General features: G+C 40.3%; 5 protein-coding genes across 9 annotated transcripts in view; 1 reads left to right on the top strand and 4 right to left on the bottom strand.

Annotated features, from left to right (window-relative positions):
- Positions 1–9528, bottom strand: part of nt5c1aa (5'-nucleotidase, cytosolic IAa) — a 24490-nt gene extending 14962 nt beyond the window's left edge. Inside the window, exons 1-4 of one of the 2 annotated variants that reach the window (XM_079368700.1) lie at positions 8912–9528; positions 6377–6421; positions 3520–3687; positions 3263–3392 (exon numbers count right to left, since the gene is read on the bottom strand). In XM_079368700.1, the coding sequence (XP_079224826.1) occupies positions 3263–3392; positions 3520–3687; positions 6377–6421; positions 8912–9067 (499 nt within the window). In that variant the 5' untranslated portion in view covers positions 9068–9528. The remainder of the gene's footprint in view (positions 1–3262; positions 3393–3519; positions 3688–6376; positions 6422–8911) is intronic. The other variant, XM_079368701.1, reaches the window with a different exon arrangement.
- Positions 9529–19994: 10466 nt separating this feature from the next.
- Positions 19995–41171, bottom strand: LOC306839809 (visinin-like protein 1). Of its 2 annotated transcripts, none has more exons than XM_079368713.1 (4): positions 41084–41171; positions 22467–22640; positions 20300–20515; positions 19995–20200 (listed from the first exon to the last, which is right to left on the bottom strand). In XM_079368713.1, exons 2-4 carry the CDS (start codon positions 22626–22628, stop codon positions 20003–20005), a joined length of 576 nt encoding a protein of 191 aa, XP_079224839.1. In that variant the 5' UTR covers positions 22629–22640; positions 41084–41171; the 3' UTR covers positions 19995–20002. The 2 variants fall into 2 exon arrangements, with proteins under 2 accessions (XP_079224839.1, XP_079224838.1); XM_079368712.1 differs by having other exon boundaries at positions 40935–41100.
- Positions 41172–55972: 14801 nt separating this feature from the next.
- On the bottom strand, positions 55973–58607 carry hsbp1l1 (heat shock factor binding protein 1 like 1). The gene is made up of 3 exons (XM_079368463.1): positions 58397–58607; positions 58267–58331; positions 55973–56975 (listed from the first exon to the last, which is right to left on the bottom strand). Exons 1-3 carry the CDS (start codon positions 58439–58441, stop codon positions 56879–56881), a joined length of 207 nt encoding a protein of 68 aa, XP_079224589.1. The 5' UTR covers positions 58442–58607; the 3' UTR covers positions 55973–56878.
- A 1507-nt stretch (positions 58608–60114) lies between these two features.
- Positions 60115–96519, top strand: slc66a2 (solute carrier family 66 member 2). Of its 3 annotated transcripts, none has more exons than XM_079368709.1 (6): positions 60115–60441; positions 60571–60874; positions 61428–61561; positions 64898–64948; positions 78930–79146; positions 92827–96519. In XM_079368709.1, exons 2-6 carry the CDS (start codon positions 60672–60674, stop codon positions 93035–93037), a joined length of 816 nt encoding a protein of 271 aa, XP_079224835.1. In that variant the 5' UTR covers positions 60115–60441; positions 60571–60671; the 3' UTR covers positions 93038–96519. The 3 variants fall into 3 exon arrangements, with proteins under 3 accessions (XP_079224835.1, XP_079224834.1, XP_079224836.1); XM_079368708.1 differs by having other exon boundaries at positions 60390–60446; XM_079368710.1 differs by lacking the exon at positions 64898–64948 and having other exon boundaries at positions 60390–60446.
- A 3663-nt stretch (positions 96520–100182) lies between these two features.
- kcng2 (potassium voltage-gated channel, subfamily G, member 2) lies at positions 100183–131171 on the bottom strand. Its single transcript, XM_079368698.1, has 3 exons — positions 130889–131171; positions 120787–121686; positions 100183–103431 (listed from the first exon to the last, which is right to left on the bottom strand). The coding sequence occupies exons 2-3, from the start codon at positions 121573–121575 to the stop codon at positions 102604–102606; spliced, it is 1617 nt and encodes a 538-aa protein (XP_079224824.1). The 5' UTR covers positions 121576–121686; positions 130889–131171; the 3' UTR covers positions 100183–102603.
- Positions 131172–144179: the final 13008 nt, after the last annotated feature.

Raw genomic sequence — 144179 nt, 5'->3', positions numbered from 1 at the left:
GTACCTGTGCAAACTGGCACATCGGTTGTGGCTTTGGGCTTACCCCAGGGTACGATCCCTGAGGGCAGTTCATGTGCCAGGGGTGACCAATCTGGCAGCAGACCGGCTGTCCAGAGGGGGTCTGGACCCCGGAGGTTGGAGGCTACACCATCAGGTGGTTGCAGAGATCTGGCGCCACTCCAGACGAGCGGCAGTCGATCTGTTTGCATCACGGGAATCCACCCACTGTCCCCTGTTCTTTTCGCTGGGGAAAGACAGCCCTCCCCTGGGAGTGGACGCCCTGGTTCATCCATGGCCGAAGGTCCTGCTATATGCTTTCCCCCCTTTCATGCTCCTTCCACCTCTCCTGCAGAGAGTGCGAATGGAGGAGATGAGGCTGGTCCTAGTGGCCCCCTATTGGGCTCACATGACTTGGTTTGCGGACATCCCTCCACTGCTGGATGGGATGCCGTGGGAACTTCCAGTGCGACAGGATTTACTGTCGCAGGAAAAAGGGACTCTGCTTCATCCTTTTCCCCAGGGACTGAGGCTCTGGGCATGGCCCCTGAAAGGACCGAGCTGTTAGCCTTGGGGCTGTCACAGTCGGTTGTCCAGACTCTGCAGGGTGCTCGTGCACCGTCCACAAGGGCACTCTATGCCCACAGATGGAGGGTCTTTATGGCATGGTGCAAGGAACAGCAGGTGGATACTCTGACATGCTCGGCACCAGAGATTCTGCAGTTTTTGCAAGAGCCCCGTAGGTTGGAGTCCCCCTCCAACCTACGGGGTATGGTGGCGGCTATCAAGGCAGCCCGGGTAGGCCGGTACCAGTTTTCAGAAGAAGTGGGCAACCTTGTGTCCCAATTTCTGAAGGGGGCCAGACGACGTATAGGTCGCCATGGTAGACCTGCTCTCCCACCTTGGGATTTGGAGCTGGTTCTCAAGGCTCTGGAACGGACTCCGTTCGAGCCCCTGGATGCGGTAGACTTGAAGTGGCTATCCCTTAAGACGGCCCTATTGATGGCGCTGGCCACCGCCAGGCGGATTGGAGAGCTTCAGGCTCTTTCCGTTCATGCGGACCTCTGCAGGTTCCTACCAGAGGGTGCGGGGGTGGTCCTGCAACCGAACCCGGTATTTCTCCCCAAGGTCCTTTCGGAATCGAGGACGAGGCAGAGTGTTGAACTCCGGTCTCTCTACTCCATGCAAGGAGAAAACGAGGAGCGAAGACACTCACTGGTATGTCCAGTAAGGGCACTTCAGACATATGTGTTCAGGACTCGGACAAACCGGATGACAGACCAGTTATTTGTCTGTTTTAAACTGGAGCTTCGCGGTAAACCTTTGTCGAAAGCCCGTCTCTCCCACTGGATTGTAGAGGCTATTCAGCAGGCATATGTGGGCATAGGGGTCCCTTGTCCCTCGGGGGTGCGGGCGCACTCTACCAGGGGCATGGCAGCTTCCTGGGCATTGTGGCGGGGTGCATCTCTGAGTGAGATCTGCACGGCCGCTACTTGGTCTGGCCCATCTACATTTGCTCGGTTCTACCAAATTAATGTAGCTGCAAGCATGTCATTCGGTGAACGGGTGCTTGGGGTAGGCCAGCAATAGCATAAAGTTTTATTTTTCCATAGTCCGTCAGCCTGGCGTGGCTGTTCGGAGTGGCAACTGCACCTCTCTAGTCAAGCCTTAGTGCCTTGCAGGGCAGGCTGGCCTTGGTAGCGTCTGGCGCCTTGGCAACAGGCAGTCAGCTGTCAGCTGCTGACCTGGAGGTGACCTGGAGCACTGGTAGCGGCGACGTCTCATTCGAAGGACACAGTTCCTGTTCTGGGCGGGTGCTGCTCTATCCCTTTGTGGTGTGTCTTACAGAGCCCCATACATATGAAATATGTAGTGGAGAGATAGTCTCGATACGATAGAGAACGTAGGTTACAGAGTGTAACCATGGTTCTCTGAGTTCTGTCTTTCAATGTCAAGGTCAAGTGTACTCATCAATACATCCTGCATAGTTCCATCTCCACCATCAGTGCCTCCTGCTCCAGGCCTCACTACCCCTCCGAAAGAACATGACGATATCATGCTGGAGGCTTGTCGCCAAACATGTAGCACATTTTCTACCATTTTCAATGATTGTTCACTCATAATCAAGTCTCTCAAGATTGAAAAACAAACCCCACACTTTGAGACTTACAAAAGTTGAACACTGACACACTCTCACATCTTAATTCATTGTCATAGACTATAAGATCTAAAAGACTGGGTAGGGTCTTCAAAAGAGCTACTGTATTTTTATGTTGTATTTATTTTACATTCTTTGTAGTGTATCATAAATCGAGACTAGAGCAGTGTGTCGAGTCTGTTGAGCCTAAAGCCAGAGTTTTTAATGTCTCTGGCAATATAGAGTCACTGATGAGGTAAATGTGTATGGAAATATTTGAAACCTGAGCGTTACAGTTATAAAGACAGAAGGACGCCATGCAGTTACAGGAGCAAATGCTGTGAGCAAACCTATGGCTTCAGTTAGTAATGAATATAATCTTTCCCATGCAAGCCCGTTTGCGTCAGAAGTTACTGAGTTTACATTTCAAACAGCAGTGAAAGAATAATGAAGTCATCATAGCACCAACGCACTGTGGACTTTTTTAGTCTTAACCCTCTTTCCCTGCCTAGTCCATTTTTTCTCTGCTAGTTTTCAAGCTAAAACAGCAAATATATATTATTATGTCTAAAGATATTAATCGCAGATTTTATCTAAACACTGAATTTAAATGAACATGGTTTGACAATGTTAGTGACTTTCACATATTCTTAATTACATGGACGTTTTGCTAGGTTTCCTGTATGCATTGAAATTTTCTCTTGAAAACATTTATGGTGATTGTTTAATACATGACACAAGTGCACCGAGAGTGTGTTGGGAGGGGCGCAGATTAGCTTGCAGTAAGGACACGTCCTATGTATGAAGGTAGAACTTCCTGTAGGTGGGCGGCCTTTCACCTGTTGCATTTCCTCTACTGTATGACATTCCCTACTCTCTCCCTCTGATTTCCTTCTCCATCACTGTCCTATCGAATAAAAGCAAAAAGCCCAAATATATGTATTAGGAGATATAATATAATTATTAACTTTCGATCAAACACAATGGTTTAAAGCAGTTATTTGCAATAGTAGTGTTGATTTATTTTCAATATCCTAAAAATAATTCTGTTAATTATGGTCATTATTGGACCCTCTGATTTTAGATATACTTTGTTTTTTCCAGAATATAGTCTCTGTAAGAACTTACTGTGATGGTTGATGGTGTTGATGAGCCGGATTCCAACGTGTGCATGATTGTATGTCACCAAAACGATGTCAAACAGCTCTTCACTTTGTGGGTACAGCTCCCGCAGTCGAGCGTTCACTGTTTCAAGAGCCTATAAGGAAAAAGCAGCAGTCAGCTAAAAAGCTCACATGGGCACAAAAGTCATAATTTCAGCTTTACAAATCAAAATGGATACTGCATTTATATAATGTTTGAGTTCAAAGCTGTGTGACTTTAACCTTGACAAGGGGGAACGCAGGCCCTGGGGCGAAGGGTTCGTTCTCATGCTCGATCTGATATCTCAGATACTCCTCGACTCCTTTCTGCTCAAACACCTTCTGCTCCAGATCGGTCCGAAACAAGACCCGAGTAGAAACAGCGATGGTAACTGCATTCTCTGGTTTTGGCTGCAGACAAGAAAGGGAAATTATTGAAAGCAGATAAAAAAAATGAAACGAGGACAATGAGAAACGATAAAGGTTGGAGAACACAGGAGGAAAAGAGATGAGAGGCGTCACAGGAATAGTCCTGTTTTATTTCTGTTGCATGTTGAGACTGAAGCTAACCCCTGTTAATAATACAGTTTCCTTTGTACAAGTGCATGCCATTGTGGGGTCTGCTGTTACTTTTTTACAAGTGACCCTTAATGCAACATCATAAAAGTTTATGAAGACATCCACGTCACAGCACACGCTGAGTTACATGCCACACACACTGAAACATTTCACATGTTGTCAAGACTGTCAGGATGACACAATGTAGTGGTCATCGTATGATAGATTAAATTCGTAAGACCATGTGGTCACTAGTTCACTCAGAAACATCAAGAGCACAGCAGGACACCGCTAATTTCTGCTTCAAAAAATAATAATACTTTTTGAGTACCAAAAAACAACCCTTTTCAACCTTCCTCAAAGCTGATAAAAAAAGTGTGGCAGGTGACATTTCTCATTCTTAATGTCGTCTGTAAATATTGACAGAGTGGACAGAATGAGCTCAGACAGCTTATACTGTATTAGAAGAACTCGATGGCTCACTGGCCTCATGTTGCGCATGACGTGGATTTGCGCACACAGTGCTCATGTTTGAAGGGGGAGGGAGAAATTCCTGTGGTGGCAGCCAGCTTTGGTGACCACATGCAGGCAGCCGAATTCAGGTGATACCTTGATGGTGGGAGAAGAGGTTAGAGGGGCAGGGGGCTGTGTTTAAGGGTTGTACTGGGTTACAAGACCTGGCCTAAAAGTTAGGCTGCACAGTGAATCACAGGATTGAAGCTACATTTTGTTTTTAATAATCAACAGGTCTGAAATATGAATGTTGTCTTTGTTTGTATTTAATTTTTAATGATACAATTAATTTAACAAAGCAAACACATACATTGCTTATCATTGCATGCTTGTTAATGTATTCATGTCTTCATCCATTGTGTGTATTTACAGTGTGAGAAATTATCTGCATGCCAGGGTGTTTACATGCACTAATTTCAATGCACTGATAAAAAGGCCACAAGTGATAGGGCTAGAGAGCAATTGTCCCTCTGTTTAGCCTTATTCCATTACACACAACGACACTGCCTGCTGACATATCATCTACTTACCTACTCGGACACATGTACAAACTCACAACCATATGTCCAAAAAACCCTGTAACATGTCAGAGAAGACTATTCCAAAGTTGCAAAAATGGGCAAAATCTGGGCTTTTGCATTCTTTTTATTTTTTAAATATTCACAGGAATCAAACTGCAGAACATTAGACGAATTGCTTTATTTTTAGATCTTAGTTCACAAAACATAATTGTCTACTCTATTGTCTACTACTGATTTTTATAACAAATATATGTGTGTGTGTGTGTGTGTGTGTGTGTGTGTGTGTGTGTGTGTTTGTGTGCTTTGCAACAATTTATTTACTTAATGCTGGTTTCAAGTACTGTAAAGATGCAAATAAGAACATTGGCATGAAACCAGGTGCCTAGAAATCAGTTGATTGTTGATGCTCAATCCCAGGATCGCCTTTAAGATTTTAGAATACTGTATGTTACTCTAAGCAGACGTATACTTCAATTCTCCACATTTACCATGGACAGGCTACCGTAGTCCACTTAAATGATCTGTTAGCTAGAAAAGGCTAGGCTCCTCAGGATTTCTTAGATATATGGCGTTTACTTTGGATCAACTGCCCATCTGCATTGAGGTAGTCACATTAAGTCACGTTGAAAGGATACAAAAATATTTTTTAAGTGACCACAGTTAGACTCGATTAGCTACAAGCAAACTTAAGTCTAGCATACTAACATTAGCCTGCTAACAAAACAATGAAGGCCACAGGCAAATGTGCCAACACAAATGGAGGCTTCACGTCATCAAATAGCAGTTTGTTTTGGTTTCATGCTGGTGCTCAAGGGTGACATCTACTGGATCAAAATATTGCACATTCTCCCTCTAAGGAATTTAGCTCAAACAATCCTGATGCAGCAGGATGTCAGAAGTAGTTCAAAGCTGAACTTGCGTCTCTGGCCTTGATTTGGACTTTTGCGATAAAGTATCTTTCAATATGAAAATGATTGGCTGGCTAAATAAACAACACTGTGTTTGCACTGAAAATCTTTTTTTTTGTCCTATTTAGACAAAAATATTTTCAAACATTACTCACAAAACATTGATCTGAACAGTTTATTAAGAAGGACTCCACTTTTTAAGTTGGACCATTATGTACCACTCGTTAAATTTAAAGTTTACTTTTATTTCAACAACAGCAGGGCATATTATCTGTCATCTTAGATTACACATTCAAAAACCTACAGACGCATGAGTTCACAAATCAAAGAGCTGTAGCTGTCTTTAACATTGTAGTGATTGAACCACAGCATGTCGGTTCATTAGTTCGACTATCCAGTGCAATAGGAATCAACATGACAGCACACGTGATGAAACATCAGGCCAGGTTGCTGGTTAGTGGAGTGGCAGTGTGTGATCATGCACGCACAATGGAAGCTGCACAGTGGAGGTTCAAAGAAGGTGAAAGGGCAGTGATGATGGTCATTCAGGAGCAAGTGGCACGACCTTTACCCTGATGTTTTTGTGAGACATATACTTACGAAGAAAACACCTCCTTCCACCTTCCGGGTTCGTCTCCCTGTCACCTTAGCACAATGACAGTTTGTTTTCATTTATAGGGTTATCAGAAATCATCAATTCACAAGTGAAATGAAACACCTCCAATCCAAAAATGCAACCCTTGTACTGTGAAAAATATTCTTCATGTAAAGACTTTAGTTTTTGATAAAGACTTCAGATCTGAGGCCTACATTGTACCGACAGATATGAATATGGTGGCACAGCAAACAATAATAAAGTGTGTTGCAGAGAACACCGGTCACTTTCCAAATCCTGATCACAGCCTTGTATATAGAAGACCTTTAGTGAAGCCAATCCGTTAGAGTCAGTTTACTCTATGAATAACATGTCACACTGTCTGAGAATGATCCCAGAGCAGGAGTCCGGTTCTGTCCTGTGATACGATACTGTTAAGTGTTTACAGCATGCCCTCTTAAAGGGAATGCATCGATCATAAGGCGCCTCTGCACAGGAACTCACATTTAGCAAAATCACCTCCTACCTATTGATTTGGCATCAATATAGTTAAACATGCTGGGAATGTGGTGCTAAATAAACGTGTGTTACTTAAATGTTGCGCTTTAAATCAACGGCATCATTTTTGTCCTTTTCAGGAGAATCCAGACTTATGGGTGAACCTCCTCTCTTCATCACCCTATACATTAATCCAGTCAGAGCTCTGCCAACTCAGCAGGACTGGTGCTTGGGCATAACCCAGATTTGTGACTCATCTGTTATTTACATCTCTGAGACTGTGAGAAATCCCTTCCATCCATCCGAGATTAATAATAAGACGATGGAAGGGGTTTCCAGACAACAGAGTGAAAGCAAGAGCAGAGGAGGGAGCAGTATGAAAAATAAAAGGGTGCGAATGAGAGGAGATAGTGACAGGGATAGAAGCAGCTGATATTTATAGATAAGGAAAAGGCCAGTGATGTGGTCTGTTCAGACCTTGGCACATATTGTGACACAGGAGCATGACTGAGCAATGTATAATTTATGTTTGGCTTAAACCAGGTCAATAATGTCCTTTTGTTTCTAACAGGAGGATTAACAGATGCTGATGGGATGTTGTGTGCCTTTATAATCTACTATATCCCGAATGAGCCATGTCTGAACTGCTATTTAATCACTGAAACATATAATTCAAGACATCATGACATCATTTAAAGAAAATAAAAACAACAGTTTAACCGATCCATGAAATGACACAAGTTGGTTATATTTTTTTTATAAAGTAATATTTATGTTTCTACTATCAGTCTACAAGAAGTACATGTTTGGGAAGGTAAGGATTTGGTCTCAAATACCACAGAAAAACAACAACAGAGGATATGAAAAATATATATAGATGGCATGCAGCAAGAGATAAGGGGACAACAAACAGACATTGCATTCAAGTATTAAAGCTTTGGAAGTGCAGTTTACGTTTCAGTAACTTCTTAAAAAACAACATTATGAATCATGCTGAAAAGGTTCATTTAAATGATGTTTTAATACTGTAAGATCATGTCAATATCGGGCTCAGTATTGACAACGATATGACCATCAATTTAATTGATTTAAAGGTCAATAATCTGTGTGCTTGATTACCTTTAGTGAATAATCACATGCACTATACACTAATGCTGTAATGTGTCCTAACACTCTTCATATTGTATTTGTACATGTCAGCAGAGTTAAATCCCTTAGTGAAGGCAGGGATGGATCTGCACTGCACATTTGACTCTTATTACAATCACTTTAAGCATCATTATTGGGATTGGTACAGTAGTTTACAGGATGGATGTTTACAGTCTAAAAATACAGCACAGTGACCGCACTAATCCTCCAACACTAAGCAAAGGCACTCAGCTTTTAGCTACTTTTAGACCTAGTGCATTTCCTTCACTCAAAATGACCCAGTTCTTGTGAAAATTTAAATTAAATACAGTATTTTATCTTGTAATGTGTACAACTAATTTGGTTTATCTTTGTGCCAACATTTTTGAAGTTAAAGTCTGTCAGGGTTGTGAAGAGTTTAAATACTGGAATAAATTGGAAAAATCTGATTGAATTGACCAAATCTTCAATGAGATGTAAATTAATCATTCAGAAAGTCACTATTATATCTTGACATATTTAGTTTAGTTTGCCTTTGCCGCCTAGCCATGGCTGCTTGTAGGGTTTGTCAGAGAAAGGATTCAGGAGTTTAGTCTTTAAACTTTGCTTCCTCAAAACTAAGAAAAACTCTTCCTATTGTGCCCCCATTTATACCCCATGCTTCAGGCTGTGGAGTATAAATGGGGGCACTCAGCAGAGGAGAGAGTAGCAACAGGGCTCAAGAGAGGAGAGAAGGTCAGAGTGTTTTTGGAAAGTAATTTGGAAAGTAATTTGTGGTGCAGTTAATATTAAAAAGAGACCTGTTCACAATTTTGATCTGAAAATGTGAGTATTTAAAAAAAATGGTTTCGCTAACGGTCACAGATACAGTAGATACAGGTTTCATAACATTATGAATAGTCAGTTAGACTTACTGGTATTGGCTTGGTAGTTAGGCCCAAGTTTTCTTGATCAAACTCCTCTTTTTCTTTCCATGATCCTTTGCTGTCCCCATTGGATGAGGGGACAACTTTGAGTTCCTTGGCATGCCCACTCATCACCTGTACAGGGTCAAGACTCATCTTCAGCATAGAGAGTCCACCTTCTCTGTGCTTCCAAGAGTGGCCTCAAACTGTCCCTTACTTCTCTACCTTTGATAAAGACACAGTTCTCTTCCTCATCCAAAAGAAAGCAACAACATGTCCTGTTACAGCCCGTAGCATTTATCAGGATACTCCTGGCAAGTGCATTGATAACAGTACTACAGTAGATTGCAGAGCACCTGCCTGTGAAAGCAGGCCAAGTGTGGAGAGCAAAAGTGCTCCCTCTTCCGTCCCCTTGTTCACTTGTCTGTATCCGTTTTATCTCAAGAGGATTATTGCTCACTGCATCCAATTCCAGAGAACATGGGCCGCCTACAAACTCACAACCATTCTCCTACACACAGCGTCTGTTGTGCATGCTTACACACACACTGTTATAGAGTCTGTCCTGTGCAAGTGTGTTGCAGGCTGTACAGCAGTCCATCTGCTGCAGTCCCTTTGCCTCTCTCTTTTCCACCCACCCACCCCCCCCCCCCCCCCCCCCCCCCCATCTCCCCCTGTCTCTTTCAATCACTCTCTGCTGCCTGCATTCATTTGTTCCCCTCTGTCCTTCCATTGGCCAATCACAGACCTGCTTCCTTATTCAGCATGGCTCCGCCCCCCTGCTTTTCCTTGTTGACAGTGCAGTCAGTATGCCCAAGAGGCTCATGGGAAATTCAGGCACAAACTACAGTACAGAGCAAAAATTGACTAACATGAGCCATTTAATGAAGATTACAAATCATTTGGTAATCAGTAACAAACATTTTATAACGTGAAAATGTGTGCAAAAATAAACTATAAACATAAATTATAGCAAACAATATCATTGCATTGTTTGTTTACAGTAAAGTAACTATTCACTAAACTTTAACCACCAATTCAGCCTTCATGATGGTTATTATAAAAGGTTACCAATGATTAATCCCCAGTCCAAATATGAAAAGAACCAGAACAGTTTGATTAACCAGGACGTTAACACGTTTAATTCTGCTATAGAAGTGGGTCTTAGTGGTTGTCAATTGTGTTTAAATGTGTTTTTACTTTTAAGACATAGATGGATTAAAAATAAACATAACAAACAGAAATGTTGTCTGGTCCCTACTTAAAAACAACAAAATATTACACTAACTCTTCCCTCTAGTCAGCAGTAGCTCAGTCTGTAGGGACTGATCTGTTTGGAACCAGAAGGTCGCCGGTTCAATTCCTGGCATGGATCAAGACTGGAAATTGGTTTGGTAGCTGAAGAGGACCCAGTCCACTTCCTGAGCACTGCTGAGGTGCCCTTGAGCAAGGCACTGAACCCCAAAACTGCCCTGTTTGTGCATGAGTGTGTATCTCAGACTGTGTTTGTTTATTTGTTTATTTAAAAGGATCCCCATTAGCTGACGCCAAGACGACAGCTAGTCTTCCTGGGGTCCAGCCTTGACATACAAAAAACATCAACAACAACAACACTTAGGCTATTAAAAATAAAGATAAAAACAATGAGATATAGAAAAGCAACATACATTTTCCTTGTGACATAACACAACCTTTCTCAATCAATAATCAAGATGGTATTATGGCTTTAAGAACAAATGCAATCTTAGTCTCTTTTTAAAACCAGTTTTTCCCTTGATATTACGAATCTCAACTGGAAGATTGTTCCAAAGCCCAGTTGACCTGTAGGATACAGTCCTCTTCATAGCATTAGACTTAGGTAGAGGTAAAGTGATCTGTCGACTATTTGCCCCTCTTGTGTAATGTGAATGTGTATCTGAGCAGTAAAATATATTATCATAAAGAAATGTAGGAGTTTGAGTATTGATAATTCTGTGAAGGTATATTAATAAATTAGCAGATAGTCTATGCTTGACCATCAGCCAAGCAAGACGTTCATGCATTTCTACAGTATTAGTTCTTGCAGAACAACCAAGAACCAGTCTTGCAGCCTTGTTTTGAGCAACTTGCAATTTATATAGAAGAGAGTTCGATGCAGCTGCCCATACAACTGAACAGTAATCTAAATGACATAAAACCAAAGTACGAACAACACGACTAAGCAACTGTGAGTTGAGAAACGGTGCACATTTACGTGTTACAGCAACAGCTCTACCCATTTTGTCAACAACTTTGTTGATGTGATCAGACCACGACAATGTGCATGTGTGTGTGTGTTCATGTCCATTAAAAAGAGTGTAAACCGAATTTCCCCTTGTGGGATTAATAAATTATTATTATTTAGTCCATTTAAAATGTGTGCAATCATGGAAGATAATATTGTTGAAGTGTTTTTTGGGGGGGGATTTAAAAGAGAATCTTGTTATGAACTGAACATAAATGGTGCTTATGGTCTTTACAATACAGAGTTTGTAAAAGTAACAACAAATGTGAGTGACTGTTTACCTGTGTGTAAAATAGATTATAACTGGATTTGGACTGAATTGGATTTGTATTTTATTTATTTCTTTGGAAGTAGTGCATGAATGTTGAATTTTCTTTCATTTCATAATAATATACAATCTATATGGTATATGTTACTGTTTTACTATCTTGACCTGACCACCTGACTACCTGACCAAAAACATCTAAAGAAAAGCACTCTTTTGTAATACCATCAATTGATTGGACTGTGAAACTTATGACTGACTAAGTGTCTCACATTTAGGAAACATGCTTGTGTTGTGAAGGATCATTAAATATTAAGTCAGGTTTATCTTATTTCGACTATGTGTATATCTAGAGACAGGTTCTGCTTGCAGTGTGAAAAAAATCTAAAAGGTAGATTTAAAGAAACTATTCATGTTGATGAGTCATTAAATACTTGGGATGTAACAAAAGGAAAATTTGTACCTACAGAGGATAAGAACATCTCTGTCTGCTGAGATAGTCAGTTGAAAGAAAGAGAGCGAGAGAGAGAGTGTGGACCAGGTAAATGTTGATCAGGAAATGGACTCCGATAATGGATGTAACCTTCATTTAAACCCAAGGTTGTACACCCAGTCAAACTCGGGGCCATTAGTGTCTTCACTCAGGCATGTTAAGCACAGCACAGAGGCAGACACCTCGCGACAGAAAAATGCCTCCGCTATAAAAGTCATGTTTCAATTATGGCTTTGCAAAATAAATATTTTAATTATAAAAATCGCCCCCCCCCCCATCTTAAAAAAAACACTCTTGTAAGGCACTCACAGTTTGAGTTAGATTTAGCAACCCCTTTAGTGACATTATTTATCAGATTGCTGGATTTTCTGATGAAAAATCTTCCTGCTTTCTTTGAATAGTCAAATATATCCTTTGTAAAGAATCATTGCCATTGGATGTGAAAAAAAAGCTCTCTGTACCACACTGTTAATCTAATACACTGTATTATTTTCATTTTGTTTTTACAATCAGCTAAAGACTCAACTGGAGCTTGAACAAGGTGTCTTCAGAATGAAAAACGCAATGCAGCTGTGTGTGCAGCTAAATGGTGCACAGTCTACTTTTCTCATTGACAGTTTATTTGTTGGATTGTTAGCACAAGCCCCAATAAAGCTTTTAAATTTGACAAATACTCAAGGGGTTGGATGCAGTTAAAAAACACAGAGCCCAGGTTACTTTGCACTGTACACACTAATGCATGTGGATACTAAAAGTACATTATGAGCCATACGACACTACTTACTTCAGGTCATGTCTCTTTTAATGGTCTATAAGGCTATTGCTTTGCCAATTCATAGAAGCTGATGCCAGGATGAGTAACCACAAAATGTTTTCTGTTCCACTCATGATATTGGAACATTTTCATCCATGAAGTTATTAAGAATTTTTACCCTTCTGCCTTAGTCTTGTTGGATTTTTGTAGCTACTTTACCTTTATGTTCTGTCCTCACTGCTTTTGTACTGATTTAGGTACACATTCCCAGCAGGAAGATAGGCTGCTTAGCAGTCTCTCTGTCCGCCCTTTAATGGGTCACAGCTCGGTCAGTGTGGCTAAATGTAATGATTAGTTGAATCCTATTTTCTGTCTCTTTCCTTTCACCAAACCAAGAAAATATAAATGTATTGAGCTTTCTCTCCTTCTCTTGTGTTCCGTTTGCTTCTAACATGTACACAAATACGTCAGAATGACACTAAATGACAGAGGTTGAAGGATATTTAGTCAGGCGTGTGTGAGGCAACAGCCCCATCCTGTGGTCACACTGCAAACTGCAACTGTCAAGCATGACCTCTATTGCTGCAGTGTGATTCACTGTTTCTCTGTATGCTCATTTGTGATTTGTGGTTCTCTGCCGAGCTGAAGGCTGATGCTGTGAAGCTCAGAATAGTTTTTTATCGATCCTTGATGGGTGGCTGGGGTCGGGGCAATGGAAACAATGACTTAGCCCACATCCTTTGAACTGAGAAATGAATAGAAACAACAAAACAACGAGGTGGAATCGGAAATTATACACATTAGTACTTTTATTTTAGACTGATATTTGGCTTATTAGAAAACACAACCTACACAAGGCCAACAATAAAACTGTACCATCCTTTAAAAAAACATTTGAAAAAATGGAAATCTAAATTATTTACTCTCCGTTAAAATGACTCTGTGTTTCCAGCTCTCATGGTATAACCATAATTATATGAAAGCTTTATCTACATGAGTCATGTTTTTCAAGGCATGTTTTCTCCATCACTGTGGGGTTGAGTAAATAGTAAAGACTGCAGATACCGGAAGCTAAATTAATTTCTGCAATTATTACACTTCACAGTGAGCTGTGACTCTGTGTGTGTGTGTGTGTGTGTGTTAGTCTGAATATGGTTAGCTGCATATTTTTTTTGTGTGTATGTTTACGCACTCATCTCCTTGCCTGGTGGCCTCAGTGTGGTAACCATGAGAACAGCATGAATGGTGACCTCATTGCAGCAATGTGACATCATAGACGGTGACTCATATTCTTGACTCACCGTTTTGTGTGTGAATACATTTCAATGTGTCAAGATGGCCAAGGCAAGAAGACAACAAAACAACAGGCACTGTTCAACATCAATTAATTTTATTCTATGTAACAAAAATAATTACATTGTCTTTGTTCTATGATCCTAATATTGAAATCAAAAACAAAAAAAGCAAAATGATCAACTGGGACAGTAGACATTTACATGAACATCACAGAGAAAATGTTGAAGAATAGAATTATATTGCACCACTGAGCACAAATGATCCCCCTCAAAAAATGCAAGAACATCTGTGTTGATATTCACGTAACGAAGCTCAATGCATCTGTCTCAAGTTCTCTGAAGACCGACAGCTGATGAACTGCATTACATGACATCAATATAGTATCTCTTTATTTTGAACTTCAACTGATTCCACCTTAGCATTTCTCACTCACTCCTCTCTGATGACATCATTCCATCTTTGGCACAGAAATTATACAAAGGAAATTATTTATTTTGCCAATTTATTTTTGTAATTTAAAACTGCATGAGGGAAAACATTCAGTGAGGAAGCAGTTAAATAAATCATTAAAATGTGAAAACCAAAGCATCCCCCTCACTCTGAACCTTTGCTAATTAGGACGGACAAAATCAAATAAGCAGAGGAGTGTGAAGACCAACACACTAAGAAGCCACTTTGTGAGCCAATCTTTTGTCATTAAAAGGTTGTATTTTTTATGTATTTTTTATTATTTTTAACTGCACACTGCTTTACATCAAGTAGGATGATTAAGCCTGTTACAAAACATACATTGAGTCCTAACATGAGGCAACAAAATACTTTGAGGGGTGATTAAGTGCACACTCAACAGAATTTACAAGACATTTGTTCTCGTTTAACAAATTTAATCTCATATTTCTGTTTTCCCTTCAATGGGAGCAAAAAAATCAGAAAGTGGAGAAAATCAATCACATAAATATATTTTATGCTCACTGACAAACCCCCCCCAAAAAAGTCGTCCCAAGTAAGTTGTTTTCTAAGTAAGTAAGTATTGATGCATGTTTGCTTGGGGCTTTTGTAGTTTTTCATACTTCAACAAGGAAATGACAAATTGTTTTAAAGCTGATAAGCTCCTAGGCAAAAGCCAAAATACATTTTGCTTTTGTTGCTTTTAAAGACATATTTTACTCTTTAGCTGTTAAATTCTCCACTGTGTTGGAAGTGGGCAAGTGGGTTTGCTTTTGGAGGCTAAGTCACGACTCACTGCTGATATCATCTAATTTTTACAAATTGTTACCTCACAGTAGAAGAAACATGGGGATTTAAAAGTGTTAAAATAATCTAATCATTTGCTATAGAACAAAAAACATACAAACAATGAGTTCTGTTCTCAGCATAATTTTTGTTGTTGTTTTTTTTTTTTTTAAATCCAGTCTAAACAATCTTTCTCCACTTTCAGATTTCAGGTCTCATTTTTCAGGGACAGAATGCTCTCGATTTCTTTACATCAGAAAACATTTCCAGTTTTGATCTTGAGGCACAATTATCATACAATAAGCAAAGGAGAGCTGTACAGTAGAGTGACTTCCTACCTCCATCCACTGGGTGACACTGTGACACAGGACAGTTAAATTATTATGTTTATCACTGATACTCCTCTCCTCAGACCTCGGGCTTCTCCTGCCCATAACTTCTCAGCAACCACAGACTGAGGCTGCCTGAACTAATCACTATGTGTGAGTATTATTTGTAGAACTGCAACAAGAGGCTACAGCAAACAAAACAGCACATCCCATATTGGAGACAGTACATAGGCTACTGTACGCCAGCGGACCACGAAAGCAAGTGTAGGTGTGGGTGATAATACTCAGTGCTTCATTTTTACAAACTTAAACTACTATGAGGCATCTCTTGATACACAAAATGATACAAATACAAAACACAAAAACACAAACACGTACAAAACACTTGCAAAAGTGTCCGGATATACACCACACACTGAGCTTTTTCACAAGCACTCACAGTTTCTACTATGGCTCACTCTGTCATTCTCGCGCCCAGAACACACACATACATCCTCTCTCAAACACACGCACACACACACACACACACACACACACACACACACACACAGTAGCTGAGTTATCTTATGAAAGTGTCTCTAAGCTAGTGGTACATTTACATAGTATATTTGTTTATATTCATAAATACGATTACATTCGTATCATAATATACATGTCGTTTTATCATTACATTATCAAACAGGAGAGGCTCGTTCTTTTGCTTTAGGGAGGGAGCATTTTCACTGGTGTGGCGAGAAGTAGCAAAATGACGTGCAGTGAAAACTGTTTGTTTCAGTCTGCAATGAAGAGATGTCAGAATGTGTCATTAAAAATGTCCTATTAAAAATGTCTTGTCTACTCCAATGACACGGAATCATTTGTGTTGAACTTGTGGAATAGAATAAAAGCTCTTTGAGACTTAAGAGATACTTAGTCAGATTTATGACCTGGATGCTGACAACAGGTGCTAAATACTCAGACAAAAAAACTGCTTCTTTATATCCTAATACACAACCTTTACTCTAAGAGACAGACCTCTTACAGAGGTCTATGACTAACAGTGGTCATGAAAAAAACCCCATAAATTGTCTTTCCTACTGAGACTCACTATTTGATTGATTCTATTTTCATGCTAAATATGAAGCTACAGCCAGGTGATTGCTTGCAAAGATTGCTTAACACAAACAATGACAGCAGGGAGATCCAACATTAGCTCGCCCCCTTCCAAAGATTGGAAAATCTCTCCTTCAGCACCTCCAATTCCCTCATTAAACACTTTCAGGATTTTCTGGCTGTACTACGCAGCTTTTGACCTGCTGTCAAGCTAACAGCCTCCTTGCTGCAACTTTACATTTAACATGCAAGTGCAACAGCTGTATCAGCTCTCTTTAAAAAAACAAAAAAAACAAACAACACACGTCCATCCAGGGACAGCGGGTATGAATGGACTAGCAGGGCTAAGTCCTCCCTCTCTTGGACAATAAAGCTGAGATAACTAATCTACAAGTAGCATACAAAAGATCGGTTTCAATGCTGGTGAGACCTATAGAAACTGAACCTTATAGTAAGAATGTCACGCAATATCTCTTTGTGGGTTTGAAATTCTCGTTTGATCCACTTCTGTAGTGTAAATGAGTGACGGGTGTCATGGCATGACGACACCTTTAACTCCCAGATCATCAACTTTATCCAATGACACAACTCTAGCATTTTACCGTAGATATGCTAACTTTTGAATCTATTAATGTAAAGATTGACTTAGTAGCTTTTTCCTTAAAAAAATAATTTTAATATAAATGATACACCAAGCTAATGTACTTAGATGTAGATCTATTTGTAAAAATTACCCCCCGAACAGAGGAGCGAGAGTTAGCCTTCTTTAGGGGGGGCATTCCAAACTCACTGACACTAAAAATGGTGTAGGGTGTGGCACCAGTTAACTTGCTCCATATTTTTCCCCTATACAAATGAATTAAATTTAAAAAAAAAAAAACCTGGAGAATAATGCACCAGCCACCACTGCATCCATCAGAGGAAGAATTTTTGGATATTGCTTGGCTGATCCTATGGAATGCATGGACTTGAGGAGCGAGAGCAGGAAAGGACTGACTAGCATTGCATGATTTATATTCACGAGCAGGCGAGCACACCACACAGGTTTCCTCGTCAACCTTTTGCTCTTTATAAAATTGATTTTAGATCTGAACTGTGTTCAGCAAAGATCCTGTCCCTCCACCTATTATCAAAGCACTTCCTTTCTGACATTTAGGATGGAAGAGGGGAAAAAAGGGCCAAGAGCAGGACAGTGGGAGAGGAAGAGAAGACAGCATTTCGGACTCTAATGTGAAACAACAATGAATCATGGAGGTAAGGTTGGCCTTTCTGAGAAATACCTTTTCTGTTATGTGGCCTGTAATTACAGTCCTGATTATTCCCACTCCACACTGGTCAAGTGGCTCCCTCCACTTCTCAAGTGAAAGATTTGGTATGTCCTGATTTCTAATTGTGCATTGCTCACAAATATGTCAGACTTTCAACTTGGTTTCCAGAGTTATTTCAGATTTACTTTCTAACTGACAGGGCTTTTTTATTATGTCTGTAATACTGTTGAAAGGGATTATCAGATGTGTAGTTTCTCATTCTGTCTGGTAAAAAAACGTATACAATAGAAATGTACTTATCATAACATGTTATCTATCAGGCTTTTAAGAGCTTAGTGTTTTAAAGTATCAGTATAGAGGATTTAAATGTGATACTTGCATATCAACGTATATTATGCTTCTTTCTAAAATGTTTATTCAACAAATAATTGAAATTTCAATGATATATATGGATGACATGTCTTTTTTTATTTTAAAATAAGACGAAGTGGTGATTTTCTGTGGTTTTTATGTTAAAGGATCAAACTGAGTTAAATGTGAAGAATCAGTTTTCGAGCCTGAATCTCTAGCTGCCTGGCATTCCTAAAAAGAATAGATAATTTGAAAGACAGCCCTGTGGACATGTTCATCAGCTAAACAGAGGTAGTGGACAGAGATTTATTCTGATTTATTTGAATTACACCTTATTCAAAAAAATAAATAAAAATCTTTGGATAAAATATTGATTAATGTGGGGAAAAGCTTCTGGTGCAGCCAGATGTCACAGCAGCTCATCAGTATTCTTCACCATGCCGCTGGAGGCAGCCGTCTGAGACGTTCATCACCTGTCTGCCTCACATTTGGAGCATGGACACAAGGTGTTGTAATGTATCCGAAATGCTCTGAGTGCCCTCAAACTTCTTGTGGAATAGATGGTTGAGAAAGTAAAAATGTAACTGCACACTTCCAAACACGCAGTTACATCTAGTTTTTGGCCTGGTTTAGTCAAAGGTACTTTTCCTGGAAAATGTCTACTCATTAATTTCCCAATCATACTCATCAATAATCAACCACACAAGTTTATGGATTTGTTCATTTACATAATAATCTCTTTCAGCATTTGCTACTCTCTTGGAGCTCTCGATGGACCACATAGAAAACACAACGGGCCCTTTGTTTGGTTTAATGCCATTCCTTTCTTCAACCTATGATGCACAGAATTGACTACTTAATGTTTCAAAGTTTACATTTAGGGTGCCAGAAATTCCAGTACAGCAAGAAATTAAGGTTTACTAACAAGGAGGAACTGCTGGTCTAGCTCTGTCCAAAGGACATCTCAAGTGTTGAAATAATAAGTTGCACATATAAAAGGGCTTATTGACTAGACTACTTCTAATCCGTAGTGGTAAATCAAGCCTTACTGTTTCTGATTGTTGGCCAGGTTACTACTGGACATTGATCCAAATCTGCAACCTGTTGGTTTTTGGATTTTTCCCATTAAACAGATTGAACTAAAAACGTGCAACATCTTAAATGGTGAGTTTGGGTGAAAGTATATTTCTTTACCTGTGACTAATGTGAGCTTTCGCTTCATCTCTAGTTTTTATGCTATGATTTAGACACCATTCACTGTTTACAAATGAGATCCTATGCTCTTAACAGTATCTGCATCTTAATGAAAGTGAATCTAGACACACAGTTTAACCCCTGAGATGGGACTGACAAATCCATATTTCTTTCAGCTGTATATCCCTATGATGTCTGTTTGGCCTTTGCCAAAATCACTGGCAAAATTTCCACTATTTATTGATAGTCTCTGATTGGATTTGTAAAAAAACTCAGCTGTAAGTGAAGCAGAAGAGCTACAGGTATGTCATCGAGGGAGGGCATGGAGCAAAGAAATGGCATCAACCACAGGATCCACTGTGTTCCCATCATGCCTCATCCCATTTTACTGTCTCAAATAAAGGAAATAAACCTTCCCTACTTCCTCCTCTTCCCCCAAACGGCATCCCTCCCGTTCATCACCAGCCCTTCTATTCGCTCATCCTCCGTCCTTCTCTTATTCAAGTTCAACTCTTCCTCCCCTCCCTCTCTACCCTAATAGTTTCTCCACCCATCCCCTTTTCTACTTCTGCATGTCACACTGCAGCAGTAGGACGATGGAGGGGTCAGACTTGGCGGCCTCTTTAAACTCTTCCAGGGAGATCTCATCATTGTGGTCCTTGTCCATCTTTGAGAAGATCTTGTCCACACGCTGCTGCGGAGTCAACCCATCCTCATTCATCCGCATCATGATCACAGTTCCCACCATCTTATAGATGGCCTAAAGAGAGGAAATGATATTGCCAATGAATGATTTTTTTTCATGAACTGTTTGGATGGATTTCTTTTGACTTAGCTCCAACTCTAATGAAACACGTACCTCTATGATCTCCAGCATCTCCATGCGTGTGATCTTTCCATCTCCATCCAGATCATACATGTTGAAGGCCCAGTTGAGTTTCTGCTCAAAGCTGCCCCTGGAGGTAATGGACAGGGCACAGATAAACTCTCTGAAGTCGATGGTCCCGTCACCATTCTTGTCAAATGTCCGAAACGCATGTTGGGCGAATTTGGAAGCATCACCATATGGGAAAAACTGAAAGTGAAAAATGAGAAACAAGGTCATATAAATGATTCCCGTATCGCATTGGGTGCACACATTGTACTGACTAACTTCAGGGCTGCAATGCACATTGTAGTAAAGTGTTTTGGAGTAACAATAATAATAATTATGACCTGTCAATGAATAGTTACTAAATAAAACGCATGGTTATCTGTTTGCAACTTCCAATTTCCTGTGTATATGAGGGTTTGGATACAATTAATGCAGTTAGCTAATTAGCATTCCAGCAGGAGAGTGAAAAGACAACACTGTGTTTGGAATGTGTTCGATTTTCTTTGGTTTAAATGGACTTGTATCAGGGTGGGGCTGTTGAAGAAGTCAAGGTAAAGCAGTACTATACTTGTGACACATTCAACAGTGCCAGCCATAACATTATGACCACCCGCCTTGTGTTTTTATTAAGTGCCTCTCTCTCAGGTCAGGGCTGTTATGAGACATGGACTCTACACGATCAAGGTGTGCTGTTGTAACTGGCCCCAAGACATTAGAAGCATATCCTGTTAGTCCTCTAAGCTGCAATGTGGCGCCTCAATGGATCAGACTTTGTTATCCACCACATTCTACAGATGCTCAATTGAATTGAGATCTGGGGAATTAGGAGGCCAAGTACACACCTTAAACTCCTTGGTGCATTCCTCCAGGCATTTGAACTGCACAGGCATTTGAAACACACATGACCCTGTGGCTGATTCACCAGTTTTTCAGTCCTCGGACCATTTTAGAGACGTCTGCAGAGCAGGAACACTACACAACAGCTGCAGAGTTCAGAGAATTCACTAACCCAGCCGTCAAGCCATCATAACCTGTCTCTAATCACACGCTTACATCCTTGCCAATTTTTCCGTGCTTCCTACACAACTTGCTTTTAGGTCTGGAATGATCACTTATATCTGCTGGCTCGTCTGCTTCCATCGCCGCAACACCTGCTTCTTATTTGTGACAACTGGTCTCATATCTGTCCAAACGTCCAAAACAGTGTGGGGTTGCCTAAAACTGCTTACCGACCTTCTCTGGTCAAAACATAGAAGGACATTCAGGCTGCTTTATTTTGGTCAGTATTTCAGCATAGCATGTTTCCTTAATGTTTCCTTTATTTTATGATTTAATTCAGAAGATTTCTTACATATTGCTTCTTTAACCCTTTTCAGGGTGCTCATTGAAACACTTTGAAATTAAAAAAATCATACTGTTATTCAGGGACATAACAGAACTTTATTTCTGTTATAACATTTTTCATAAATTGTAAGTGTAATAAACATTGACAAAGTTATCATATTTGGTTCAAATGTCACGGTAGCAGGATCAGTGACGTAGGTTGATCTCTTCTGATTGGCTGAAGATCACATGCTTCTTGACCTTACTGAGGTGCAGAAGGCTGGCCATATGTAATGTTTGTGAAAATTACCAAAAATAGTCACTTGCCCTATAAAGGGTTAAGAGTGAAAATAAAATAAGGAATAGGAGTGGGCTATAAGAGGTTGGTTAAAAGACACATTTAGAAATGAGCTGGAGCAATTAATTTCTTCTTTTTTTTTTCATAATATGAAACTTTTGTCTCAATGGATCATGAACTTTCATCAACCAAATTCCTTCCTGCTGCTTATCTTGAAGTTTACTATCTAATAATAAATCTATAGGTTATTCACTATGTCAGAGTCATTTCTTAGGCGCAGGGCATAGCGTGTCTCTTTTACAATTCTATAGAGAAGAGAATACAGTTTTCAACCCAAGTGGACTCCATCATTCTGTCTCACAGTGTAACATTTAATATTCTATAATGTTCTATAAACTAATCACTGACATTATAAGAGGCTAATTCAAAAAGATCGGTTCCCAATTTGTAAAAGCACTGTCCCTCATATAACTCTTATCAACTGCTTTAGTTTCATTTCCCCCTGCCTCCACCTGCTCTGCTCTCACTCACCTTAACATAGAGCTGCTGAAACTCCTCCAGGTTGAGGATGCCAGAGGGACAGTCTTTGAGGAAGCCTTTGTACCACTGCTTCAGCTCTGCCTCGTTGAATTCTGTACTCTTGGTCAGGTCATCCAGGACCTCTGGAGCCAGCTTGCTGTTGTGTTTCCCCATGATGCTACACCTCTTTTGAGGGGGGGGGGGGGGGGGGGGGTGTAAAGAGAGAGAGAAAAGGTTAACACAATTGGAGGAGCTGCTAGACAAACAACAGCAACAATTCCCCTGTGTTGTTGAAACAGCTCAGGCCTCTGGGAATGGATGCTAACATGGAACAACCGGCAGGGAGAAACACATCGGAGAGCTGCACCGTCTTTACCTGGCTTCTTATCTCTAATCTGCACTATGAAACAGTCACACACATTTATACTGTCGCAATAATTCAACAGGAGGTTAGCCTTTTTTCTGCAGTGTTACGAACAATACATTTTAGCTATACCCAAGACACTTTCTCTTAACCCTTTACAGGGCACTCATTGAAATTCAAAAATTCAACCTCATAGTGTTATTCAGGGACATGACAGAGCTTTATTTCTGTTATAACATTTTTCAGAAATTTTAAGTGTAAAAAACATTGACAAAGTTACCAGATTTGGTTCAAATGTCACAATAGCAGGATCATTGACGTAGGGTTGTCTCCTCTGATTGGCTGAGTGAGGATCACATGCTTCTCGACCTTAATGAGGTGCAGAAGGCTGGCCATATGTAATGTTTGTGGAAATTACCAAAAATAGTCACTTGCCCTATCAAGACTCTAAACAAAGGCAAACACCTACATCACTATTTTCCTTTCTAGTTATTTTCAATAATCAAATGTTCATTTATTACCAATTTGACACAAATGCTAGAAGATTCAACATACACTAACCTTATCATAACAAGTTAAATTTGATTCAATTACAGACTATATTGACAAAGCATGGAGCATGTTGTCCATTCAGAGGGAACTTATGTGAAATGATACCACAACACATGTTATAGTATGTTCAATGTGAGGCATTATAAAGCATGCTTACTTGGTAAATGGTATCTAATAATGTAATAAACTAACATAACCTAAGCTAAAGACAGAAAAGAAGAAACCACCCACTCCTACTCTGATCCACAGTTGTTCTATCCATCTTACTTCCTTGGCACTTCCAGACTGCCAGTTCGAGGCAGGATATTTATGTCCCTGTTACACCTTGTCTGCAATAGGTAATGCACATAGGCGCTGAGGCAAAGGCGTTCCGCCCATGATCCGCCATTACAGGAAGTAATAGAGACGGAATGGGAGTGGGGCAAACAGTGGCAATGTGTAACGCTGGAGTGCAGCAGTGCGGAGCAGAACCGTGTGTGTGCGTGACCCAGTCTTTGAAAACGTTCAGACTTAACTGGAAGACGTGTCCTCAAATTGTCTCCATGACGATGTTCAGATGAAACAGCTCCTAGCATATTATCAAAAGAACAATTCTACCTTTCAGTGAGAAAATGTTAAGTTGTTGCTGCTTCCTGTTTAAATGTGAAGCCAGCGCGATGCTATGCCAGGTTTACTACAGCTTTGTATAGCATTACCACCACCAACAAAAACAACAACAATAACACTTCTTGTTTTGATAATAAAAATGTCACAATCAGTATTTGTATCGGTACGTGTGTATCGGATCAGAACAGAAAAAAAGTGGACCGGTGCATCTCTACCAATTTTATGCCCTTTCTGATGCAACCATCGTCGTGAAGCTGTTCTCTAATCTCAGCCTATAAGCAGCTTCTGTTTCACTATTTGAATACTGTAGGACTCTTAAAAAAAATTACAACCTCATCCGTTTATCCACCAGGGGATGATATAAAAGTTTGACCTGCCGTAAAAAGTATCAGGAAATATCATAAAAATAATGTATATTGATAGTTAACGGAGATAAAACATCGAGCAAGACAGAGGCAGAATCATAAAAACTGAAAGCAAAAGCTTGATGACATCCAATGTGGGATGGATGATGGTGATGGATTGAAAAATCTTTTTTTGTCCCTGAGGGGGAGAGGTCCAAACAGGCAATACATGCATATAAAACATAACTTACCACCTTTGATCTCATCATGATGATGAGAGACAGAAGTGAGATAAGGGACACGACGACCAACAGTCCATTTAAGAGTACAGGCAACAATGCCTCCAGCTAATTTAAAAACCCAACTGTTGATGGGACAAACAGACTCAGATATCTGTTTGATCTGGCCCACGTAACATCTGCAAGGATGGCCTTTGCCTTCTGAGTGGCTCTTTTTTCATGAAATATGGCTGAGATGGGTAATTCATAATTCCTTCAGGAGTCTGAGAGAATGCCACTGCAGAGAGTGAAGAAGATTTTACTCAACATGAGAATGAGGTCTTGTGACCCGGTGCAATTTTGAAGATTCTCAATTTGGAATTGGCCAAAGAAATGGCAATCTGTGCAGCTCTAATATCTATAAGATCGCAAATGCAATCTCAAATATATCAGTGTGCAACAGGTCTTTCCAATTCGACAACGACTTGAGTCATTGCTCCTCCACTGGAACTTTGTGTAAGTATGAAAGTACAACGGCTGATGATATCATCACTTCTGCACGGACAGTAAAATGGCCCATTAACCCGGCTCCGCACCACACCTCACATGTCTGAGGACCACTGCGCAGCCTTAATGACGCCAACCCTGAGTCATAGTCCTGTCTGACCTCTTTCACGCCGTGTCACCGAGACACAGCCGACACAGCTGTGTCAAGCGGACACAAATCCTCTTCATAATTGCAAAGGGAGTGTGGGGGCAGTTTAAAGGCTGAAATATCATCCTGCCTCGCTTTATGGGCGAGTGAGTCATCGAGAAAGATGCGACAAAACCCTAAGTCACTGCAAAGTGCAAAAACATTTTGGACTTTGTATTCCCCTGACAACTGGGGCGCACTGAAGGAAAGCCAAGAGCTTAGAGGAAGAGGAACGAGTGGAGACAGGCCATTCCAGTATTAACGTGTTGTGAAAAGGTCACCTGTGATCTTATCAAGCCAAGACACTAAAATGAATGTTCTCAGAGAGCCACCCTGCAGTTGCTCAAGACAAACAAAAGAGTGCTGTTAAAAAAGAATAGAACGGGAAAAAAAGTGCTCTTCACCTGGATGACTAATAAGTGCATTCAAATAGTCATACACTTCTATTTACTTGTCATCTTCAACTTTTTCAATTACCTCCGGAGAATTGCTACCAATGTCACTTGTTAATAACAGTGCCCAGCGTGAGTCAACCATAAAAAGGAAAGTCTAAGTGTTCCATTTCTGGAAAATGCTGTGTTGAAATTGCGCAGTCACAGAAATGGATCCCATCAGATGGGAAACAGATGATTTTGGATTCACAGGGAGAAGTATCAGAGTAGAAGGACAGCTAGAATGCCAATGAAAGCTCAGACTGAGCAATGACCTATAAACCTCTTGACTGAGGACAGAGCTTCCACTGACTCATTCTTATAAAGGAAGAGTTTGGATACTCTGCAGCAGGTCACTGCCATGACATTCATGCATCTTCATTTTACGAAGAAGATACATAATAAATATAAACTAAACATTTTAGAGAAGAGAGTAGTGCCTTTCCATCTTTAATGGGCGTCACACATCTAACATGCAGACAAAGTATCATACGGTTAACGGCAGCAGGGTGGATGCAGACAGATGTTTAGGGAGCAGTGTGGAGAAGAATCACATCAGGGGTTGTGACGTGGATTCATTTGGAAGGGACCATCATTCGTAGAGTTCAGGGGTCTCCAACAGGTCCAGTATAGCTCATGGCCGAGCTCATTTAGCTTGTCAAGGGGTTTACAGACTGTACAGGAAATCTGATGACAATAAACACACCTTGGAAGTCTCTTATCACTTCATTTCAATAAAAAAAATAGATGTCGCACCCCTCCAATGCAAAGTAATAGAACAGGCATATCAGCTGTCAATAAAAAGCTAAGTAGGTAAGTAAGGTGATGCTCACGTCATGTTTGACAAGGCCTGAATCGAGCCAATCATAGCAATGCAGCAACAACCTCCATGTATGTAAGTTTGGTGCTATTAGCTAGCCTCTTTAGCCAGATGTAATAAAGGATAACAAAGGTGACCATTCCAAGAAAAAGCAGAAACGTTTCTTTTGGGAGTGGGAGAGCGAGCTTTTTTAAATTATAAGCCTCACAGAGCGCTACCACATTTAAGCCCAAGGTAACTTTGTTACTGCAATTTCTATTCACACAACTTATAAAACCTACAGTATGTAAAATCCGCCGCTAGGGGGGGCACTTAACCAAAACAAGAACAAAAGATGAAGCCAAGGCTTGCGGTGTGTCATGGGAGTAAAAACGAACTAACTTCGTGTTGAATCAATACGGACGGGCGAAACCGACCTGAGAAAGACAATATGTGTGCTGACGATGTGAGTATAATTTACATGATGTTTTTATCACAGCAGCACATACAGCGACAGAACGGCAGCTAACGCTAGCTAATGCAGCGGTCTTTGAAGTAACATCCGGTGTTTCCTTGACAACGATCAACATTTCATGCCTTTCATGGCGGCCGCCGACACGTAATGTTACAACTATAAAATAATGAATTTCTCTGGCTTTGATAACTTTTAGAAATATTTGAGGTGATGTAAGTATTCAACTAAAAAATATACATAACATGGGTTTAGTCCATTTTTAATTTAAGTTTGATATTTTAATGTAAACATTAACTTAACTACATACTGGACCTTTAAGGAGGACAACTAAGCATTCCTAACAAAGTGCCAAACGCGGAGGAGAGAACAGCCACAGTGAGACGTTATTTAGGGAGCATTAAAGTAAATAAAAAAATAATGATTGTTATTGCTGATGCTCACACCATGTCTGTGCTTTGTAAGATTTGGGTGTGATATCTGACACAGGGATGTAAGAACAAGCTCTTGGCCACTTTTTTTTGTCATCTCTTGGATATACACATTTTTGGAGACCACTGACTTAAAAGTGTATAGTTACTAAATCTTTCTTGAATGTGCAATTAATTGTAAGACTTAAGCAGCAAACACTAAAAGTTGAACTTTCTCTAAATCATTGAGAGTTTGCACTCAGGTACTTCTGTAAATCACTGACTGTATTTGCAAACCACAAGCATGCAAACATGGCCTACAAGCAGCGAGTGTGTTTGTGCCCATACTCTCTTGGACATGTATAGACACTGTAACACACACTGTAACACGCACACACGATTTTATACCTGTGACTGAAGAGGATGGGATTCATCTCTTTGTTAGAAAAGCAAATGTAGCGGATAATAGAGTTTTCTACGGAGGACAGGGAGAGGCGTGTCAGGCCAGGCGTGCAAACACTTTAAACTTTACCCACGATCTGGAAGAATCACTATAAACACGTCTTATTGCAACAAAAATTGGCACATTTTGGGTTCTAGACAAGGGCTGGGTTTCAGCTATACTCGCTCTGTAGCCTTTGCGGGCTCATCTGACTGAGAAGAAATGTATGGTGTAATAATATTGAATGGAAGATTTCTGGGGATAACCCCCACTGATTCAATTTCTTTGGTATTTTGTCCTTCAGAGCAAGAAATCGCTATGTGCATACAGATGTGTTTTTACAACCAAAACAAGAAAATCCATGCATGTTAATGCGTTAAATATGGACACTGAGTCAGAATGAGAATCTAACCCAGGCGGTTTGCTTCGAGGACTAAAGCCTCTGTATGTGGAGCACAAACTAACAGCAGACTTTTTTTTTTTTTTTGCAGAGCTTCACATTCACAATTTTGAAATGGGTGGAAAGATTTTTGTTTGTAATAATAGCTGCTAAAAAAAACCATCCAATTAGAGCACTAAAGATTTAGAATCAGGACATCAATGTTTAGTGCTCTGAAAGAAGGAACTACCAAATACAGTATGATTTAAAAACTGCCCTGTATACGATCAGCACAGCAGATTCGAAGAATCAATGGAGTCAAACTACATTGGTAACAGGATCTACCTACAGTATAGGGAATCCTCACCCAGTCCACAAGCACACGCTATAAGCTTCAAAAGCCAACCTAAACCCCTTTCTTATACATTTCAGTAACAAGACTATCAGATCTTGTTCTATTTTTACACATTTTAACTCATGACTATCGTCCCGTAGTCACACAAGTGTCCTATCTCAGAGCCCATAAACAGAGAGACTACAGCAGAAGTAAACTCACTAACTCTCCCCGTCTCCTTCACTCTTATCCCCTTCTCAGAGCGGAAGCAGACAGCGCACAGAGTTGAACAGAATTTAGAGATTTTTGGAAAGTTTTTTTAATTTAGAAAAAAAAAAAATCAAATCTGGTAACATGGGCCAACATTGAGATTCTTTCGTCATTTCAGCAATAAAGTGCAGAATTAGACAAACAGGCAGATTCCCAAGAACAAACCACCTGTTGCCAAAAAGGACCAGCCACTATTGGCTAGTTAAAATGGATGAACGTTACAGAGGGATTGATACCTTATAAGCTTTTGTGAGATGACTGAAAGGCTGGATTTTATGACAGTGGCATCAATAATCATCAATATGCCAAACCCTGTGCCCAAGGAATGTTGAATGCTCTTTCTGAATTTTCCACAGAAAACAAGATGAAATTAAGAAAGAAAAAAAAAATCTCTTTTGTAATCAGCTGCTCCAGTACAAAATCACCACTCAGTGTTTTGGCTTTGATTAAGCTTCAACAGCTTGACAACGGGGTCAAAATCTAGATAAAATCTATTTGGAACTCTTGATTACAAAGTGAGATGAATGTCCCTACCTCTAGTGCTAATAGGAATAGTTTTATTTTTTCCGAAAGCTTTCATTTCAGCCCTGCTAACCAAATGGGATCAATTAGCCCGCCAACGAGCTGTTGCTGCGGATAGAGACGTCTTTGACAGTCTGTTCACGTCCTCGAGCAGGAAAGGCTCAAACACATTCATATAAAAACACACACAAACACGCCGGCTTCGACCTGCGTGCAGGGACAACCAGGACAAAAGCAGGCACCAAAAACTCGGGAAAATTCACAGGTTGACACTAATACACTGAGGCGGGGAAATATACGACAAAGGAGGAGAAGGGCAAGAGAAGAGATAACTGGGTGTTGTGACTCAATCTAGATTCACACCTTTTAAGGACTAGACAAAATAGATGAGCAGGGAAAGAGACAAGGAGTGAAAGGGTGATGGGGAAGTACTGAGAAGGATGGGAGGCTGCATAAGAGAAGCGGAAAATAAAAGCTGGAGGGAAATGGTACCAACAGGCGTTTAAAAGAGAAGACATGCAGCTCGTTGAGAAGGGGCTGTAACGCGTCTTCATCCCAGCTGTCGGCTTGATAGTAAACACAACATCTAAACTGGGTGGTAATTGCATGAGACGCTGTGAGTGCGTGTCGGCCTAACTTGACAGTAATCTAGCTGATTGGATAAACTATTCAAACATGTATGCACGGAAGAGTCGGCGCTAATAAAGCTTGCACTTTGATGACAGTTTTCTCACAATCGAGGCGCTTTAATCTGGACAGTTGTTTAGCATCTGAGGACCAATCAGGAGGATTAGATCTTAAGGGTTCAAGGAGGTAGCGGGATAGTTTTACTTTGCTCTTTTTTTTCTCCTTTGCAAGATGACCTTGCAGTTTATCACATGTAGCATGTTACATTCACTTTGTTGCCATCCTGCTCTCACCACCTAAATGTCCGGACTGAGTCCATATCCATGCAGCAGTGTAGCTGAGATTGAGCGAAGGTGATTGTGTTAAACCAATATGATTTCAGAAATAACCAAAATGACCATATTAGTGCAGTTCTGAAGGGCAATGGACAGTTATTCTTGATCACTTGGCAACCACTCATGGACTACCTCCCCGCAGAGTCAAGATCTAAAATATGGTCATTAAAACCAGTGAAACATTGAATTCAATCGTTACACTTTCGGTTACAACTGGCTGTGGACTACAGCTGGAAATTAGCAGCAAAGGCTAAAGCTGCTCCTTTTAATGTAAAAGGGTCCAAGAAATAACAAACTACAGGTTAGAAATAACTGTTTCTCTGCGTTCGGTTTGTCGTTTAAGAAAAAACTGTCAATATAAGACTTTATTTTTTTCCATTGTCGTCAGCATTGTTTGGATTTTCTGCATTCATTCCAACAGTCTCTAAATGTACAATGGGAAGTAGAGCCTTTAGTTAGGCAGACACACTCTGTACTTTAAAGAACAGACTTCAAACTGTCCTTTTTGATGAAGCTTATAGTGAGGGCTGGTGAAAGTATGAACCAGCTCCTTTATGCCACTCAAGTTCCTTGAGTGTGTGCTTCAGGCTTGATCCAAAAGACCTGGAAGTCCTGTACACGCCAGATTTTATAACATCCATTTTGAGAGCAGAAATAAACATGTTCAGGTATAAAAAACGACTATGGTCTGATTGGTCACTGTTAATGATTGTTAATGATGTTTTTTTCCATAACTCACCTCACGTTATGATTTTTATAAGGATACAAGTTATGCATGGCCAATCTGACCCAGAGGCCGTATTGTAAATGTTCATCAGTATAGGCTTAAGACCGGCCACACTTTCAGCTCTTGTCAGTTGTTAGGTTGGCCAAAAGTTGGATCGAATCACCTTTCCAATATGGCAAAGTGCCATATGTACGCCTCCAAAACAGCTCTTAAGAAATAATGAGTGACTTCACTGAGACTTTGTCCATCTATAGAGTAAAACGTCTGTGACATAAACTTATTCATTTGTTGTCATGGAGACAATTTTTGGACACTTCTTACAGTTCAGTCTGAATGTCTTCGGAGTGAGACTGTGCGAGCTGAGAATGTTTAAAGTGCCTAACCATATTCCTTCACCAGTGATGCAGATCAGCGCGAATATCGGACCCGATGCCGATGTCAGATCGGATCGGTTCCGTCTCATATAAAGTGGACTTGACCGATGTCAACGTAAAATACTTCAAACAGTCCAGTTGAGTCAAAGAGCTATTATTAATAGGACAGCTAGTATCACACCATATCCTTTTTCTTTCTGGACTCAGACAGCAGACACACTCAGTCTTGGTTGAATTGGTTGTAAAGCCATTATCATGACCCGACTTTGACTCTGGCATTGGCTGATGTGTTAGTAACATATCCCTTCATGTGTTAGTGTGTACGAGGATGTGTGTGTCTGTAATGACAATAACCTTTGTGAGAGTGGAAAAAGTACAATGGACTTCTACAGTAAAAGGGGCAGAAATCAATAGGATACCATTCAAACTCCAGGCCATGTGTGTGTGTGTGTGTGTGTGTGTGTGTGTGGGTGTGTGTGTATTAGAGAGACAGAGAGAGAGAGAGACAGACAGAAAGAGACAGAGAGAGAGAGACAGAGAGAGAGAGAGAGAGAAGTAATGAAGTTTAGAAATCTTAAGCAGTGACCAGTATTAATATGTAAGGTCGCGACAACAAGGCATTAAAATTGATTTTTAAAAGTATAGGCAACACATTTCATTTATTGATTCATTGTTTTGGTCAATTATTGCGTCAGTGACCGTGGCATGGCGTGGAGTTTTTTTCATGTCACACACAGACTGTTAAGCGTAGTGATGTGCAGATGGATGGATGGATAGATAGAACCGTCATATATCTCACACTGATTTTGCGAGCTCCTGATAGCCAGGATAAATCTGTAGCCCTTCTGTGCTGCTGTATGTAAGTAAGTAAGTAATGTTTATTTATAGAGCACCTTTCACAGATAAAAGATCACAAAGTGCTTTACAACAATAAAAGGCATGCTAGTAGTCAAATGTTTGTGAAGGCGTTTTCACACATATGCAGTCTGGATATTATCGAGTTAATAACGGAAGGACTGCTTTGAAGATTCTCCTGACATAGCCGTTCACACACGCACCTCACAGCTGGAGAATATCCCTGTCAGACGGGGATTTCCTGAGAATAAGAAGGCAGAAGTAGCGGACGAAGCAGTATGTGCTGCTGGCGTTCTTTTCACATCAGCCCCTCTGGACTTTCTGCAGAAAAAAATCCTGGGGGTCTGGCAGGAGAAACTCCGAGTAAAATCGTCGTGTTTACAAAACAAGTACATCCTGTCTTAAACTGCCCCTAACTGGTTACTCACCATCTTCTTGTGACTCACATCCCTACACTGTATTCATGCAGGTACAGCCCAAAAAAATATAACACATCAATTTTAATTAAAAAATCTGCAGAGATTTTTGTGAGATTCTTAAACTGCATCCCAAATGGCAGATTGAAACATTTTCTTTGCCATTTCTTTTACAAATCTGTTCTTGCACAATTAAAACTGCAGCACGTGCAGAGGGACAAGCCCGGTGCAGAGGAGACAGGGAGGAGGTATAGTTGGTTTCTATCCAAGAAATCCTTGTGCTGAGTTTGGCTGAGCTGGACAAAGCAAACAGCACATCAAACGGAGTACTGGTCAGCAGTAAAGCAGATGAACAGCCCCTGATGAGGCTGTGTGATGTCATCAAGCAGCATCAGGGGCCATGTTGGTCCGGCACAAATGTTAAAGCGGTCAAATCGGGCAAGCCACATGAATGCAAAAATATCTTCATTTAAACATGTTCCACCTGGTGAGAAAGAGGCTTCGCCACAGAAACACAGCTCACCTCTGTGCAGTTCAATTCTAATTTAAGCCATGCAGCACAATGAGCCTGGGGAGAAACACAGGGAACAAACCCACTGTGTGCATGTCCCCTTATGAGTCAGACTCAAAGCTAACCTCTATCTCCCACATCTCCAAAACGTCATTAATGCACCCCAGTATTTATCGCGACTATTAATACACACTAACTGAAGTCTGGCTGACTCATGTCTGAGTGCTCTGATTGACACCTTTTGTTTCTGTCTGTCCTGAATCCAACTCCACATTGCCGCGCAAAACGTGGCTAATAATATTCCTGCGACACCTTTATACTCAGTCAGATGTGATTAGGTGCCAGCACCCGAATAACAAACACAGGATCAGATGCACGAAAAGACACTTGTGTAAAGAGAGCTGCTCTTGTTGTGAGGCTCAGGTGTGTCCTGAGAAAAACAAATACATGCCCTAAAGGCCCACACACATGCAAACCTGTACAGTTTTCTGTTTATTTTTTGGCGTATTTCATTCTCCAACTTTAAGAGTCCTGACCCTGAAAGATGGAAATCTTGGATATGTCTTGTGGTTAAACTTGACAAACACGGAGGAAAGCAGGCAGGAAGAAATAGCAATAGTTTTTGTTCAAACTCAAAATTCAAAATGAAACGACTATAGCTAAAGAGGTGGAGACATGTGTACACATACAGGTGAGTAAAAATGGATTTACTGTTGATCCTTTGTCAGTCAGCTTGGCAGGCATCATGTGTACTTACGCTTTAGACGACGAGAAAAATTCTATCAAACTTTTATCGAAGATTTTAATTAGCGCTAATTAGCGTTTTATCACTCAGGCCTTTTTTTCAGGGCAGAGTCATGTAAGATAAGATAAGATAATCCTTTATTCATCTCGCGAGCGGAGAAATTTACAATGTGACGTTCAATCGGCAACATGGAAGCAATGTCTGTCGTTTGGACACGTTGTGTCATGTAACAAAATGAAGTTGAATGTGAACACTGTGGAAAAAAACTGTCTGGAAGAAACAAGTTATTTATTTTCTGCTGTTTCAGAGAAGTTCATTTCTACTTTCAAACTAAAATGAGTCCTTTTCATTTCAAGCGAGGCTTTGATTTCATTATGAAATATTCAATAAATAACTATAAAAATTGTTCATCAGATTAATGAACAATTTCATTAATTAGAAAAAATATCCCTGCTTTATCAGTTGAGTATATTTACAGTAAAGAGCATGTCAGGGAACTGTAGGAGCAAAGAACAATTAATCGTAATCGTTGATTTGAGGACAGTCCTATCACATACCTGAAATATTTGTAAATGTCCTGAAAATATACCATAATAGTAGGAAAATACAATTATATCGTAAATGAGCATTTTTCAGTCGGCTTCTCTACGTCTCAAATAATCACCTTTTTTGAAGATAAATGGACTTGATCTTGTAAAGTGCTTTTTTAGTCTTCCAACTGACGCCCTTTTTTCTTGGCAAGTTCCCTCTACCCATTCGCACACTGATGGCAGAGCCTGCTACGTGTTAGTGTTAATTAATCCATGTGTACACATTCACGTGCCGCTGAAGAAGCACCGAGAACTTGGAGCAAAGTGTCTGGAGATCCAGCCCAGCGGCTCTCCCATCGAACCACAGCTGGGAACACCTCCTCAAATTAAGCTTAAAGACAGAAAAGGCTGAATGCAAGCAAAACCTCGAACATCACACGGCACATTTTAAAGCACAATACCCCCCCTTAGATACCCTTGTGTCTCCTAAACACTGTACATATAATATTCTAGAAAATTCAACCAAAAAATCTCTTCTCTTTCAAAGCGACGACTCTGCTGTTCTCCGAAACAGCATACAGTTCTCTAAAGCTTCTCTAAAGGACATATGTGAACATGAGCAGTCTTTGTTACTGTACAGAACCATGGGCCCAGTTTATTCTCTGTCCTCCTCTATAAATATGATGAGAAAAAACTGGATTAAAGGCATTGCTAAAAATGCCTTGGCTAATGGCTAATGGTAAAAAAAAAGGTGAAATGTTTGATGCCATCAGGTCGATTATCACTTTTGACTCGTCGACTGAGCTGTTTAGGAGTTTTTTTTGTTTGTTTGTTTTTTTTAGAAAAATGAGCCATTCAAAGCCAGGTGCAGCAGTGCTGTTCTGTTCTATCACTATGACTACAGGGAGACACAAAACGTGAGGCTTATCCACAGTGTGCCTGAAGGGACAAAATGTCACGTTTATTAATTGCGATTAAAAAGATGAATGCATTAATTTCATACCTTAATTAGTTGTGAATAAGTCATTAATGCTGAAAGAACAAAGTCTGCAGTTGTGACATTCAAAAAAAAACAACCCAAAAAACCACGACGACAGGCAGCTTGTCAGAGAACGCTCCGGTTTAGAGTTGCTTTGTACTGTCGCAATGCAAGTATGACATTTCCTTCTCCTTCATAACCTTCTGACTTCTGTGCATGTGGAATAGATTAAAGCCACAATACCATTCAGTCAAACCCATTCTGATTAACCACTTTTAAGTGGTACTCAGTGGAGACAGGAGCATAGCCTATCATGCACTGAGCGAGGGAGAACCCTGACAGGTTGGCAGTCTGACACATGCAGAATATAGTCCAACGCTTTCACACTCACATTCGCACATGTGGAAAAATTCACAGGAAGAAAGAGCACTCAGAGGAAACCCACTCAGAATTGAGTCATGACATGCTAGCTGTGCGACACCAGTGCTAACAACTCAAATGCTGTGGTATTTCCTGTTGTCACACTTCAACAAAAAATGTAGCAAGTAATTTAGCATCATCTGTTTTTCCTCCTAATCTCTCTGTGTCATATCTCTACAACTATAACAACGATTCCATTCAGTTACTAGAAAGCCTCGGGTGTAAACTTCCTTCTGGTCGTTCTATGTGTCTCCCAGTATGTGACGACAACCTCTCAATGGCGTTCACTGATAAGTGTAGGTGTTCATTAGTGATCCACTAGCGAGGCCAAACTCCATCACTCAACATTCCTTTGTTCTGGTTCAACCACCGCACAACCGTCTTTCTTTTCCAACATCTGTTTCCCTGGGTAATATTGCATATGACAGGTATGGATGAATCAATCAGTCAAGAAACACACGCACAAAGAGCCAGTGATGCATGAGACAGTACACCTGGCCACAGGCTTTCCATGAAGTGATAGTGATGCTCGAGCAGGGAAGTACAGAAATCAAAAGGTGGGGGTCTTTGGTGTTTTTTTTTTTGTTTTTGTTTTTTTTTTGGAGGGGGGGGGGTTGTCAAAGCGTCATCGAATAAAGGAAAAACAAGAGGCTGGAAAAAAAAAAACTTTCACACACTCAGGCAGGAAATTGTTGTGTCACATGTTGCTCTAAGCTAATATTATTGTACTCTACAGAATATGGATCAATAGGTCTTTCCAGAGTACAGGAAGTCGCTATAATAATGTGTTTTCCCATCCAGTGATCTGACAAACAGTTGTTACGAACTTCTTTCCACCTGCTTCTAAAAAACATAGGGAGGTACAACAATGTCTGAGATCAATGCAAAGGCCAAGCTACTGACTTAGTTCACCTTTATGGGGCAGCTGTGACCCAGTGGGAGAACTGGTAGTCTTTCAACTAGAAGATTTTGGATTAGATTCTGCAAGTCTTTCAGACCACACATCAAAGTGTCCTTGGGCAAGAAACTGAACCTCAAATCAGCAGTTGGGGAACCTTTCAGAACAGCCTCTGCCATCAATGTGTGAATGTGATGTAGAGTAGTGTGGCGTTAGCCTAGCACTGGGAGTATGAATCCAACCTCAGTTCTCTTGCTGCACATCATCCACTACAATCTCCTCTCGATATTTCCTGTCTCTCTTCAACTGTCCGATCCAAGAGAGGAAAAAAAGGCCCGAACAACAACTTTTAAAAAATTGACATGTAATGATGCAGTTTGAATGGGTAAATGTGACAGGTGGTGTAAAAGCATGTTTGAGTTGTTAGCAGCCTAAAAAAGTGCTATACAAGTCAATCTACCATTTAAAGGAGACATGTTGTGAAAAATCTGATTTATTATGTTTTTTTGAACATATATTTGGGTAACCTGAGTGTCTACCGACCCACACAATGTGAACTAAATCCATCCAGTCCTTTGTTTGTAGTCTGCATAAGTCTTTCAACACAGAGAAAAGTGCTCTGTTTCCAATATGCTCTCTTTGTGATGTCACAGTGGGATACCCTCCCCTCCCCTGTTTTACTCCACCCCCAGCCTATACAGCAAAATGTTTGCTCACGTCAGGCATTTTTTTATTCTCGCTGAAGGAGTGATGTCTACCAGAGAAACTCATTTCAAGTAGGGGTTCGTTGCATTTAAAGAGACACACACTTTAAAATGGAGCATTCTGAGAGAGCTGGTTTATACAGGGTCACAAACCTCCTCTGGTGATTCATTCATTTTAAATTTTGACTAAAGCACATTACAGATATTTCAGTTAAACCAAAGGTGACTGTTACATGTTAAAATAAATGGACTTGAGCTTGTATAGCGGTTCTTCTGACAACTGTAAACCACATCTCACACCTATCCATTCACACACTGATGGCAGTACTATGCAGTGTGACCAATCAACAAGTCCTCCAACCTATACGACCGTAGAGGTCGTCTGTCACGTAATACAACCCATAGGAGTGTTTCCTAAATTAGCACCCTATACCGGCGAACGGAGAAATGCCAGTAAATTGTCACCCTGCACCGTCACACTGCTTGATGCGCTTACCAAGGTAAGTGGTAATTAGCTATTCTTTTGGGGAAAAAGTTAGCTAGCTAGGACTTGGGTTAGGGTTCGAGTTGGGGTTAGGGGTCAAACGTCATTCAATGACGAATACACATTTACCGGATCGAGGTTATTTATATGTTCACTAGAGGTCGCTTGACTCTAAAACGTAAATATGGGTCATAATTTGACGCTTGCACAAACAACCAGTGGAGTCGTATAGGTTGGAGGACAGGCTCCAAATGGGACATGCTGGAGCAGGGGATCGAACCCTTGACCTTTTGGGAGACGCTAACTCTACCAACTAAGCAACAACCACCACATGTGACATCCTGTGTTTGATATTCTAAAAGGAATGACAGACTTTGTATTTAAAGGTACTGAAAAATATAGAGAGCAAAACTGTCTAGAATTATTTTGTAAGAATATTTTGAAGAAGAAGAGGAGGGTACTTTCCTTCAAGTTTGGTCATTTCATATTTCTACTCAAATTGAATCACTGAATCAAGTGACTTCTTGTAGCTCGATGTCATTACCCAAAGCTTACAAAGTACAGACACTCTCTAGGCGGTTGTGGACCAGTTGGTGGAGTAGTCGTCTCTCAACCGGACGGTTGGGGGTTCGATCCCCAGATGCTGCAGTAACATGTCTGATATGTCGTTGGGGAAGACACTTAACCCTAAGTTGCTCCTGCTGCTTCGTCAGCGGAAGATGAATGGGCTTAGTGTACATTTGATGGCTTTGAGTAGTCAGAAGACTAGAATAGCACTATAAGCTCATGTCCATTTGCCATTTACTCTGTGCCTGTGTAATAGCATGCATTATTCAAGTCTTTCTTCTATGTCCTTTAATAAGGTCCGCTGTCATTCTTCTTCGACCATCCTCCCGCTGGTGGACGGCTTCCTTGAGCTGTAGGACGCGTCTCTATTCGGCTGAAGCTTCTGTGAAACATGTGCCTTCTTTGTGGGTTGGGTAAATAGAGATTACTATTTTGAACTGTTGCTGTCAAATTGTTCACCATTTTAGGTCATAACATGCTGCCTGCAGGAAAGTCCACCACACTGTTACAATGAACCTTATTGTGATGGTACAATAAAGGTAAATGGACTTGGACTAGTACAATTCTTTTACCAGTCTTCTGATCGTCACTGAGAGTATATGTGCTGGGGATTGAACCCATAACCTACCGCTTGACGTACTGAACTATTCGAAAAGCCCAACTCTTGCCAAGAACACCAACAATCCCTGTGAGCCCCGGCCGAGGAGGGCGGGGGAAGACAGTTCTCTCCAATGGTTTAAATTTGGACTGCAGTACTGATTATAAATGCTAAGTGTCAGAGTTACATATTGCTCCGTTAATTATTCAAAATAAAGCAATTTCAAAAAATCTGAGGACACTAGCTTGGCTGACGCAGGCTTCAGATCAGCTTGTTTCTTAGGTGCTCAGCTTTTTTGATGTTACAACACAGTTTACAATGACATAAGTCATCCGACAACCATGAAGGCTTACTGTACTAAAACACAGCTGTCAGAAAACAATGAAGATGCCTACATTTTTGAACACACTGGTTTAGGAGGGGAAACTGTTATCAGCCAATAATCTATAAGAAAAGGTAACAGGAACAAAATAAATGGACCCTAATAACAAATCTATAATGACATACAACCTCACTGCCATGTTTCATATGTATTGATAGACTAAAACTTTTTTTAGTTGAAGAGTCACTAACAAAAACTCAAATTGCAAAATGCACATTTGTTCCTGTTTGGTGAAAGGATTGAATCCGTAAGACTGCAGACTCGTGAATGAGCTGTGACTGCATGGATGTGCCCATTCAACTGTGTGTGCACATGTTTGTGTCTTTCCATCACATGCTACATTGCTCTGCTGCTTTGTATTGTACACAAACAACAATCAATAAAGAACTACATTAAATATAGACAAGCAGGGCACGCAAACATGCAGACACACATGGTCAGCAACTATGACGCAACAGCTCATCTGATATGACCCTTTATGGCAGAGTGCCATGAAGGCCAGCAGTAATGGGAACGAGTCCATACACAGCAGCACACATTGGAAACTGGTCATATTGATTGTACAGGACCTGGTGGCACTCACACAGGACTGGATTATGCAGATGGATCTAAACTTGTTCAGCCCACTGCATTTCCCCGGCTCTTGACTCACACAGGTAATCTGTACATAACTTTATAGGCCAACAGTAAGGTTTAAATGCAAACATTTATTTGAAGTTCTGACACATAACACACCATTCAACTATCAGCCAATCAGAAATCATTGATTGCCTACAACTGCATTCTTCAAGAACAGATTGGTGCAGCGCACAGTCACACACCTTAGTTTAATACGTTCATATGGCGCATAATGCCCAATTAATAGGCCAACATTTGCAGAACAGAGAGACAGAGTGCATTTCCAGAGGTGCAACACAAGTAGTCTTATTCTGTTCATCCATTGATTGCTCCCAACGCATGAAGGACATTCTAGGACTGACTTCTCTGCATTATGAAATCAATGCTGAACACTGCACTTAATCACCCTCAGATGTAGGCTACATTTTGTTTTTAGATTCACACGAACAAGAGCAAGAAAAACGTTTCCTGCCACCACAACAGAGTGATCTCTTTTAAATTTAAAATTTGATCATGCATTCATTGACTCTACAGCCCAAATTGTCCTTGAACAAGACACACACACACACACACACACACACACACCCCTAAAAGATCAATTAAGCAGTTCAGAACAATTGAACCATTGACTTATTTATAGTAAAGATGTAATGCACCAAAACTACAAGAACCCCTTATGGGTTCAGTTCATCCTCCTGGTAATACAACTTTACTAGTAAAATAATGTCAGTGAATGCCATTCTCTTCACTTATTGCTGAGTCCTAGTTAGGAATTACGAATAAGCATGTGAGACACATGCTTAAACATTAACATGATGATACAAAAAGACAATGTAGCCCACATTATAAATAAAGAAAACGTCCTCTACTTACCCTGTAATGTTTGGGAGATGAATAAACCTAGCTCCTTACAGCTATTAAACAAAACAAAGCCTTGTCTTTGTTTTTCAGTTATTCTCACAGCAGAGGGTTGGTCCAAAACAGTTCCTCCCTCATGTAAAATAACCTTCGTGTTAACTCACCTCTCTGACTGGAAGAAGATGAATGAACCGCTGCGTCTCCCTTGCCAACACATTTGCATCAAGGCCGCCTCCCTCGCGCGACTATTAGCTAGGACGCTGTTCAAAGGTGGATCCTCGTCATCTGATTCGACGGGAGCGCATGTCAATAATGAGCTGTGACCGCGCTCTTGTGCCCTCGCGTCCTCACTGTGGAGCAGCCGTCCGCGCGTGCACACAGAAGGAGGGTGGCAGTGCTGTGAGACGCTATAAATGATAACCTGATAGGAAAATGCTCATGATGATTGCTCAATAACAGTGATAGGCCTATATCTTGTCGCCATTTATCTTCTCTTCACCTGTTCAGTTTTTTAGGATGGTAGTTTTTATGGAAATGCTAGCTTAGCAATGGCAGCAGGATAATTGTCATCATTAACAGACAAGACATCAGGCTAACCAAAGCAAGGGACCTCATCTCAGTCTTCAGGGAGAGTTTGCCCACAGCATGCATAAAGTAGCCTCATTTTAAAACTAGATTTCATAAACAGGACCCGAACCCCCCCCCCCCCCCCCTTTTTTTTTTTTTTTTTTTTTTTAGAAAAGTCATCATTGGTTAATGTGTTTCGCTTACTGTTGATAGCAAAATGAATCAATTTGTAGGACAAGTAATTTGCAGAGACTTGTAAGTAAAAGTATGAGAGGTCAACTGGCAATCCAACCTTGACTGTAGCAGAGGTTATTGCCTAAAGTTTTTCCTATTAAAATGAACTCATTAGGTGTTCTGTTCTCTTAACACACAGAGTTTGGTCTAAATATGCACATACATATTAAAGCTGAATGAGATGAATTTGGTTGTGATTTACAAAAAAACAAACAAAAAACACATTTGATCTATAATCCAACATAAACAACAACATTTACGTCTCAGGTTTTTAATTTATGTGTAAAATGGATAGGCCATCATTTTGGGAACTTTTAGTTCAAGGGCATACTTTTCTTTTTCGAGCACGGTCTGGAGAGGTTTGGACGAGGGACTCCTGAAACTCTGTAACATCTGCTGACCCCATCACCAACCAGTCAATTAAGAATGGATGACTCTGCAACCTGACATCCCAGACATGTTTTGAAATTATGTTTTCCTTTTTACAACACATAAAAAGTATCTGTTAAAAATACAATAGCCTATTATGAACGAATGTAGGTAAACTATCACAGACTTTCTGCTGTCTTGTAATGAATATAAACAAATCCAACATATCTATTGCAGCTTTTAATATTACCTTTTTTAACAGAGAAAAAAGCTATGTTGTGGTGGACTATACTTTTACTTCTTTTTTTCAATATGTTTCTTATTGGCACAAATGTCAGTTTAGGGGAGAGGTTGTCGCTGGAAATTTCTCCCTCTGTGTATGTATTGGATTTACAGTATGTTGTACCTTTTGACTTTTTAAAATGAGAGCAGAGCCTTAAATCATGTTCCCCAGGGTTATACAATGATTTCTATTGTAGTGCATTATGGATTTCTTTTGTGCTGACATGGTTTTACACTCTATCACTGTTATTTGGAAAAACTATTGACCATAATTTGTTTAAGAGTTAATGTAAGATACCCGCTTTAAAAGGGAAAACAATTTATACAGTTATAGCATTAATCTAAACTAAAGAATAACACGAAAGAGAAGACATTCTTGATTATGAAAGTGATTTGCGCAGCAGAGTCGATACATATGTGAATATGTGTGATGGTATTCAACAGCCATAAGTAGCTGTTATAGCAATTTGGAGGAAAATGTTTTTTCAGTCTGACAAGGTCGGCTGGGGCCTCTTGGATGAAGCAGCATAATCTGTAGCACAAGGTAAACGTCAATCACTGCAGACCCTGCAACTCCCACTCATGTTTCTAAGATGCAAGTGTGTGTGTGTCTGTGTGCGCGCGTGTGTTGGTGTGTGTGTGCGCACGCGTGTCTGTGTGTCCTTCAAACCAAGGTAAGCATCACTCACTCGGAAAGAGTCTCAGATTAAAACATAAAAGAACCAGTTTCAGCCTGAATTAAAAGGTACGGCAGTATACATTGATAAAGGAAGAATGAGCAGGAACTCTATTCAAAGTTATAATGAATTTCAAACCCCCACCAAACCATAAGGTCATTGTGTTAGCGTAGGATTAAAGCTTCCTGCAGTTCAAAAGTGTAAAAAAAATAACAGTACGTCTGTTTGTGTTTATTTTAGTGGCAATAGGAAGTTTCTGCTGCTGTGAAAAATGATGAGACACCACTGTGATGTCTGTGGAATAAATACAAAGCTATACTGTTGCTGGCATGAGCAGAGCAGCTCAAAGACTGGAAACAAAGGGAGAATCAACGTATTAATGTACACATGTACACAATGTGCACATATGAGGAGTGCATATAAATAAAACAATGTCTTATTGTGTTTTCACAATCGGTTAGCCTATAGATCCTGGGTCACATTTGGACACTGCGGTTTCCCTGTTTACTGTCTTTGTTAAGCTAAGCTAAGTGACTGGTGGCTGGGACTTTGTGTTTACAGGACTGACTTACGAATAGAACGTACCTTTTCATTTAGCTCTTTCTGTAAAAGTAAACGTGTTTTTCTAAACTTTAAACTATTCCTTTAAGTATTATGGCAAAATGTATCTTTCTCCCCTTGCTTCCTCTCCCCCTCGTGGCTTAATTCAAATATGTATTATTGAAACCTCAGTAACTGATATGAAATAAATCTCTGGCTCTCTAATTGAAATATGCTTTATTGAGAATAGCATGAATATAGGATGAAGCTTTGCTCTTTTTTCTTATATGAATATTCATTGGTATGTGTGTGTGTGTGTGTGTGTGTGTGTGTGTGTGTGTGTGTGTGTGTGTGTGTGTGTGTGTGTGTGTGTGTGTGTCCATCAGCAACAGAGCGTTGCCAAGGGAGACAACCTGTCGAGCACGCCCTCACCGTCCCTCTATTCTCTCTTTCATCTCTCTCCCTGTCCTTGGTCACCATTAATCTCTACACTCTGTGTTGTACTTTCATTGACTCCTCTTTTAAATACTTTGCATTCTGATAAGTGTGTCTTTGTTCTTTTATATTCAGGCACCAAATTCAAAGTGCTTATATGTTTTTTTTATTGATCACGAGTTAGAGAAAACATTTTCCTTGCCTAGAAATGTTTTTTCTTTCAGTGCGCTGTTATCAAAATAAGGCCTAACCTGAGAGCGACAGTATGTGTGTATGTGGATCACTGTGTGAAGCTGTGATTTCAGGTCTTTTCCCACAGCAATAAAGATGCAATATTATTCATGCTAATTGATGGGCAACTTGGCAGCCTGCTAATGATATTCAAACCTCCATTCATGCCTTGGTGTGCGTGTGAGGTTGTGTATATGTGGTGTGTAATTCTCTGTGATAGCGGCCTGTAAACTGTCTAATTGACCTTTCCACAGCCCACAAAGGACGGCTCCTCCACCCGCATGCCTCCTTCCAGCTGCATTTCCCTCCCTTCTCCTCTTTCTCTCATCTTCATTTTCCATTCTACCTTGACACATGCGCTTCTCCTGTTTTCACTCTCAGCTTTTTTACCCATGATTCATTCTGTTGTTGATACAGACAATATAACAGCGCTGATTGTCTCTAAGGTTTACACATTTCGTTGTATATATTGCATGGAAAAGTATTTTTAGAGCACTAGTTCACAGATCAGATATTTATAAAATAGTTTAAATCTTATTTGTCTTATTTTTGATCTACTGTCTTATCAATACCCGGGCTTGTTGGCTTATGTGTTGCAAGAAAATTAAAGCCAACTCAAGCGGCGCCGCTCTCGTACATTGTTTATGTCTTCGTTCTCTTTCTTGTAAAAAATGGTAAATAAACATGAGCTTCCGAAGCTCTTCTTTTAGTTTCCGACTACTCAAAGCGTTTTTACTCAACAGGTCAACCCTTACCATTCACACACTGATGGCAGAGGTTGCTATGTAAAGTGTCCATCAGTATTAACAAATCAATTCAGATACATGCCGCCGACGAAGCAGCGGGAGCAACTTGGGGTTAAGTGATTAGTCCAGAGATTGTTTCCTTCACCTTCCAGATGAGAGACCACCGACTCTACCAACTGAGCCGCAGCCTTTAAAGCTCATGTGAGGAGTTTTGACAAGTTATGAAATGAACTGAAATCTTTACTGATTCCTCTACATGACCTTAAAATAAAAAAATATGACCATCAGGAACAAGATTGATTATTTGTATCTTGGGATTTTGAATGTCTCTTACCGCTGACATGGGCTAGATATTGGGCAACGTGATTAACATGCTGAAGACATAGCCTCAGTCTTAAGCAAAACTTCTCAGTGAGTAAAATATTTTTCGATCAGCAGGAGGTACGATTCATCACTTCAACAGAAAGTTTGCTACAGTTGCTTTAAAGATCCCGGTGAGCATGCAAGTAAATCAATCAATCAATAGCCTAAATAAAAGTGAATATTTCTCTGAAATAATCAGAGACTTTTTTTTCCAGAACAGTCATACAACAACTAATGTTATTATTTCCATACAAAGAGCTTCTACTAGAATGGCATCAGTCTTGCCACACTTTTTATTTCCTAGTAGCCCTGTGTCTGCTCTCCGAATTAAAATCTATCTCTCTGTTCATCCCTGACGGTTCAATCACTTCCATTATTCTCACTGGCTATTAATGGTGAGAAAGAATGGAAATGTATGTTCTAGTAGCTAATTATGAGCACTGATGATTTAACATGCTGCATTAATCAGGACTGCTGTTTCTGCTTTGTTGATGAATGTATTTTAATTTTTTTTTAGGTTTTACACGGCTGTGTCTGCACCACTGTGACCAGAGTCCAGTGACCTTTCAGCGAACACCAATGAGATTCCTCTCATCTTTTTTTCCCTCCTCTCCCCTGTCTAGAGTAATGCATGGAGATTAAGACTTAAAAAACTATCTCAGGTCACAATCTGCTTCTTTGTTTGACTGACTATAGTTGAAAGCGTTCCGGTTTATGTATAAGTGGTGGACTATGTATACTATGTATATTTGTCTGTCTTCTAATGTTTCTTTTTCCACGTTTTTACCTGAGTTTTTTTTTTATTCAGTCAATATTTCAAATGAACATTAGAATCTGTTTTTAGATTACTGCACTACTGCACTACAGCCTTTAAGATGGTTTGTTGCTCATGTGGCAACAGGTTTTCTCTGGGGAATGCTGAATAAAGCGACACAATGTGATGTTTGTTGTGCGAATAGCAATGCCACTCCAGTTTGACAACTCTACATTATAGAAACGTATTTCTATTTTGTGTCTTTTAACACCACGTGTGTGTGTGTGTGTGTGTGTGTGTGTGTTTTTCTATGTCTTTTTTGCTGAGCTGTGTGCTCACTGAAGTATGTTTTTACGTAACTGAAGTTCCAAACGGATAAAGAACGTTATTTGAAATTGAAGTTAGTCGCTCACTGGTTGCAGGATATTGTAGCGATCGTAGGGCCAATCGTGGGGACTGGATGCTGCAAAGCATTATGGGTGTTCGGGACTTTGGTGTGAACCATGAGTGTTTGGGGTATTGATGTTAATTACGTCCTGCTGTTGGCAATGTAGTGTGTTGTTGTTGATATTCATGTTCTGTCTAAATCAAAGCTCCTGCTTGGGGCATTATGCGTTGACCGAGACTTAAGCTCGTCTTTGAGTCATACTTCCACACAGCGCGCCACGTTGGTGTCAGAAGTGGGAAAGCGACGTCGAGAAGAAACGAGACAGAAACCCCGGAGATCGAGGAAGCGATGAAGCAGAGAGCGACTACCCTCCAAGAATTGGCGCGCCTGAAGAGAGAGCTTGCCGGAGAGGGAGTCATGCTGCCGGCAGATGATCCTCCAGATGGCTCCAGCGTGCCGCAGCCTCCTCGCCCCCTGGAGGCCGGGAGGGTGACGACAGCTGATGCCGTGATGGCTCCTGGTTACAACTTGCCGGAGATCAACGCCCATCGTCACCCTCCCCCATCATCGATCACAGGAGGTCCAACACAACCCGTGGTGGCGCCGAAGTCCCCAGTCAAGCTGCCATGATATAACGGGACAACACCATTGGCGCCATACCTCTCTCAAGTCCAACTAGCAGCATTGCATAGTGGCTGGAACAACAAGGAAGCTGCCACCCACCTGGCTCTGGCGCTGGAAGGGAAGGCAGTTCAAGTGCTCATTGACCTCACTCTAGCACAACAGCGAGACCTCAGCAACCTGACCACAGCTCTGCAGAGGTGGTTTGGACAGCAGCGCTCCACACAGCAGAGACCAGCTGGCCAGTCGTCACCGATGGGGAGGAGAAAGCCTGGGCAACTTCGCCGCAGACGTGAAGCTGTATGCCCAACAAGGTTACCCCCACTTCGATAGAGCTGCCCAGGAGGAGCTGGCCCTGCACGCCTTCCTACGGGGGCTCACGCCTGAGAGACTGCGCCAGCATGTTCACCTGGCTATGCCCCGGTCCCTCACCGAGGCGCTGCATGAAGCTGAACGAGCTGAGAGGGTGCTCTCCACACAGCTTACGCGACCTGCTCCACGACCACTTGTCAACACGACTGACTATTATGAGGGGGAGGAGGAGGAAGAAGTCCACCGAGTCATGCGGCTCCAGAGAAGGTCCCCACGCTTTCGGCAGCCGTCGCGCTCCGTGAACCGCTGCTACCGATGCGACGAGCCTGGTCACATCGCACGCAACTGCCCGGCTCCTGCCCCGAAAACCAGCTCGGGGGGGAAGCTACCGCGGAGTGGCCCAGTGAGGGGACCGCCACTCCAGCATCCAATTCCCCTCCAAGGCAGATGTACGCTGGTAGGCCGTTGTGGCCACATGAAAGGACTGTACCTGAACTGCCAACTTGATGGTCAAACCTGCTCCGCCCTGATAGACACGGGGTCAACCATTTCCTTGGTGAGACCAGGCGTCCTCCCTGACACCACAGGTCCACCTTGGACCCCCACCAGCACCCAGCTGATGACGGTGACCGGAGAAAAGGCTAGCATGGAGGGGAAGAGGCTGTTGACGGTCCGGGCTGGAGACCAGGAGGTGGTGCAAGAGTTCTGGCTTGCCAATATCCGGGACCCATGTATCATCGGCCCGAACCTGCTGAGCCGCTGGGGAGCCCAAGTCGACGTGGGCAAAGAGACTGTGGAGTTCAAATCTGGGCGGAAGAGGAAGCGCCAGCCAGGGGGACACCGTCGGTCAGCTGCGACCCAGCGGAGCCAGGCAGTCCAGAGGGCGGCGGCTGCCTGCCCTATCAGCGATGGAGAGGGCTGGCTCATGCTGACCGCTGAGCAGTTGAGGGAACAGCAGGAGAATGATGCCTGCACCGCCCAGAAGGGACCAACCCAGCGCTCTCACCCCGCTGGAACCTGAGATCGCCAGCGGAAAAGAAATGGACTACTTCGGCAGACGGAGGGAGCGTCTGCATGTGGGGCATGACTACACCCGCCAGGCCCAGGCAAACTCCAGTGTCCGGCGGAAGAGGGCCTATGACACCCGCTGCAAAGGACGGGCCTTTGCACCAGGGGACAAGGTGTGGGTCTACTGCCCTGTCTGCAAGAAGAGACTCTCCCCATATCACCCTCTCCACCTGCTGCTAATGAGGGAGGTGATGACAGCATTCCACGCCCTGACCCTCCACCTGGACCGGCTCCTGATGGTCCGCGCGCCGCCGGAGGCGGCCTGGACGCTTGAGGGACTTTGTTTTGGGTGATGGGGTCGCCGGGGACGACTGACCCCTCAGGTGGGGGCTATGTAGCGATCGTAGAGCCAATCGCGGGGACTGGATGCTGCAAAGCATTTGGGTGTTCGGGACTTTGGTGTAAACCATGAGTGTTTGGGGTACTGATGTTAATGACCTCCTGCTGTTGGCAATGTAGTGTGTTGTTGTTATTCATGTTCTGTCTAAATAAAAGCACCTACTTGGGGCAGTGTGCGTTGATTGAGACTAAATCTCGTCTTTGAGTCATTCTTCCACGCAGCGCGCCACAATATAAACATCATTAACACAACATGCTTGCTTGCTGTGAATTTTGGACTGCTAACACTTACTCACCAAGACTTCACAGGGCTCAACGTCTAGTGTTGCTTGTCTCTCAGTTCCCCTGACAGTCTAAGCCTATAACAGCATAACTAGCCGTACAGTAGGAGCTGGTCCATAGCTGCACCTGCCCAAAAAAGGAACGTTTTAAGCCTCTTAAATACGTGTCTGTTTCGACGCCAGTACAGGAATAATGTGGTCACTTTTCCTTGATCTAGTCAGAATAGGAGCTGCAGCATTTTGGATTAGTTGAACCAGATACTAGTACTAGTGGACTAGTTGAACTAGTGACCGCAGGCCATGCTGTCCAGTGGATGGCGCAGGGTGCGCGCGCGCGGGGGTCGGTGCTTATGTACAACACTGTACGGGTAGCTAGTGTCACCGCGCCCTTACAGTAATCCAATGTCAAGGTAACAAATGCGTTCAGTTTTTCTGCATTGTTTTATGGACAGGATATGCCTGATCTTAGATATACAGTATTACGAAGGTGTTAAGTTGCCCTTGAAATGGGTCTTGTGCAAAAGTTAAAGAATATATCTTGATCAAATAGAACTCCTGAGCATTTCTTTAGTTTTTCATCATCAATTTTAATGCACTCAGCAGCAATGTTTGGTGTTTTTCTACATGTCCTGTATCTTTTTATTCCCCTGCCCGAGTTTTTGGGTCGCTTGTCAGATACAGAGTAATCAGCTAACCACATTAGCTGATTTTGCCTTCAGTTTTCATTCCCTCTTTATACATCTTCTTGCCATGTGTTTTCCCAAATATGTGCATCAAATTTAAATACTGTAGATTAAGACTATCAATTTGCAGTTTTACACAAAAAAATCTAACAGCAGCACCAGTTTTAAAATTAAAATATTACCACAGGCTTCATTAATCATTATCATACAATAAGAACTTTTTTCCTTGCCATTTTTCCAGACGACTAATGACTCTTGAGTCTCTGATGGAGGTCTCTAGTGTTAATGACCCTGTCTCTTAGTAGACCAATGGATGTACCACCCTGGGCACTGAACCGCTTAATCACAGGGAGACAGAAAAGAGTGCAGGTGGGAGAGATAGATTGTGGAAAAAGTAGGGGGCCTGGCAACCATGACGATCACCTCAAATCAGACAATGATTCCACTCCAGTGACTTCAAAAGGAAAGAAAAGATTAGGATGCGTGTGTGTGGTGGTGATGGTGTTGTGTGTGTGTGTGGGGGGGGGGGGGGGGGAGATGTGGTCTGACAAATCCTTTATTAGCTGTGGTAATGAGTAAGGCAACAGAGAGAGGGAGGGAGAAATGAGGAGCTGTGAAAAAACTGGTTTGTCATTCACAATTCAAGCAGACAGTGATTCCCCTTTTGCTGCCGTTGTCCCACATTTGATGCATGTCCAGCTTGAGGTAAGCTGACCACGCCACCTTGACATCAACTCCTAATTAGACTACTCCTCTCGCATTTTGAGCAGCAACCATATTGTTGGAGCTGAGAAAGATCACGGAAGAGAGAACATTTCCTTAAATTACCTGTGCTAATGCTATTGCTAGCGTGATCAACAGGGTACATCCATACATTATCAGATAGCCTTGATAAAACCTGTGAATCTCAGGACACAGGAAGAACAACAGGATGAATAGTAGTATTTATCATTTACGACACAGAGTAAGAAATAATATTGATATTTATCTTGTTTATTTAAGTGTGTGTGCTGCTAATATTGAACTGTAAAATATTTAAGTATGTAAACAAAAGAAACAATACCCATACACCTGTTGACACACTGGATTATCTCCAGAATGCCACAAACCTGCACACACGTCACTGGCTAACACCAGCACTGACAGATTCGCACTCACCTGTCACGGGAAGAGCACACACACGCACAAGTCTGCTATGGCTACCATGAAGCTGACCCAGTTTCCATAGTGACAGGGACAGGGTTGGCTGCTGGCTGATGAGCTTCAGGACACACCCTTTTTTTGTTTTGTTTTTTTATGAATCTAAGGAGAGATGAAGTGAGACAGAAAGATGCAGACAGAGGGATGAAATGATCTTTCAAAGAGAGGAAATTGGAAAAGGTCAAGGGATAAGACAGATGAAAAGAGAGGGAGTATGAGATGAGAGGAAACGAGAAATTACATCAAATCAAACACAAGAAATTTAAGAAGAAAAGGGAAACACACGTTTGGTTCTCTTTTTTGTGTGTGTAACAAATCAAATAGTATGTTCACCCAGTCTGTTGCTTGAATAAAAAAAAGATGAAATTATTTCTAGATGACAATCCAAAGTCATTTTTGTTTTCATAGGCAAAATTGTGATGCAGTGGTTTGCACTGTGCCTCCCTAGAAGCAAGACACTGTTCCTGATTGGATTGTTTCCAGCCAATAGGGGCCTCTCTGACGTCTCTTGGATGTTCTCCTTGTCTGTGTAGGTTTTCTCCAGGATCTAGCTGCGGCTAACACTCTAAAGACTTGCCCATAGAGTGATGGGTGACTCTAACCCTTACTCACTAAACTGCCTATATGTGATTGTGTTGGTGAGTGTTTTCTCCATGTCAGCCTGTCCATGGTTTCCCTGCCTCTTGCTCAATGACAGCTAAGATCGACCCAACCCCCTGTTGCTTTAACAAGTTGAGGGGTATAGATAATGGAAGGATACATTTCGTCTTCCTCCCCTTCAGCCCTTTGCTGAACTCTTAACTGAAAAATTCTTTCTGCCCCCAACCCTCATAAAAAAAACACTTCTGTCAGAACCAAGATAGAAATCTATTCCCGTCGGTATAAATATATTACAGTAGACAGACATTGATGTATGTTTCAAGGCCCCAAAATAACAGCTGGGTTAAATTTAGAGCCAGCTCACCTCCGGCCCAGTAGAATGAAATAGAATAGAATATATGAATGAGCACCAGGCTACTGGATGAGCTATGACAAAGATAGCAGGTGGTGGTCATTTGTGGTTTGTTTGTGTGTGAGGAGAGATAGTGAATGAGGAAGAGGGAGAGGCGAAGGTGGTGGGGATTTTCACTTCAAAGGCAGGCACAGCACAGATTAAAGCACACCAGGAATCAAAGAGGCCTCAGGTGGTAGGGAGCACACAGGTGTCCCCTGTGTGTGTGTGTGTGTGTGTGTGTGTGTGTGTGTGTGTGTGTGTGTGTGTGTGTGTGTGTGTGTTTGTTTTGTGTACTTGTGTGTGTTTTTTGTCAAAGAGAGAACCCATCTATTTTTTTCTGTTATCACAGCGCCTTTCTTGGTTTCTTGCTCTCAGTGGTTTATTTGTGCCATTCACAACTTTCAACATTGCAGTAGCATATTGTCAGTGATCTGCCTTTTTCTGGGTTGAACTAAAGTCAGTTTTAGATAGCACTTCCATAATGGCCACTGTTATCATCAGGCTCCACTCCAGAAACCAATTGGTGATATCAATAAGACTTCATCCATGTTACAGTCTATGTTCTGTTTTCTTTCAGATCCCTACCCCTCATTCCTATAAAACAAAGCTGTAAAAAAATCTACAGCCAGAAGGTACATTAGTATTATCATATTAAGACGTGGTATTATCATATTAAGGAGTAAAAGAAACTGGCAGATTGCTAGTCTTCTCCATCATGACCTTTTGTTTTAAAGAGAAGACCCTCCGGTTCTGTGTGGAGAATGTGAGCTCAGCCCTGCAGTACCCCATCAATCAGGAACAGCAATACCCAGCAGATGTATCATTTATGGGAAAAATGTGTTTAAAATGAGTGTGAATGCAGGGCAGAAATAGCTAGTGGAGGAGAACATGTGATGGAATGTGTGCTGAGAGAAGGATAATACTCCCAACACTCAAGGAATATTTGTGAAGATATAAATAGGAAATGAGTTTTCTTTGCAAAATGACTGGTTAATATTCCTGAGGGATGATATAGGAGGGATTAACCTATCACGCAATCGGTCCCCTTTTACCTGCTGAAATTTGTTTTCAACTTGAAAAATGGATTAAACTCAGTCCCAGATTTTTTTTTTTTTATCAGATCTTCACATTCTGATAAAATCTGATCAAACAGATAGATAGATCCCAACCAACCACAACAACCACTAACAACCACTTTAGACTATTGACATTTATTTTGTGTTTCTACTCTAGTGAAGAGAGCTAAAGTGGCATTAGTTATATGGAGAAATAGGCATGATAAGTGTATACACACACACACACACACACACACAGAGTCCCTGAAGTGCGTCTCCCCAATCCAGTGCAGGGTGCTTGCATGCAGGCAGGCATTAGAGCCCATATCTCCCAGTGGAGGGCACCGGGCGTGGGTCACGGGGTTGAACCTCTCAGCCTCTCCTTCTCTTCAGGCTCCTACTCTCCACACACCCACTCAGCACTCCACTTCAGGGAAAAGAGTGTGTGAACTCCATTTATCGGCCCTAATGTTGAAGTGGTATTGTGTAATGCTAACAGTGTCTCCAACGCTCTGACTATGAAAAGAGCAGAATATATCAGTGTAACACACACACACACACACACTCTCTCTCACACACACACACACACACACACACACACACACACACACACACACACACACAGACACACACACACACACACACACACACACACACACACACACACACACACACACACACACACACACTTCATTTGAAATTCTCCTCTCTCCCCTGTCTTGGCTACCTTCCAAGTACACACTGTCAAACAAAAACACAAATATGCACACTAACAAGCAAATACACTTACACAAGCTGACATGTCTGCTCCGGCACATGTTGCCATAGCAACATGGTCAGCAGCGTTCTTACTCTTCGCCTTTGCTGAGCATGACAGTGAAGCAAGTCGGTATTTGAAGTGCAATCACACATTTAATGACCTCTTTGCACACTCATGCACACGTGTCACCTTCACACAGCTGGTAGGTCACACCATCTCAGTGCTAGACAATAAAAGGTTTTCTCTTTCAGACAAGTTTTGAAGTGACAACTGGTTGTATTTCTATACAGAAATATCGTTGAATACAGTCTCTAAAGGGACTTAGAAGCTGTCTTTGTACATGAACATACTGCAGCGCCAACATTGATAAATGCTCACTTCAATAATGCAGACCTAGTAGAAGCATTCATAACAACAACCACTTCCTGAGGCGGACAATTTATAACCTCTGAAATGAGATTGCTGAGCATTTAATTTCTAAAACATTTCAGTACTTCTTCTAGCTTCAGAATTTTGGCACATAACAGAAATTGGCTCAGCATTAATAAGATCAAACGTTGATCACGGGCGATAACACCTCAACCACAAGGGGTCAAACACAAGACATCAGCTAAAATTAATTCATAAATCTGCTACAGGAGTGCTGACACAGACCAAAAGAGGGCACATGTTAAAAGCCCTCACTGTGGATGTTATAGTTCTTTTGGTACTTGTACAATGTAACTTGGCATTATATAACATTGTAAAGACCCATTAGAAATGTTTCTGCTTGAACCAGAGAGGTCATTTACATCTTCTTTTTCTTTTCTTTTAGACGTTCAGCAGAAATGATGTCAAATGATATGCTGCTTTCAGCCATTAATCAACATTTTGTTTAACGTGTCATTATTCTCACATGTGTTAGCTTAGAGACAATCAGGACCATGGTCAGCGACACACAGACTCATTGTAATGACTGAATGTAATCACTAGAGGGGGACACAGTGTCATGTAAGCAGCGCTGTGTGCTCTCTGAGCATTTATTCCATCAGTCTCCAGGGGAACTGATCGAGACCTCAGACCTATGTAATTTAAAGAGAAAATCATTTTTGAGCTTTATAGTTCTGTTTATACTATTCTTGGCTGTATATTCTATCTTTTTTCATCCCCCTGAAAGTAGGAGTATACAGTTCACTTCAGCTTTCTTTTCTCTACTTCATTGCTTTGAGATGATTTCATGTTTACAGATTTCTTCAGTTCTTTTCACATCATGTGCTGTAGACAAAAAACATTATTCTTAAACTGTTTGCAAGCGCAGTCTTTCACCCCTCCTCATCTGTATTCTGTCTGGGATGCTCTTTCAAAACTGAATCATCTCTCTTACCTGTTTTAGAGTTAACCTAGTTATTCGTGAACCGTTAGGACTTTCACATTTTCTGTTTCTTAATGTCACTGTCCTGACTTTTTTGTTGTTGTCTACATCAAATTCAATTGGTCAGGACATTCTCCAGAAACAATAGTTCTCAAACGTAACATGATATGTTGTCTGTGTGTTAATATCAGTTATATAAGGGATTAAAATGTTTCGCAAGTCATTAAATTCTGTTTGAAATTACATTTAACACAATGTCTTCTACACTAAAATAGGGTTGTTAAATCCCAAGGATTTTGAAGACGTTTGAATGCATTGTCATAACTAACACGAGCTGTTTATAATGAGGAGATCTGACAGGTTGCTCCATGGTGTTAAGTAATGTCTAAAGGCGAATGTCATGTTGAGTTTGAGGTTTCTTTTATGAACAAATTCAACAAGAAAAAAATACAGTCTGTTTTCTGGTAGGGAAATCCTGAACACTGACTTTGTGGTCAACATGCTTAAGTACGAAAAAGTTTGGTTCAGAAATAGAAAAAGGTCACTCAGGAACATTGTAAAAAAAATCTTTATTGCATGTTAACTTTGGTGCACAGTGAAATCAGTCACAGGTTAGCGTCACGCCGTGATGTTGGACTGCCAATCAGAGTGCAGCAAGCTGTGACCATAATATAAATATTATTCTAGAAATTGCATACTTGCAACTGTTGCAATGAACTGTATGTTCCCAGTATGACACCCCCATACACATTCCTCCTGAGAGCATATTGTTTTTGTAAGCAGTATCAATAATATAAATGTACTGGGTGGCACAATTTATTCCGATTTTCTCAACTGTTTCATGGGACACAATACAGAGGAAACAGCTTTTTAATTTCCTGGGACAAAAGAAACATTACATACAGTGTAGATTGCATTCAAAGGGCTTTGGTGATTTTTGTAAAATAACAAAAAAATGTCATCCCCATTTGAAGTTGAAATAAAGTGCCTCTAAGGACACAGACGACATGCACTGATTTGTGACACTCAATGTGTTGATCTCATGAAATGTTCATCATCTGTGTAAACAAGAAATATCAATTCATGATATACGTAATCTTGTGGATAGAAATACTCTTGGCGTGGTGACTCAGCAAAGTTTATGTATTTTAACTTCACAGTGCAGATACATTTAACAACATGGCAGCTACATCAGATATTAGGCCTAACTTTTTCTTTAATTATAAATATTATCATCTCCTTCCTCCAAATGTTAGCGTAGCCGAGTCAGCGTTTCACCACTAGAGGCGCTGCTATTCCCTCCAGCAGGTCTCTCTCCGTTTCTTTTTACTAGCATGTAAAAAAGAGGACACATAAAAAAACACAAGGCAGTTAACAAAGATTAAGATCTGTACACAACACAGGTGTCCCATTTGCTTTTGAGGATGCTGTATGAGGTAGGAAATGAAATGTGTTCAACCTTGAGGTGATAGAAGACCTTAAGTTGGAAAGAGTGTTTCTTAGCATGTTTAGATATCAAGAAGTTTAGCTAAATGTTAACTGACTTTAGAGGTAAACTTAAGGCAACAAAGTCCAATGTCAAGGTTCTCGATGTATGTGTGGAGATTTTCAGTCCCCACTTAAGTGTTACATCATTGTTGGCACAACAGGAAAAATTAAGATTTGTGCCATGGCAAGAGCACGTCCGACAGACCACAGAGGACCTGCTGTTATTTTAAATTGGCCTGCTCCTCCATGCCAGCCTGTGTCATGAGCTCAGCTACATTCTTCTCAAGGTCATCGATGCGGTTCCCCATCTCATCTAGTGTGAAAGTAAAGGAACATTCTATCAGGTTCTGTACATGTCCTCAAGCAAGAAGCAGATAGGAACAACAAAATCCACTGTTATCTAAAGGCTGGTTCACACGGCAGGATAACTACGCCAATTTTGGCCCTGATTCCCCTGATAATCTTAAAGACGCCCCTATCATCACAAAATAATCTTATAAAATAATCCTGTCGTATGTGGTGTGTTCAGACTGCTCTCGTCTGATCGGAAAGGTGTCGGGTGTCATCGTGTGTGGTTTCCCCTGAGGGGAAAACGAGAATGAGCCTGTTGACTGTGATGCTTAGCCAATCAGAAAGCGAGGTGACTTAGTGGCGAGGAAACACCGGGAGCAAAACAACTCACCTCCATATCATCATGTAGCAAGTACAGTTAATGCTCACGTATTCTCCACTCCTTTGACTGACGCCTCTTTTTAAAACGTGTTTTTTCAGATAAAAACACATCACAAACGATCCCTATTGCATCCTCTTCATCCATTTGCTGACTCTGGAATCACGTTTGATCTCGAGAGGTTTTGGAGGGAGCGAAATTCAGTACTTGAATTTCAGTACTTGAATTTCCCTCGGGATCAATCAATCAATCAATCTATCTATCTAGCAAGATTTCCTGTCTGATCGGGGATGTTCGCGAGTGAAATCAGTTCGTGTGGCCACACACCACACACTGTATGACCAAAACTGTAAAACCTGTATTTATTGCCATGTGTTTGGTCTCTTAAAGGTTTCGGAAATCATCCGACAATTCCAAAATCCTGCAGTGAACTAGCCTTAAGCTGCATTTTAATGAATTGCATTGAACATTAATTCAGTAAACTCTGAAACTCTTGTGTGAATTGGACTGGGCTATATGTTTTTGTTGAGCAACCCAGTCTTTAAACAAAAAACTATATATATATATATACATATATATATATATATATATATATAATATCTATATATGTATATCTTTTGTTTTGAAACACAGATATATTGTCTCTAATGTAAAGAGCATTTAGCAACATGATATTCAAGATAAACATTTCTCCTGATCAAACCAACCTTGAGCGACACCCAGTGTACACACTTGGTACTACATGCACATATTTGACATGAAAAAATGACTTTGATTCGGAAGGTCCGTTTAACTTGGTTCACTTTACTTCATATACTACATTAATTCTGCCTGAAGCTGAGTCATTTCTAAATTAAACTTAAGAAAGGTGGAGTAGAACGCCGTAGGTTTATGTTTCATTACAGTTACAGTCTGGATCAGTATTAAAAAAGGATATGTTTGCTCTCCAGTTGTTCAGAGACTGTCTGGAATCGTCCTTGGAGTCGCTGCATCGTTTTCTCCATCTTAAAGGGAAAACATAAGTCAGCGCACGTTTTACAAAAAACACATGAGTTTATGTGAAACTCACCGCCTCTGTCATTTCTTGAGCTGCTTTGTTGTCTGTGTGTGACATCGTTTCTTCAGCAGCAACAACAAATAACCCCACACACTTTGACTTAATCCCAGCCGAACAATCAAACTATGTTTTTTGATTTGATAAAACAGTGCTGTTGTGGCATTGACAATGTGCCAATGTTAGCAGTGACTCCTATAACTTTGAGTCATAAGCATGAAAACAACATGACTTCCGCTTGTTGCTGTGCATCCTTTCAAAATAAAGTCACTTGATCAAAACGTTATTTTTTTTTCTCCTTCAGCGAAGTTTAGAAGATAGAAAAGAGAAACAAATTTGTCTGAAAACACGTGTACTCTGTCCAAAAAAAAAAAAAAAACACGTTCGTGTGACACTTTTATGTAGAATGTAATATATTACATTTAAGGGGTGTGTTTCGTTTAGATCTGTCCATCGAAGACAGATCAAATCTTATGATCTAAAAACATACAATTTGTGACAAATGACAGTAGGTGTCAGAGACTAAAGACATGAATGTACACATAGCACTTAATCTTAATTATTAGCTGTCATGAACGCAACATACGCACCCGGGACCGAGACCTGCGTTCATGCTCTTATTATGACGGTACATTTAACATCTTTTCCGGTTTCGTGGTGACTAACTTTGAATACCTTGACTTTGACATCCGCAGTGGTATGTATGCAGGACTGCGTACGGGCAGAGCATTTTTCTTAACTCTTTGTAGACTGGTTTCTCCTGTCAGGCGGGTCACCGTGTATTTTCGTTGATGTGAAATTGTGAGCTCAAATCCCTCTCCCCAACCTGAAACTTTTTATATAACAGATTATCCTGGATCACAGTGACAGATGACAGATGAGAGCCCCGTCTGCCCCGAAGGTTATATAATTTGTATTAAGCCCAAATAAATCTTCATAATCTGGCTTTAGTGTCAGCATAGTGTCTCCATTCAGTATGAATAGGTTGAAGAAAAAAGGAAGGGGTTTGGAGCAACTAAAATAAACCAGACAAAATATTAAAGGTGCAGCTGGGCAAGAACAAGCAGAAAGAAGTGTTTTTTCACTTCATGCATGGCCATTTCTGTGACCTGAATATCATGGGTTCATATTTTTATAATTTGATCTATGCATGTTGTTTTGTGTCTTTAAGCGCACCGTGTGTCTCCCTGTATTCTCCAGCTGCATCTTTGAATGTCTCATTTCTCTTAAACAAAACCAGCTCAGATGAGGAGTCAAAAGCAAGATCCACCTTATGACATCAAATATTTCACTTTTTATAGGCTAATGTTTATTTTAGCGGTTTTCATTTTGTTTTTGAGCCGTAACAAATAAATCCCTATATTATCCCCCAATTTAGTTTAAAAATAAAACAGTAGTAGTAGTAATAACATGGAATAGTTGAGAAATTGTTTTTTCATTAGGTTCCATATATTTGGATTGACCTAGCATTTATATTAGGATAGGTACAGCCTATGTGCCCTGAAAATTAAGCAGCTAAATTTAACTTATTACAGTATATTCTCGCTTATTATCGACTTTTTTGGTTCATTAACGATCCTGATTTTTACACACATTCAACGTTGCTTATTGTCTGTTATATAATTATTTATGAAATACAAAGTTAAAAAAACAAAACTTTTTTTAATGAATGTTCTTCACAAACTGCAGACACGGCCTGGCGCGTGAATCCTCTTGATCGAGTTGATCATCTTCTTGTCGTAACTCGTGACGTGTGACGTAACAGGAAGTGTCCGCAGACACCGAAAAAGAGAGCTCGTTAATGTTGAACAGGTCCACAGTGATATAAGGAACCATGAACAAAGCATAATACCCTCTTTTATTTCACGGACTTTCAAGGTTTTTTAAAAAAAAAAATATATATATATATTATTCAACGTAAGGAACTCTGAGAATCTCTTCAACAGCTCGAGCTCGTGTCAGCTGAAGTGTTGAACCGGAGAAGTAAGACGCCTTGAGTCCTCTGCTCAAACATTAACACTCCTCTTTGACACTGCAGCTGCTGTTATCATGCTGCTACAGTAAGGTTTGCGACTGTTCTTTTTTTTTTTAACTTTTACTGTTACGTTAGTTCATCGTCCTTTCTGATGCTCACTTTACTGTGATGGCGTGTCATCCTCTGCTTTTCTTTGTCTGTGTGATCTGTGCAGGATTTAATGCTACGATCCGGATGTAGCAGAGTCGTAGAGGGGAGCAGAGCAGGATACAGTATCTAGTCGGTGACAGGAATTGGACCTGAGAGCTGCTGAAGATGGAAGATGAGCTGTTGGATCAGATCGTGTTCGTGTTTAATAAAGTGGTGACGTGGGTCGCTGCTGGTGCCATGGTGTTTGGGGGGGTTGTCCCCTACATCCCTCAGTACAGAGACATCCGAAGGACCCAGAATGCAGAGGGCTTCTCCACCTACGTGTGCCTGGTACTTCTCGTGGCCAACATCCTACGGATACTCTTCAGGTGACATATTATTCCTCGTTTGTTTTCTCACATCACCTTGAATTTAGGATGTTTCCAGAATCAATGACATGTTTTTTTACATTGAGCTTCTCTTGAATTGTGACTCACCAACTGTATATTTGTTGCTTTGTCTGTTGAAGTGATGGATAACTAACAAGTGTGACAATGAGCATGTTGACATTGTAAAACACATTTTCAGTGGAACAACAGGCGGTTGTCAAGTTAAATGGAAGTGCTAAGTAAATATTTTCTGACATCAAACTCGCTCTGCTGGATTCAGTACACAGCACTGAGAATGTTCCACTGGCTGTTATTTGCATACTATGTTTGCCTGTACTAAGTGAGTATTTCAGTCAGAGAACAAGCACCACTTGAATCCTTTTTGCAGAAGTATACTTGGATTCCACATCTTTCTGGAGGCCACGCTGCAGCTCAGTAAATCACTTTATGAGGCTGCATAGATTCTTTCAGACAACTTGTAAATCAAGCATGTGAAGTAATAAAGCACTGACCGCATTTCTTCTTCTTTTTTTCTTTTTCTTTTTTCCTTCAGATTTGGCCGCTACTTCGAGACCCTGCTGCTTTGGCAGAGCATCATCATGATCGCCACCATGCTCGTCATGCTGAACCTGTGCACCAATGTCCGCATGGCCACTGAACTCAACACCAAAAGACGCTCCTTCATAGGTCAGAAAACCCTCTGAGGGTCCTCTTTTACCGTGCACAGAAAACACAGCACAGCTTTTTGAGTGCAGCTACTAATGTAATGTAATGCATGCGTGCGTGTGTGTGTGTGTGTTTAATCCAACTGTGAGTCAGATTGTGTGTGTGTGTGTGTGTGTGTGTGTGTGTGTGTGTGTGTGTGTGTGTGTGTGTGTGTGTGTGTGTGTGTGTGTGTGTGTGTGTGTGTGTGTGTGTGTGTGTGTGTGTGTGTGTGTGTGTGTGTGTAGGAAAGGGCATGTTTGAGAGAAAATGGATGAGTGTGTCATGAAGTTGCATAAGAGTGTTTGTGCTTGGAGCTCATACTTATTGTTACCCGTGTGAGTGACCGTGGATCCACTCTGTGGGTGTACAGAGTTTAAATAAATATGCCACCTAGAATTAGAAGTGAACTTTGCCTGGTAAAAACAGTGATGTGTAGGATATGTTTATTATTAGCTCATGAAAAAAAATCATTGGGAAAAAATGTCTATACACTTGACCTCTGTACTCATAAATAAATGGGTAACGAGCTGTTGATAATAATATCACTCTTGAGCTTGTCCAGTACTCGTGTGGAGCCTTTTTCCTCACACTCACTCCTCCAGATTTCTCGAGAATTTCCTGACCGCCCCTGAGATCCTCCTGATCTGGGTTGTTGACATGATGCACCGCACAGTGAGGGACTATCCCGGGGCAGACAGGAGGAGGGGCGGGGTTCTCCTGAAGCTTGACACGACTTGAAAAGAACAACAGGGAAGTGGCGTACTTGAAATCAATGCTCGGTGTTTTTCACATTATCAACAGAAGAGCAGAGAAGAGCATGCTGCTGAAGAGGAAGCATAATGTCGCAGTAAATTACCCGTCCCGGTTGTGTGCATACAGTCTGTGGTCATGCACCGATCACAGGGAATAAATGTCACCACCCACTCCCACTCGTTCAAGGCGAATCCTCCTGACTCTGCATTCTCACCTCAGCTCGCTCATAATTTTCTGCAGATAAAATCCGAGCAGGCTGGAAGGGAAAAGACTGGATAAAGTCAGAAAGAAAAATGTGGCTGTTTGTGTTCACACATGCAGCATAATTAATGTTTCGGACCTCAACCTTCTTTATTGCAGATGTCTGGTCTGCAGCTTACAGTTGATCTTTGGCATAGCTAAAAAAGGCTGACTCAGCAGCAGTGTTCTGCCGTCTGATGTTAGTCTTGGTGTCAATTTCCAAAAACAGTGAGAAACATAAATAAAAATAAATAAAAACTCAGGGAGGGAAACACTGAAATATTGTTGTCTAAACAGAGGAAACGCTGGAGCCAATCAACACAGTGGTTGACAATCCATTTTACAAGCAGCCATTAGGTAGAAGTCATCAATTATTAAGGTTACAACGATGCACTTTAGGTTCTCTTGTCATAAATGTTGGTCGATGCCATTTTGAAGGAGTGTAAATAAATCAGTTTAAATTCTTGAAGGAGTTAATGAACATGAATACTTCTGTTCTGGAAAAGTTATGTCCTTCCCGGTAACCGGCTGAAGTGAACGTTTGCATTTCCAACATGATAAAGTATTTTGATCCCTCAACCCCCCAAAAAAACATAAATTGCCCTTGTTTTTCTCTCCTATCATTAAAGGGAGAATGTGGGACTTTTTTGATCCAGTAGATCTCACTTTAGTGGCGCCAGTATAAAACCAAAACAAACCTCCAGCAGCACTCGTCCGTCCTCTCTCCACTCGTGTTAGCACGAAGGAGTTATCAATTAGGACGCACCGTTATAAAAGACTATGAAGCGAGAGACTTGTCCTGCATTGTTCTGTTAAAAATATTAATAGTAAGAGTTAGTGTGAGGAGGCTTTGATTGATTAAACTGGTTAACCGAAAACTTGCGACATGGCATCACTGTTTTCCAGCTTCTATTAAGCAGCATACTCAACAAGCTAATCAGGCTGATTTTGAACAATGTACGACCTCAGACAACGACAATCCTGACTACATATCATCCCATATTCTCTTTTGTAAAGCATCTCGAGTCATGAATTGGTGATTCCCCCCTTCCAATGAAAGTCAGCAAAGGCCCAAAGATCCAGAGATTCTCTCCTGTGTGTAAGAGGGATTTTAACCTCCCCAATCTGCTCGGAAAACGCCCTAATTTGAAATCGTAAATATTCAGTGTGTTTAATATGTATCATCAGAAATCCTTTTGTGTGTGTGGGGGGATCTACGAGGACGGCCGAGCACGGACTCTGTGGATTGTGAAATGGAATAATAGCCAATCGGAAAGCAAGCTGACTGAAGCAGGAAGTATGGCAACAGCGAACGTGAAAGTTCGATTGATTGACTTCTTGATTTGTTACACCAACACCGTGTCCTGTAAAAAACAAACCACAATCCAACTGGCAAGGAAACGAGCTGGACCAAAATGTTCTGCACGTACACGCTAACAGCTAGCCACGGTTAGCTTGAGCGCCATGTTCGTTCACTCTTAAGTCGCGTCAGACCCCGCGAGATTTTTTTATAGTGGAGATTCCGGTTGTTGGTGAATGAATCTGTTAGTGTGTGACGTGCTGATAAGAACTGAACTGTTTAGTCTGACATGATTAGTCGTCATGTGTTAGCTCTCTGACATTTTCAAAATGATTTAAGATTTCAAAAATCTGCGCCAGGCCTTAGGAAGAACCAAAACTTGTTCTTGGCTAGCACCCCTCCCTCACAGTGAGAGGTCTATTTGAGGACCTCAGGTCATTTAAGAGGCAAAGACACCAAAGTGTACAACCCCCAGTCACGTGGACTAGAAAAAGTACTTACTGACTAGAGAAGTGCACATGAAACCGAAATTTAATGCTTGCTTAATAGTCTAGATTTCACATTATTTATTATCATGTCTTTTTTTTCTGCTCAAAGATGTCTTTAAGAAGTGTGGTAACAGTTGCTGTCCATGTCGAAGGAACATCTCGAGACATGAGGCGTCTTTTTCTCTCCACATTGAGAATTAAAGTTTTTGATCAAACTATAGACCGAAGTGTAACATTACGATGCAGGAAGCAGGGCATCAGAGGAACACAGCAATGCTGGGGAAACCTCTGTAAACCTTTTTCACCAAAATGTTCCATCATTAGTAACATCACAGATCAGGAAGTCAGCAGACAGAGATAAGGCCCAGAAATGTCCAAGACTGTATAACAAAGAGCCAGTGTAACCTGACAACAAAAAGGGTATCTGTGGCTTTTCAGAAAAGAATTAAGAGAACCAGTTTTTTTCTCTCTCTCTCTCTCTTTCTCTCTTCCTTTCCCTGTTGTTTTCTTCATTTTTATGTTTATTTGTGTCTGTAGCCACAGACAGTAAGGACGAGGAGATCAGAATCCCTAAGAGGCTCTTTCTGGGTATGTACAGAAATCACTGTCTGCCATGAAACATCCGTTTTAGCTCATCTGCTTCTTCCCCTCCATCTGTGTGTTGTGCATGCTGACCCAGTGTGGCTCTTCCTCCCGCCCAGCCAACACTAACCGATGACTAACACCAGCTAAAACATGTTTGAATGAAGCATGAGTCCATCTCACTCGCATGTCCTGTTCTTGCACTCAAGTGTGATTCATGAAATGTGTTTACTGTCCGACCATTGTGTTAACAGATGTGATGTGTTTGATGCATGTTACACCGCACACTCAAGGGGGGAATTCCGCTGCTTATAGCACCATGGATTGTGCATCGAAAGCGCCCGGCGCCCATTATATATACCCTGTCTGAAGGTCCAGTTCACAAAGTGTAATGCATTAATTTAGTTTGAGGGCCAACATGCCTATAAAGTGGCTCTGCTCTGCGTCTGATTGAGGAGTTGAGCTGTTAGCATCTCCTCCCTCTGCTGTACAGATCTGCCCTGTGTGCCTTTATCCTGACAGATCTGTCCACATGTAGGCCTAGATGATGAGCAGGATGGAAGGGCGGAAACCACCATCAGTGCTTGGTTACTGTAACAAGCCTGCTAGAGCAGCTCCTACGAAATGTGGGAAAAAATGTTAAAAATACTTACATACTCGTTCTGCCTAACGACTCAAACCGTCTCCACACATGCAGACAAAGTGTGTGCATATTCCAATTGGAGCACTTTGAGATTTCCGTTCAAAAGTGTGTGGATAACATGTATTATCGTTATTGCGTATGGAAGAGCCCCTGGCAGCCTAGGAGCAATTTTCACCCCTGATTCTGATAATAGTAGTGTTAAAATGATTGCAAAATGACTTTATTTACAGATGAATTATAGTCAGAGGCAGAACTCGCCTGATCATTGGAAACTTACAGGTGATTTCCAATCTTTAAATACTGTGGCGCAGTTAACGCCAACTCTCAGCAAACTGTGAAACTGAAGCTCTTGCTGCACAATGCTCTGAGCACTATTTTTGTGCACTAGAGGTTGTTTTTTTTTCTAACAGGGCTATTTGCATACAAATGGACACCAAATGAATGCATAAGGGGTATTGAATGCAAACAGCAGGGATGCAAACAGACACTGTTTGTTCTGCAGTGCAGGTGAAGCGGGCGCAAAAGGCGAGCAATCCTTTTGTGATTCAAAAGTGTGGATGTTATATTGCATGTGTCATTAATGCTTCACTCCTAGTAATTGCCTGTTTATGAGAGAATCAATAACCTACGAGTACTGACATAAACTAGTTGTTAGTTTTCAATGATTAGGGTTGCAAAGGTGGAAAATCTGCTGTAAATTTGCGGAGACTTTCCACGGGAAGTTAAACTGGGGAAATTTAGGAATATCCCAAACTAAAAACTTTCCATGGGAATTTACGGGAATTAACTGGAAATTGAGGGCAATTTTATTGAACTGTTTGATATCCAATCCTAAATATAATCTTTTTTTTTTTATCCTAAGCAGACATCCATGCATAATAATTAATATTAACAATTAAAGAACATGATACTTAAAGAGATTTATTTATAAGTAAACCTTCATTAACTTTAAATTATTTGATTCAACCATCAGTTCTTTCATTGTAGAACCAAAACATGAGTGTTGACTAAAATATTCTAAAACTTATCTGCAGGTGATGTAGTAGTGCACCCTGCAAGTAGGATTTAGGGGGCGTGGCCTCAATAGCCCTTCAGTAATCAGTGTGCTATGTGCATAAGGAATAAGATGGATATTCAAGTGTGCTTGCGTAAAATCTGGTTGATTGAATAAAGATTATTCTTAAATACATTTTCCAAAACTTCCTATATTCCGATAAATTGCTGTTTATTCCCAGGGCAAGTTTCCATCTTTAAAAATCCTAGAATGTTGCAACTCTATTAATGATTAACAAAGGACTAACCTGCTGTTAGGACTTTTAAAGCAACTAAAATAATATCCCGTACTTCTAAGATCTTTCTGCCTCTGAGGTAGATTCTTTTTTTTCAAAGCCGATGTGTTTTCATTTGTGATTGATGACCTCACACTGATGCATGCAGATGGTATCGTCTTCTCTGATGTTAATGTGAAGCATCTCTTGAATGGCTGATTCGTGCAACCCGTAATACTAATGACTTGTAAATGATTGTCTTCTAACTTGCATTTTAACTTTTAAACCACACTTTGGTTTTGAGCACATTGCCCTTCTGTTATATTTTAAGAACTCTGTTGCAGAGGGAGAGAAGCTGCACGTTTGCCTTCAGTTTTTCTGTGTGCTCTGTGCGTGCTGGTTTAGTTTTAAGTAAGAATCAAAGATCACTTCCAGGTTCTTGGCCTTTTGTTCAACATGAATTACCAAAGTACAAAAAGAGAACAAATACCTCACCTAAATGGACAGGATCAGTAAAAATGACTTATTAGAGTTATATTTATCAAACATCTCTTAAGATCCATTTTTGGGTGATAGAGCTTCATGTCAGCCCTGAAAAAAAAAAAAAGAAATCAATTTCTACATTTGTTGATTGGAGCAAATGTGTCGTCGATACTGTTGGTTCCTGACACCTGAAATACAAAAAAACTCAACCGAGACCAAGAGAAAACTAAAACAAATGTTTGACTTGTAAAAGAAGAACAACGCTACTTCAAAACTATCAGAAGAAATACCAACCAGCTACATAATCAGAAGTTATCAGCCATTCAGCTCCCCAGTATCAGCCAGTCGTTGGGATATTTCTTCACTCTGATGAGGACATCTGTGCTGTGTTCTTGTCTTCTAACTTCTTAAATAAGTGTTTGTGTCTCCACACTTAGAGTAATTAAGGCAATCTTCTCAAGGACTTAAGCAGAATCTGAAATTGGTTTGTAAATCCCTGTTTCTTCTGGATCAGAAGCCTTTTTAATTAGTGTTTGCACACAGGCAGACTTACAGGGAAAAGAACGCATAATAATTAGGAATAATCAAAGGGAAGTCACATCCATATCTCAGAATGATATTTAGATATTTAGAAGGAGTGACATGTTCAGTGTTTGCGGTCCATTTGAGCGCCTCCTTTTCGTCAACAGCACATTTCAGGGAACGGTTTGTAGGTTTTTATCACTTTGGAAATATTATTTTTACAACCCCTTTACATGACAAGTCTGGATGTTATGCTAAATGTAAAAGAATCTCATCTTTGTAAACAAAAAAAAAAGAAAACACATTGAATGTTGAAACAGAATGAACTTTTTTTTTAATACAATAGAAATTTTGAATTTGGTGGCATCATCACTTCTTGAAGAACATTGGGACAAGGTCACGCTTCCAACTCTGTCGTTTTAATTTTACTCTTTAAACAAGGGAACTGCAGAGACCAGATTCTATCATTTTAAAAAGTGTTTTGCCATTCTTACTAAATGGGACTTCAGCTGTTCTTAAGTTCATCAAGTTAAAGTAATTTAACTTTCAGATCTGTTTGTTTTTTTGGCATTTCATATTTTTGAGTCTTTTGTTGCCACTGTCCAAACTTTTGAAACCCGCCATATAAAATGCCCCCCCATAATTAATTTAAAGACAATAAATCAAATATGGACTTCCAGTACTTTGCAAATCATCATAGTCTGTTTTAATTCACGTTTTTTACATTTTACACAACATCCCAACTTTTTAGGATTTGGGGTTGTTAGATTTTGTGAGCATTCTAGATATTAAGTCTGAATTGATCGTAGACATCAAAAACTATAAATTCAGTGAACGTATGGTCACACACACACCAGCTCTTCAGTCCTTCATAGTGAGTCCAAGCATCTGAGGGGGATGATTGGTGGTAGAGGTTGTTGGTGGTTGAACATGCTTGTCTGTATTATAGGCAACAACGTAGAGTAGGCCACTGAAAGTCTATTCTCCTCTCTATTGTCCAGAGGACAAAGGACTAGCTAACATCCCAGAGCCGTCGTTTCACAACTTTGCTAATATCTCATGTTTCATCTGAGAGTACAATGAAAATCACTGTGTTTTAATACTCACCATTCCCGGACCAAACTCAGCTTCATCAAATTCAGCTGGCTGTGATTCTAATTCCATGGGAATCAGATGGCCAGCACATAAATCCCAGAGTACACTAACCATCTGTTGAGTGATTTCTGTGAGGGCAATGTCCATCGAAATGTGACGCTCGACTCCGCAGTTTTAAGAAATGCTTCTAAACAGTAAAAAGTCTGGTGTAGTTACGTTATCACAGTGTCTTCTAGATTTTGTTTATGCACTTTTAGATGCACAGCTCACAATCATAAATCTTGTTTCAATATTTTTTTACTTTTAGAATTTCCACATTCTGAAGTCAGTTCCTCACTGCTGAAATTCACTGCTTTCAATCAACAGGGTTCAAAAGATGCTAATAAAATGATCATTAAGCTGAAATAACAGTAAAAAAAAGCTACAAATTCCTCAAATGTAAGTTTGCACATGTATGCAACATAGCAGCTGTCTGTTGTTCACAAATTAAAAAAAACCCCTGCAGACATCACCTGTGTCTGTGTGTTGCACATCTAATCATTGCTTTGGCCTTACTTACAATTACAATAGATAACTTAATTTGACATACTTTAACCACCTCTGGGAAAGGGAGACTGTCCCCAGTTTGTTGGACCTTTTTTTTTTTTTGGAGGGGGGGGTCACAGGCCAAAAAAAAGTTTGGAAACCTATCCCCTGGTTTAGTGCACACTGTGGACAATCGGCAAATACATTAGAGACAAATCAAAGACTAGGTGGTTATGCATCACATTGACACTAGATGGCAGAAGAACAGTAATATTTGTACTCATTGCACTGTGTACACGTTGTGCAGAGTGCTGTATTATATCAGAGATTCTCCTCCTGGGAAACTAGATGACTTGCTATCCGATGTGCCGGTGATCCCAATTTGATCCTTGGATGTTGTCAATCATTTAAAGAGAAGCTCCAGAAGTTTTTCACGAACATGATGGGGGTTTTTTTTGTGCTTGTGCGTCTGTTTGGAGCATCAGCTGTTTTTTTGCCCACGTGTGGAGACTGGCCAGAGGCTCTATGAACAGTCATCGATCAGTGAGCTCTGCCAAGCATCATTAGAACTGACAGGAAGGCATGTTCTTTGATCGCAGCTTTGCTCGTCTGCGCCCGCTCATTGATCAGTTTATGGAACTATCAAGAGTAAGCATGTGCTGTTGTTGATGCATGAGGTAGAGAGAAGGGAGATCTAACTGTGAGGTAAAGCTAATTTAGACATCATTTAGAGGCCTGTGGCGACAGTGGTTGGTGTCCAGGCTGATGCAGCAATTGAAAAGCAATTTACAGAGAGCTAAGAGGCGATGGAGCAGCTGATACATAGTGATGTTTGTGCACAGATGTAAGGTGGAGCAGGTTCATGAGGCGCTCTGCGGTGACTCACCATCGTGTTAAGACAGCAGGACAAACTGTCAACCTGTACATTTCTGTGATTGTTCCTTTTTTTTTTTTTTTTTTTGTTCTCATAGCTGCTGCACAGCGTCATTGTCACAGCAGCCACTGCCATCAAACAGCTGGAAATGTTGTTCTCTGAAAGACAAAACACAGGGTGGCTGACATTTCATAGAACTTCCTTCTCCTTTTTATAACAGGTCGACAAGCTGCGAACAATCGGCATACTTCACATTGTGTGATTTTGTACGGGAGATAAACATCTTGAAATCGAGAGCAAACACATGTACAGGGAGCTGCCTCAAGCATAATGACATAACTGGCCACATCTGTGCTGTACGGTTTGTTCTGTTGTTGCAGGTTGGGTAGTTGGGTTATTTTAAACAGGAGCTCGGTGTGATTCATAAGGAAGACTGCCTACAGCTTCTTTTTAAGGAGATTAAAAGATCAGATCATTTGGCTCTGTCAGAATCCAAAATGTTGGTGATCACTCAGACGGAGGTAAAAGGAAGGGTGAAATATTTGAAGAGAAACTTTTGCAAGAGCGGGAAAAAAAGTTTCATATTCTGGAAGACTCGGAAAGGAAAAGTCTGACCACATTTCTCAAAATCTCCAGTTGCATATAAATTGAAACGTGTCAGCAAGTAAACCCTCAAACAGGGCTCGGCTTCATGATTAAAAATTCCGTACGCGATTTCAGACTCTGGGATTGTGTGCCTGTTTGTTCTGGGACGACACAGCTCTGTCTGTACTCAGTTCCATCACACTTTTAGCTCTTTCAGCTCAGTTTAATCTTAAAATGTGCGGATGATATTTCAGCTCTAGATCATCAATGAAAGAAAATCCAAAAAGAATCTCCCAAGATTCGTTAGAAACGTTCTCATTAGAAACAATGAAACATTAGTGCAGTTTACTGCAGGGTCAATTTCTCACCGGGACAAATACCCACAAAGATGGAGACACGTTAAAGGGATACTCCACCCAATTGTATTAAGCTTTTGTATCATAAGAAACATGGTAGTAGTGCTGGATTGTCATGAATCCAGCACTCATTTTGCCCTGAGACGAGAAAAATGTTTTTCTTTGCCTGAAAGTTTTCTTTTAAAGAAAACTTTACTTTACTCTACTACCATGTTTTCTAATGATGCAAACCTTAATGCAACTGGGTGAAGTATCGCTTTAAGAAGAGTGGGTCTCAAAGTTGAACCCCAATACCATAAGGAATGACTGTTCCCATATAGCATTATTTTTATTTATTTTTTTAACACATGCATTCCTGAAAATGTCTTGAACATTTCTATATATTCTACCGCAGAAGTTTTCCTGAATTGTCTGATCACATATGCACCACCTAGCAGGCTACTTTTACTGCAGGATGGGGTGGGCGGTGGTTTCAGGAGGCCCACAAAAAGTGGGACAAAGCAAAATAGTCCCAACACCAAGATAACAGCTTTGGCTTTTACAGCAGTGCTCGGTGTTATTGAATGTATTCACAGGATCAATGTGTCACATGGAGCAGTATCTGGGCTTGTCAAAACAAACAAGATAAAAGCGCCTGGACAAAAACAGCATTGTGAGGGCATCCATACTGTTTCCGAATGTAAACACAGGTTGCATAGGTGACGTGAGAACATATTTTGTCGCAGGCAGTGACGTTTCAAAACGCAAAACCCCGATTATTGACCTCCACATTCAAATGCATAAATGGAGAATTTGCAAATCTTCACTTTGGTCGGAGGTTTTTAAAAGCTTGGTTTTTGATGCCGTAAATCTGCGTCTTCGTGTGGATGAGAGGCCAAAACGTAGAAAAATATCCTCGTTTTGTGAGATATCCGGCTACGTCTGGACGGGGCCTAAGTCTGAGTTGTCATTCAGGTAGAGTCAGAGTCTTCAAAGTTTGTAGAGTGTTCCTCGAAGTCAGGACCAGAAGACAGCAAAGTCTGTGATCAGATAGCTTCATTCATCAATTACAGAGTCACAAAGCCAGGAAGTTACCCAGCTGGACAACTGACACAAACATTCAAAACATCCATATTTAAACCCTTTGATTGAGACTTGAAGAAAAACTTCTTTACGCCTTTTTCCCTTTATCTTATTGCTTGGCATGATTGTTGTTGGTGGTCGAAGGTCATTCTATGATGAACTGTTGTCTCTCAAGGTGACTGAGTGTTCATGCCCATTTTGAACTCAATCCAGTCCATCATCGGATTCACGTTTTTGTTCATTGTGGTGTTATCGGTCTTTCTTTTTTTCTCCGTCTGCACTGTCACCTGCATCATTAGAACTGAACTGAAACTGCACAGGCAGAGCTACTGTCATTATCTCAGCCTGTGGCTTGGCAGACCTAGATGTCAACATCAACATCTACATGGCTTGTGACTTTTACTCTCAGCTCCCTACATGCACTCAGGGGCAAATGACATTTTCTAAACACAGTGGATAAAAACTTTATAATGTGCTGAACACACTGTCTTCACTAATGTGAAGTTTAATGAAGACATAGTTTACTGAGCACAATAATGTTTTTGAGACCACACAATATAAGTAATGATGATGACAATATACACACATCTACAGGACACGTCTTCAGGAAAAGACACTACAATACCTAAAAACTAGGGGTGGGACTTTAACACATTAATTACGATTAATTAATTACAAGAAGATAACCTGTTCCACTTTTTAAAATGCATTTAATTGCAGTTTACCTCATAAACACGCAGAAATGATTGTCATTGCTACGCGCTAGCTTCGTGCTAGCTTTGCGCTAGCTTCGCCACAAGTACAAACAAGAAGCATTTGCAGCCTAAATTCGACCAAATGATTGTCTTCAGGACCAAAATTAGTAATTCAACGCTTGATTACTTACAAATTCACTCGCTAAATTGATTGCTCTGGACTGTAGACCACCATTAGTGGTAGAAGATAAGGGGTTAGAAAATGTGCTACAGATAGCAACATGTGATAGCAACTTTCCAGCTGCTGTGCAGAAAACTTTCAAACAAGAGCCAACAGCTTTATGAAACTGAGAAGCAAATAACATTGCATGCATTGCATTGATTCATCACCCAAAATCCATTTAGATTAATTAAATAGAAAGCCCTGACTTAATTAGTTTAAAAAAAATCATCATAATCAAGTCCAACCCCTACTAAAAACATCAAAATGACTTTCTACTTATCTTTATTTTTTGCTTATATTTTGTCACTTCTGTGTCAGTTAGGTACCTGACACACACAGAAACACACAACAGAGACAGCCAAATGATGTTACACAGGTAAATAGCAACACAAGACATTCGTTTTTTCTTCCTGATGTTTTGCTTTGGCTCATTGCTCGTGCCATTCCCATGGGGGTCTCTATCTGTAGCTTCAGTGGGTTTGTCAGCTCAGAATAAATCACTTTATCCTGTAGGTGCAGATTTCTCTTCCCTAAAGGCGGGTGCAGGTCTCACTTTTTGCTTCAATCCCTTAATGGTGGAGCCACAGCATTTAGCCTCGGTGGCAGAGCAGGAAGGTTGCTTTGCTGTGGTCTGGCAGTTTTTTTTTCTTAATAACCGAATTTTATTAAAATCTTTGGTTCCATTTTGCAGGATAATCTAGCTGTGTTTTATCAGAATTACCCTGCTTCTCTCGCAGCATGCATTTGAGTGACAGTGAGCTTCTATTCCAACCACACTTATAGACTTTTCCAAGGCCGAACTGAAAAGTTGGCAAAGAACCGTTGGTAAACAGGGATTAAAATCACAGACTCTGACCCGAGTCCTCCCACACATGTACCAAAACTCTGTGGGACTTCAAACTGAGCTGTGCACAAGACGTTTGGCCACCACAGGTAGTCTATTGTATGCAACTCCAGTCTGTTCCCACACAGCGCTGTTACGGCTGCTGTACAGCACAGGGATTAAAGAGGAGGAGGATGCCCGAGGGTACACGAGTGGCTCAGCAAGAAGGGGTGTATGGCTGAGGAAGGATACTTATAAACATCCTTTAGCAGTCAGAGTTAAAAAGGGTGACACACCTGTACTGCATAGTAGACATTGCTTTTTTTCATTTTCTGAGAAAGATTCAATGCGTCTTTAAAGTGGACATGCAGGATTAAGAGATGACGACAACACAGCACTGGTATGAAGGTTTGCAATTAGTAAAACGTGAGGCTGAGACGAGAACTGCACAAATAAATTAAAAAGCAATTCATAGATTCAAGGTTACCTGTTCTTTGCAAAGTCCCTGGCGAGCAAATGAGGTTGCAGGATGGATAAATTGTGTAATTAAATCCTGAAGGAAAGGTTGCATTCTGTGATTTCTGTATATCAATGAATCAGAATATTGATTACATAATTAATTAATTAATTAATTAATGAAAGTAGTGTAAGGGTTTAACTTTAGGTCGTCGCCACTTCAGTTGCCTGAGGCCACCAAATATAACACGTTGGGAGTCTGCTGTGGCCACAACGTTTTATAACCAAAGTGTAATCCAAAATACAGTCTGAATCAAATCATGACCCCAAGGTTGAAATTGAATTTAATCGTGAGACATCCAAAGATTCCCAGTCCTATCTCCTGTGTTAATTATAAAATGACCTTTATATATCATCAGACATTAGGAAACATGCTTTGTTGAAGTGCTGACTTCTCTATCAACAGTGCAGCAGTCAGTATGTCCTTTTTAGTTTAAATTCCATTGCAGAATAGTCTGTTTTTGTCTTCACCAGAGAAGTAGGCGGTTTTATAGCACCCCTTGGTTCGACGAGGCAAATCGCAACCCCACAGGTGTCACAGCGATGGAAGTGGACAAGTAGAAAGTACCTAAAAAGCCTCCAAATCTTTCTAATAAGCTCCACGAGCAGATAGACGGTAAAGCTAGAATAAATATTTGAGATGCTTTTGAAAATTGGAGAGAGCTTAGATTAGGTCAGAGGTTAGAGCTGGCTAAACACTGAAGCTTCCATGTCTGTGAAATGGCAACCTGTGTGCACTTAGGCTCTCAGGAGGAGAAGGCTCTCTCCAATGTTTCAATTTGAACTTCATGCTATTTTCAATGTTAAAACAATACAATCTCTTTTATTTTAATGATCAATATGGATAGTATAGAACGTCAGATCTTACCAAAGAAGCCGCGAGACAAGGAGAGAGATCATGGTTTCAAACACACTGATTGGTGGCAACGTTACTGTACCGGTACACTGGAGCCCCATCAGACAATCTTTTCTGAACCCTACTTTACATACGTTCAGTTTTGTGTTTAGTATCAGGGTTAACATGCTTGCAGTCAGTTTACTGTAGGAGTAAAACGCTGCTTTTTTGCCTCTGAATGCTTCGCTCTGTATTTGGCTGTTATCAAGCAGCGCCAGCCTGGTGCTAGTTGGCCCAGATTCACAGTCGGCATAGCTGCCAACAGGGCTTCAAAGCCACACCAAGCATCTGCAGCCACAACACCTACAGTGTAAACACTGTCATACAGTATACACACAAGAGCTCTGAAAGGATATTCTTAGTGTTGATTATACTCAGAACACAAATACATGCCCTGTGATACATTTTAAGAGGTGTATCCTTGTCTTTGTCAAACACAGTTTTGTGATGTCGTCCCACTTACTTGGTTTTAACAAACAGAATCTTGGTGTATGGGTTGCGTGGTGGTTTGACAGAAGGCTCTGACCTGGTTTCTTTCTATATTTATTTATCTACATTTATGGGATTTGTTTGAACTTGTCTCCCAGCCAGAATGCAACAATTTGGATCTGCTTAACGTCGCAAAACCTTTTAGCTGGCATGCATCTTTTTTTTAACAATTTGCTTGTTTAAATACCTTCCAAACGTCTAAATAAGTGATCCATAAGTCTCTAATATTAAAAGTACTTTGTAACCAGGGCCTGACAGATGTGGGAATTTTCGGCCCAAAGTTGATTTTAGGACCTTTTTAGATCTTTGTTCTGTCTGTTGCGTTGATCCCTTAAATTTACCAAACACTATCGGAAAAGATATACAATGAAGACAATATGGTCACTTAACTGGAAAGTAAGTGATAAAGCTTGTGTTAATCCATTAGCCCCCCCTGCTGGTGACAGCCAGAAGCAGAGACCTGCTAATGGAATACAATAACACTCAAATGAAATGCTTTTTTAATGGTTAATGAATCTAGAAATATCGGCGTAGATCTGCCCGATACTGAAAGTCACTGATATGCTGATACCGGCCAGTATCATTGGCTGGCAGATTAATCGGTCAGGCTCTATTTGTAACATCACAAACTTTAAAGTCAAACATCTGTGTTCTTTACCTATTGATTTGAGAGGCTTAAAGGTCCCATATTCTGCTTTTTCTGGTTTTATATGCTCTTTAGTGTCCCCCCCCCCATGAGATTTGCCTGTGTGACATCTTGCCAGTGTGATATCAGTGATCCAAGCCCATTGGCTCGTTGTAGTGAAACGAAGCTTGTGTTGCACACCCATGTGACATCCAAGCTGAGCCACTGACCAATTACAACAGAGCGGAACGGCCGCCCAATCAGATCAGTCATTCCAAACAAAGCCTCAATGATTTTTTTGTTTGTTTTGCTGTATCTACTGTTCAGGCTTTCTCCCTGGAGTCCTATTCAGGCGTGTCCAGTGGGCCTCCTTTGAGCACTCAGATGTACCTCTTAGATAAAGAGAGCCTTATTTAACTGTGATTAAACGAATCAGCTTTATTGCATTTGAGGCTTGTGGAAATCCCTTTTAAGATACAGCAGCGGAGAAAACTTCTTTCGCTCTCAGCCATAATTAGATTTTCGTGATAAAATCTTCCAATGTCCTCTGCTCAGACATTAAACCAGCGGCTACATGTGTGCTCTCCTCTCAGACCCATACTAAAAAGAAATCCTAAATGTGCTAAAGAGTTTAGAAAAATGCCTCGCTGTGCTTATTGTACCTGCACCCTCATCAGCTTGTAGTTAAAGTAGTACCTTAGGCAAGCACTGCTTCAGTTTGCAGCCCTGAGAATACTATCATAGTATGATTAGGATTAAATCAGTGGCGTATTACAAGAACCCAGGGTTGTTGTGCTCAGAATCTTTATCCCATTGTTTCATCTAGTGAAAGAACACACACACACACACACACACACACACACACACACACACACACACACACACATAAGAGATGCTAGGGCAAGAAGAGGGGTTTAAATCATTCAGCAGTGTCCAGATCTCGAACACGCCAGGTACTACCATGTGGGGAAATACTATAACCTAGTCTGACTCCTCTCCTCCCTCGGGTCCTATCACCACGCTCACTTTTTTTCTCACTGAGCCTCCTCCCTAAGGGAGCTGAGGTTAAAAGCTTCTGTGAGATCTCAATGAGAAACGGATCCAGAATCGCGCGCAGTTTAAGTGGCCTATTTGTGGCAGTGACATATTCTAAATATGAGAAGAGTATTGTGGGAGTCGTGCGAATATTCACAGCTCAAGTGTGAAGTTATAGTTTAGGAAAAAAAGTAGGAGTATTAGAGTTGTTCGTCCTTCTACTGTAGTGAGTAAATACAGAGCAGAAAAGAGTAGAAGGGAATAGTTAGTGTTTGTGCTGGAAAACGAGACGTAAAAAGAGCTGAGGAATTGGAACTCAAAATTGTACATTTTATTCACCGTTAAAGATAGCAGGTAGCTTCAACATGTCAAGTCATTATTGACCATCTAGACATTTCTTGTTTCTGTTTTGTTTTTTTTTTGGGTTTTTTTTCTGAGTAAGGGGCAGGTAAAAATAAGATGTATTCTTCTCCCTGCTCCTTTCTGAACATGATAGGATTTATTTATTTATTTTTACTTCCTGTTTTTTCTGTGAATGGCATGTTCGGAACAAATAAACAAAATGGAGAAGAAAGGAAAAAAAAAAAAAAAGAATAATGACATCACACATTAGAGTTATTTTATCATATAGTAAAGAGTGCCTCAAGAATCACAGAACAGGGGCACCGATAGTATGTGGAGGCTACAGTCCTCCCGGCGGGCAGCTGGGGTTCGACTCCAACATGTGACTACTTACCTGCATGTCGTTACCAAACTCTCTTCCTCCCTGATTTCTGACTCTGTCCACCGTCCTGTCTCTACAACAGAGGCATAAAAAGCCCCAAAATAAAATATAAAAGAAAAAAGACATGGGACCTAATCCAAAACCAATGATGCACTGTCTCTTTAAGAAAAGTGAATTTAGTGCCATTGTTTATTTTGGGGACAGCATATCTGCATTTAATGAATGTTGCTTTTTTTTGTTTCTCCCCACACACAAAAAAAAACACTCTCTTCCCTTGTGATGGCTCCAACAAAGTACTTTTTGTCCCTAGCAGGTACAACTTTACTGTTGCATGTCTTTTTTGAGGACAGCTCTACTTAACTGCCTTCACTTTTACAGAAACAGCACATCAAGTCATGTTTCTGTTGCTGGTCCAGCATTGGCCAGCTGGACGAGAGCTGTACTCCCTTGAGTGTGGAGTTGTTTTAAAAAGAAAAAAAAAAAGTTCATTTCTGTGGACTCATTTGTTTTGTTTTTTTCCCCCCATCTTGCTGTCTTGTGCACATTTAGATTTTGACTGGAACCACTTCTGGTCGTGGAGTCACTTTGTGGACTACCTGCAGTGCGTGGTGGCCTTCACGCTTGTGGTGGCCTACATCACCTACCTCCTCCTGGACTCTGCAGTGTTCGTCGAGTCCCTGGGCTTCCTGGCCGTCTTCACCGAAGCAATGCTGGGCACACCACAGCTCCACTGCAACTACCAGAACAAGTCTACAGAGGGCATGAGGTACAGATTCACTTCAACACAGCCTCACTCATTCATACACAGAGCATTATGTTGCAGATTTGAATGCAACATAAATTCCCCACATATTTAATCGAAGAACTACATTTGTATACTATGTTTGCATATCTCAAAAAAAGCCCTGAATTACTTTCATTCAATTTCATTTTTTGCACAAATTCAGACTTGACTGGCATTGTGGGAACATTTTTAATTTTAAAAAGGGAGGAATTGGCAGTATTACGTTCTCAGATCTGTTATGACAAGTACTGAAGATAAGCACTCAGACAAAGAGACAAAGGGTTTTAGATTTGTTTCTCAGATTCATTAAGATTGCAAACACTCAGGCCATCCTTTTTGTGTTGATTTCTAAAACTAATCATGTATTCAGAGCTACTGATAGTGCATGTAGAGCTGACCCACATGCATGAGCAGAGCCAGATTTTGGGACATTTTAACATGTGAGACACTCCGAGCAAAATAGCAAATCCTAGTTGAGGATTGCATGCCCTCTTGGCTCATTACATTTGAAGGGTGTCTCTAGCTCATCTCTGCCTGACTGAGCTGTCTGCCGCAACTTTTTTCATTTGAGGGAAAAAAAAAACTCGAAGGGTTTCAGTGTCTGCTTAAACTGAATAGAACACACTCTGACGCATGTCGTCTCGAACACTCGCCACCTAAACTCCTTTAGGAAACAGAAAAGGCTCCACATACTTTCGTCAAACAAATAAGCGCAACATGACAAACTGTGTCTCATCTCAAAGCACGCACATATCTCGGAGACACTTGTTTATGTTCTCTGCTTCAACAATCCCGTCCCCAGTGCTGAATTGAACTGATCTCAGCCAAACTGCTTCCAAACCAGACGCTGCACACTGCTGTCCAGTGTGGCTGTCTCTCCAGCTGAAACGGCTGTCATCATCTCGACAGAATGGATGCTCGGTGATGCACTAAACGATAAGCAGCGTGCACACTGTTTATTGCTCTGATGGCGTGGAAATGTAATGTTTTCACACAGATGGGAAGTTGGGCTATAAAACTGGGGTTTTAAAAGTTACTTGAGACTCATGTAGGCTGTTAAAGGCTTAAAGTGTGTGCTGACAGACTGTCTTTGGTTACCAGAGCACCAAATTGGCTTTTTTTTTTGCGGGTGCCACTCACAGTGAGATCCAGGACTACTGATTTGCATAACACACTGTCTTTCAGGATTGTCGACTTCAATCACTGGGAGCCCAAAATCCCACAGTGTAAACAAACGTTGAATGCTGAAAGGTTATTTACAGAAACTCTAAGCAGTCCCGTGGCGTCGACCGTTGGTTTCTAACGGAGGAGTTTTGAACTTGAAAGATTGGGCTGGTTAAGAATATTGATCCGTCAAGGTGTTGCAATATTTTTGTTCCCAATTCCATCTCCATTCACGGAAATCCAGAAATCGATTACTTCCGTTGTAATGACACCCCACTCCAGTGGGGGCCGCCGTATTTTCGCAGTCTGTGCTTTAATGTTTTATTCTTTGTTTTACAATTAAAAAAAAACCTTTTTGAGTCAGTTTAATCTAATCCAATACATAGAATGCTCACATTTTCTTTTTTAAATATCACAAGGTACTATGAGGAGTTATCTGGGAATTTTCTCATCAGTATGTATTATTAAATCAGCGTCAATACTGAATTGAATCGTGACCCAAAGAATTGAAATCTAGATCCATTAAACTTTCATTTAATCCAGAGACAGGTAAATGTTCCGAGTTCAGGCGGACAGTAAGCCGCCTTGCAAACAGCTGTTAAATCAACTATGCCCCCAATTATGCAAATGTATGCATAACACTTAATATAAAAAATGTGGCGTTAAGAAAATGTACACATCATAGTTGATTCATATTTGAATATTCATAATGTATTTTTCCCTTAGAATGCTGTTTTGTTATTAAGTGCCACTTCATTAGACTGCTTCTAGCTGTTGTTGCACACGTGTGAGTAACGCCTCCATATTATTATGTTGTCTCACATATGATCATTAACACTGACACATGCTTATTAAGTGTTTCTGGCACCTGGCGAGGCGAGGTTAGGACACCACTCCTGACATAATCGATCAACTGCTCCTCTGAAAATCAATCTGGTAATGGCGTTTCCTGTCTTGCTGTATCTGTTTCTAATGCATCATTTGGCTCATTTATGTTGAGTTGCAACAAGTTTTGTAAGTACGGTAGATGCTTTGACGTGAATGGATTTTTTTTTTGCAGCCTGTACAGTTTCCAAATCAATTCTACTTCCTTTCGGAGATGTCGCAGAGCCCTGTGAAGTGCTCTTCAAATATGGTCCGCTGTGTTTTATAGCACTTTTAAATAATCAGTAAACAGTTAATCACTCCGTTTCCCCCCCCAACACACACACACACACACACACACACACACAGTAGTTGACTCTCTGCAGTAGCCAGATAACAGAGCTCCAGCAGGGCTGCCTGTCCACTTAACCAGCCATGATGACGGTTCATGCTGGGCTTTCCAGATCCTCTGTGTCCTGTGCGTTCTTTATTTTGATTAGTAATATGTGTGCATGTTTTCTTCCTTCCCATACCCACCTCACACTTCACCTTCATTGACCTCTAAGCTGTCTCTGTACTTACAGAGGGAGTGGACCCTTAATAATGCTTTGTCTATGTGGGGTTATGACTTTTTTTTTTTAATTTGCCTGTAAAATCCTTTTTTTGTTTTTCTGTTTCCTCAGTCAGTTGTTTTCTATTCTTTTCCTGAATGCATGTCAACAAAGCCACAGACAGTGGTTTCCAAAGGAGCGTTCAGTCAAAGTGGACAAATGGGAATCTTAAAGTATAGATTGCAGCTCAGTTGGAGAATGTTTTTAAACTGTGCACCGTTGAAATGTTTAACATCTGTCAGACAGGAGCCTTTCTGGATGGAGTTTGTATGTTCTCCACGTGCGTGTGTGGTTTCTCTCCTGTTACTCCAACTTCCTCCCACAGATGTGCTCGGTACGTTATTTTGGGACTCAAAGGCTGGTTTTGGACCCGGATCCGTATTTGAGTACGCTTGACCCCAAATTCTGGTTAATTTGATCAGTGTGAATGAAATACATACTGTACTTGTGATGTGCTGGAGTCTGTTTAAAGAGGTGGTCTTGGGTGCTAGTTGAGAGCACCGTGCTCAGACAAGGAAGTGGACCGCAAACATGAAGAGATTCTGAACATGCAGGAGGGCGTCACATGAGTTTGGGGAATCAAAATAACAAAACAAAGAAATAACAATGATGTTTAAATTTGAGAGAGAAAATTGGAAGTTTGAGGGTTGTTGACCGTCTCTGAGAAAGATCAGTGACCTGAACTTTGTAAGACAGAGTCCAGTGACTTTTAAAGAGGAGGAACTACTAATAACAGTATGAAAACATCAAATCTTACGTACCGGCACAAGGCCTGATTGTCACTATCTGTGCATCTTTGATTTAAAAGTAGAGTTCATTGTAGTGGAGGTGGATTTGCTGTATTTTGAGTTAAACTGGTTTTTATAATATTACAGTACAATCAACATGTACAGGGAAATTATTTTTTTTTAATTTATTCATACTGAATGGTGTGATTTATTTATTTTTTTATTTTTTTTGCACTCTGATAGGATGAAAATTAGCTTCTGATTGACTGCCTTATTTGGTTATGACTATTTTGTTGCAATGATAAAGATTCAGCGATAATCATTATGCATCATGCTCAGATGCTCAGGATAAGTTTACTGTATGAGGCAGACGTTTTCAATCAAAATCAACTCGAATCCAATCTACACTCCGTTATGTATCAAAGTCGAATTCCCCAGACGGTATGAAACATGTCAGTCCTGCCTGTCACGTCTTTTGTCTTATCCTACAACAGATTCTGCCAGCCATCAAAGAGTGCAAATAAAGCTGCAACAGAAGGCCGAGGACATCTTCCAGCTCTGTTTATTGTTCGTGTCCGCTCCTCCCTCTCTGCCAAACCTGTTGAGTCTGGTAGGCTGTTGCTAGGTTACTTTACCTCAGCACTCCGTTCAAGGTTTCAGTGTTAGTGTATACATGATGTCTGTTTGTGTGTGTGTGAAGGGAATAGATGCAAGAGGAAGACACATATTTAAAGCAAATAATTTTACCTTTAAAATATTGCAGTCAAAATCTGTGAAGGCATGGAGGAGTGAGGAATAAAGAATGGATGAACAATTTGTGTGTGAATGAATGAAGTTCTATGCAACTTCTTCCTCAATGACCAGAAGATCTATTTTTTGCTCAGACCAAAACAGAACAGGGCCTTTTCCTGCGAGTGCATAAAAAAAAAAAGAATCCTATGCAGAATGTTTAATATGTTTGGAAAAACATCACCCTTGACATCTTTCCTGTTAGTGGCTCAGCCAAAATGGTCCCACACGCTCCAAGTGTCGAAAAGTGTCAGACTTGGTCCAGTAATAGCATATTATTCCATGCAGTAGGAAGCTTCACCAGCTCAAATACATATGGCAGAGGATGGAGTTAGCGCAGAGTAAGAGTTAGCAGTAGCCTGAATCATATACAGTGTGTATGAACACCAGCACTGAACAATGAGGCACTATCAGTCGAGTAGCAAAGCACTTTTCAATAGTGAGATGTGAAGGAGTCAGAGAGTAGAGGGCGATGAGTCCTGTGTTGGAGGTGCTTGTTTCATGAGGACGTAGCTGAAGGGATTCGGTCTGGTGTTCGTTCTCTTTTAACCTCGCTGGTCATATTTGAAACCAGTTACTTCTCTGCTATACCATTATGCTTTCTTCATTTTTGACCCTGTGAGTCACTTTACTAGTCTTTATCTACATTGTGCTGTATTGGTAAGCTATGGCATTTGGTGAAACAAACATTTAGTTGTTATTATTGAAAAGAAAAAAAAGAAACGAGAGGAAAAGAGATTCCACAGGGATAAAATGAGAAAGTGAATGTAACTTTCTTTTCACTTCAGCTGGTTCTGCTAAACTCAAAGCGTCCCCTATAGTCTGGTATAGTAATGTATTTTTATAAGCCAACCTGAAAAAATGGCGCCCGTAGTTCCTACAAAACTTCGCCTATGGGATTTTTGCATTGGATTTTGGATCATTACAGAAAATAAGATCTGTGTCAAACACACGTTTCTGATGTGTAGCTGTTTTGTTCAGCGGGATCATCTTTACAGATGAATATCATTTATATTAAGTTTGAAGAGTTAATTAAGTAAAAAGCTAACGTTATGCTCTAGCAAACTACACCGCAGTCGGTTTGTAAAGACGTCACGACCGTTATGATAGATAGATAGATAGATAGATAGATAGATAGATAGATAGATAGATAGATAGATACTTTATTGATCCCGAGGGATCCCGGCTTCATCGATCTAGTCAGTGGATTTGACAAGCTAGCTAAATGTTAGCTTAATTAGTTGTTTATTAACCTAATATTTGCAAGAACACAGAAAAACATGACTAAAGGCTGTAAGGAGGATTAGGGTGAGAGTTCCCGGTGTGATGACGTGACAACCACTGTAGTTTCAGTTAGCTACTCGTTAGCAACCGCCGTTTAAAGTTTGCGTAAAAACTTTAAAATTCACAAGTGGGGGTATTAGCTAATGTAGTTTATCTCGTCTATCAAAACATCAACATCTCTTCAGCTTGTGTTAACCACAGACCTTATTTGAGGCATCTAACCACAAACCCATTCAAAACGGGCTCAAGTCTTGCAGCACGCCGTGTGAGGGCCTTTACATTTCTCTAGCCTTTAAGCTAGAAAAAAATTCAGATTTACATAATTTACATAAGCAAAACTACATTTCTGTTGGGCAGTGGGCCCAGAAGTTTATCAGAGAATAAACCTTCATAGAGGCAAATAAGGTGGTGAACAAACACATCTGGAATGACTTACACAAACACAACAATGGAGGGGGGCTGGAGCTTTTTTGTATTTTAGTTTACGGTTCCTAAAAAAGAGACATCCCTGTTAAAAAGCTTGTTCTACACGTGCAAACCACTCTAGCATATGGAGAACTGTGTAGAACGTGTGAAGCAAGGTTCATGTAAAATGTGACAGTAGCTTTCCTGTTAAAGTGCCATTTATTGCACTGTAAAAGCAGCAACATGTAGGAAACATATTGAATGAAATCCTTAAATGACGTTAAGGAAACATGCGTAGTTGAAGTGCTGGCTTTCTCTGACAACAATGCGGCAGCCAGTATGTCCTCCTCTAAAGTTTCACTTCTGGTGCAGAATGGTTTGTTTTTGTTTTGACCAGAGAAGGTAGGCGGTAGTAGTTTATGCACTTCAACAAGACTGTTTGGATGCTTCTTGGTTGGCAAGGGAAAAATGAAAAACAAAAGGTGTTGGAGAGGGCAAGGGAACTGGTTCAGATATTATGGTAACTGATTCTACCCAATCTAAAAGGCCTTTGCATTTTTCTGATAAGCTCCAAGACTAGAAAAGTGATAACTAGGTTATACTATACTAAGAAGTGTGATATAGCAAGATCAGACATCAGAGCTAGAAAACAACACAAATCATCAACTCAGATATATCAATATGCACCTTTTAAAGAGGTTAAGTGAAAATATAAGGTTGACGTGAATGTATAAGGATCTGTGTCCTTGAAAAGCCGTCTTGTTCCCTAACTAGAAGGTCGGGTTTTCATCCTCAGCTTCTGCAGCGACATGTCCGATGTGTCCTACAGTAAGAAACGTAACCCCAAGTTGCTCCTGCTGCTTCTTGTGAATGTGTACAAATGGGGAAAAGTTGCTTCTGACGGTCACGTTCCAGAGAAACTCCTGCACTGTGAGAATGGGTGTGACCTGAGTAATTAGAAGACTAGAGAAGCACCACAGAAGCTCGAGTCCATTTACCGCAGACAGCGCTCACAACCTCAATTTCCGAGCGTTTTTCACTCCCTCTCACTGTTGTTAGTTAGCACTCCCACTCCCCACTGACCATACAGCCTGTTTTTTTTTTTTTTAAAGGTTTATTTTTGGCCTTTTTGCCTTTATTGATAGGACAGTGGATAGAGTCGGAAACAGGGAGAGAGTGGGGAGAGACATGCGGGAAAGTGGCCACAGGCCGGACGCGAACCCGGGCCGCCCGCGCGAGGAGCAAAGCCTCGCAACATGGTGCGCGCGCTGCCGCTGCGCTATCGGCGCCACCTATACAGCCTGTTTTAAACTGTTCGATATATTTTAGACTTGCTTATAATCAAAACATCACCAGCAGGAAAACATAGAAACAATGTAAATGAATCGTTTCCTGATCTAGGAGGCAGGAGGCTCTAAATATGTCAAATGTTTCTCTTAAGACCATCTCGGCCATTGTTGTGGACAAAGTTGGTCACAACACTGAGTAATTTTGACTGCTCAGTGAGGAAGAAGTTGCATAGATAAGCAGTGGTGTTTCAAAAGTTGACGGGGTTTTTTTGTTTTGTTTTTTTCTCAGAGAGCACTATGAAAGCAGAAAAAGGGCATTTATGCAGAGGAAGCTAAGGGCTACAAAATGCAAAAATTGATTTTGAATAGAAGATGTGCGCTGCCAAAAAATGCCATTAGTGGGCACAGGCCTGATACATCCTATTCCACAGTGTGTGCTTGTGTTGTCTTTGGCTCAGATTACTTTTTTTAATTTATTTTTTTTATCTTTGTACTCTTCCATCACTTTTGTCTAGAATGCATTCAAAGAGAAACAGAAGCTCTTCCTAGTTTTGCCCATAAAGCATCCCGATCTTTATGTGTTCTCATCTCCCACTGGGCCGAGCCCTTTTAACAGACGACTCTCATCTGCAGTTTTCAAAGACCAAACAGCTCACATACTGCCTGGCAGGTCAAACTCTCTCATTTTACAGCTCATCCTAACCCTCGAGAAATGAAAGAAGAACTTAGAGGGACTTTAAAAAGAACAAGGGTTATGATTCATTAGGCTGGAAATAGAGATATCCTAACTGTCATCAGTAACTTAATGATTTAGAAAAAAAACACAGTTTTAAAGACTCAGCATGGCTGCATGGGCTTGTGGGATTTTTTTTCTAAACTCCCAGTTGCAGTAATTAGCCTCACACATTATGTTTTACCTTTTAATACATCTCCCAGAATTTAATTAAAAATGACTCAAGCCCTAGATTTTCATTTAGATAATTTAGTGTTTATCCGTGCAAAATTGAGTTAGAAGAAAGTTTTTGTCTTAAATCTTTTGAAGAGGCTGAAACTAGAATAGAAGTGAGGACAAAAAAGAGAACTCAGCTAGTGCTACTGTAAATACTTAAAGACGGTTGTGTTTTTTTATGGGGGACATCATGTGAGATGAAAAAGTGTCTTGATAAAATGTGCTGGGAGTGTTTCGGTGTTAATGGACTTCAGGCTGCTGCTATAATTAGATAGACCAGAACCTGGAGAGGAGCTGGAAGAACATGCTGATACTGACCAGCCTGCCATAAAACAAATACAATAAAACACAGACAGACAAACACAAAACACGCCGAAGGGACGTCCACACAGCCAACTGCAGCCTTATAAGGAGTGTGGTCTTGAGCTGAATCCCAGTATGCGAGATAAAAAGGCCACAGCCATATTTAGCTTGCAGGGTGCTGTCCACACACACACACACACACACACACACACACACAGCCACACACACACAGAGCCACGTGCAGGCATGGATCTGTATTGACTTGGCCGTCACCCCTGTGGCGGATTGCATGGTGTTTTGGTGTTTAGCATGGCTGCAGAACAGAGCAGCTCCGGCCCCCTGCAGCGGATCACCACAGCTGGGGAACCTTAAGATCACCCCCCCCCCCCCCCCCACCACCACCACCACCACCATCGGCTCTCATCACTCAGAGAGCTTTCTGAAAATGAATCAATTTGTTTCAATTCTTCCAGGGTGAAAATCCTCATGTCCTGGATCCTTTTCTTCCACATAGGGATAGCGCTGCATGTTTTGCTATCCTCGAGAAATTTAGCAAACGCTACACATAATATTAAGGATGAGGACCATAAAGACGTGACAATGTGGTATTTACTCTTAAATTCTTAAATCATATTGAACTGAAATTGTTCAACCAGAGTGCTTCATTGACTAAATGATTTTGAAATAACAGACCGGACCCTCCACCAAATAAAAACGTTTTGTCATGTGGTTTTAGCTAGGAGCAAATCGACTAGTTTCAGACAGAAGATGAACTCGGGTGCTGACAGTATGGGATATATTTAAAGAGTTGAGCTGTGACTCACGCAAAGACACCCTCGTAGACTCCAAGGATAAAAATATAAAACTGGAAAAGAGCGTAATAGTTCCCCTTTAAAGCATTTTGATAAGTGTATGAAAATTCAGTTCAGGTCTGTTTGTTTTGATTTGTTTTTAGAGAAGGTGGGCAGTTTTTTTACAAAAACTATCTAATTCTGTTAATATTTACTTAATTTAAAATTAACATTACCCTATATTTTCTATATGTGTTGGTCAGGAAGGATCGCCATTATCCAGATCCATTAAAGGTTTCGTCCAGATACATTACATCCAAAAAGATCCTCAAATTGCTTCTAAAATTCCACCTGTTTCCAATTTTAACTATATTTTCTGTACTAATTGATGTATTCTGACATTCAGGTTGACACCTAATTTGACCAATTAGGACCTTTTATTCACTGCTCTGAGGTTTCAATTCTTCAGTTCCCTCTCCTCCACAGCCAGCATCAAACATGATACAGAAGTGTCAGTTTTAAAAAAGGGGGGGCAACAGCTCGGCTTGTCTTCGCTCTTCTCGGAGAGTCAGTAAGTAACGAGGTCAGCAGATTTGAGTTGGAGAAAATGAATTTGAGTAATAAAAATGACATTATCAAACTAAATATATCCAAAGTTAAAGGTTTCGATCCACTTTAAAAATGTATTTGAAAGAATGAACGCTGATCGATTCTCAGCAAAATGTGTTTGTTCCCTGCTCTGCACATTACTTCACCAGCGTAATGTCACGCCGTCACCATGGGCTTCACTTTTACTGATGTTTCTAATAAACTTAAAAGAAGCCTGCAACTGGTTTGCCAGAAAATTAATGCACTTTCATTAATACATTCAAAAAAAAAAAAATCGAACCCTCGATCTTCCGGTTCAGAGACAACATCCAACTGAGCCACAGACGCTTTTCGTGGCGTGACAAGAAAAAAAACTTCCTTTAACTGTCTGCAATCTTCAGCAGACCCGGACGGAACAGGCACTGGACTTGAAAATGGGATGAGGGAGATGGGATAAGATGCCATCCCTTTTAGATTTACACATTTTGGATAAACTAACAGATGAAAAAAAAAATCTTCATTTTAACATCAATCAAAATCTATTTTCTATTCAAATCAATTCAAATGCAAAGCCACTTCAGCTCTCCAATTCATGTGCAGGCGGCCCATAATTAGAGATAGTCTGGTCCACGACAGGTCTACTTAAGTGCTGTTTCAGCCCACAGCTCAGCATGCTTTCCCTATGCCGGCCTTTTTCTATGTGTGAGAGAAGTTGACAAATAGATAGTCAGACATGCTCACGTCTTGTTGCCAAGCCGCCTCATGTTTCCTCTTATTAGGAAACCAGCGGAGGAACTGATCAAACATGATTCCTGCCCCTCTCATTAATACCTGCTGGTACACATTGTCACAGTGGACTGCAGCAGCGGAAGGAAAGAGGGAGGCAGTGTGAACTCAAGCTCTCTTCTCTCGCAGAGCTAACAAGCTTCTTACTGAGAAAGAAAATTGTATTTTTTTTCTCTCCCCCACCACCCCTGCCTACCCTCCTCAATAACAGGTATAGAAAGGCGAAGGCTACTTAGAAGGAGGTGGTGGGAAGATAAATGGACAAGGAGAAAGAGAGAAGTGCTGCAAGAGAGTGGGCTTAAGAAAAATAAAGAAAACGAATAGGAGAGGAGACGCAGGAAGGGGCATTTTGAGATGTGCAGGCAAAGTGGCTGCAAGAAAGTAAGCAAAAGCGAGTATGTGGAAAAATAGCAAGGTTCGCACAAATTGGCCTCACAAATGAAAAACGCCTAAGGTGAGGCTTGAAGCATGAATAATGTAGGAGGAGATTTGGCAGCAAAGCTTTGACTAAAAGAAGGAGAGAGAGACGGACTAACTGAGCTCTGCTGGCGGGACAGATACTCGATTAGCTCTCGTCCGTCCTCCGTCTGACAGAAGAAGAGGCTGACAGAAAAGAAGAAGAATCTTAAAACACGGAAACAAATCCTGTTCGTCTGTTTGGTCATACTGCCACGTTTCATACCGCACTAAACAAAGTTCTGAGATGTTTAATTCACATGTTCAGGACGTGACAAATGAGACTAAAAGACAATACTTGACCCTCTGTCTCGATAAAACAGCTGTGATTTATCTTTCTCACATCAATGAGTAAAACCATTTCACACATATTGGATGGTTTGACCTGCCTGAAAAGCATGCAACATACAAAGATGGGTTTTGATCACTAAAATGTAAATTCATGGAATTCATTTTCAGGGGTCAGTTCACTCAAAGGCAAAAGGCAGAATTGTTGAACATCACCATTTACAGGCGAGTCGTGTGTCATTTATGTAGCTGAGCTAAGGATGTTGCATTCAGGGTTGTGGATGGAGGGTAGTATGTTTGAGTTTCTTGGTTCCGATCAAATAACTCATACAGAAACTCTTGCTGCCAATTTCCCACAGAGTTTGTACTCACTGTGTTCTGTCTGTTCCACGGGGTTTTACTCCGTCGGACGGCGTGCGCCCTGCCGGCTCTGTTTCTGGAGCGTGAGTGCAGCTGTACTCGCATGACAGGAGAACCACACGATCACGCGGGAATAAAGAGGACCAACCGGGCAAACAGCACGTAGCTTTGTTGTTCACTTGCTTCCTGTTTTTGACGTTATGTTGATAAAGTGGCCCGGGCTGACTTCCTGTCCAGCTCAATCTCCTCTCCGTCCAGCTTTGCAGCCAGCTCCGTACAAAACAGGCTGTCAGCGAATTTGAAACGCAGCAGAGCGTAGTGGCGCTGCTGGCCCGCTCCGGAGATGGACCGTGGCGCTCAATGTGGAAATGGGAGCATTGACGAGAGTGGCAGCGAACGGCACTGTCATTCTAGTGTTGGAAGAAATAAAAAAAAAAAACTGAAACTATCTTTCTTGGCTGAATATGACCTCTCTCAATTCACTTCACTTGAGGAGGTGACAAGAATACATCCTGAGCTGTTTATTCAAATAGTGCTGACCAACCGAACAACACGCTTGAATGAAAGGATTTCGAAAGGTCTCCATGTGGGTTTTTATTGTTGTAGGCAGGTTGCTTTAGGAGACACATCTCAAAAGTGCTGTGTGAACACAATGCATTTTAGACACAGTGCTGGCTCAGTCCTTTCTTTACCAGCGTTGCCTACACGTATCCCTGCCTCAAAAGTAGCACAAAAGTCTGGAAAAACTAAAGTGCACAGCTCACAAAAAGTGAGTTCTGCAGAAGTTGATAGATGTCTTCATGTCGTCATGAAGCATTGTGGAAAACATAAATAACCCGCAGCATTTCAAATGGGGCCTAAAGGGGTTTTGAAGGCGGGATGTCCCGGATTTTCTGCAACTTTTCTCCGTCTGTTTTTTTAAGAGTATGACTTGTGAATTATGGGGTGTGTTCTGATCCAGGGGCTTTGTTATGGTGTCTTCTGCTTTTATTAGGCCTCCTTTCTCACATCATCAGTACAGTTCACAGTTCCCCCATTACCACTCAAATCAAATCACAAAGGCCCTTTTCTTTACCAACACAGATTTTTTTTTTTTTTTTTTTTATTGTAATAAACCCCCTGGATCATCTCATGAGCATCTTATAAACAGCCAGTTTATTGTCTAAAGGGAGCATTGTTCTTGTTTGTTTGTTAGCAGCTTTTAAACAGGAGGCTGAGTTTTTGAAAAAAAACCTGTAACCAGAAAAAATATCATGATCCGAATATTGCACACTGTTATGTCAAATGCATTGTTCCCTTTTTAAAAAATAAAATAAAATAAATGTAGTTTCTAAAAAAGGAAAACATACAGAAACAGGCCAAAAGAATGAAGAGAAACAAAATACACAGTAAGAGCAGAACATGCTGCAACAAGCCAAAGCAAACAAATGAACAAAGGAAAGTTAAAACACAAACTCAAGGAAATGAATGCAAAAGGAAAACGCTTCATAACCAGTCAAGTCATTGGCCGACGTTCAGTCCTGACTGCTGAGAACTCACCTCTCATTAAAAGTGATAACGTGGATCCAAAGTGTCAGTTCTGAAGATGAGATAATGGGGCGGCAGTGCCTCAGTCTGTAAGGTTGAGTCTGTTTGAGTTTCGTTGGTTCAGGTTCCACTGTGGACCAAAGTATGTAGCTGGTGAGGTGCACGGGTCACTGTGTGAGTCCTGCAGATGTGCTCTTGAGGAAGGCACCGTACCCCCACCATCTTTGTGTAGCGGCCTCGCTCTGACGTCTCTCCATTAAAGCACTTGTCCACAGGTCATATTTGTGCATGTGTGTGATTCGGGGGCTATGTTTTTGAGAAGCATGTTTCTCATACGATTATTGAAAAGATGTATTTCTAAAATTTAATGACATGAACCAACTTCTACCAAACTCTTGTATCATCATAGTTGGTCTTTTATGAAGAGTTGGAGTTTAAATCCATTATTCATCCTTTCTCTTCTGTTTTTTCCCCTCACAGTATCAAGATGGTGCTGATGTGGACCAGTGGGGACACCTTTAAAACCGGCTACTTCCTGCTCACCCAGGCTCCCGTGCAGTTCTGGACATGTGGTCTGCTCCAGGTCGGTGTCGACTTCGCCATCCTGTTCCAGGTTTACTACTACAGTCGCTACCCACAGAAGCCAGTGTCCCACACTGTCTCCCACACCACCAGTGCCAAAGCCCTGTGAAAGCCTCTGCCAGCTCCCAGAGGACCTGTCAACACCCACAAACAGCAGTGAGGAAGCGCTTTCAGAGGCGCTGTGGACATGTATAAACACGCATGAGTACCGAAGCACCTTGATGTGACGCAGGCTGCTCACCCACTCCTCCAAGTATACATAAAGACACACGCACACGCATAAATAAGGCATGAACATACACAGACACTTTGTGGCGTTGGTGTCTGCAGCGATAACTTCAGAACATTTGTTACAAACAAATCTTTTTTTCCTTTTATTTATCCTACTGATTTCCCCTCGATGCAACAGAGAAGCTTGTGACTCAGAATGCAGACTTCCCGAAGAACATCTGTCAATCACCCTGTGCATGTGGAGAGCAACATGCACATACATGATAAATACAGTACGTGAACTGCAGATGTATGCAGTGAAATCTGCACTCAAGAAAATGTGGTAACTTTGGTAGTCCACTTTAACTGATGATTGTAGCATGGACCCTCTGCCTTAAATCACATGTACATTCAAACAGAGCTTGCTGCATTATCAGCAATATAGATGTATGATTCAATCAACACATTGTATTACACAACTCTTACTGAATGTACATTTTATTTAGTTTAAGGTGCTCTTTCCTTGCACAGTGGAAAGGTGCCGGTCAGCCTACCACTTGTTTTGACAGATGGTTGCTATGTGCTGTGACACACCGGCTCTGTCTTTTGGGACACTACAGGAATCGAGCTGGAAGAAACTAGAGGCAATCAGACTTTACCAAAAGAAGAGAAGACCCAAAGGCTCGCAAGACGCAGTTCATTGGCTCCAGGAAAACAATGGTCCTAAACAGAATGGATGATGTCAGCAAAGGGCTTCGGGAAGGATGCAGGGTTTGTTGAAATGCCAAGATTTTTGTACCCAGGTTGTTTATGACATTTTGTGTTTAATGTTGACCACTTTATAGACAGTAATGCTGTCAGGTTAATTCAGACTGAACACATGCAGTACTGCAGCTTCTTTTGTCGCCAACGCACTACGGCATTAAAACTCATTGACACGCCAAGTGGGCAAAAAAAAAAGTCAAACAAAGAGTGTGGAAATTAGAGCAAAATCAAACGTTTGGTTTCTTAACGCATTTCATCAAAGAAAGTTCCAGGGACAGGAGTGGCGATAGCCCTTCTCAGAGTGGGCACAGCTGTCATCACGTCTTTGATCATTCATACTGATCATTCAAATCTGTGAATTCACATTGCGTATCAGCATTGCAGAAACGCTACACAACTGGAGCTCCACATAGACAGACGTGCACGCACAGAGACTCACACCCTTCTCACCCCTGTAACACCTCTGTTACTACCTCCAAAGACGGTACATGGGGCGGATCACCACGTTGTCTTCCCATTACGCCCATTAGATTGAAGGCGAAAGGTCAGAGAGGAGTAAGTATCGCAGCTTAACATTAGTGTGTGAATGTACAAGAGAAAGACTTGAGTCTCTTCTGTCTTCTGAGAGACGTCGCAGTTGTGACATAGAATCTTTAGATTTGTACTTTGTTAATAAACTCTAGCTGTAGACATCATCTCATGCAAAAATTATATTTTCATCCAGTCGGAGCCTTAACTTGATAGTGCAAAAGAGATATTCATTCTTTTTCTTTAGCTCAACAAACAGCTCCTTCTTTCTTAATGTTGCGTTCAGACTGTGATGGCGTAAGAAGAGAAAATCCGACTATTTTTTTAATTTGGAGTAAATTAAAGGCAGGGTTGGTAATTTTCTCCAGATACTCTTTTTAAGATTGAGGTTAAAACTGTCTTTAAGTCCTGACAGTAATCAATGATTCATGTGAAAAAGAAACTCTGTCATCTGTATCAGCTGTAAACACGTAAAAAATATCGACCAATGTCTGCACTCAGTACACGTTTTATGAACCAATCATGCCTCCCTGTCTCCCTGTTCGCTCTCTATCCCATGAACGCACAAGCCCACACTCAAACCATGAGCTGAAATCTGCTTCTGGACCAATGGCGCTAGTGCATTGAAGTGAGGGGTGTGGCTTTTGAGAGCACAGAGGGGAGGGAGTGGGTGAAAATGGAGCACTCTCCTACCGACCTACCTTGCCTTTAAGATGACAGACATCATTGCTGGACTTGTTTACTCAACAGTAAACTAGTGAGATGTTGTGACTTGTGTAGTGGGTTGTCTGAACAAATGTTGGAATTTATAAAGATATATTTGCCAGCTATGATTATTCTGAAGCTATTTTGCCACCAGTTTGTTAACACTTTGTTTTTCATTTTCCTACTTAAGCCCTATAGCACCGAACGTGTCATGAAACCTGGTAGAAACGAGCCCAGTGAGGAAATTGGATGTTTGTGAGTTCCTATGGCAATATGGTTCAGTGGCGCCCCCTAAAAAAAAATCTCAAATTCAGCCCCAACAGAATATTTATCCTCGATGTTGGGCATTTTTTTATTTAAAAAAAGGCCCTTGGTCCCATATTGTAAACCAAACAGAATACCATGTATAATACTCAAAAGGGCGTGGCCATGGCAGTTCTCTTACGTTGATGTCTTGCTATTAAACTGTGTCATGGTGTCACGCTGTCATAGTGCCACCTACTGGTAAGACAAAATTAGCCTGACGAGATTTGGCTCAGTTGGTTCAGGTTGTGTCCAAAACAAATGACAATTCACAATCTTTCGAACTGTTCTGTGTCTGACAATGACAGAACAGCACCTTGCATGTGTGCAGAGGTGAGAGGGCCTGTTCAGTGTAGCTTGCAGCCATAGTGTTTATTATTTTTCTGATCTTTTTAAAAGGGTCTGTTTGCTTAGAGGAGAAGACCTGTTAAGGTTGATTAAAATCTTTACTCTGGAATCTGAAGATTCCGAGTCAGGACGTCATGTAAACAATAAAGACCTCAGGGTTATGACCAGTTATCTCATACTGGTTTTCCTCACTGAAACAGCTGAGCATACTCAGCAAAATCTCATCTTCATTTCCCATCGTAGAGACTTTGCCAGTTTATTATTGATATGGAAAATCCAATAACATCCAGTAAAATGTCTACTAGTGACTTCACATCATGTAGTGCTTCTGCTTTCTGCAGGTTGCACTCATTACCATAATGTCATAAGAAAATGAATTTCCTGTGCAGAGAGCAGAAGCGGCCAAATGGCACAGTGAAGATATTCTTTTATTGTTGTTTTTGTAATTCTTTCTTTGGGGAGAGGAGAAACGCCGAACCAGGAGGTGTACAACTGTCATCCCATTCACTGAACTGTGTACCAGAGCAGACCTGATTCTGTCCTCCTCTTTTTTTATCTTCAAGAAATGGAAACTTCCTTTTCTTTCCTGTGGGACATGGCAGGGGTTGTCATGATTTTTTTTTTCTTTCCATGCTCTTAAAAATACAAAAAAAAAAAAAAGAAAAGAGGATGTGAAGGACTGACTTGTATGTTTTTCTTGTGTTTACACCTGCTTAGTCACCTCATTTTTTTTTTTTTAAATAATGCCAGTATAAGAAAGTATGTTATAAATTAAGGGTGAGGGTGACCGTGTTATATGGACAATGTGTGAGGATCATGGTTTACTCGACTGGATCAAAATGACCTCAGAGTTACACCTTATTTACTGTTTCATTCCATGGTACTGATTGTTGTTTGACTTTGTATTTTGTATCCTTTTGTTTCATACATTGTATCATGTTGATGTCTTTTTCCATTGAAACTGCCAAGTTTAGCATTTCGTATCTATGAAACCCACTGCGTTAATGTACCAGAACATTATTCTCTGTATTTTTATTCAGTTATAATTTTATGTCAACATCCGTTAGCTTGTAGTCCATTTTTCTATGAAGCTGCCAAACATTTCATTTTATTTTCACTTGAGACTGTTTTGACTCACAGTATGGGTGAGAATATGACGTGGCATCATCTCCCAATAAACGGGTCATGGAGAAACTCCTGCGTCATGTTCTGTTTGATGGAAATGTTTTTCAGACGTCTAACGTTGCTCCAAACTGCAGTTCATCTCTGACAGACGTCAAAGGAAGAATGAGACCACCAGATGCTTTGAGTATATCTAAATAAGAAGCACATGTGTTGGGCTTTCCAGTTAAGCTCTCCACAGGTACAAAGAGGAGGCAGCCCACAGATAGTACATTTTCAAGATAAATAGGTTAAAAAAAAACAGTTTCAAACTGCTTAACCTTTCACGCCGAGTCCATGACTTCTATTGGTAAAGTTTTAATTACTTTGTGATTAGTTTTTTAATTGTATTGATCTGACTTTAGATACAGTACGTGTTTAAATACCAATTAGAAAATCACAGCAAATACAGAAAGACATCCGAGAACACGACTGGCCAAACAGTTATCACAAAGGCATTTTATCACGACCTTCAAAATAAAGTCCCTGCTAAGTACCTTAGCAACACAAGTGAATGTGAGGGAGCCTCCTAGTGTGATAGATACAGTCTAATTATGGGTACTGGCTTATACAGATCTCTTAGTTTGTTGTACTGTGCAGGTATCAGTTGGTTTTAAATATTTAGACTTGAGTATTTTTTCTGTTAATTAATGAAATTAAAATGGTGAAAAACTAAAAGGTTTTCCCTTTTAGTTTATGAGGTTTTTTTCACCACGACACCATACCTTACAAACATCCAACACCTAGTCAAAAAATAAATAAACATCAGTGTGCCATGTTGTGTGTTGTTAATGTTAAAAACTCACCTACAGTTGGCTCAAAGAGTCAAATGAATTTAAGAATCAGGACATGTTTGGATAATATAAGGTTTTCATCAAATTAGAAATTTGGCTGCTGTCGCTGGAAAGAATAAACATTTCCAAATCCATTTAAGAGAATAAAAAGGTTTTAACATCATTCTTATCTCTGATGGACTTTTCCAGCATTCACTACCAGCAACAACACAGTGAAGAAATTCTACACAGTATACTATATATAGCTGTGAACCAGACTGTTTTTACATATCTCCACAGCTGGTGTTATCTTGAGTTATTGTGATTTTCCTTTTGCTTTTTTTGTTTTTTAAAAGGTTAAAAGTATAAACCACCCTCCCACCTTTTTAGGAAGACTTTACCTGAGTCAGAATTCTTTTAGTCTATTTAAATTTGGTCGTTGAAAACTAATCGTTGGCCATAATTCTTTTATTTCCAGAAGGAAAAAACTTGCATTTTCACTGTGCCTGGAAACTGCAAACCCAAATTACTAAGTGGACGATTTTTAGATTTTTACTAAAATCAACTTAAAGAAATAATTTTTAAAAAATGTACAAGTGGCAGGACATTGACTACATGTTGATTCTGTTTTTGGAACCCACCTGAGACAGCATATTTAAAATAATTGTTACAACTTTTTTTTAAGAATATGGAAGAGATGGATGGTCTGGTAAGTACCCCTGATCCTCGCATCTCCTCTGTGTCCTTTCAAAATTTCAAGAGACCTTCCAGGTGACGAGCGAAATGACATAACGTTCTGAGGAGGGTTACACAAAATGGAAAAACACATCATTCAATCAACACATTTCACACAGTCTTTCCACCAAAACAAAATAATTTACTGCTCACCGAGTCATTTTCTGGTCACTTCTAGCATTTGTTTTGGGACTGGTAAAAGTGTTCTGACAATAGTAAATTTGTCCCAGCACTCGTATAAATGTTTACATTTTGCACATTTGTTTTCTCAAATAATCATGTTTTTTTTCTTTATAAAAGTTTTTTTTTATTTTGTTTTATAAAATGAAAAATCCATCAATTTTCTTCTGCTTTTCAGAAGTCAGGTTGCAGTTACAACAAGCACATTAACGTTACGTCAATTTCTCCCTTGAGAATTTCAAGGTGTTCCCATATCAGACGGAGGAATTTGAAAAAGTTTTAACGTTTTTTGAATTTATTGAAATTGAATTGAAACTGGGGGGGTTTTTTGTCAGTACCCTCAGCTCATGACCGTGGTGAGACTTGGAATGAAGATCAATCAGTGAAGAGTCCCTTTCCTCAAAATCTAGAAATGATTTACAAAATGTCAAGCTTTGTTAAAGTGTCTCACACTGTCATTTTGTTTTTCACTTCCCAGCCATAATATTCAAAAGCCTATATGGGTCTAATGGCTTACCTTTGTGATCGTACTGGCTATTGGTCAAATGGAAAACTGTAACAGTTACAATTGGAAACATTTTTAGTATTCTATGTAATGTCCGCTTAAGTTTTAATGATAACATGGACGCCAGATTTAAGTCAGATAAGTCAGATAACCTGCACTGTAAACTCACTCACCTGCCTGCATCCACCCGTCAGTGGATCACCAACTCCCTGACTGACAGGAGGCAGCAGGTGAGGCTGGGGAGCGTCACATCCAGCACCTGGACAATCAGCACTGGCACCCCCCAGGGGTGTGTTCTCTTCCCACTGCTCTTCTCCCTCTAGTCTACACCAATGACTTCACCTCAGGGGACCCTTCTGTGAAACTCTTGAAGTTCTGATTCAGATACAGGCTAAAGTTAGTATCAGCTCAGGTGGCTGTCTCAGAAGAATCCATTTTTATACAAATTACTTTAGAGAATTTGCTGTTTTACCTCACACTAGTGTTTTATTTCAGAGAGGAAACCTTGTTAAGGATTGTCTATAACAACACTTTTTACTGCTTGATGTGTACACATGCAACAGTTGGCTAATAGCTTAGTACTTACTAACCTACACTGGAGATCTGAAATCAGATTCTGAGGTATCCGGCTGCAAACCTTCAAAATGTTATCTCATTGACTTTGTTTTCACACAAAGATTTTATAACATACTCGATTTCATCTTTAACCAACTGCTTGAGCGCAGATGAAGGTCCAGGATCTATTTTTTTCCCCCATGGCTTGACTTTGCAGCACCAACTGTGTGAGCATGAATGTTCATCAAACAGGCTGTTTACTCTGAGCTGAGCACTTCATAGAAGCACTGTCACCATCTATGACATTCATAGTGCATGAGCCAACTTCACTCCTGGAAACAGAACTCATTTATTATTGACAAAGGGTTTGGAGAAAACATGAACAAAGCCGCAGACAGACCAATTTAGGACGTCCTAAGTGCAGCACAGTCTTCAAACTTCAGAGCGCCCCTGTAAGTTATTAAATCAAAGCTTCATCACATGGGACAGTGTTCATTATCATCTTTATTTCATGGATTCATGATGCAAAGCACAAATCCAATAAAACAGGGTTTATATTCTGTGATGTCTAATTGTCTCATTCCCTTCTCAGCAAAACAACAGTTTTACTTTTAAATTGTTTTATTGTTGATATAATAGTGTCTGTGTTATGTTCTCATGCTTAATGATTCAGTTAATCCAGTGACTGTGATTCAGAGTTGGTAGGCTTAACATTAACTTCTGGCATATTAAAAAATATCTAAACCTTATTTGCACTCTAAAGCACTTTGCTGTGATGAGATCTGACTTGACAACAATTTGAGGAAATGTTTTTTTAATGTGTTACTTCAAAGCACAAGGCACTCAAGTCAAAAGAAAAAAGGGGCTGTATTTCCAATAATATGAGGAAACCCTTTAAGTTCTGAAACATATTTGCAGTTTCCAAAATGGTTTAAGACTGGTGAAAGTAAGGTTGGTGTTTTGCATTACCTGGATGTGGATGTGAAATGTATGACATACATTTTCTCTTTCAAAAGAATCAAATGATGTTTGCTCCTCTGACTGGTAAAATATATGACACAGGAATCTGCACAAACTCCATCTCTCCGACACATGAAGGCAAAGTCATTGCAAACCAAAAAATACTGAAAATACTTCTAGTTTTAGGTGGTTATCTAATATTGGAACACATTGAGTCTCATGCATGAATCTTGCACACAGATTTGAACACTAATTGACTATTACAAAAGTTTTAAAGGAGCAATATGTTACTCTGACTCCTGGATGTCAACTGGTACCCAAATTCAAAACACTGCAGCGAGCCGACCTACCCTGCCCCCTTGCACATCAGTTGCCAGGTTTCGGACAGAGAAGCTTCAGTGTTTAGCCAGAACTGCAACTTTTCTGCATGCCAACCACTCTCCTTTTCTTAAAAGCATCTCCTAAATGTATCCTAGTTTTATCACATTTTTCGTCGAGGAGCTTATTGAAATAACGGCAAGGCTTTTAAGGTCAGTTTCTTTAATGTCTGATGATAAACTAAGATCATGTTGTAAATTAATTCAGTAGATATCTTACATATTGGTCCTTTGTATCAATAATCAACATATACACTGGACCTTCCAGAGAGAGTGACTTAACATCACACTAAATTACATTTCCTCTACTGCTCAGCAGGCCAAGAGAAAAAGGGGATTTAATGCTATTACTATATGATAGTCATGTAATTATTGTACCGTTATTGGAACAAAAGAGTGCAGTGACACGGCCCCATCTGTAAATCCAAATCCTTAACCAACATAATAAACAAATCATTCTATCAACATCAAATAATATGTGATAAACAGAATCACTGAATTTTTATGAGCGTGCTGCTGGAAGTTGGCAGCTTAGTCATAGTGTTAAAATTCAAACATTTTCACAAGTATGCTAATTACCTTTCAGCATTAGCGCATTTTAATTAATCCACCATTGCTCAGTGGTGAAGTGTAATATTTTTATAATTACAGCCAATGTCTAAGATTAACTTACTGATGTCAGGGGCTTGTTGGTCTTTGGATCGGACATAGAAGTTGAGTGTGTTGCCTTTAAATTGTTTTATTGGTGTATTTCATTATGCAAATTGCCTCACACTTAAAGGTTAACCTCTATTCATCAACATACCATGGTTGGTAAGAACAGACTTGGCTGTCAGCTCGTGTTTCATGAATCCCCTGTAAGATTATTTTTCATTTTTATTGCTTTGTGCAAAAGAGGACAGCACGAAAAGAAAAAAAATCATTCATGCATAGGACCCATTGTGTGAGAGTTAAGTAAAACGTTTTACAAATTAATGCAAAAAGGACGTCTGTTTGAGGAATCAAACATAACTAAATCTTTTTAAAAAAGTATCTTCCCTTGATCATCCTAGGGTTACATGCATTGAGGCAAACGGAGATGATGCTGCATTTCACAAACAATAATACATGTATGGCATTTCACCTATTAACAGGCACTCTTCTAAAATGTAGCTACATTATAAAAAGGAACTCAGTGTGAGGACTAAACAACACTGTGTTGTGCATTTCTTTGCACATACTTTGCACTTACTCATCTCAACTCTGAACCCCAGTCAATGAGAGTACAGTAGTTACTTACTTTGTCTCGTTTGAAATCAGTTGTATAATTACAAAGAGCTTACAGTGACTTGTGTTTTCGAGTCAAATATGTGGAGGAAAAAAAAAAGACCTCTGCAACTCCTCTGTTAAACTAAATAAATTCAGACACACTCTGGTGCACAGTCGCTTTACATGATCAAAGCAGCGAAGTCAAGCTCCAGAGAGAGATATCTCCTCCCTGCTCACAATCCTGCTGCTTGTCAACTTTGAAGTCCTGGTGCTGAGTGTCACAGCCTCCCAGGCTGTTGCTTGACAAAGACAGACAGATCAACTATGTTCGTGTGGATGCCCTTAATTCAGCAGCTCTCTGTGCAGCCATGGCCTTCCTCCTCTGCAAGGTTGAGGCTGTGGCTTCTGTGATGCCATGGTAGCTGTCGGTCTCCTGAGAGTCTTCGCTGTTCTGGGACTTGGTGCTGTCCTGCGAGTCCAGCTTCTGCCTCATGGCCCGGTTCTGTTCCTCCTTTAGCTCCAAATAAGAACGGGAGAATGTGTGAAAGATGGAGGTGACGGGGAAGGCCATGAGGAGAATGCCGCTTAGGATGCTGCTGAGTGCCACCACCTGACCAGGGATGCTTCGCGGCACCATATCTCCATATCCCACTGTCGTCATGGAGATAACAGCCCACCAGTAGCTACCAGGGATGCTTGTGAACTCCTGCTTGGCACCCAACTCACTCTCTGCTAGAAACACCAGTGGGGAGAAAAGAGCCATGGCCACACAAAGGAACAGCAGCAACAGGCCAAACTCACGCGTACACCTCCTCACTGTCAAACCGAGTGTCTGCAGGCCTAAGGAATGACGAGCCAACCTCATGACGTAAAAGATCCGGAGAGCTCGCAGGACTCGTAGGACTAACCCCACCTTCTCCAGGTAGTTGTTCCCTGAGCTCGTAGGTTTCTCTCCCACTGACAGAGAGTCCACAATGAGGGTGATGTAGTAGGGAAGGATGGCCACCACGTCGATGACGTTTAGAGGTGTGCGCAAGAACATGCACTTGCTCTGTGTCTGAATGAAGCGCAGAAGGAACTCCAGCGAAAACCAGGCAACACACACTGTCTCCAGCACAAAGATGTTGTAGCACCTCTGAGAGCACTCACCCTGCAGGAAAGAGAGGACACAAAGACAGACATCAAGGTTTGTGATACAGAAACAACAGACTCTGGAACTGAGCCAGATAAAAGCTGACCGAAAGATACAGGATGAAACGTCGTAATTAAGAATGTATTTCAAAGTCAGAGTTGTAGAGTTTTATACTGCACGTTTGATCTCACAGCAAAAAGGTTGCTTTGTTCTTTGATAGAACACAACACCCCAGAAGATGCTGAAAGATTCAGTAAGTGTAAAACTAAGGCTTTGATTATTGTCTGACTTGCCATCAAACCTTGATTGATCAAAAGGTGAAAGAAGCGAACATAAACAGGCGAGTTTCACTGTTGTACCTGAATAAGTTAAGTGTTTGTATTTTTTTTAATTAGCTTTTGTCATTGAATCATGTTTTGAATAAATCATGCATGACATCTATGACTGTTTATCTGACATGCATCTACTTGAACTTATCTCATCATATTGGTCCCTGAGCTTGATCTTGACCACCCGAGGATGAAAAATGAGCAGCAGGGATTCAATTATGTTTTTGTGTGCGTGTGTGTGTGTGTGTGTGTGTGTGTGTGTGTGTGTGTGTGTGTGTGTGTGTGTGTGTGTGTGTGTGGAAGAAGACTAGGAAAGCTTTCTACAAGCTCACATCCATATACCATTAGTTTTTAATAATGTATTAGGGGGGCATACCAATGATGTGTGAATTTTGATTGGTGTCTTGATATTTTTAGTTAGTTTGATTGTGTGGTTTTGTTTGGACAGTCTGCTCTGCATGTGTCCTTTTATAAGGGGTTTACCTTGTTAATTGTCACATTGGTGTTTCACATTATGGAAAAACTAAATGATAACAGTCAATTTGTGGATCTTTTTTACAGCCACCACAGCTGAAATGTTCTATCCTTTTATGAAAATCATTTTTCTCATGACTGCGGGAATAAGGTTCATAAATATTTTAAAATATAATTATAAGAGATTACACGGTTATTGTGTCAAAGTCACCCTTGGGGGAAACAGAAAAGTCTGCTCATTTTTTCTGCATCCACTTTAAGTGTTATATTAATGAACAAAACATAATCTTTCCTCTGTCGGTGTCAGTTAATTATGTGCAGATTGATTATAGCATGTGGATATATGGAGAGCTCAAGCAATGATGAAAACTTTATTTACACCGTTTTTAAAGCTTTTTAGTCTCTCCTCTCAGGAGAGCCATGTAATACTGTGAAAGACAGATCTAAAAGGTTTCGCACTTCTCTGAAGTCGTTTGTCATGTTCAGTGGCTCAGATGTTCATAACCACAAATTTGAGATTGGGTAGAAACTTTTTATGATATTTTGGAGACTACAGTCATGACATCTACATATTCCTTAGGTTGAAGAGTTATCTCCAGGTGTTAATGTGCAAAATTATGAATCTAGAAGCAAGCCCCTCTCCCTTAGCATTTGCCTATTCAACAGATCCGCTCCATAGAGACATCATTAACTCCCTTCGCAGAAAAAAAAACGTATTTTCAGATTGTGCCTCATGCATTTTTCAGAGAATACATTTAGTTTTGCACATAGCCATGTTCGTGCCCTTGAGACATCAAACCGCTAAACCCATCAAGAACCGTGTATCACTTATCTGCAAAGCTGGAGGAGCAGCTTTTCACACAGCAGCACAGCAACGAAAGATGCAGCATGGCTGTCAAAACAGTACAGTAAAATAAGAGAAACAATCTTTAACATAGAGTTAATAATGCAACAATGATCAAAAGTAATACTGATGTATGACGCTCCAGTTAGTGTGTTATACTACTATATTAAATAGTGAAGTCATTGCTGTTATGGCAGAGTAAAACCTAACTTTTAATGAGAAAACGTCCGGAGTGCCTGGATGGAAGCTTGACGATACACCTAAAAGCCGAGGTCATTCCTACAACAGAATTTGGAAAATTTTTGGAAAATTGACCAAAAAACCCCCTTCGCACATGTATCTCTTTAGACAGGTGCATAGGAAAGCAATGTATCCATCGGAAACTTACAGGTCAACTCCCACACACAGTCTAACTGTCAAACAAACATTTATTGGTCGCGTCTCGGTGCCAGACCTTCATTAGACATTTTGTTAGTGCCCTTCAAGCTGAGGAGAACATACTGTACGTGTTGCATCACAAATAACAAACAAAGTAATAAACACAGGAAGTTTATATTATGCTTTTATAGTCTTCTGACAACTAAAAGTGCTTTTACATCACGTGTCACACCTACCAATTCACATACTGATGGCAGATGTAGATATATAGTAAGAAGGAACTAATCCCATTCATACGCCACTGACAAAGCAGCAGGAGGAATCTTGTCTTGCTACATTAGAAATGCAAAAGCAGCTGGGGTTCGAACCCTTGACCTTCCTGTCAAAAGACAACGACTCTAGCAAAGGAGCCACAACCACTGATGATGGTAATGTGCTGGGAATATTCTACATACATATACAAAATGCAATCAATTCAGATTGCATTTTGTACTGGATAAAAATGTAACCCCAAAATCTGTTTTTTTCTGTTTTAGTATAATGAGAGCATGGGAAAATGACTTTCTATAATTGAGCATCTCATGAGAGAAACTCCATTGGAAGAGTTCCACAGTTAAATAAACTAGACTGTAGGGAGTCTGTTCTCTGCCTCAGCACAGCTCCAGTCCCTGGCCAGCTGCTAACGAGCCATCAGTCTCCGTTTTGAAATGTGAAATGATAAAATAACTGTTGGGTTAAGTGCACATATTGTCATGGGGATTTTTAGCCAAATTGGAGGAGAAATGTATAAACAAAGAATATTTTCTGTTCAAATTCCCCTATTTCAAACGCCAAAAACCTTTGGATTGAATAAAGAGGCAACAGTGTTCGGTTGAATATTATTGTATTCACCAAAGTTACTTCTCTATCAGTTTAAAAAAAGATTGACATTTAAGTAAGTTGATCATATCTTCTGACACAGTATCTCTTGTTTCTCTCTCACTCATGATGGTATGTTTTCAACCAGGCATGAAAATCTAAGCAATCACAAAGGGACACATTTTTCACCCTGACATTACTTTTCCTGCAAGCCCCCGTATAAAACTATTTGAAGTCGCAGTGAGCCATGAAAGAATTAGGTAAAAGTCAAGAAAAATCTCAACCAGAGATGGTAAAATGGTAAATGGACTTCAGCTTGTATAGCGCTTTTCTAGTCTTTCTAGTCTACACCTACCCATCACACCTACCCATTCACACTGATGGGCTGGATATGTGGCCCATCCAGTATCTATACATTCACGCCACATTCATACGCCCCAGACGCAGCAGGGGGAGCAATTTGGGGTTAAGTGTCTTGCCCAAGGACACATCGGACATGTTGCTCGCAGGAGCTGGGGATCGAACCCTCAACCTTCCGATTGAGGGGGCGACGACTCTACCAACTGAGCCACAGCCGCCCTCATACATATATATATATATATATATATATATATATATATATATATATACACATATATACACACACACACACACCTCTTTTGACCAGCTTTACTGTATAATTTAGAACCATACAGCATACTTGAAGCTCTGCCACTGCAGCACAAATTCAAATTAGCACTCAAATCCTCCCTCCAGCCACATGCTATCATTTTCTATCCAAATTATTGTGACTCTTAAGCCAAAACGAAACACACTTATGTCCAATTCCTTGAGGAGCTCACTCAATTACACATGTTTACAAGTACTTCTACACTTCCTCTGTCATCTGCTCTTCTGCATACACAAGGGAGCCTGCGTTGCTTGTGACACACTGCAACAGACACTGTCCCTCTCTTGTAATTTGGGCATCTTATTTGTATTGTTTCTGGCTGAGTGCATTTTTCCCCCTTCTGCCCCTCTGTTTTCTACACTGACAGTCCTCTGACGTGCACACAGAAGATCAAATTAAGAGAACACGATTAGCTGTCTGAGCGATCATAGGACTTTGACCCTGTCACAATGCAGGAACCATGTAAGAAGCCACGTCTCGCCTCTGATCCCACAGATGAGTTGGAGTTGGCGTGAGTCACAAACAGTCAGACATCAAGTACTGAGCTGGTGTCTTAAAAACACCCAAGCTTTTAATGGATTTATTTACCACTCTCATTCATCCACCTGACTGGCTTCTGCTGTGTGTACTGGGAGTGTTCGTTCTACTGGCCAGATTGAGTTTCCCTTCCTTCCAGACACCACTTTATATGCTTCTACAAAAGCAAGTATCCCATTATAAAACAATAAGTTGATTGTGTGCGTATCCTCCCGATTTATGGTCCACCTTGTAGTTTTCTATCCCTGAGAACAGATGGGAGATTTATGGTAATATACACAAAATCAGAATTTTACAGCCAGTGTTTGAAATGTTTCGATGCAACCCTGATGAAATAACAGATAAAAAGATACATTTCTCTAAAAAAAAAAAAAGTGTTCTTCTCCTGTTGACGTAATGTGATGTTCATTAAATAATCAGCTGTCAGGGAAGTGTGTTCATCAATATTTTATTGAATTGAGACCTATTACTAAACAGAGGATGAAAGGAGGTGTATTACGAGCAGTTGGTGCTGAAGATGTTTTCTTTTTTCCTCATCTTATATTGCTTACTTACATGCTTTACACAAAGCAAACACTTATTTAGGATATGCACTAAAAGACTTGCATGTCGATGTTTTACAGTTGACATTGATATAATGTAATTTACTGTAGACTGAAATTCTACACAATTCACTTTGAGGATAGTGATGTGCTTGGTGCTTCTTGCAAAAAAGCTTGGAGATGCTTAAATAGATGTGAAGGAAACATTTTAATGCATCCAATTAAAGCAATAAATTCTCAGTGTGAAACGAGCGGCAACCTCTGGTGTTGACGCAGGTGGAAGGAGAAAAATTCTACAGTGTGTCGAGTGTTCGCTTGAGGCTGGCTGCAGAAACACTGGTAGTCACATACACACCCAATAAAAAAGCCAGTGTGTAAGCATAAATTAACATGGTTTCAGTCTGATTCAATGAGTGAAATTGGTCTAGTTAGATCATGAGTGGATCAGCACACTATATGGGGCCAAGAAGGTTTTGAAAACTATTCAATTAGATTTTATGAAAGATAAGTGCTATTCACAATAAGGCGTGAAGCTGAGCTGATTGACAGGTGGACGTGACGTCACAATCCGTCAAGAGGCTAAAAACCTGCCTCAGCTCCAGCTCTAAGCCTGTCGTTAGGCAGACTGAAAGCTTGGTTTCGTCATTTCCTGCATGGTGTCGGCCATCGGTTTGACTGCAGCAACAGATGGGTGATGTCGTTCAGGCTTCAACCCTTAATATTTACCTTATGTGGTGTTGAGAAACACCAGCATTGCCGTGATAGCACAAGAAGCCCTTTTCCCAACACACACAAATATTTGTCCTCTTCTTCATTTTTCTTCCACTGTATTGTGTTGCCCAAGTTATATTCAGAAAGACATCACTCCTACTATGAGATGCCATTTGAGCTACTTCTAGTCTGTAGTTTTCTTTTTTTTTATTTCTTTATTTATTAGCTAATTTCCAATTTTAAATTGAGTCTGGGATTCTCTTTCTTGCCACAAAGTTTTTTAGTGTACATGTCAAATGATAGATCAAGTGCCAGAAGATAAACAGATTTTGCAGCGAGCCCCCTGAGACACAAACAACATTGGCAACAACTGCAGGAATTTCTACACAGTGTATTATATCCCAAACTGAGTCAGAAGGAATTTGCTTAAAACAGCAGAGCAGTCCCTTCAACTCGATGTGCAAATGCCAAACCAACTGCTTGAGCATATAAATGAAGCTTTTCAAGTTGTGCAGCAGAAAATGTTACATTTGAACACGCACTAAATCCACCTCAACTGTTCAGACAGTACAATTTGATTTTAGAGAGAGATCAAGATGATGAAACATTTACACATTCCCAGCTTACTTTCTCATCTTTAATTCAAAGCTTTAAACGTTTAGGAGAGACAAACGTTGTGTTAGCTACCTAGGTTTAATATTGATGAATTCTAAAATAAGGCTTATTAAACCAGGGTCACAAGGTTGTCATGACAATACTACAACAAAGATGCAAAAGAAAGTACAAAATATGTACCTGGAGTACGAAAATGAACATAAACAGGGTTATAGAAAACCCTGCCAGTACAGCTGACTTTTTTAAGACTCTAAACTAGGGCACTGACTCAGCTGATTTGATATTGAGTGGGAGTTTGATCCACAGCATTGGCGCTAAAACAGTAAAAGCAAGATTCCCTCCCATTTGTTTAAATCCTGGATCCTGGTACTCTGTACAACATTTGAGTCTGTGATTTGAGGGACCTGAAGAGAGACACAAAAAGTTTTGAGTTTTGTCATTTTAACCAAAGGCAGACAATGTAGAGATTTAAAAGTAATCAATAGAATCGTACCTCTGAAACCGGAAGCCAGTGTAATGGTTGGGACTGGAATTCCCTACGTGAAGAGAGAGTCCGAGCATCCTTAACAACTGCACACTGATAACTGCTGCATATTTTAGACAGACGATGTCATTTATTTTATGTTTACTGCAGATGTTACCCTATCGAATCCTAACTCTTGTTGGGCAGCTTATTTAAATTAGCATGCAAGTGTGTCTTATTATCACTGCACACAGAGTAAAACTGATGTGAGAGAGTGATGGGAGTATGCGTCATTAATGTTTACAGGTACTGTATATGACAAACTGATTATCTACGATCTATAACAAACCAGCAAATATCTTACTTGTTTTCATATAACATCAGTATGCAAAGCAGGTTGCATTTGCATAAAACACAAGCAGAATTCGTGTCCCTTTATAATGCACTTTATGTAAACTGGATACTTTGAGAAGCCCAGAGTGGAAATATTGTGTACTTGTGTCTAATTATAGTCCTGTAAAAGACTGACAACCTGTCCATGATAACATATAACTCACCCAGTGCATGCTGTGACAGGCTCCCCCCACAGTTAATGATATATTCAAAAACCATTAGTGCTTATTTAACCTGTCAGCACATGGACTCTTGCTTGTCCATCGCATATACTGTCAAGTTTAATTACCTATATACTTATCTTAAGTCCTTTTCTATTTGGTGTCACATGAACTCTGTGGCACCAAATGTTAGGTTGACACTAAAAATAAATGTTAAAAATTGGGTTACGGAGAAGGAGAAACACACCATTTTCCAAAAGACAGGATAGAGAGAAACATGCCTCAGGGAGAAATCTGGAGCTCACAGTAGTAATTGTACACAAATTATCAGCAAAAAGACCAATGTATCCACTAAGTTAATATCTTAGTGACCTGTTCTGTATCTAATCATATTTTCAAATGACCAAATAATAATATATTTTCTCAACATTGTCCTTACAAATTAGGCCGTCTGATCCTCGGTTAAGCTCCTCTGATGGTTTCCTTACATGATTAGGATGCAGAAACTTCAAGGTAATCCTGCTCATACTCAGATTCAATAATTAGAAAATGTCTGAAACTTTTTGAAGATTTCAATAATCATATAGTATACCGCAAGATGAGGACGCTCTGCTGCCACAGAGTGAGAGTGATCCATTTTTTTTGTTATTAAGGAAATTTATTTTTTCATCAATGGAGTGCAAACACTGACTCATAAACACTCAACACTGGCTTCAACCCAAGCAGTTTTGTTGCTTGTCAATATATATTTATTGCCGTCAGTTCTTTGGGGAGGGCAGAGGAACTTTATGGCCCGACTGCTTTCTGCTCTCTTCCTGGACCAGGATAGTTTAGCCGCTTAAATCTTCAAACCCCAGATGATTAGCAGGTCTCAGAAATCTACCATGATGTTCCCTGTCTTAAAGCCACACATTTACCGACCTTAATGCATGCGTGTCACCTGCATCTAGTGTTGTATTTTCACTTCTGAACACATTAATGCTGTTCCCTCTGGACACCAGATAATGGTATCATGAATAGCCCGATGTCTACTTCACTCTGCAACAAAGACCACCGTGTCTTCACATTATAAGCCTAATACACTGTCATTTATTTTATGTTTACTGCAGATATGACAGCACAAATTCCACATGGGGGTCATTATTTTATTACTTCATTTGTAATCTAATCTAAAGTATCACAGATATTGATGGCTCATGAATATCCACTTGTGCTTCTTTACAGCTCTAAAAATGTATTTTAAGTTTAATATTATTAAGCAAGGATTGATTGAGAACTGATTTAACAATATGTGTTGGCAGGAAGAATGTTCTGAATTCAATGGGCAAGGATTTTGCAACTCAATTAAGCTGAAAATAAGATCCTTTAAACTCAACATTGTTCCACATGTGCAGGACATATAAACAACTTAAATCAAGGGACTCAAAATCCCAACTGTGTTTTGATTAGATATCAGCAAAACTACACCCTCATACCCCTAGGAGATCATGACTCAACATCCCTCTGCTTAGCCAGACAGCAAAGATGACAAAGTGGTCAAACAGAAGAAAAAAAATCTATAAAAAAAACAAAAAAACATTTTGGACAATACCGGATGTTGTCTTATTGGCAGAGAGACTGGCATTAGCAAACCCCTCATGGTAACAAGAGAGAGATTTTCTAATACTTTAAGTCAATGACGTTTCCTCTTCATGCGTTGAGTGGCTGTTCAGCTGGGGATGTTCCAGCTCCACAGGGAGGAGCAATTAGAGCAAGCTCAACTGAAACGTTATTGTTCACAGGAAGTAACCAAAAGGTTGATGAAATACATTTCCAACCATTTTACTCACTGCTTCAATGCTCAATAGGTTAAAAAATTGAATGCACTAAACTGCTAAAACACAAAGGAAAGCAGGATTCTCGTTGGGGTAAAAGGATTTGGATATTATGGTAGTTGTAGGGTACTAGTGAGATCAATATTCAAACAGTCCATTAACCTTTAGCCCAATTCTATAGGCTCAGTTCATCCATACTAAATGAATATCCTAAAACTAATGTTTTTCTCCAGCTTTGTGCTCCATCTCAAGGTCTCATTCACAAATCATACAGCAGCAATAATATTCAAGCCTAAACACGCCCATACAGCTGAACCGCTCCATGTAGTATGCTCTTGCCTTTCTTCTGAATGTTGACAGATGTGCTGTAACCTGCAGGGCAGGGCTGTGTTATCATGCTAACAGAGCTGCACTGAGATGATGAACTAGGAGATAGGACTAAGCAACTGATAGCACTTATATCGTTAGGATATGAGCATCTGCAATAAATACATTGCAAAACAATGATTTTTATCGCACGGATAAATCAAACTTTAGGTTCTGACTACCGTAGATTTCTCACTCTGCATGTGTACATTGCATGTGTACATTGCACCAATTGGTTGCAACTACTGCACTACAACAATCAGTGTTGTAGTGCAGGGTATACGCAGGTATACAGTTTACATCCACTTATATCTAATCTTGCTACAGAGGAGTGATGTCAAACAGATGTTTCATTTAGACCAGAGGGGAATATTTGGAAAGGTGGAAGATGGGTATAAGTGGTTTGATTAATTCAGAAAAATATTGAATTTACAACTTCTATTCTTTTACAAATGAAACACACATTTTCCAAGGAACGGCTGATTGCAATTAATAGCCCAGTTATTTTCAAGGGAATTTACAGCCTTCACAAAGTTTATTACATTGGTCTCAAAGAGTTCCTGTGATGATTTAATGGTTTAGTTTTTGGTAAAAATCAAATGGCACAAATTTAAAGCTCCTGCAGGAACACTTGGTGGCCCCCTGTGAACAAACGTGAACCACTGATCTCTTTCTTGAACTTGTCCTCAACCTGCAAAAGCAGACTTTTGTGTTGGAAAATCTTATCAATTTGCTATAATATATCACTCACTGTAAATCTTTGCCTTGCAAAACCCAAAGACTGTTTTCACATCATGCTGAATTAACTATTGCCTGATATCGTACCATAAACAGCTCTATAGAAAATACATTAGATAATCAATCTGTTCGCTGACGGTCTGTTTTGATTGAAAGTCACAAAGAAGCATCAGAATTATTTCAGCCCGTTTCTTTTCCATCTAAAACCTCCACAGAAGCTTTAAAGAATCCCCACGATGAAACCCAGTGTGACACATCAAGAATAAATTAGGATACATTTACAGAATTCCAAATTGACAACCGCTGACTTGTATGCAAAGCAGAAAAAATGCATCCAACACAGCTTTATAAAGCGTCACATGTCCGTGAAATACATTTTCATGACTCTTCACATCATGAACCTGACAATTCAGAGGGTTTGATTAAATTTGAGCTTTAATTGCAATATTCCCCATTTTGATTTACAGTTTGTACTTAAAAGAGAAATCAGTCCTCTCCTCGACAAAAATGATTCACCAAACATTGGAATCGTCAGCTCCATGATGGATTGCACATTAGTTTGGATCTGAACAGCAGTATTTTTACTCTCGGACAGTACAGGGAGAATGAATGATGTGCAACTCATATTTTCAGCATAGACAGAATTCTCTAAATTTTCCTTCTGCTTTATGCACACATTTATCTTCCACCCCTCCACACCCTCTGAGCTCCAGCTTTCTTCTTTGATGATATATTACTTGGGTAGGGTTGTACTTTAAAGTGGCAAGGATTTACATATGAATGGAGTGTTCAGAGCTCTGAGGCACAAGCAAAGTCACTGAAAGGTGAGAGCCACAGTCGGGCTCTTTCTGGTGATAAATGGGACGAGAACACGTTTTTTTAAAAGATCCTTACGGGAACAGAGTGAGAGATTGTGAAGAAAGAAATCAACAAACACTTGAGATTCTTAATCCTCTATTCATTCAGAGGGTGAGGAAGAGGGACCATGAAATGTGAAATGCATTATTGCTTATTCTTTGTCTTGTGCGTGTTGGAGAAGGGGGATAGAGAGAGGTCTCCCAGCCACTGAATGCTTTTCTAAGAGCCACATTAGATTAGACAGTGAGGATAAGTGCTTTCCTATGCATGCAGCTTTTGAAAAAATATCGAAGAACTGTCTCCTCCATCTCTAAAGACTTCTAAACGTGTCCACTTTCTGAGTTAAAGTTGGGTTGCCCTCCTGTTTCAAAGTGCAATTTAATTTAGACTGGAATCCACATGTCTGACTGCTTCATAAGAAGATTTCATTTACTGGCATATTAAAATGTTGTGATGCTTTAAGTGTATTTTATGCCTCGCATGATGGTCGGTGAAAGGGGTCTTTCCTGCTGACAGACCAAGAAGAATCAGAAGCAACCAACTCTGCTGTTGCCCTCAACTCTAATAAATTGCACCAACATGACTCGTTGCATTGTCTATGTTTTCTGGCCTCCAACTTTACAATTGTTGGTTTATTAATGGACCACATGTAGTGAGTTTTACCCACAGCAGGCAACTGTAACTGCTAAGATGCTAAACTTCCTGTATCGTTACAAAGGAGACATTTGAAATTAGCTTTCTTGTGAACATATTGCATCTAAAATATGGTATATTTTAGCCTGTGAATCTGGAACTGATTTCTTATCAACTAAAAAAACTCTCACTGTGATGTTTTTTTTTTCTTCTAAATGTATGAAAGGCAGCTTCTTTCATCAAAAAAACCCTCTACTAGCTCTGCACTTCCTGTCTATAAAGAGTGTGTTGCATTCACATGGAGAATGAAAATCAGTTTTTTTTACCAAATTTACGAGGTAATGATCTCTGAATCACGAGTTAGGTTTATATGACTTATTAAGATGTTCGTCTTATTACTATAATTATTGGAATTATGATTTATGAAGTGTTTGCATTTCTCGGTACAACGGCAGCATGACGGCTCACTCTGTGGGGATCCAGTATTTTCATCTGTTGCCTTAATGCCTCTCGAGTCCCTACATAGCAAACCTTAATGCATTTTAGACGCAACATGATACATCAGTGAAGCATGTCTCATTAGAGCTGATCCTGACAGCTCAAACTTAGGTTAGCATCTGAACTGCAAAGATCTAAGGTGCTTCTGCAAAGTTACTACATAAAACAATATCATCTATATATATCTCTCATCTCCTTTTGATTCAAACCAAAACAAATCTGGGTTAAACTAAACAGTCTGGCTAGTTATTTTTAGGTTTGCTACATTATGTGAGCTTCAGTTGGGTTTGGAGATATTTGTCTAATCAGAAAAATTGGTCAGAATTTCGATTTTTTTGCATCCTTCATTAACACGCGACTCAAAATTCAGAGAAATTACCTCATTAATTCAGAAAAACAGAGCATGTTTATATTTTCTCATTCTAATGAAATGCGCTTTCGTACCTGCCTGATTACAAATGGCAGCCAGATGAGAGTGTGGAGTCAGCAGCTCTCAGCGGCTTCTCTGCAGTACCACCAAATCAGCTAAAAGTCAGGTGAAAAATTAATTTGTGTAAGAATTTCATTCAACTACTCAAGGTCAGTGCTGATGTTTCAGCGTAACCGTTTGGTGTGTGAATAGGAACCATAAGAAACCAAAAATTTAAAGTTAATTCTGTATTAAAAATAAGTTTATTGATGATAGCCTCTTCACTATTAAGCTGTTCCAAGGTTGGGAAAATGCAAATGTAGCTGTAGTGCTGGGTAATTAACTGAATTTCAATTTCAATTCCAATTTTGGATTCTCACGGTCATAAAAGCAAGATTTAACAATTACTGTCCCGATGCACGTTTTGTCCATAGGTTTTTATCATGTGTGGTAAAAGTTTCAGATTGTTTATTTTGTAATTAAGCAGCCCTATGTAGTCATATTATTTAAAGCTAAAATGTAAAGATAACTGCAATCAGATTAACTCCCAATTTCCACAAACAGTGTGCGCCACAGTTTGCCACACTACAATGATTGTGCTAACAATCTGTGCTTCCACAGCGGGCGCCCACTATGCTTTGCTCCGTTTTCAAGTCTTTTGTTTCATCCTATTTTTGACAGAGTATGCTGCAGGCATGCATCAAGCTGCACAGAACAGAACAACCCGGGCAGGAAGTCAGAAGAGGAAACGCACAGATCGTCCAGTCAATTTCAAAATAAAGCACAATATAAGAAGTAACAATCGTGTTTTCCATCACTTTATCAATACTATGTAAAAAAAAAAGGCACCAAATAAACAAGGCAACCTCAGAAAGACAAAGCAACATGTTTATTACTTTTCATCTTTCTGTGTGATCTTGTAGTCTGTGATGTGAGTACACCTGCTCGTGGCTGCACTCCGCACCATGGCGCACTGAGTTTGTGGAAATCTTGGGTAACATGCAGTGTTACTGAGAACTCAAAGTATCATGACAAAACAATACCATATAACAAATACGAAATATGACAAAAAATAAATGGGTATCTGATGAAACATTTATTTCATTAATTTCAAAAGCATAGTGAGATCTTAGCAGATGTCAACGACTGGCTACCAAAGCTAATGAGCATTAGGGAGCTGTGTAAATGAGGGGGAATGGTGGCTGAACTCAACTGAAAGACGTGGTAATGAGCCAAAGCAATTCAGCAAGTTGAGCTGGATCATGAACATGATCTGCTCTTTAAATGATTTGCCTGACATGTGTGTGAATAAAGAGCACGAATCACATCGGACAAACTCGTCTCCTGACCTGGTGTGAAGAGAGGAGACACTCCACGGTCAGTTCTGTCTGACACTATGGTACATGCCATGACTGCTGGATTATAACAACCGGCAGCCTAACACCCGGCTCTAACACCCAATTTTTCAAATTGAGTCATTGTGAGAAAATTCACTTTGTCTCTTTTTTTCATGCTTTATTCATTCATGAGCACACGGACCAACTTCCAGACAGCCTGAGGCTGTAAGTGCACTCACAATACTGTTCCAAGCAACGTTCTTTCACTGATGTGCCCTCTGATATTAACTGTCTTGGCATCCGCAATTGGCACGCAGTTTTGATTTGCCCTTTCAAGTGTTTATGGCAGTTGAGAAAATATGAAGAGGTGGAAGATTGTGGTTTGGATCCCTTTTGTTACGTTTGTTTTCAAAAGTTGACACAGCCACCTCATTATCCTCATTAACCCTTGTGTTTATGTCTTATCAGGAGGAGATTTTATCCTCCCTCCTAATGAACCACACATGAGTTCTTACTATTGTAAAGGTGTGTCTCTCTGGCTGGTTAATTAGTGCCTTGATTAAATTGTTTCCAAACATGAAGAATATTAAACACAGTGGGTCCCTTATCCCACCTGTTGCTCTTTAAAATGAAATGAAGCTGCAGATGCATACAGGCGTCTTATGACATATGACACTTAATTAGAGATGAAAATGAGATTATGCTTCAGCTGGTCTTCGTTCATCTTTCACTCGCTTTGTTGTCGTGATTGATTTTCTCTTTGAAGAACTTCTTGCTAACAATCCCTCCCCCCTACTGATGAAGACATCTTCGCCAGAGGAGGCTGCAGGGTTCTTCTTTAATCATACTCTGGTCTGCTGATGTCATTCAAGATGTGAATTAGTGCAACACAAAGACTCTGTGGAGCCAGATCTCTGAGGCCTTCTGAAGTCTCCAAGGCAAAGGAGGACATGAATAGGCTGGGGAGGATGACATCGTCAGCTTTAATATGCTTTTCTGCTCCACTTGTCAAAACCGGTGACAACATATGTAGTTAGTGGGAACAAAAGCCGGAGGTAGAAATATTTCTCCTTGTACAGGATGAAAGCTTAATGCAGCAACAAGTGGATGAGCTCTGCTCTCACTTTCAAACTTAATTAGCAGCTAGAGGCTGGTAGTTATGAGCACTATCTTCTATTTGTATTTTACGGCAAAAAGTAAAGCTTTGTTATATCATCGAACACTTCCTTAAAGATTTTTATGGCAGGTATTATCCAGTGCATCAAAAATAGTCAGAACAGATGTGTAGAAAACAGGGCAAAACATGTTGCAAACTGAACTGAACTGAGCTTCGTCAAGGTAAAGCATTAGTCTTGGTTCCTCAGCACAATAGAACAAAGCTGAAAATCCCCACTGGGATGAAAACAAGACAAGAATTCTGCCAGATGGTGCAAACCAGTACTGTACATTTTCTGGCCATTTGGTTCACTTTTTCTGACCTCGCTACAAAAAAATGAGCAGGCAACTGTTCAAGCATAATGGGCTACTCTTCAAGAAGCCACAAGAAAGGTTAACAAGGAGACAATGTGTAGATCAGGATTTTTTTTCGTAAGGTAGTTTGTCCAAACTTTAGCTATTCAATACTTTTCGATAACGTGCGTTTTAAAATGATGCAATTTCTATTATTTTAATGTTTGATAGTATTCAAAAGTACCAAAGCTATACAAAAACTTTGGATCTTCAGTAATATTGTGCCATGAGCAAAATGGAGAGTGCATCGTCTTAGTTGGTAGAGTCGGATATGTGCTGTTGCTCGGTTGGCAGTTGTCTCTCACAGAAAGTTGCGGGTTTGAAGATTGCATCAACATGTTTGATGTGTCCTTTGGCAATACACTTAACATCAAGTTTCTCCCACTGCTTCAGTCGTTGTAAATGTGTGTGAGTGGTTATTTCTGATGGTCACAGCCTGTACCATCAGTGTGTGAATGGGTAGTAAGTTTAAAAATGTGTTATTGTGACAGACCTTATTGTAGGTTCTAACTCAACTAACTCAAAATTAATAAGAATCTCTAAGTGTTTTGCAAAATGTTGAACTTTTACCAATTAAGTTTGACAAAGTATTTAAAAGTAAAATGTGTCCAAAAATAATACACTCACCATGATAACAGTGATTGTTAAAATTAAAAAAAACTGATTATGCAAATAAATTGCAGAAAACTACTCGTGCTAGTACAAGTAAACCAAATACAGTTTTTCAGTCATATTCTTAATCAAAAGCATCCGTGAGCAAAAAGAGAAAAAAAGTCTAAACTGCACAAATACTGTATGTTGCCATTGTTTTTGAACTGAAAAATTGGCAACATACTTGTGCAATTTAGACTGGAATTGTATTACATCAAAATCAAGAAATGACATAATATCCGGTGCCTAGAATTTATATTTTTGTTGCCATGGTTTTGAATCAGGTATCTTGGGGTTTAATCGTTAGTAAAATCCCACCTAAGTTCAGAAATCTGGTATTGTGATCCTACTACTTCTTCAGGTGTAACATATTTACTTGTTGTTTCTTAATTAAAAACCTGGTGTTAGATATACATATTATCCTTAGATTGCAAAACAGATACATTTGAAGAGTCAATAAACTAAATATGTAGGATTTTAGAGCACCACTGTAAACATGCATCCATACATATGGATCCATTGCAGCTCTTAATTTGTTTACCGGTCAGCTGGTCTCACTGAGATTTGGGTAAACAAGCCTTGTACAGTACGGATTGAGGCTTCATGGCTTTAATTTGCATAATCATTGCGTCGTCTTATAACAAATGCAAACCTACTTCATATTCATTTGAGCTTATTTCACATTCATTTTTGGAAGCAGGTCAAATCAACATCATGGGGAGAATATCAGTGGGATTTGACAGAACGGAAGCCCAAAACCAACAGAGATTATTCATTTCAAGATGTTTGAATAAACAGCATTTTTTAGCACATCGTGATGTTCTGTTTTCACCGTCAATTACTGCATGCATTTGGGAGAACATGGATTTCGTGTTGCTATCAAGGACCTCATGCTGCAGAAACAGTGAAGGGAGCAACACAATAATCTGGTATTCAGGAGAATGGATTAGAAGCCTCAGTGTCCCTGAGCCTTCCCCTCTGTCACTATGATTTACAATGAAGCCCAGGAAGACTCTGTATGTGGGCAGCTGCATCAACATAATCTGAATCCTACTGTAGCAGCTGTAAAGCATTCACATCCCCGAGGCTGCTGCAGGAAAAGGAACCCAGGGACCTGAATGCCTTTAGTTCAAAGTTATGTTTGTTGCATCGTGCCAGAACCTTAGTGTTTGTCTTCCACATCGGTTCATGTCACTTTATTAACTTTTGTTCTGCAGTTAGAAGCCACACAGAGCTCTGTCTGACTGTGAGAGCAGTACATTGTTATCTATTCTAAGTAAAACTTAACTTTTAAATAAAAAATATTGAATAAATGTGATAATTTGATTCTGTCCTGCCTACCGAATTCAGACAGGAATTACTTTGTAACATTTGTGTAATGACAATGGTGGACAAATGGTTCTAATGTTGAATGCTGCTGCATTTGCTGAAGCATAAAACATGTGCAGTAACCGTAAGATCATTCCAGACACTTCATAAAAGGGAACCACATGAGTTTGGATGCAGAGTGTAACTGATGTAAATCTGTGAATGAAGAAAGTTATGACTTAAAGTGATCGAAGTTAAAGAGACTGAGTGAACTCACCCTCTCCTCCTCCTCTCTGAGATCTGGCATGGTGCTGACACACAGCGTCACAGTAGTTATGGCTACGAATATCACCGACAAACAGGCAAAGATCTTCCCTGGCAGGCCAGAGTGGGGGTTCTCCACCATGTCCCGCAGTCTTGGCATGCAGCCTCCTGCACGGGTCTCTTCATGCATCACCACTCCAGGAAGCTGCTGGCTTTCATCGCAGGACTGGGGCGAGGTCAGCTCGGCCTCCTCCTCCTCTAGCCTCTGCAGCTCCTTGTACTCCTCCTGCCGCAGACGCAGCTTCCTGAGGCAGCACCAGTCCAGGTTGTTCTCCTCCACCCCCCAATACAGCAGCTCCTCCTGAAAGGACAGGGCACACATCTCCCTCAGCAGCCGTAGCTTTCCTGCAGCTAAGAAAGAGACTATGGTGCGGAAAGCAGACGGGCTGCGGTCAAAGAAATACTCATTTCGGCTGCCATCGTAGTCGTCGCACAAATCCATGATCTCGGCCTCACTGCTACAGCTGCGCAGCTTGCCTAGCCGTGTCAGGGGGAACTCCTCCAGTGTTGACCAGGGAATGCGGTACTTGATGCCCCCAACGTTGATCATGGCTGCCCCGTCAGCCAGGCCGATCTCATCTCCATCCTGCTGGCGAGGCTGGGACTGAAGTAGTAGCTGAGCTCGTTTGTAGAACAAACCCTTCTTGGAGGTGACCTCCTTAGGGTTCTTCACAGGGTTGAAGTGATAGGGGGTGAACTGGTGCTCAGTGCTGCCAGCGAGGAATGCCACTTCCTGGTACATTCCTGCTACTCTGCTGGGGGACCCTGTCCTGCACGGTGTGATGGAAAGGAGCTTTGCAGGGTTTGTAAGGTGACTGGTAGCTCGTCACCCATTCAGCAACACAGTACGAGTCTGTAAGAAAAAAAAGACAAGTTTTTAATTATTTAGTGTTTTTACAAAACAAGACTGCAGGCCTCAATTTTGTCCATCACCCATCGCTTCCTCTTTTTGTCTCTTTTGCATCAAACATCCAGACGTCACTACACGGAAGTTCTGAAGGCGGTTGTGTGTGTGAATTTTTGTAACCCCTAAAAACAGACAATTGGAACATTCCTTCTGTCTTTAGGAAGCAATAAACAACTTGATGTTAGAATGTTTTCAGCCCATCTCAAATACAGAACCATAAATACCTTTGATAATGTTATTGAACCCTCACATTTGAAAGCTTAAGTTTTTGTTAACATGGAATGTCAAATGCTTAAGTAGTCAGAAGAACGACTTCTTGGCGAGGCAGCATTTTCAGTGTGGCAATTGACATCATTGGAGCTCTCTGCAGTAACAGATGGTTGACGTCCCTTAGGCTGCGTCCATTTACAATCTATGGTGAAAATGTCATCTACCAAACATGCACAGTTGCACAACGTCTCCATTTGGAAAAGGCAAAGTTCACATTAAAGTGCTTCCAGATACCGAGCCTCACCCATTACTGGTGAAATAAAAACTTCAAAAATGTGTTCACTCATTGTTGCTGATCATGACATATGCAATCAATATTTGTGTGGGCCTCCTCTGACTGAGGAAACAGACAGCCAGAGACTTCAAAACAAACCAAGCTACTGCTTATTACAATTCTTGTTTGATTGAAAAGAGAACAGTGCAATGTAAATCACTTTACAAATCAAAACAAGCAGTAATTAATGATTTTTCTTTTAATTAAATGCATCAGCAATGCATTAACTGAGACAGGATTGCGTTTAAAACTAGAAAATCAAGAGATTCATTTTGTGCTAATCACAGCACAAAGAAGAAGAAAAAGCAGTGAGATCTGAAGTACCACATACTTTAAAGTACACATGTCCGATGTTTTATGTATGTAGTCATGGTTTATTCATTGTTCATCTTATACGAACACGCAGCTTCTGTAACAATGTATTATTCACTCCAGACTTTTCTGTCAACATGAAAAAAAGTCTTTATACTGCAGATCAAAAGGACAACTTCTGCAAGGAGTGCTGACTTGACGGTGCGGCAAGTCATATTTATCCTACACAAAGAACAACTGTTATCCCAATGCACGCGTTGCATTAAATACTGATGATAACTGCAGAATTAACAAAGGATAATAAGTTTACATTTTGTTGTGAGATTGATTTACTTTTACTGTTTGTGGCCAATAAAAAAAGTTTAGGTTGCAACACAGAAAGTGTACTCCGAATCTGTGATTAAAACAACAGCATCATCAAGAAGAGATTGACCATCAGGTGCACCAGTATCCTCATGGAAAGTGTGCATAACCCATGTACGAGAGGGATTATGCCTCCGAGTGTGCAGCCTGTGTTCAAATTCCACCTTAAGCTCCATTCCCGCATGTCATTCCCCACTTTCTCACCTTCATTTCTGACTCTAAAGCTACTGCTCTATCTCTAAAATAAAGGCTTACAAAGCCCCAAATAAAAGCTTAAAAAAGAAAAAAAAAAAAAAAAGAAGAGATTGACTTTAAGAAAGCGAAGGAAAGATCGACCCCTAACAGGTCTTATAGACATGCTGATGCACTTTAGCTGTCGACCCAATATGACAGGACTTTATGAGTCAAACAACTATTGAATTGTAATCAAAACAACATGACTAATGACTTAATGGACAGGTTTGGATTGATTGTGACCAAAGCTACTATCGTCAAACACTGACTGTGGAGTTGCTTGTTTCCAACATCTGTTCTAATCTGCCTTTAAAAATAAGATCATCCAGAATCCTACTTACTGACACACTTTGATAGTATATACTGACATTTTGAGTAATGTAGATTTTTTCCATTGGGAAAATAAACTGATACATATGAAGACATGAGAAGAGACTGAGCACCACAGCTTTAGAGGCTGAGGAAACATTTGCCAAAAGAACTTGAGACTTTTTTTTTTAAAGAAAGTTGGATACATCCCTCCTACAAAAAAAAATAAAAAATCAAGTGACAATGAACAAGAAAAGGCTGCTTTTTAAGTTTCTGACATTATGACAGTGGTTTGCAGGCTCCTGCTGTTTTGGTGAATCAGACCAGTTTCATCACTCCACTTTCAAACTTGCCATTTGAAATGTGTCAGTCAGAAGGGATTGATTTGGTTTTCACATCTTCTTAAAAAAAAAAAAAAGAAGATATTTGCACATTACACATTTGTGACGCCATTCTGTCTAAAGCTGAGATATTTCTTGTTTCATTAAACATTGCCTTCTGGATACAGCATCAAGGAAACACAGGATGAAAGTCCAACAACATGCCAGAGATCCTCAGGATCCTAAGGAGGAGTGTACTGGCCCTGAAGGCTGTGGAGCTGATGTAGGGAGGCTCACCACATCATCACAACAAATTAAGAGTAGCTAGCCTCTAGCAATCCTCAGAGTCTGCTCTACTGTTGTGAGGCCAATCATTTTAGAAACAGGCCCCTTTTCCCAGAGAGGGGGCAGAGTGCAGCACCTCTACAGCAACTCTGCAAAGTGGCTCTGACAGCAGCAGTTTATTGAGCATGACACGGCACCCAGGGGTGGCTTCAGGGGCACAGCAAGAATGAATTCAAGTTATATAGGAGGAAATCCATAAAAGGGCAAGCTGTCAAATATGGCTTCTTGAAGTCTGACATTTATGATCAGATATATTTATGAACAAGGTGTTTGCAGCAGATTGTGACCTTAAAAATATATTTCAGTTGAGTGTTTAGTCTTCATCAAAAGGCAGGGTTTGACATTTTGGAAAATTACATGTTTAGCTTCCTGTTTAACGCTGCATGATTTGATAAATTGCTCCCAGTATAGTTAGCTTAGCATTAAGTCTGCAAGCTGCGGAAACAACAGGCCTCTCTTTTACAGATTAGGACTGCATGAAAATCTGCACTGCTAAACATGCAGATGGAGATTTGACTTGACTGCAGTGTGCATAAATATGCTAACTTTACAGCCTATCTGCCTTTCTGCTGTAAAAAAAAGATTTTGCATGATCTGTCAAACATCGACTCTCCTATAAGCTTCCAAAATACCTTTCTAACCACCATAATAAAAAACACGTCTCCTTCACCAGACATTTTTTTTATTTGAGTTCAAGGTTGGAACCTTGTTAGGGTCAATTCAATTGCTTTAAAGTTGTTTCAGTGCAAGGTTGGCGTAATTTGTCCATATTGGCAGGTGCAACAGGATAGTGAAAGACAACCTAAATTGTCTTTAGTAGAGGTCTAATCAGGCACAATAACTGAAAACAGCTGTGCATGTAGGCCATTGGTGTTTTGGAGGCTATAATACTTTTAGGTCTTTTATTCAGAATTGTTATTTTTTTTATTCAGTTAGTGGTTTTAGGCAGTTGTAGCTGGTGTCTATTTTTGTTTGGAAAAGTGACAGGAAGGAGGTGCATTTTTTTGGCGTGAAGGATTGGGAACCATTGTCCAGAGGGTTAAGTAGTTTGTTGATTGTGGAAAATAATGATTTGTGGCTTTTGGAGCCAGACTGTATGAGCTGAGAGTAGCAGGTGAATCAGGCATTTTGTATGGCGGGATGTGGTCTTTGGATGCTACAGTGAGTCTTTCCAGTTGACCGGCACCAGTTTTCATGTGGCTGAGGTCTGGAGTGAAGGAAGGAGCAGAGTGAATTATAGAGTGAAAGATTGAAGTTTTGTATGGTTTGGTGATGGAAGATTCGTCATTTGTGACATTTTTTTCAATTCTTGAGATGTGCGGTCAGTTTATTCAACTTAAAACGTTGATGGCTGTTTTTGATAGGAATTGAAAATTAATCTATGGAGACAAAAACACAAGCAAAGCTTTGGCACAGAAAAGAAAATGTCAATATAGAAACCAAACCATTAATTTATTAGTGCACCAATCACATGTAATTTTGTGTAAAAATAGCTTTCATTTCAAGTACTTTACATCCCTCTTATCCTCATTAGCTGTGTTGAGTAGAGCAGATGAGGTCAGTCTTTTCCTTTCATCCTTAACATAAGAGGCTCTTTGCTGTGATCCAAATGGCCTTTGTGCGATTGTGTGCCGATTAAAAACATTACAAAATGTCTGTCTTCTTCCACACTGCTGCAGATGAAAGAAGATTCTTTAAAGGAACTACTATACCTGAAAAAGATGAAGTGCATTTTGACTCTGCATTGTTCTTTTACCATTTGCTGATGCAAATATAATTTGCATGCCTTTCTGCATAACTCCGCAGCCCATCCATCACAGATACATGTGCCTCCCCACATCCCCTCAATCTTCATCTGAGACAAGGCCTGAAGCACAAGTCTATTTTAAGGCAAAGAGATCTTGACCTGCTGCAAAGGCAGACTGATTGCTGCTCCTCAAAGTGACATTTTGTCTGTGACGATCTGTACTTAGAAACTTGAGAACAATAAAGTTCCTTGCCTGCGGAAGCAGAGCAGCAATAAGCAGAGAGAATACTATTTTATAACCAAGAAGGACACCAAATCTCTCCCTCCCTGGACTCTGACAATCATACAAAGAATAATTCTTAAAACTTAATCATACAGTAGGGGTCTGAGGGGTAGAGATGCAAAAGACACTTTTAGATCCTAAGTCACAGGAAGTAATTTTTGGACATTTTTGGATTGCTTAATTAATATTGATTGCATTTACAATGCCATTATTGAAAATGGCAAAACAATAATGTCTGGTTTCCACAGCATGAATTATTAATGGGCTAGTTTGGTTGATCCAAAAAGACAAGACATCCTTGCCTCAAAGCCCATTGTAAGAGCCTTATAACCTGGCAGGAACTGGGACTTTGACGGAGGCCACACAATAAATGGCAATGTTATGTATTGCAATTTCAGCATTTGAAATAAAAACATTAAAAAGTCGCAATAAAAAAAGGATGTGATCTTTAAGAGCAATGACAAAGGAGGAATTTACAATATAAGAATAAAATATTCTGCTTCTACTGAGCAAGTGTACATTTGACCTGTTGGATGGAGATATGAGTATAATATATAAGTTCATGATTCCACACCATGATAGGCTACAATAGTAAACGGACCTGTGCTTGTATAGTGCTTTTCTATTCTGACTACTTAAAGCATGTTTACTCCATATGTCAGGTTAACACCCGATCACACACTAATGGTGAAGTTGAGATGCTAAGTGGCCATCAGAAACAGTTAATCCCATTCATACACAGCCTACGACGAAGCAGCAGGAGCAATTCAGGGTCTCTTGCCCAAGGACGCATCGGACATGTTACTGAAGGAGCTGGGGATCGAACAACTAACTTTCCCTTTGAGAGACAACTGACTCTACAGACTGAGCAGCCAATCCCCATGATGATTAGATGAAGCTCAAGCTGGCTTTCAGCTACCCTCAGTTTAATTGGTGACAATTTAAGCTGTTTTCCCATATGCACTCTGGATAATATCGAGATAATTATGGGATGACTGCTCAAGAGATTCTCCTGACCAAGCCGTTCACACATGCACATCCCAGCTAGAGTCTATCCCTGTCAGAATTTCTGAGGTACGACGTGATGTAAAGAAAATCAAGGTGGAAATAGCAAACAAAGCAACAGAGTGCACTACACCACTCTATAATGACAATCTTTGCCTATATATCAATGCTATAGTTCAATGGAATGACATCAACAACAGAGCGGAGAACAACATCCAGATGAAAACAGCCATTTAATTACGTGCACGGAAATCGTAGCCGTCGTGTGCAGATACTATAGACCTTGCAGCAGTCAGTGTACAAACTCCTGCTCCTATTGGCTCGAGAGAATATGCTGCTGTGTTCTTACATGAGCTTAACCGGACTTTCTGCAGAAAAAAATACCACAGGTATGGCAGGAGAAACTACAAGTGAAGTCTGCACGAAAGATTCGGTAGTTTACGTTCACATATATTTGGGTAATCTGAGTTTTTCAGAAGATTTCCATGTGTGTGAAAAGAAGAGGTAAGACATATGCTCTTTGAATGTATTTTGGTGTAAGGAAGGACATGTTGCAAACTCTGGTTTTGTGAAAAACATTGCAGCAGATAGACAAAAAAACTGAGATGTAGCTAAATGCACACTTTAATATGGTTTACTTAATTTTGTTATTGTCCACTTTTCCTAGCTGCCTACAGCCGCTTTGCAAACTGGTGTTTAATGTAATGCCAAGTATTAAGTACAAGCTGAACAGAGCTCCTTAACAATTCTAAAATCCAAAGAGTTAGGGAAGATTGGAGGGGTTAGAGCAGTGGTTCTCAAATAGTGGGGCGCGGTGCGATACCTGGGGGGGCGCGTGTGACCCTGGGGAACAGGCTTTTTTTTTTGGCCGTACTAGTATAAAGTGTAATTGCGCATCCACTACAGTAGGCCGCAGTGGCGCTGTCATTGTTACTTCTGTCACGTTTGCGACAGTGCAACTTTTTACGACTTACAAGACAACAGGTTTGCCTTGGTTACCTTGGTTACCAGTGTTGAGTCAACAGAAAGCTCCAACTGCGTTCTGTCTAAAGCCTCCGTTATTCAACATAACAACCGCCAACATGAAAAAGTTTTTAACAGGGATGAAAAGAAAAGCGGAGAGAGACAAAGATAATGAGACAAAAGAAAGTCACCCGAAAGCTAAGACGAGGAAATACGACGAAGCGTATTTAGCGCTTGGCTTCACTGTCACTACAGTTGGAGAAGAGGAAAGACCGGTGTGTTTGTAGGTTTGACCATATGTCTTTCTTTTTTTCTTTTCTTTATTGTTAATAAGGATAAAATGTTATGCAGAGATGGATAGTCACGGTGGGGAGTGGGGGGCGCGAATAGTTTTCTTCTTGCTAGGGGGGGGCGTAACAGAAAATAATTGAGAAGCACTGGGTTAGAGGGAAGCGTTAGGGCTACATGTCCCTTTAAACTGAGATTCTTTACAGAGACGTTAAAAACCAAGTGTTATAATAAATCTCCCAGAATACCTCCAGTAACATCATCAAGTCTTTTTACCTAAATGCTCTCAATGACTTCTGATGACCTATCAGGGTCTTGAAGGGTCGTCCCATTTTGTAGGGGGGAGATTTCCACACTATCCCTTGTAAGGGGCAGAAATGGGACTGAGCTTTAAGACTTCCAGCTCACTTCTTCTGGCTAATTGGCCCATAATAAGGTTGGGTAGCTGCTTGGATGACCGAACCCAATAGTAGCCAATTTTATCACGACAATTTCTGTGTGATCAATAAAGCTCATTCATTTGCTCCCGTGAACAATTACAAATGGAAAGTCAAGATGCCTTTCAGGAGGGCAGTAAAGACAGTTATTCTTTGTTCAGCAAAAGTCTTTATTTCTTTCAGGTATTCATTTACTTTCCATGCATGCAGGCTGAACTCTCAGTCAGAAGCTTTTTCTTATCCGAGACCATTTTTGGCAGGACCTCTCTTTGCCCCCCCCCCAAAAAAAACTGATGAGAAATCGTTTATTCTTATCATATGACAAACCTATGGTTATGGTAGTTTACGGATTAAGGTACAACGACAAACTTGAAAAGATGAAGGTAAAGATCAAAGCTTGTATGATATTGGCATATTCCCTAAAAAAGGGGAGGATGCAACTGTTGCCTGGAAATGTCTCCTTCTATAAGTCACTGTGTTTTGCTCTTTAATAAGTGCACCATTACTCCTCCTGTACGTCTCTCATATTTTCCCAACGCTGTTACATGCTGACCATTTTTGGCCTTGTCATCATGCATTTTCTTTAAAGTCAGTTCCAAGTGATATATGACCCCACCCCCTTTTGCATGGGCCCAAACAAAGTACAAAATCATTCATTGTCACAGCTTGAGACTTCAGATCTTCATTCTCAGTCTATCAAACTGTTTATCAGTACCGCTTTTTGAATATTTCATATAAGAACCGTGAAAATCTCTAATTGAAAATTGAACCTGCTGTCTGAGCCTGACAGTCAGCGTCAGTCAGGAAACTCAAAGGGCTGGATGAAAGTGTGAAACAGTGGGGAGGAAATAACAGAATGAGTAAATTGCTGAAAGGGAAAGGATCTATTTGATGGTGAGCCAAGAAAGCGGAGAATGTGATGTTTGTGTGGAAGCACAGTCATTAGGACACAGAGTTTAGAGATCACAGCAAAATAGAAAAAAAAAGGACAACAGCCACCTACTCACAAACACATGAAATTGTGGCGTCACCCATCTCTTTTGTCTATTTCACCTTCTCATTTTGTTGCAGGTTCTTCTGTCCAAAATAAACTTTAGGCCCATAAGCACTCCACTTGCTCCAGACCAGGGGGACTAATGAGGGAAAAGAGCTGCTGTTTTATTTGGTTGCAGGGCAAATCTAAAGTTGAATTACACCATGACATAGCGAAGGCTGTCATATTTTGCACATCTGTTCCAATTAGTTTGTTCTCAACGGTTTCAAGGGCCCACCGGTGTGTGCTTTGACAGGAGGATAGACTGTGCAGGAGAGACGGGGAGCATTTGTCTCCTCACATTAACAGGTTAATGATCCCACACGGGAAAGCAGTGACATGTGTACATATGGACAATCAATAGAAGAAAGTAAGAGAGGGATGTCTCTCAGGCAGGATGGAGATTTTTAAAGCTTCTCATCTACTTATGTTGTAACTTACTTGCTCAAATTCTGACAAATCCCTTAAATCATGGACAATGCTCCAGAATGGTATGGACTGTCTGAAGAGGATGATGCACAATCACAGTTCTCGCTAGCACATGTTATGAAGGGAGAACTCTTGGAATTCAAAAGCTAACACGTAAAGCAAACGTGATGACAGGAGCTCTAAAATATGCTATAAGAATTGCATACATAAGACAGAAACATGACAACAGTTATATATACACCCTATTATAGGACTTGTAAAGAAATAAAAAATATCAGAGGACATTATGAAAGCATTTATTAGAACCATACTTCTCATTAGAAAAGCTATTACAGGGATAGAAAAAAGAAAAAAAAGTTTGTCACATTGATGAAATGAAAAAATGTAGATGTACTACATATTGTAATGTTCGTTCAGTCATTAGGAATTATTAACTCATATGGTTGCATGTAATTCGGCAACTTCATTTTCTGTGTGACTGAACTGAAGCAGAAAGAACCAGTGATGTGAAAAATAACCCTACTTGGTAGACTCACCCACTGTGTTGTTGTGTCCATCTGTTTCGGCTTGCTCGCACGGTCACAACTGTGAATATGCAGCATGCCTTTAAGTTTTCCACGCAGATGCTCTGGGACGTCGTCGAACAATTATTAACTCTAAAGTCGATTTTACAGCCTCTCACATGTCGCGTGGACTTTTTATTCATATATCTAAAAAAAAAAAAAGTCGCCGTAGAAACGCCTAAACCATAAACGCGGTTAAACGCGTGGAAAGCGCCAAACAATGCTGTGGTCCATAGCAGACGCGAAAGAGGAAAAGACTTTGTCAGACTGCTCCTCTCTGTGCAAAAGACGACATATGTTTGCAGAGGAGTGTGTGTAGTTTGAAGCAGGTGAAAGGCTGCTTCCTGCTCACTGGTGGTCACTCAGCTCACTGTTCACGCAGGTGCGTCTGGAGCTCCGCTGCGCTCTGCCCAACTCGATCTCTGGGAAACCACCAAGTGCCTCAGTACAATTTCACAGCGTCAGGGGGAGTGTTTTTTAGACGTTTCTTTTCACTGCTGTGGACTCTATTATTCCCTTCCCTTGAGAATGATTTGGAAAATAATGTCCTCATCATTTCTCGCATTTGGCACCGACATTTGTTTATCAAATGATTTCCGCTTTTTAAAGTTATATCATGAAATATGACAGACGCTTACAGTATGCGCTTATGTGGGTCACCCTATGTGCAGTAGGCTATTAAATTTGATTTTATGTAGATACAGACCGCAAGCTTACATCTAGGATACTTTGCTCTTCATCTTTTCTCTTTTAGACATAATATAAATAAAAAAGAAAAAGATAACTAAATAAAATATTGTAAAAAATTGTGTCTGGCAACCAACAGTTTATGTAGCGGTGATTTAGGCGCACTGGACACTCAGAGGCAGACACACCCCGCTGATAGAGAAGGTGCGGTTGGCAGACCAGCTGAATGCCTTTCAAACTGGCTGGAGTGTCGCTGTAATTTCAGCCTGGTCTGTCAACACAACATCAGCTCTACTGGGTATACTCATTGAGAGACAGCAGAAAGACAATAATTGCAGCAGTCTGATTGATGCCAAAGTAAACAGAGGTGATGGCAGTAGAAGCGTTCATTTGCTGTGTATCTGGTCTAGTTATGCCTGCTAACAGTTCGTTAATAATGTGGTGACCAGAAAAAAAAACCCATCTCTGGTTAGATTTAAAATGAACATAAAAATAGAATCATGGGTAGGTAATTGTTAGAGACCCAATGTTCCCTGCAGAAAGCACCCTTCAAACACATAATGTGATGTTTGGTGTCCTTAAGCTGCAAACTCAAACCAAAGCAATCTAAGAGGTGATGTTTTGAGTTTGATCTCTGAACGTTGTGCAAACACGACAGAGAAGAATCATGCAGAGGGAAAACAGAGTTTTATTGACTGTAAAAAAATAATAATAATAAAGCCTCATTTTAAAGCGGATGTGCTTTATAGTTGTGCAGATGTGTGGTGCCCTCTGAGGAAGATGCCAAAACTCTCATCTCTTTACTCATTTTGTCCTGTAGATGCAGTGTTTTCTGATTAAAAAACTCATCCTGCTGTCTTTAACAGTCCGTTGTATCGCTCAATGTTATTGTTTTTCTTTGCTGCATTGGGTCTTACCCCTATGCCAGGCACACAAAAAAATACTGTATCAAAATTATTAATCTTGTTGCTTATGGATACTTTTTTACACTTGGTTGCTAATAAAGAGGCATCATTTTTTATTTTTTCATAACCTAATAAAACTCCACCAAGGGGCTTTATAAATTAAATAGGAGATAGATATTTATGAAAGAAATGTCATTCCATTCAAGTTAAACTCAGTCAGTTGAGTTTTCCGTCCTGCTACACTCAGGGTTCAGGAAGAAAGAGCATAAATTCCTTGTGAAAGGAAAAAAGAATAAATAATTTGCCCAGTTTTTAATCCAGCGTTATTGTGTTAAACCTTAAATCGGCAATTTTTGCAAATATATTTCAATAAAGCATAATCTGAGTATACTTTTTTGTTTATTTAGAAAACTTAAAAATATCTGATTATTGTCAGATTGTTTACCTATTAAAAAGCTTTGTTGATAACTATCCAACAATCCAATCAAGTTCCTTCTAGTATTATGTCCGTCTTCTATCTTCTAAATCGTGTTTCAGTAGAAAATTAGTGTCAACACAGCAGTTAGACACTCTCCAAATTCAGTTATATAGGATTTCAAAATGTCACAAATTAAGCAAAATACAATGTGTGCTAACAATGTGTGCTAAGTCGTCTAAATACTCCCCCAATCATGAGAAAAGTCCATCCTCTGCTAATTGTTCATCTCCTTTAAATGGAGCATGTTTAACTCACCTGACAAATGGAAGTACAACAGAGAATAAACTTGAACTTTTGGGAACATGTGACTCTTATACAGCACACAGGACACTATTTCAGTTGCTAGAAACTGTCCAAATGTCCTTTTAAGCGTTACAGTTTAAAGGAATCCATGTTAACTGGCTACTTTTAGCTGTATGCTTATAGTATGTGGTTGTCAAACATTATGTGTCATAACAATTGCCTCTTTACTTTTTCTTTAAAAAAAAAACCCATAACTCACAGGTATTTTTTACATTATGACAGTACAAAAAGTGTACACAGAAGCATTCTCGGGCAACATAGTCTGCTTTAGAATATAAAGGGAGACAACCATCCCTAGATTTTCAACACACCCCCTTTTAAAGAGTGTTTTGTATTGGAATGGGTCCAATAATTCTATTTATTTACTTCTCTTTGACATGTCCCTCCTATCCTGACTTCAAACTGCATGAAAGTATCACGTCTTCACTTTAAAGGCATCCACAGTGTTGCATCCTGTCGTATCTGTGAGGCGATTCTGTTTAAAAAATAGTCTCTTTGAGTCAGATTTAACCAGAGATGTGAGTTTGGGGAAAACAACCATTTAGATTTGAAAGTGAGACATGCTTTACATTCAGGAAAAGTTAATAGGACTTTTTAATGGAGTTGGGAAACTTACAATGTCAGTGAAAACAAAACCCTTTAGAAGTCTCCTCAAGGAATTATGAAACCTGCAAGTCAATTCCTCTTTTTGTTTTTTAATTGGTTTGTTTTTACAGTGAATTTCAGCTCACATCAAGGTAAGAAATCCTCCCAGGTCTCTTAGTCTGCCCACAGACATTATTAATCTGTCATCAGTTACCTTGAATTTATTCTCCCTCCAACCACACTCTTTAGACTTTTCCTGTGCCAGTGTATCATCTTGTTATTCAACGTGTTCTCAGTTTGCCTGATGAAAGGAAAATGGAATTTTGTTGCTGTTGTGTAAAATCATATTTAATTTAACTATTCTAGGTCAGGCAGCTATTTTAGGGTTTTCAGCTTTACATGAAAAGATTGCTTAGGCATGCATATTCAGTACAAACAAAAACAAACAAATGATAATATTTGCAGAATGAGTTTACAGTCTGAGAGTTAACGACAGTCATACAGCTATTAGCTGCACTCTACATGTGTCTGACATTGATAAATAACCCTGCTCCAAATATGCTGCATCAGCCATGTGGGTGTGTAATAATCTTTGACTTCATCATCTTATCTTTCCTGGACTGGGGGATGAAGGCACTACATGATGAGAAACCAAATACTTTACCTGAGATTATGATTCTAACATGTTTCTAGCCTTGCGTCCTGAGGCCTGAAGCAGCACTGGAGGAAGAGATGAAAAAATATACTGTAAGGTCGAGTGACTCCACGAAGAGCGTTGGCTGAAAATGGCGGCTCCTGCGGTTTGCATAAAAACAGGTCTTCCTTGGTTTTGAATCCTTTTCCATGATTGTATTGTGTTGTTGTTGTTGTTGTTGTTGTAACTTAATCTGCCCTCTGTTTATATTGTTAATATTTTAATTTATCCACATACTACCTCATAGTGAAATACTCACAAGTGCCCTTGTCTGTCGATTGTCTGTTGTTCGTTATTTGTTGTCCAAATGTCTTTAGTTAAGTTATTTGTTTTATAGTATTGCTAGTTTTTTTAGTGCTCTTTTTATGCACTGCAGGTTTGCACTGGGGGTTGGGGGGATTGCAATTTCATCTGTGCTGTATGTTTAACATGGAGCATATTTGACAAATAAAGAACCTTGAACCTTGAACCTTGTCGGGAATTATTGGCCAGGCTGGCCAGTCATTTTCGGTCTCCTGGTTGTCATTGTGTTACTTTGGGTTTCCAGCCTATTTAATCGTACATCTTTGTTTCGGATCAACTTGGTACCATCTGTCATCTTCCAAATATGTTTGTTTCAATGTTGATTGTAGAAAGAACTTTTTTTGCTTAACTATTTCAAAACAAACAGCACCTCGGCATCACCTTTATGCCACTTTCACCAATATGTGATCTTTACTTCATCCTAAGTAGTGGACTGGCATAGTGGGGGAAAAAAATATTGTTATTCCCCTAAAATTCTGACGTAAAATTATTGTTAGCCATTGAATTCTGTCAATGCCCATTTCCTAATTTCCCAATGTTATGCCTCAGGGCTCGGTCCTTGGCCCAATCATTGTTTTATTCATTAGGTCTTTCATGAATACATCAGGCAGCATTTTTTTTTTTGCAGAAGACTTCCAGAATTATCTCTCATTCGACTCCCAAAACAAAACACAATAAGTCCCTGTCCAATGCTTGGTTTTATTGTAGCTCTAGTACAGAGTGAGCTCTTGTATATGTAACATTTGCCAACTGCTTTGTTGTGGATTTTCTTTTTAAACATCTTTTTTTTTGCATTATTTTACTGTAGGCTTACCATCTCTTCAACTGTCCTCCCCCTCACTGTAGATAAGCACCAGAGGGGGGAGGGAATGTATTAAATAGCTTTTTATAAAGAAAAGCACTCATTCATAATTGATATGTTTTTGCGGCAGCTGACCCTTTTTAGCTTGTATAAAACACTAGTTTACTAATCTTAATTAATATACTTTTTGTAATTATATTGTTTTTTAATAACCCATCATCTGTGTCTCTAATTGGGGGCTCTCCCTATCCTGTGAAGGGTGCATTTGAATACCAATGGCAACACAAATGTGTTCCACTTTTACCAGGCCATGGAAGATGCATACAGTGGACCTGAAGATTACACACTTAAATAGGTAATTGCTTTCAACTTGGTTGAAAAGTTACCAATGAAAGGAGCCTTGATACTGAAAACAATGTCTTTTAAATTATACTTTAAGTTAAATGGTTATATTTCCTAGTTCTGCTGCAGCTGTTGAGGTTGCTTGGCCACAGGAGCGGCACATAGTGGAATTACGAGCCTGTCCGCCACCAAAAAACGTCTTCACTGGTCGATCCATATTTACATTTTAGAGTCAAGCGACCTCTAGCGGATGTATAAATAACTTCCATCCGGTGAATGTGTGTTCGTCATCGAATGACGTTTGATCTCTAACCCTAACCCTAACCCTAACCCAACGCCAGACCTGATGACCTTGGAAATTTTGGTGAGTTTTCATTCACGTTCAAGCCGTCAAAAATGGCTGCAAAGTCACAGAAGGAAAAAAAAAAAGAGAAAAATAATCGTAAAGGATACAATAGGGTCCTTTGCACTGGTCAGTGCTTCTTACCTTGCTAAGCGCATCAAGTAGTGTGACGTGCAGGGGGACAATTTACTGGGTTTTCTCCGTTCGCCGGTAGGGGCGCTAATTTAGGAAACGCCCCTATAGGTCGTATTACATGACAGATTACCTCTATGGTCGTATAGGAGGACTTGTTGGGAATTAGTAACTAGAGTTAGTTCAGGATCAGCTGGTGCAAACAGGAACTCTTATGTACAAAGGCTGGCTCCTTCAGTCTGGATGCTGCCCTTGGGACCCAGTTTTCGTACACAGGGTTTTATATAGGATATTTAATTGTCATTGTAATGTGGGGCACATTTTTATGGATACCCTGGCTAGGAATCACAAACACATGAGAGCTAATATTACATCTGAGTTGTCGAAAGTTATATGTTTTTTTTTTCTATTTCATTATCATTGCTGTTTTGTCTGCTTGTAAAGATTTTGACCAGCAATTACATTGATAAATTCCCTTTACACGATGTGTTCTTTTTCAAGGGCACAGTACCTGAGTAAACCTGTATCCACCTAATCCCAGGTTTAGCATTATGATCTTGCAGTTGTAATAAGATGCTCATCATGTCGTGTGAAAGATCTCGTCATGGCCCAAGGCCAACAGTGGGGGCTTCACTATTTATGACACAAGCTGTTTACGTGTTTCTTCCTGTCAGTAAGCTTCGCTGAGCTCACAGCTCATGGGTTTCAGCAGACTTTCCTCCTTTTTATTTGGCAGTGGGGGATGACATGCACTAAACAGCATCAGGATCGGGAGTCAAACCTGTGACCAGGACTTTCGGCAACAGGAAAAGAATGAGCTTGAAGTCTGAAGACAACATGTTCTGTACTGCCAGGAAGCTTGTTGATGTTTTCCATGTTCAGTAGATAACAGTAGATCTGACTTAGGTTACTAGGTTACTAATAGGTTCCTCAGAAGGCAAGATTAGTGAAAAATTATAAATTGAATTTAAACTCTGATGGACTATACAAATAGATGTCTTACATTGGATCTTTTGTCTTGAAAAAAAACAACTTTTGTGCTTTTTGCAATTAGAAGTGTAGCTGACAGACCAACAGACTCCAACAAACATTTGTTAGTTTTCAGATTGCCAACAGCAGGGGCTAGTAAAGGAAATCAAGCTGACTTATGACTCCTTTGTTTTTACCTCATCTTCTCCCAGGAGATGTTTTGTAGCTTTGTATTTAGACTGTGAAAACAGACATTTTCCAAAAATCACCAAAGCATGTATTTGTTCATAAAAATCTACCTTGCAGTACACTTCTATCTTTTTTTCAACTGGCTCACACAACACTGAACATATTTGGACGGTCCAATGCAGCCAAGTGGAGAGACAGAGAGAGCTAAACACAAACAGAAATGCAGATCATTTGTCGAACATAATGGAATAGGGCTGATCCATTACTGTTGCATTCTGAACACCATAGAGAGGCAAGTAGTCACTGGGGCAACAGCTAATGGGGATGTGAGCAGGAATAAAGCTGTAAAATAAATGCTTGTTCAGAGCGGAAAGAGCCAAATGTCACAATTGAATGGCTTTTGTTCCCACAGTAACCCCGCAGCAATTTACCTTTCTCACCGATTTTTTCTTTAAGTGAAAAGACATAGTGTAGAAAGCCTAGCTCTCCAACATCCGGTAATCATTATGAGATAATGAGTCATAATGGTCAAATCGATTTAGAGAAAAGGCACTTTAGAGGTGAATAAATTACATGAATGCATTTCATTGTGAGCCTTCTTTTCTCACTTTAATAGACTTTTTCTTAAATGTCACTCATTTTGCACAAAGGGTTGACTCAAGATATATCAGTCAAGGCCAGACCTTGCAGCTATACAGCGAGGCAGCACACAGGAAGAGGTGATGAATCTTTTTTTAACAGAAAATATTGTACATATTGACTGGTACAGTATTTCAAATGTAAATCTGAACCCAATTAAGATCAGGGGAGGCTCAAACTGACAACCTGACTGTCAGTGATTTTTGTAATATAGCAATTTATGTGTTCTATTTATAACATGAGCCAACAGGTCTGTTGACAATACTGTCAACCTGGCCCTCCACTCCATCCTCGAGCATCCTGATCAGCAGGAACCTAAATCAGGATCCTGTTTGTGGACTTAATATAAAGGCTGTGCCTTCAATACAATTATCCCGGCCCAGCTCCAGGACAAGCTCTCTCAGCTGAACGTGCATGACTGAACATCTAGTGACCTGGTGCAGCGAGTCTTTCCACTTCCTGGGGACCATCATCGCCCAGGACCTCAAGTGAAGGACAGCAGAGGATGTACAGCTGAGGAAGTTCAACCTGCCAAAGACCCTGATGGTGCACTTCTATACTGCCATCATCGAGTCCATCCTCTCCTCTGTCATATCTCCACGACCTGTTCACCTCCAGGACTCTGAGGCGTGCAGGTAAGATAATGGCTGACCCCTCTCACCCTGCACATGGACTGTTTGAGACTCTCCCCTGGTCCATAAGGACAAAAAGCCTGTCGCCTCAAGAACAGTTCTTTCCAATCAGCTGTCAGCCTCATGAACAATATCCCTCCCCTCCCACTCCTACCATATAACAGACTCTCATCAGCCCCACAGTCAGAAAACATTACATTTTGTGTTTTTTATTGTTCTCTATATTTGACATTTTTTTAATTCTATTATATATATTAATTGCTTCTCATAAGTGTAATTTAATTACTTAGCCATGTTTTTTTCTTTCGCACCAATCCACCAAGACAAAGTCCTTGTCTATGTAAATGTACTTGGTAATAAAACCGATTCTGATACTAATGTCTTACATGTACAAAACCCACAAAGATGCATCACTCAAATGTACACACCATAACCCCCCACCCCCCCACCCCCCACCCCACTATAAAGGCTGAGCCCCCTACTGTTAAAGATTAGAATAACTTTTAGATGTTTTCATTCACAGATAAAATCAATTTTGTAAATGAAGATATGGAGACCATGCAGGAAGAGTAGACACTAATGGAGAGCTTCATTAAACTAACTAATAAACAGACGTTTCTTTTCTGTTATGCTTCAAAAGTTTCTTCTTGTAAAGTCCCAAAAAGAAGATTTCCTGGTTGAATCTTGTCTGAACATAAACATTTAAATAGTCGGTTTAAAACTTTCACATCCAACCTCTTTTTGAACATTTTTTGTGGCCTTTGAAATCACTTTGAAATGGAAAAATGCTCAAAGGGACAGCTCAAATACATTTATTCATAGTTTGAGTTTATGGAGTTTGAAGGAGAGTGATCAATAGTCTTTGTGTGATGACTAAAACAATGTTCTAATATGAAGAGTGTTTTTGAACATGCAGTTTTTCAGCATTTTCATCAGTGTTTCTTCACATTTGACTAATCAACTTTCTATGACAACAAAGTGTTTGCACATAGTTTCTGTCTCCAAATGGACATAAATCTTAAAGCAGTGCGTTGACCCTGTGTCTCCAAACAGTGAAAAGATTTTAGTTGGTCTCACTTACAAGAACATGAAAGCTCTTTTGAAGCAGAAATGTAGACTGCCAGACCATCAGCAAATGCAAAAAGATTCATTGAAATAAAAACATCATTTTAGATAATGAACAACCTGCATGTATCCTAAACGATTGTTCAAATAGCAGTAGCATCAATAAAAGAACTGATGGTAGTTTCCGGTTTTCTTGACCTATTTAGCTAATTCATATTTTTCAAGTTTAGTGCATTGTTGAAATTGGATTTGATTTCTGAGTCGTTCAAAGATCTACTCTGCAAGAAAAAGCTGGATTTGAAGAGGATGGAATTGTTGTCCAGATCACAGTAGCCTTGTTGTTGTTGCTGCTTCATCCGGCATTGCAGAGAGGAGTTTTAAAGAAAGTAAATAATGTAGAGCCTCCTGGCGAGCTTTCTTTTGGGTATCTCATCCCATCAAAGAACAGGTCTTTCTCTCTTTATTGGCCGCATCAGGATGACAAGTGCTCGGCTGCTGTGGTGCAATATTGAAGAGGCGAGAGGGAAAGGGGATGGGGAGTAATTCCCTTACCAACTGCTGTCCTACTGTGACATTGTTTTTTCTTTAATGTCACATCTTCTTTAGATGGAACATTCTTATCTTTGCCAAGCCTGGAAGTGAACTGACACGAGATGAAACAATTCATCCATCCACAGAGACGCAAGGCTGTCTGATTGATGCCTGGATGTGCATTAGTGTACATATTGTCCACGTGTGTAATCTGATTTGTGGGGAAGAAGAGAGGAATTTGAATTTGATGTGATCATGTTTTGATTTGATTTAGGGGGAAACAGGCAGGAGTGGAAAATGTCAAAGTGTGCACCAGGATACATAACAGCTCCTGTATGTTAGGAGTGGAGGAACACGTCGGCTGCTCTACCAGCACGTCTTCCCCTTGCAACAGTCTCATGAGTCAGGGATGAAAAAGAAACTGCGTGACATCTCTTGTCAGACGTTGTGCACAGAGGAGAAGCCCTGCCAGCTTCAGAGAGCACTCTCAAAAGCAGCTGGATCTGTCGATGAACCTCTGACCGCTGACAACCTGGCTGAATTATTCTGTTTCACATACTTCTCTGGCAGCTAAAGAGCTAATTGAGAAAAAATCTATACCCTGCAAAAATATCTGTCCTAAACATTCTGGTGCAGAGCTTTAAAGACTTATTTTTCTGGAGACAAAAATGAGTTTCCAGTGAGATAATACAGATTCCACAGATGAGATCTCAGCAGTGATCCTACTGGCAGCTTTTAAAAAGCTCATTTGCTTTGAAAAGAGTAAGATGAGTTCCTTGTGATCAAATTACTCACTTTTAGAGGGGAATATATATTTTGGTGCTCAGCCAGCTATTGCTGAGAAAGTGTATGGGTTAGAGATTTTGGTGAGGCTTCAGTAAAATAAGCAAACAAATATTTGAAAAAATATAAGCTCCTAAAAGTATAAAGCAAAAATGAATAAAAAGAATAATAGACAATTTGGGCAACTTTGCTAAATGTTGTTTTGTGCTCATGGAGGATTGATGTTTGTTTTTTTGTAGATAATATAACAATGAGTAAGGTCTTTTACCTGCTTGCTAGTCTTGAGAAAGAATTTGTTATGATGAATTGGTGCCACACATAAAAAGATTGATGGATGGATTGATATCACGTGCATATTATAAAAAAGCTTCTTAAAGAAACACTTCTGACTGACAATATGTTCTACTCTTTAGTTGAATTCGTCCAATAAGATAATGCATTGGTGTAAAGGAAAAAATTGTCATTATATTGTTGGACTTTTTTTTGTTTGTCATCTTAGATAACTTGTAAACCAACGCTGCTTCCTTTTTCAGTTGTGTCTTGTATCCTGAGACTACCGCTTCTGTCTTAATGGGAAAACTTCATGCAGTGTATGACAAGTGTGAATAACCACTTTTAGGGGCAGGCAGTCCTGACATTTTCTGAAAATGTTCAGTTTTTACTCTTAAACTTTTACTTTTAGTATAACATGATATCATTTCTGAGCTCACTGTAATCTCAGACATGAATTTGTTGGATGCTATTGTGAGTAGTATTACCTTAAAATATAGCCCAATGCCTCTCTTTTAAATCATTAATTTTCTTCCTGGTTTCTAATCAGTAATCCATCTGAAATCTTATAGCTGAATCTTATAGCTGATTTTCTGTAAGGAGAAATGGCAAAAGAATGACATTTGACTTGTCCAGGTTGAAGGGTGTCGTATTTGACTGGTGAATTTGTCAAAGTGCTGAGATTATATTTGCAGTTGGTTTGCATTGGTTGTTTCATTCATGCTTCACCATCAGTCGGCAACAAGCCATGAGCAAAATCTCATAAATATAGAATAATTAGGGCTGATGCCTTCAAGTAGTTCGCTTTGCTTGCTACTGCAACTCCATCTACTACCTGGGGGAGGTCAAAGTAATTTGATTTTTTTTTTTTTATGTAGCTACATTTTCAATATATATATAGCTCAAGTGATGCAAGTGCTGGTTGGTTAAAAATGTAGGGGAACTAATGTAATGTATATCAAATTAGAAAGGCACCCATGAAATTTAGAAATAGACACACATCATCCACAGTGGATGGATCCTACCAACTTTGATGAAGCCCAAGAAGAATTTTTTGTGCAGCCATCATGAGGTAAACGTTTGTGTTTTTGAAGTATTTGACGGATTGCCATGAACTTTCACTAATACTGAAAACCCCTGAGGATGAATTGTCGTAAAAAAAATGGTGCTCCACTGACATTTAATCAAAGCCTATTACTCAGTCAAAGTTTTCTGAGAGCTCCAAGATCACAAAGATCACAATCTAATAACATTTAATTGGCCCCAAGGGAGTTTTTTTGTTAAAACTCAGCATGTTTGGAGAACAACTTCCCGTCGGTGTCCTTTAATTGCAATAAAATACGGTATTACAGATATGTTTCTGACCTTTCACAGGTGAACCCAAAAGAATGAATAACATTGCAAAAAGCTAGTCAGTCCCCACTTTGGTCAGTATTGAAATATAAGTAACAGTCTGTTTGCGTTTAAAAGAAATTGAAAAGTAGTTCTTAATCATTACCAGGTCTAAATGAATAATAATTGTGTTAGGTTTGATACATTACTGAACACCTGCAAAAATGTCAACATAACTGTCACACTCAGCCAGTGGCAGATGTTTTGCGGTTATCGGACTGGGTCACTGACTTATGCAGGGGTGGCCTTTTTTGGATCCAGCTACTGGCATGAATTACTGAGCTTCTACTATTCAACATAGCGACTTTACAAGCTCTGGCTTAAGAGCCCCCTGAGCCCTTGGGCCCCTGGCACACATGCAGTAATCCACCCTTAGAAACATAGTCCAAATAGAACATAAGTCTCAACACTGACAAGGCACATGCTGTGTTTGTGTTGCTGATTTAAAAATATGTGTATGCTCCAACAGCAAACTAAATACATGCTTAACTTAACAGCTTAACATTGTTTTATTAGCATTGTCATCAGAAAACAAATTAACATGCTGACTGTGCTATTTCGCCAAATACACCCCTTTTCAACCTCACAAAGCTGCAAACACAGCTGACGACTTTTACTTATTATTTAATACCATCTTCAGAGGGGATGTCATGATGAATGACCTTAAGCCTGCAGTGCTTTCAGGAATATACTGAGATTAACGGAATAAGAAAATATGTAATTATTCCTTAGTTCCAAAACATGATTAAAGTTTGTCCTTTCTGATCTTCACCTGTGGAATCCTCAGAGGCTGGATGATTGAAAAGGTCCACAAATGCAGTTTGTATTTATCACACTAGTTAATATCGAACTTTGTAATGAACCTGTAGTTAAATAAACTGTTTGCTGCTGTTGCATTTAAAGTTTCAAAGTGTTGTTTTACAACAAACCAAGAAGCCCTGCAGACATTTAGGCAACATGGTGCTGAGCATGGCTTGAGTTGCTGGGATACTAATAAAGTGGTAAAGTCCAAGCTCTGCTGCTATAAAGCTACTCTCTGTTTAATTAAACCTGGTCTGCAGATCTTAATCTACCCCTGTGACATGAGAAAGCATGTTTCTCCCACTGATGCCTGGAGGCCACTGGCTTTATGAGCACTGTATATCAAAATGGCACTGATTTGTAATTTTTATCTAAATCAAACTTTTGTTTTATATTGAATCTGGTGGATGAATTGTTCA

This window comes from Symphodus melops (genome assembly GCF_947650265.1).
Source record: "Symphodus melops genome assembly, chromosome: 18".
Taxonomy (NCBI): domain Eukaryota; kingdom Metazoa; phylum Chordata; class Actinopteri; order Labriformes; family Labridae; genus Symphodus; species Symphodus melops.
The sequence above is the reverse complement of the archived record's forward strand: the minus strand, read 5'-3'. Positions and strand labels throughout refer to the sequence as shown.

What these genes read in the sequence shown, in the direction of transcription:
- LOC306839809 (XM_079368713.1), bottom strand. Translation starts at nt 22,628, where the DNA reads ATGGGGAAACACAACAGCAAGCTGGCTCCAGAGGTCCTGGATGACCTG. An exon ending in TTCAGCAGCTCTATGTTAAG is followed by an intron (nt 20,516 to 22,466) that starts GTGAGTGAGAGC and finishes TTTCACTTTCAG; the next exon opens with TTTTTCCCATATGGTGATGC. An exon ending in AGATGCTGGAGATCATAGAG is followed by an intron (nt 20,201 to 20,299) that starts GTACGTGTTTCA and finishes TCCTCTCTTTAG; the next exon opens with GCCATCTATAAGATGGTGGG.
- hsbp1l1 (XM_079368463.1), bottom strand. Translation starts at nt 58,441, where the DNA reads ATGTCACACACAGACAACAAAGCAGCTCAAGAAATGACAGAGGCG. An exon ending in CTCAAGAAATGACAGAGGCG is followed by an intron (nt 58,332 to 58,396) that starts GTGAGTTTCACA and finishes TTTCCCTTTAAG; the next exon opens with ATGGAGAAAACGATGCAGCG. An exon ending in TCTGAACAACTGGAGAGCAA is followed by an intron (nt 56,976 to 58,266) that starts ACATATCCTTTT and finishes CTTTACTTTCAC; the next exon opens with ACTAGATGAGATGGGGAACC.
- slc66a2 (XM_079368709.1), top strand. Translation starts at nt 60,672, where the DNA reads ATGGAAGATGAGCTGTTGGATCAGATCGTGTTCGTGTTTAATAAAGTG. An exon ending in CAAAAGACGCTCCTTCATAG is followed by an intron (nt 61,562 to 64,897) that starts GTCAGAAAACCC and finishes TTGTGTCTGTAG; the next exon opens with CCACAGACAGTAAGGACGAG. An exon ending in CCCTAAGAGGCTCTTTCTGG is followed by an intron (nt 64,949 to 78,929) that starts GTATGTACAGAA and finishes GTGCACATTTAG; the next exon opens with ATTTTGACTGGAACCACTTC.
- kcng2 (XM_079368698.1), bottom strand. Translation starts at nt 121,575, where the DNA reads ATGTACCAGGAAGTGGCATTCCTCGCTGGCAGCACTGAGCACCAGTTC. An exon ending in TCAGAGAGGAGGAGGAGAGG is followed by an intron (nt 103,432 to 120,786) that starts GTGAGTTCACTC and finishes TCTTTCCTGCAG; the next exon opens with GGTGAGTGCTCTCAGAGGTG.